The sequence below is a fragment of the Cygnus olor genome, chromosome 1 (assembly GCF_009769625.2).
Source record: "Cygnus olor isolate bCygOlo1 chromosome 1, bCygOlo1.pri.v2, whole genome shotgun sequence".
Taxonomy (NCBI): domain Eukaryota; kingdom Metazoa; phylum Chordata; class Aves; order Anseriformes; family Anatidae; genus Cygnus; species Cygnus olor.
Window position 1 is genome coordinate 102,740,220 of NC_049169.1, and position 129,419 is coordinate 102,869,638.

Below are 129,419 nucleotides of genomic sequence, written 5' to 3' on the forward strand. Positions count from 1 at the left end.
TAGCCTGCAGATAGAGAGAAGGAAAGCAAAGGTGCTGGAGAGGTAAAAAGACCTCTGGGTGGATGTCCTTATCCACCTCTGGGTGGATGTCCTTGCAGGTCTGATTGTTAAACTCATATGCTTCTAAGTTTGTTTTTATTTGCATTTTTTTCATTATTATGTTCATATGCTTCTAAGGATGTATATTTGTGTGTCTACAAGCTTGTTTATATTTGCATTACTGTGTTGTTTTTCATACATATGTATGTAAATAGCTGTGTACTCATGCACATATATTCATACACAGAGTCATGTTTTAGCCCTTTTTAAATGTGAAGTTCACAGTATAAATCTAAAAAACAAACAAACAAAACAAAACCAACTTTTTTTTCTTTCCATAGAAACGTAGATATCTTCTGAGAAAACTCCATTAAACTCAAACATATAGTGGATGTTCATTTTACGGTCAAATGCTCCAGCAACAGAATCTACACTTGAACTAACACAAAATTTGCCATTACAAATTGATTCCAGGAGGCAGCTTGTAAATGGGGTTTGAGACCTAAGCCTTTGTGGCACAAGATCTGGACTTTTAGTCACATTTAAGTTTTGTCTTCCTCCTTGCTTCCAGACTTCCACCTGCTGATTCTCACCTCTTTCCAGTAGATCATTCATCCAAAAATGTTATGCAAAGGTAAGAATCAAAGCTCAGGACCTTGTAAAATCCTCAGAGATTTACAAAGTACGAACTTGGCTGATTCAAACACTGTATCTTTTTGTTTTCTGTGGTGTCTGATCTAATTTTCCTTCTTACAGGTTCTTCTTTCTTCTCCCTAACCTGTCTGTCTTTCTTAATTTCTTCCATATCTTTCCTTTTCCCTTTTCTGTGACTTCTATCTATGTCCATTTTTCTTCTCTCTTTTTTTTTTTTTTTCTGAATAAAATTGTTCAGTGTGATGCTGGAGTCAGTGTTATCAAATATACACCTTGGGTTTCAACTGTCAAATAAGCCAAGAGACTTCTGAGAAAAAATACATGCCATGTGCCTGTACTCTCAAAACACACCTGCTTAGTGAAATAAATTAGGGGAATAGTACATCCAGTAGACACCATTTCTGTAATATAAACTTGTTGTAGGATTGTCATGCTGATATCTGTTTCCTGGGAGACATCTGCAGGGAGTTAGCTCCCTGTCACTCTTTTATTAATATTACTATGAAGATGTAAGGAACCTGGTGGGTAAAAAAGTCATTAATGAATGTATGCCCACCACTGTGTGCCCTTTGCTGTGTATCTTCCTCCAAAATGCATTTTTACGTTCGGGAAGTGTGTGTAGGGGGTCAATGGTTATTTTTTCAAAACTCCATTTGCTGGAGTGGGTGAGATATATTCAGATGCTACGCATAGCTCAGCAATTTACGAATCATCTTCACATTTATCTCTAACATTATCTTAAGCAACTTCTGTAAGGGGAAATAATCGACAGTATGAGAAAATGGAAAAAATATTTTGGTTATATATCTAAGTAAATATGAGGTGTAGTCAGCATATACCACAAAAATGTTGAAGAGCAATACTGATGGTAAAACATGGCATGGCCATAGCTGGCACTTCCACTTGGGAAGCTTCAGTTGACAGAACGCTGTGGTCCCCCCTGCATTGTTCACTGTAACTGCAACTATCATTTTTTGTTGCTGTTATATACCTGGCACCGTTTATTCAGAAGATCTGATGGGCCATATACGTAAAATAGCTACTGTTTGTGTCTTAGTTTTATCTCAGCAAATACAATAAAATAATTTCTTGACACAGCAAAAAGGACAAACAACTGCAATAAAGAGGAACACCTCAACCGATGTATTTGTTGTTTCAATGTTATATATGCTAATAAACCCTCATGAAAAAGAGATGAGGTGATACAATATTCTCTTCATTTCCTTCTCTGTGGTAGATATTTACAAATACGCACTTGTAAATTGAGATGCCTTTTTTGACTTGCAAAAACATCTTGATTAGCAGCAGCGCTTAGTAACAGTGCCACAGGAAACAGAGAGAAAACAAATGAACCCAGAAGAGCTGCTTTTCTTACTTGGGACTAGTGGTAATAAAGAGAGAAAATTTCTGTTTCGCACAGGAAAAATAGCTCACCTGATGGTTCGAGCTTCTGGCAGGTGACCTTGTCTACATACCCAGATTCACTTCTGAATGGGACTCACCCTCCTTTCTTTAACTTTCACCCAGTGAAGAAGTTTACTTGCGTCAGAGCAAGTCACCATGAGGAAACATTCAGCTAAGCGGTGTTGCAGACATCCAAAGTCCAATCTTCAAGAATAGAAACTGAAATAAACATGAGACTAATAAAAGGAGATCCATCGCCCAAGAGGCTATAGACAGATACAGAAATATCAATGGCGGCTGTTATCGGTAGAGGTAAGTACACCTATGTGAAAAGTGGGCCTATTTCTACATATTCAGTGTAGATCTTTACTGTAGTTGTATCTAAGGTACTGGTGAGTACAGAAAACTGTGTGTTGGCAAAGCAGACACTTGTGGATCTGTGTGATCTCTTTCGATGTGTTACTCTGTCTTGAGTCTTAGGTTGAGCTTCAAAATGCCAATGTCTCATTGTGTTAACCCTGATCTGCATTAGGCAAGAAGAATTTGAATCCCCAAAGACCACTCAGTGTGTAAAGACATCTCAAAGGCAATTATTAATGGAGCAAATTATTTGGTTTATTTTTTTTCACCTATCTTGTTTCCAATGCAAGAACCACCTAGAAAATGCCTTTTAAAGAATTAGTACCACTAGGCTGTGTAAGGAGCTGACCAGGTCTCTGTTAATTAAGAACACTATTAGATTCCTGTTGAAATGTAATTTGACTGTGTATATTTCATAATTCCCCTTCTTAAAGTGCTAAGATATATGGAAATGTGCCTTTCGTATCTTATTTGAAAGTAAATTAACTCTCTTTCCTCCAGTAAAATGTAGGTTCTGAAATTCTTAAGTTTGACATGGATGGGCTTTTGCAAAAGAAACCCTAATCTGTGAAGGGCTGAATGATTCATAGGGTCAAACTTCTCTGCTGCCATGAAAGTCAAAATGTATATATAATCAGGCAGGTTGGTGGTGCTACCCCATAGGTATTGGAAATCACCTGCCTTTCTGCAGTTTTTTTCTTGTTACTGGTATTTTCCAGCTTTTGAAAAAGTCTCATACTAAAAAAAGAGATTGTCATGAGTACCAATGGGAAAGTAGTTAAAGTTTTGCCTAGCAGAAGTAATTTGGAAAATACAAAGTGAGAAGAGATCTGGTTCTACTCTTTGATTTGTCAGACAAAAGCAGATGCAATACTGATGATATCAGTGAAGTTAAAATTGGTTGATATCACAGTATACAATAATGTGTTAAAGTGTGCAAAGTTTCACGTACATAATAGTTTAAATGACCAAGTTTAGCTCCCAAGTAGAAATCCACCACTCCTAGATCCCAGAACGGCTGTACAGATATTACTTATTAAGCCATTTTATATAAAAGAGATTTGGTAGGGAGTGAAAAGGACCAGGACAGGAGGTGTAGAGGAGATTCAATTTTCTGAACTGCTGTCCCCAGATGATTCACAAATCTTTTCTGCGTAGGTCGTGCACCCAGACAGAACAACCAAAGGTAAGGCATATTGTTCTATCATATCAGGCTGCCTGGGCTCCATGGAATTTTCCAGAGACAGACAAGGCTAAGAAGCCTTGCAAATTGTTTTCTTCTCACTATTCCTTTCCCTCATCTTCCTTCCCAGTTGTCTCACTGCTTTGAACAGTGTTGATCTCAGCATGATGTTGGCCGGTCATGGCTCACCCTGCCAACATCTCTCAAGGAGGTGTTTCACCTTTCTCAGTGCTGTGGGTTTTTCACCAGAATCACTCTAGGGGAATCATTCTGGGGTCTTCATCTCTTTCCAGATTTATATTACTAGATTGTAACATTTTTCAAGCTACTCCTTTGTGATGGAAAAACCTGAAAGTGGGAATAAGCATTGGCTGATGCAACACGGAGCAGGCAGTGCACAGTGTGACCAAACATCACTGAAATATTGGGGTCATAGTGGCACTGTTGACACTTTTATTTCAGGTGGAAGATGCAGCCTGATGACTTCAAATCAAACTATTTGCCTTCCCAGCACCCAAAGGTGGTATGCCTGTTATATGCGATCAAGTGGCGCAGAGGTACCATCTGGAGGGGTTGGTGCACAAACAATTCTACCCAACATGCTGAAGTCAACTTCTTGGAAAATTGCTTCAAGCCCTTGTCATCAGTTTCTTGCTCTATCACCTGGGTCTTATCTACTACCCCCTGTGGGAAATGCTCCAAAAGAATTCTGGAGTTCCTGAGGATACACCCCAATGTAACCCTGGAAATATTCGCAGCCAAGATTTTCAAACACCTGGATATTCGTAACCGGCAAGGTCTCAGGAACCTGATGATGAAAGGAGTCATCATACGTATTATGCGTCCTGCAGGTAACCCAACTACTCTTCATCTTTGTCTGGGTGTAGACCAAAACCTATGGGATTATATCCACTACCAGCAGTTGTACTTTGTACTAGTGTGGACGACTGGTATTGGGAATGACTGGTGAGTGCCCAAATGCTGCTTTCTTCTGCCTTATTTCTTTCCCAATCCCAAACAGCTGTAGGACCAGCATGGTTATTTCCTCTTGCCAAACGTGAACAAGGAAAGTTATGTCATTCTCTAGCCATGAATGCCTTCATTATATGTAGTGTGAAACCCTTGCAGGAATATCTTTCCTGTCCCTCTTAGCATATATATGCACATCAGTTTACTAACTGCACCTAGTAAAGAGATTCTCTTGATAGCTGGAGAAGAGAAAAAGACCCATCTAAAGGAGACTCAGATTATGCACCACATACTACAAATGTGTCTTTTGCACCTGTGTTTTTTGTATATCTTGCTTGACTCCTGATGTTTGATTTAGAAAAAATGTCTAGACAAGTAGCTCACAGAAAGGAAAGTACATATGAAAAGATGAATTCCACATACGTGTCTGGATAGTTATTACTGTAGTGTGCAGCTACAAAACCTACCAAGTCAAACGTAAACTTTAAGGATACTGTTTATCTTGGGGAACCTGTCCCTGGGATTATGCCACCGGAGGACTGAAGGAAGCTCTGGCTATCCTGTCAACACTAAGATAAATATGAAACTGTTAATCTTGATAAATGTTAGGGTGTTCACATCAGGTTTTCCCTGATCATAGAGGTAAGTCGGACAGATTCATGAATGAAGCAATAAGTTTATTATCTGAAGCTTCTGTGATCAAGCTCCAGGCTGCCAAAAGGTGTGCCTAAACAGTCCTGACTGCATGTGCCACTTTCCTTTGCAGTTGTTCCCTGCAGCCTGTCTTTCACAGATTCTTTCTCTCTTGGATGAAGTTCTCTGGCCTTATGTCCTTATGTGGTATCTGTGGTATGGGTTGCCTAAGACCCTTTAGTGATTTCTGTCCGGTAATTCCCCTTTTTGGACATGTTGCTATTTGTATAGTTTTGGTTCCCCTTTCCACTAACTTATTTGTCTAGTTGCAGGTCATTGTTGGGCCCTTGCATGAATACCCTCAGATGATTATCTTTCCCTTGTCCTTTACCGTTGTCTTACTGAGAAAAGATTGACTCACTGATATTTCTGATGAAAGAACTAGGCTAGAAAGACCGGGCCGGCTGCTAAGCACCACACAGCTGTTCGTTCACCCTTCCTCCCCGCCCCCACCCCCGGGATGGGGGAGGGAATCAGAAAGAAATGAAAGCCTATGGGATAAGGACAGTTTATTAGGACAGAAAATAAAGGAAAAGAAAATAATAATAATAATGATAATAGTACTACTAATAATAGTGTGTACAAAACAAGTGATGCACAATGCAATTGCTCACCACCCGTTGACCGATGCCCAACCTATCCCCGAGCAGCCAGTCCCCCCACCCTGGCCAGCCCCCCCATATTAATTGTTCAGCATGTGTCAGATGGTATGGAATACCCCTTTGGCCAGTTGGGGTCAGCTGTCCTGGGTCTGTCCCCTCCCAGCTCCTGCTGCACCCCCAGCCTGCCTGCTGGCAGGACAGAGCGAGAAGCTAAAAAGTCCTTGGCTTAGTGTAAGCACTGCTCTGCAACGATTAAAACATCAGCATGGTATCAACATTGGTCTCATCCTAAATCCCAAATGCAGCACCATACGAGCTACTAGGAGGAAAATTAACTCTATCCTAGCCGAAACCAGGACAGCTTGTCTTTCAACAGGAGTGACTGTATATTTCTTTTCTCAGATTACAGTTACAGTTGGAAAAAATTCGTTGCATACCAACATGGAGAAGAAGATTATTGCCCCTGGAGTTTCAGTCTGTACATCCTTCTGAACTGCATAGAGCTCGAGCGTATTATTTTGGTTAGTAGCCACTTTAAAGAAAAGACTGAGAGTTAAAATAATGCAAAGTCCTAGACAAATGAAGTTTGCAGAACCCTGGCAATGGTGTTAGCAGAAAATATAGTAGGAAAAATTGGCATGGGTTTGGTGTTGCGTAAAAAGAGGGCCAAGTGGCAAGAGATTGCCAAGGACTTTGCTGATACATTGTGCCTTTGTTTATGGCCAGGAATAGAGAAGGGAGTTAGAAACACTCACAGTTTGATACTAAGGAAAGGATAAATTATTTCAACTTTTTACATGGATCAATTACAATATGTTCTCTTGCAGCTTACTGGATCTATTTGATACCAAAAGCTCATTCATCTGTGTAAACATGATTCAAGTACACTCTTTTTGCCCCTCAGGATGGGCCCACTGATTTCAATGAAGTTCTGAGTGTGTTCAAAAGCCCAGCTGTGTGGATTCACTTTCAGAGCTTACATATAAGATTATCATATGACTGAGATCTGCATTCCCTACTAGCTGTTTCATAACTACCGAAGTTATTTGCATGGTCTGATATCCCACTACACAAGAAAGAGGAGTTGGTCAACTGAACAGGAGAGAAGGGCAGGACTGGAGATAAATTCCCAGCTCAGCCATCCGTTATGGGGCAAGCTAGTTCTTGTTTGAACTGTTCCCTGTATGTAAAATGAGGGCTAACTGAATGGACAGCAAAAGATAGAGGAAGAGATGCACAGAACTGCATAATACAGACAGGTACTTGAAGAGTAGAAGGAGGAAAACTAACCTGTTTATAAGTTGCTATAAATGTCTTTTTTATTTCTGAATGAAAAAAAGTTAAACATTGGACTCCATTTCAGTTCCATCCACCCCAAAATTTACACAGGTAATTTAATATCTCAGGAACCACCCTGCTTAATTCTAACTGTCTGACTAAGAAGTTCAGGTAACAGGGGATGCAGGCAGTGGCATTGTCCAGTTAGTAACCTAACAAAGTAGTTAATGCAATGTAACTGTTTAAGAGATATTTTCCTTTGGCTTTGAGCTTTCCTCAGTCTCCTAATGACTGAGATTAAATAGTTTAGCAGATCATACACAGTTAAATGCATAGTATGTTGCTTACCAGAGATATGAACAGAGCTGTCTGCTACATCCCTGTGAGTATGTGGAAACAACAGCAGATTCAGCAGTTCCGTAGGCAGCTGTACATGCTGAATATAGCCTTCAGGTCTCAGGTCTTAGTTTCAAAGAACCAGCTAATGAATGACCTGGCTCTCCCTGTGCCCCTGGCAACCATGCTGATTGCTGAGGAGCCCTACTGGCTGGGAAGCTTGCACTGGGATACTCATGCTAAAAGTAAAGCACTTGCTCAGCTGCTTTGCTCATTCAGACAAACTCAAGCCAGCCATAAAATCAAGGTGAATGGGATCCATTACCAGTAATTCTGACTAACCAGCAACTCCCTACAGAAAGAACGGGAAAGTGTATATGCTCAGTGCTTGTGAACACCCAGCCATATTATACTAACTGTGCTGAAAGTTCAGATATGTCTCATTGACCATTGCCAGCTCACATTATCCTTGGGGCAGAGAAAAACTCCCTGAACACAGAGGTGTAATGAGGAGAGTGAGTTCCAGACATGCTCCTGACAAATACACTGACTCTTGTGTCAAGTTCTGGGCTTCCTAACAAGGGCACTTAGAAATCCGAGAGAATTCAGTGGAGTATCACTGCAACAACCAGGTGGCTGGAGCACTTGCCCTGCAAGGAGAGTGCATTTATATATTTATAAATATACTATATGTATTTCCTAGTATATATCTACAAGGAAATGTTTTTGTTCCACCTCTAGAAGGTTAAATGGGATCTTATTGCAGTTTTCCACTACATAAAGGCAAAAACGGCAGAGCCAGACTCTCCTTAAATCTTCACAGATGGAAATTGAGGCAACAGGTGTGAGCTACAGCAAGGGAAATTCCAACCAGACAGAAGGAAAAAGCCTCCAGCTGACAGTGGTACTGTACTGGTAACAGGTGCCCAGAGAGGATGTCAGATCTTCATCCATTGAGATACTAATGACTTTCCTGGGAAAGGTTCTCAGCTGCCTGACTTAGCTTTGGAGTTAGCCACACTGCAAACACACTGTTGGACTAGACACCTCTAGGGGACCTTTCTAAGTCAAATAATTCTGTCTTTCTACAGGATCCGCCCCCACTTCCCCTGGTTTCAGCTAAGCAATCTGTTACCTTCTAACTGCTTCTGTTTCTGAGCAGAAGGCCTTTTTAGGAGGGATTTATACTGCACATAAATTCTGGGGTGTTATCCTGTTGTATGGAAAGCTGTGTCCCAAGGTAGATTCTCTGACATTGTGATGGTGGATCAGAGTGAACTCTTGGAACTGATGCTGTATTTTCAAACTCCGGATCATGTTGAAGAGACTCAAGCTTTTGGCATCTAGCTGTTAATGTTCATATTTCTGTCTTCTTGCTAGGGGCTTCCTCCACTGTCAAACTTTGAATACTAACACCAGCAGCATGCTTACAAGTTCACTTTGTGCACGACAGCATTACCTACAAGACTGGAAAAGCCGATTCTTGGCAGTCTTTCTTACTACAGCTTTGAACGATGTTTCATACTTTCACTACAAAAGGCCCTTACACCCAGAAGGCTGGGCATTGCCAAATATTGGACACAGCAGAAGGAACATTTCCTGTGGACAAGAAATCATTGGGAAGTTCAGATGACGCGGCCAGGCAACAAGGTTACAGTATTCTGCATCTTTAGAAGGCTTCCTGAGAGTCCAATGTGGATGGGAATCATACCCCAGGATGAAGCTTTCAGGTCTGCTGGTTCTGTATTCAGATTCTATGAATACCCTCTTGAGAGGCCAGCAAGCAATAGTTTTTCTTGTTCATTTGTTCCATAGATTTAATCAGAGCAGAGCATTGTTTTTGAAAATTTCTTATGAAGGTCACTTTCATAACCGTGTGTAAGTTCCAGAAAATACTTCATGATATAACATTACTATTTTTGTTATATTATGATTATATTACTGTTATATTACTGCTATTATTACAATATAATACAATTTTATTACAATGGATTATATATATATATATATAAATGTATTTATTCTCCCTATGTAGAAACAACAGAATAAATGGAAAATGTCAACTCGAGAAATTTTGTTTTTCTTGTTCAGCTCCTGTGCACACATTCTGCCACATTCTGGAGCCCTAGATGTTCGTTGCAAACTGGGAGAACATGTGGAGAACTGTAAAAAGTCTCTGACTTTCCAAAAGGAAGCACTGAGTGGAATGGTGAGGTGGGAGATATAGAAAGCTCTGAGCTATCTCTAAGGGCAGGAGACAAAAAGAAGATGCAGGCGTGTTAGGCATTTCTGCGGTTTGCAGTTTGCAGTTTGCACTGGAAATAATGAAAAACATCTGAATGAACCATGCTGGGAGCCCCAGTTCCAGTGCCTTCAAGCAGCTGATTCGTGTTGTCCCACTAGGCTACTAGGGAATGTGCTACTACTTGGGCCTGCAAGCTGACAGGCACAAATGATTATCTGAAGCATAAGGCAAGGGCTGTTAGGAGCCATGCCTCTATCTTCTACTTGATTAATGACATCTTTTATCCCTGCCAAGGTCTCTAGATATTTAGCAGGCAATTAAGAGAACCAGAAAAGTTGCAGGCTGAAGAGGGATTTCCAGACCCTGTTATCTGAGGGAGAATCTGAAATTGAGCACAGATGGCTGATGTCTTCTCCTACACTAACAAAATAAAGTTACTCCAAGAGATGTACAGCAGAGCTGAAGTTTTCTTCCCCTCTGTCCGGGATCTCAGGGGGGATATCACATGCCTTCTGGCCATCCTGGTGTTAACCATTTCTTTTGGGAGAAATCAGATCAGTTGATCATTATGTATTTGAATATACTGAAGTCCATAACAACTCAGCAACAAAACTTGTAATTTACCGGGCTATTGCGGCATATGGCAACTAACTTTGAGATTCATCAGCATATACGCCTTCATTATGCTGCAGATGTTAGCTGAGCCCCATCCAAGAATCTAGAAAGTACAATGGCATAAATGCAGTGTATAGCATGCATGGCCAGCACAAAATGGAACCCCTTCATTAACAAGTTTTAAGAAAATCTGCAGCACCTAAATGAAGACTCATCCATACCTCTTGCCATAATTACTGAAACATCATGAGAATCCTGCTCACAGCTTAGCATAACACAGAGAGGGCTTTACCCAGAGCAATGTGGAAATTCCATACACATTGGTAGTTCACATGACAATCTAAAAATGCTGGCAGGTGTCATTATTTTTTGGTACCTCAGAATAAATATGCAGCCAGACTTTGACATAGAAAAGGTCAGAGATCAGTGTACTTAAAACTCCAGTTCTCTGGAGAAAGAAGGCAGATTGAATGGCCCAAATCCTTGGAGCAGGATGATGAGGTTGCCTGGAGATTAAATGAGACCTGAATTTGAATTAAGAGGAGAAGGCAGGTTGATGGTAGAGAATTAGTTTGCAAAGACCCAAGAAAGAGACCAGGGGCCTTTCGTAAGCAGCACTAAGTGAAGGGGATTAGCTGGTCCAGAAGCAAGGGCTATGTCACTGAATCATGGTATCACAGGAGGGCTGAGGTTAGATGGGACCTCTGGAGGTCATCTGGTCCAACACTTTGTTCAAGCAGGTGCACCTAGAGCCAGCTTCCCAGAACCATGTCCAGGTGGCTTTTGAAGGTCTCCAGGAAGGGAGACTCCACAGCCTTTCTGGGCAACCTGCACCTGTGCTCAGTCACACTCATAGTAAAAAAAGTTTTTCCTAATGTTCAGAGGGAACCTTCTTTGTATAAGTTTGTGCCTATTGCTTCTTGTCGTGTCACTGACCACCACTGAATAAAGCCAGGATCCATCTTCTTTGCACTTTCCCTTCAGGTATTTATATACATTAATAAGATCCATTTGGGCTTTAGCTTTCAAAATTCATCCTTGGATGAGTGATAATGTTTCTCTATTCCTCACGGGTTGCCCGTCCTTGCTTCCAACCTCTGTATGCTTCCTTTTTGTGTTTGAGTTTGGCCAGGAACAACTTGTTCATCCATGCAGGCCTCCTGGCATTTTTGCCTGACTTCCCGTTTGCTGTGGTGCACTGTTCTTGAGCTGGGAGGAGGTGATCCTTGAATAATTAACCAGCTTTCTTGGGCCCCTCTTCCTTCCAGAATCTTATCACATGGGATTTTCCAAGCAGATATTTGAAGAGGCTGACATCTGCTCTCCTGAAGACCAGGGTTATGAGCTTGCTTTTTACCCTCTTCTCTGCCCTCGGGATACTGAATTTCACCATCTCATGGTAACTGCAGCCAAGGCTGCCTTTGACCTTCACATTACCGACAAGGTCTTAATTCCTGGTGAATATGAGGTCCAGCAGAACACCCCTCCTTGTTGGCTTCTCTGTTGGATGAGAAAGGTATCATCAATGCATTCTAGGAACCTCCTGGACTGCATGTGTTGCTGTGTTTTCCCTCCAATCACATTGTTCTGCGTGCCCTGTAGTCCAGTAAGGCATATATCAGCCCAAAGTTGATCCTAATCCTGTAACAGCAACAGGGTGTGTTACTCAGCTTGGCAGCCGAGCTCCACCACAACCGCTTTCTCAATCCCCCTCCTCAAAGCGAAAGGGGGGAGAAAAATAGGATGAAAAAGGTCTCAAGGGTTGAGGTAAGGATGGGGAGATCACTCAACTATTATCATGACGGGCAAAACAAACTCAGCATAAGGAGATTAGATAAATTTATTACCTATTGCTAACAAGCTAGAGAAGTGAGAAACAAAAATAACAAACTAAAAGTGAAGAGAATTAACTCTATCCCAGCCAGTGAATTAACTCTAACCAGGACAGTGAAGAATGTTTTGGGTATTAATAATAGTAGGTCAGCACCAGCAAGAATATGAGATGGTTATGCAACATGATGAGTTCTGGAGACACATTTTGGAAGCTGTTGGGCCCTCTCTTGTTCCACCATGATGTCTCAGAGCAATATTAGCTAGTGTCCATTAGTTCCTTGGACATTTTCAGGGAGCAGTGTGTGCCAGTGTAGGGATATCCTACTTTATGTCCCTTTCCAGCTCTCTATGGATGAATTTTTGCCTCTCTGACTGTCACTCCCCTAAAAATATGCTTTCATCTGTTGTCCACTCTAATTATCTGTTTTTCTGCCCAACTGCTTGTTTGTCCCACCTTCTCACAGAGTCTAATCTAGTCTTGCTAAGAGAAGTCCCTAAAGAGAAGTCCAGCAACAAACGTTCCTGAAAGTGAACTCCTAGGGAAGAACAAAGTAAGAAGATGAAATACTTCTCACCCGATGCAGTCCCAGGCTCCAGCTCTCTTCAAATCCTCCTAGGCCAAATGTGGTTTCTGACTATTCAATAGCCCATTCTGAAGTGTAAGCGGCTACACTGCTGGGCTCAGAGAAGAAATGAAGAGGGATCTTGGAGCCAAGAGAGATCTTGGAGCAGAGACAACATTTTATGGAGGCTGTAACAACTCCAGCTGGAATATTACAGGGCCCTGTGGCCCTGCACCAGTACAAGTGGTCTGAGGGTTGTGCCAGAGACATGCCCTAGTTCATTAGGCAAGAACTTCCCAATGGTGATGGTCCCATAATAAGTAGGACTATCACTAAGGGAGCAAGAGAACACATGATGAAAGCAGAAATGATGAACAGGGCAGTGTGAGAGATGGTGACATGCTGCAAGCGGAACGGAACCTGGACTTCAAAATAAATATTATCATGGGCTGGCACCTCAGCCTCCCTGAAACACAGTTGGCTAGGGGTAGTCTCCTGCTACAGCTCAGCACGAGGGTGCAATGAGGCAGAGCTCTCTGGCTTTCCCATCCATGTGATGGATGTTCTGACACTGCTAGTGTCAGCTAGTGTCACAGTTCTGTCACTGCTGGTGTCAACTCTGGGTATTATCATGTCATTCAGATGCGAAGAAGTAGCAGAAGGATTAACTGTAGTGAATAGCCTTTTATTATTATTATTATTATTATTATTATTATTATTAGTATTATTATTATTATTATTATTATTATTATTTAATTAATTAGCCAGAGTGCATAATTCTTTATAAAATGTGCTGCCTTTCCCACTAAAGGCAGAAAGACAAACTTTCTCTGGTCCAATTGGAAACTTAACTGTTGGAGTGACCCACTGTATCACTGCTCTGCTCTTATTGTCGTGTTAGGGCCTAGGGCTGGGTCTACCACACTGAGATATAAACACAGAAGACATCTGATCTAATCTCATCTTCTGTCACTTTGGACTAGTAAAAACAGTGTTCCAGCTTATAGAGTAGGCTGGTTCCAAACTGTGATTAATGACAAGGTTAATGCATGGAGACAACTTTCTCCCTGCCCTGGAATTTTGGTGCCACCTGCCTTAACCAGTGTGAGGAGACAGGCCCCTATTAGACAGGAAGATTACCTCTCCCCAGGTAATATTAACTCCAGACCTTCAAAAGCCACATCAGTCCTTCAACTGGTATGCTTAGTAGTGATGACAATAAGAGCAACAACATTGGTGTTTTAGCTATACCTGAAGCCTGAAGGAAAACTTGCCAGTCACAGAAGTGCATGACAGATTTAAAAGTCAAATGCAGCCTTCAAAATACTTACCATACTTTGGCTTCTCCCCATCCACTCTGGCTCTTGCTCTTGCAGCAACCTACTTTCTCCTTCCCCTTCAGAAGCTTGCTTACTCCTACCAGAGTTGTCAGAACAAATGATATCTTCCATGCCAAGCCCCTCAGCATTTATTCTGTGAACCAAATCTGATTTCCATCGCTACGAGTATTTAATACATATGTGATAAAATAATGGCATTTTTGCCCATAGAAATACTGAAGGGCCAGCATCAGGGAGGGGAGAAAAAACTACTTGACCTCAAGAACAATGATGGACATGAATATATCTAGGCTAAAAACCCTTGACAGGGCAAGTGTCAGGGGACTGGACTTCATGACCCTGAAACCCCTTTCTGTCCTGGTTTTCATGTACTAGCATGCAGGAGACACAGAGAGCAAGCAGCAGGGAGACATGCTTTGGAACCCCCTCTTGCATTTGTAAGGGCCTGAAGCATGTCTTTGTATTGTTTAATGGAAATCTGTTTCTTATTATTGCAATGTGATGTCCAAGGACTCTGTGTGCTGACCCAGAGTAATGCTGTGTGCAGCTGTGGGTATGATGCAAATGTCCTGCTTTTAAATGGACGTTCTATTTTTTTTTTTTTTAAGAGCCCGAGTACAGGAGCCATTTGCAGAGAGAAACAATATCCCTCGAGCCAACACCCTCCTACAATGTGCCACATACTCCCGTGCACCAGGAGATGGCAGCCATGCCCATATTTACACACTGTGCAAACAACCATCCCCTATTTGTCCTCTTTCCTACATTATCAAAGACCAAGCCGGTATCTCTCTGCAGAGCTGGAGCTTTCACAGAGTGGGTGGTCTCTGCGTCACAGCTGCTTGGGTGATAAAGCAAATGTCAGTTGCTGTAAGACTAGATGCATCCCAAGTGTCTGATTGCCAAAAGGTCCCTCAGGTATCTGTATGAACGGAAACACAAGCTCAATATTCAGTGAGTACGAAGGAGCTACCCCCAGCATGTGGGCAGCACCCTGTGCCTTGTGAAGAATGGAAAAAGCACCCAAAACTTTGCATACCCAGTCATGGGGAGTTTTCTGAAGGGCAGCCCTGGCGAGAGCTCACATATCTGCCAGATTTGCTGTGAAATCTTTAGGACTCTGTCATTAATTTTATCTTTAGTTATTATGATGAGAGTAACAGGAATGCAGAGATGGACACACTCATGAAAGCATGGTTTGGGGCAGCAGCGTACAGTGATGTAGCCTGTGACTTGTTCATCATTGCAAACCATGAGATGCTGGACCAACCGAGAACACAGTCCCTTGCTCTGCATGTTGCCCACAGTCTCCGAAAGAAAAATCCTCCTAGAAATCACAAACATGTCTCCTGTTTCCCACAACTCAGGTAATGGTGTCTGAGGTATAATCCCCACAATCCCCCCGAGGGTTTAGCTTTTTCCTGGGTGAATACCAATGAGGAAGAGACCTAGAATAGCACAGCCACTATCTCCGTAAGGGATATGCTATAAACACAAGTGATACCCAACAGTGTATAAGCAGTAGTGAAATGTTCCCTATATACACAGTCAAAAGAGCAAGTAAAACATTCTTAGGCAGAAAAAAGTAATGTTACATTAACGTCATCCTCCAGGGAGTTATTCTTGGCAGACACACCTAATTCATTTGAGGTTGAATTACCTTATAATGCTAGTTCAAGGAATATTTTTAGGAAGTAATATGAATTAGTATATAAAAACAGAAAAAATGCAGTTCAATATATGTATATATGTATTGCAGGAGAGCTAAATTCCTATAAATAAACTACATGGATTAGCTAAACAGTCTACTCCTTATTTAATCTGCCTTAGGTTCAGAAGAATCAGTTTGGGATGCAGTACATGTTTCTTTGCATTTACTCATTGCATTTATCCTCTTGTTGTGTAATGTCACTAATTTCCTTACTTCAATGTTAAAATTTACAGAATATATTTTCCGTCAATTTTCTTTGACAGAATTTAAACAAAAACTGTGTCTCAGCTGCTCCTTTAGAAAATGCTACTTTTTCTAGTACCTCTGCAACAATTTCATTCAGAAGGACAATGGTATTGTATGGGCCAATAACAGAAGCTGGAAGACAGAAATCCTTTTCCCACTTCTGCTCCTCCTCTTGGTTTGTAATGTATGTTGATTCAGTACTTCTGTGTCCAGGTTGGTCAACTAGGAGTCAAGAATGTGGAGGATCAATGGATGAAGTATCTTGAATAACCTTAGCATTTACATCACTGATATTTGGTAGTATTTCCAAAGTACCTATTGCCTGAACTCTTTGTGACCTTGATTGCTGGTTGACTCTGTCAACAGCTTCAAAATTACAAGTGAAAAGGATAAACAGTCTAATAGGATAGTGCCAGTTTCTCTCTGCAGAAATCATGAGGGATAAATTACTTGTGAATTCTTTGTGTCAATTTCTACTTGCCACACCCATGTGGTACCAAAATGATGACAAAAACAAATGCTCTTTTGTAAAACCTTTACTTATATAAATAATATGCACCATATCAGACAAATATACAACACAATGTTTGCAAATTAATGCTTTGCAAAGAGCTCTCACTGCTATTCCTGGTCCAAATTCCTCAAGCTGAGAGTGCCTCAGGAGCCTGAAGTTTTACAAAGTTTGTGCTGCACTGAGCTCTGACCTCTCAGAGCAAGAGGCACTGTGGGTGAAGAGCTGTGCACTGCCCTCCTGCTGGCTCGTCACCAGAGGAGGCACTGGGAAGAGTGACAGGGGAACCTGAAGCCATACCAAGGAAGAGGAACAGGGTGGAACAGAGAACTCACAGCCATAATGAAGGAAATGGCAGAGCACCTCCAGAGCATGGGACCACACTGTTAGCCCTAATAAAGCTTGAAGAGGTTGGACTGCAGAGGACGATCCATCTGCAATTTAGGTAGTGGGAAGGTTGGAGATGAGTTGCTGTGTACTATGAACCAACATCTTCAGCTTAGTAAGGATTATGTCTCCAGCACCAGGTGCTAATGGGGTCCCATTACGGAAACACAGTGATTGTCAGACAGGAGAATGGATTGATTTGGCCCCCTGATAAAGGTTTCTACAGGCTGTATAGCTTTGCTCATAACCGTTTTTTGTTTTTTTTTTTTCTGGTCAGCTCTCAGTCCTATCACCAACTAGCCATATATAGCTCTATTATGGGCAATAAAAGGCCTGTGAAGACAGAGGACTGTAGGAGTGTTAAGGTGCCTCCAGCGGAGGACAGTTGGCTGGGGAGGGAGCATAGTGCAGGTCTGACCTAGGAAGAACTGCTCAGTGGATGGAAAGAATTCCAGTAGAGAGACCTGTGGTGCTCCTCCCTGCAGCATGTCAAGAAACAGATAGTGCCTGATGTAGACACCAGTACACCATCCAGAATGCCCCAGTCTCATCCTACAAGAATGAGAAATTAAGTCTGAGGGACTATGCAATGTGGAAATGAATTTTGCTTTCTGGTAGATATATGATGGAAAAACATTGCTGTGGTGAAGTGCCTTGGAGGCTCCTTTCCTGGCTGCGTGAGAGGTCCACACACTGGTCAGTCCTGACACGGAGCTGTCATGGCTCTCAATGTAGTTAACAGGCATCAAGTGGACTTATGATTTCTGCGTGGGATATATCTTGCTGGGCATCCAGAATTGTAGCTCACACTTGAAAATTTTGGCTAGCAAATCTTTTGCTTTCATTTTAAGTTTTTATTGTCTAGTTTCAATGTGTCATAGGGCACAAAACCTGGATCCACAGTTACTGAAGCTCCCTCCTTTCTGGACAGGAGGCATTACAAGACCCAGGTCTGCACACAATCTACTTATAAGATCTGCTGGCTTCAAGCAAGGTTTTCAAGCTCAGCTGCCTGAGCTGTCCAGGACTTGGTTCAATACCCTCAGTGGAGCTTCCCAATAACTGGCCAATTTGGCTGTTCGGGTGTAGGCTATACCACTTAAATGCTGATGGTTTTCACATTCCTATCCACATCCAGAAGGATAAATAAACCAGTTCACAAGGGAGGACATATACAGAGCAGCTCAGTGTAGTGCACCTCTAAGAGCAAAGACACGCTCCCCAAAGCCCTGGTGATTTTTGCAGATCAGTGTGATGCCAGTGAACACAGTCACACAAAGAGCTTTGCAGCCAAACCCAAAACTCAATATAGTGGGCCACTGAATTAGCTCTAAAGGGACCAAGGAAGGGCAAATAACTCCCTGGCAATGTCACTGCAGTCCCGGATATTCCCAGCTAGCAATGGATGAGGTGTGAATCTCAGGGAATGTGTCTTCAGAAGATCAGCCTAATTTTCCTTTGAAATGAAAAAGTAAGGATAGTCTTATCTCTGGACACAGGGCTGGAAGGAAGAGAGATGGAAAGAGGGAAGAAGAGAAAGACATGTTGTGAAGGAAGAGTTGAAAAATCAAAGATCGAGTGTTTGTTGTAGTCTTCTGATTGCTGATGACTTTCGCTTCAAAGTCCCAGAGTTTTAAAGGCATCTCGTAAATCATCTACTTCATACAGTGGCTGTAGAAGAAAATATAAGTGATAGATCAGTTATCAAGTGAGCAGAAGACCATAAAAATGGGGAAGGAGAAAAGAATGGCATGAGATGGGGTGAGAGGTGGAAGAAGGGAAGAAGGGATGAGAGGGGATATGAAGGAAGATGGGAGAAAGAGGTATGAAGGACATGAAAAGTGAAGACTCAGGAAAGAATGAAATGACAAATGCTCTTGCTGGACAGCAAGAGCAGAGCAGGACTATAGCAAGGAAGAGAGGAAGAAACTGAGGGGAAGAGGCACTGGAAGGAGAAGAATTGGTCCTCACCAGGAGGATCCTTCGGAGTTTCCTGGACAGATGGACAGCGTTTTCATGCAGTCCTTCCCAGGCTTTGAAGGTCTTTTCCCTGTTCTCCACAAATGTGTTCCAGCAGTAGAAGTAATCTGCGCAAGGCACAGTGGAGTTAAAGAGTGCTCAAGGCCGCCCCAGAGAAGACACTGACCTTTCCTAGGTTCAGTAAATCATCATATCCTGTGATCATCTTCCCTTCTCCCTAATCCTCCATAGCTTTCAGTCGTCTTCTTTCACCCTTCCCACCTTACCTTTGAAGGTCATGATGGCGATTTGGGCCCCAGCCCGATGCAGGCGCCGTAGCCCCTCGGGCTCTGCCTTGCGGTCCTCACAGAAGTAGAGGCGGGCAGTGAAGATGCGCAGGGTCAGGTTGGGGTAGGCGCGCAGGAAGTCAGCCACGTGTCGGGCGCAGTCATAACAGGGGCTCCAGGAGGTGAACCAGGTGATGCGGTAGCAGCGGCCTGGGTCCAAGTCCCAGGCTGAGATGTAGCGTAGGAAGAGAACCTCCACGTGGCAGCCCATCTTAGGGAAAGAGGGAGAGGGGCAAAGCGTGAGGCAGGGGTGAAGAAGGCTGCAAGAGGGGCAAGGAAGAAGGTGTGAGCTGAGCGGGATGTGAGGGGAGGATGGACAAGGTGGGGGACGGGTCTTATGGTCAGCGCGCAGAGGAAGAGGGCACAGAGGTACCGGAGTGGAAGGCTGGCTAGAAAAATGCAGGGACATGCTACAAGAGGCTCCTGTGGGAGCTAGGAAGGAAAACTGAGGTACTGATAAAGCAGCAAGGACTGCAGATGTCTTGCTAGCAGTACAGTCTGAGCTAGTACGAGTTACAGATTTACCTGGAGGCTGCATCCCCCAAATGTTATGTACCAGTGCAGTGCCTATTCTTGTGGACATGTGTCAGATCAGGTGCTGCCTCTTGCAGCCCTTCTTTCCCTGTTACCCTAGGCAAATGAGCTGCATGTACCTCAGCATGGATATAAGAGTAGGATGCCAAGGTGTTCCCTGTACCTTGTTACGCAGGTACCCAAAGTCCAGGGAGCACGATGTGGCACTGTCACGGCGCTTCACAACATAACAGAGGTAGGTTTCACGACGGCCCTTGGCCCAGCGCAGGTTCTTGAAGTTGTAGAGGAAAAGTTTCCTCTTCATCAGGAGACTGTAGGAGAAGACAAGAGACAATTTACATTAGCCCCACGTTGCAGCCAGCAATTGGCCATGTCTATGTCAGGCGCTCAGCAACAAAAATATCTCCATGAAGTCCAGGCCCTTCAGTGAGAGAAAAACACCAGTAATTTGCATGCAATATGTTAGGGAAAGGGTGCAGACGTGACTGTGGGGATGAAGCAGGTGACCTAGCAAGTGGAAACAGTAAGTGAATTAGTAATGATTAGTCAAACAGCAACCATGGCTAAGTGCAGTATGAAAGTATCTGTAAATATCCAAAAGATGGACACCAATGAGAGCAAAGGATGAAAGTGCCTGAGAAGAGTTGATCTTGGGAGATGGGAGGGTCTGGAATTCAGTCATCAAGACATATTCTTTCTGCTGTTGAAACCCTGAAAATCATTGGGTCAAAGGAAGGATCAAATTGAAGCCTCTTTAGAGAATACTGGACAGAGTTTCTTCCCAGCATTGCCCAAAGGAAGAACATGTCTGAAAGTGTTCAGGGCTAGAGATTAAAAGCTAGGATAGGTTGCCATATCCTAACTAACAGAAATAAACAGTAGGGTAGGTATGCTGACACGTCTCCAGAGGCAAGTACCATTCCCATGTTATGGAAGCACAGAGATTGGCAAAGGATGGTTCCCATGCTAGAGATCCTGTTGGGGAGAGGTAATAGGAGCATGGGGAGAGTAAAATAGTCATGAACATTAACAAAAAGCCTTACTGCCAAGTGAAGGTACATAGGCAGATGAGAACAGCTGTGTTCACTGAGGTAAGATATTCACCTCCCCCACAGCAATGCAAAACAGAAGTGAACGGGTTAAAAATAATCACATCCTTTGTCATCTTTTCCCTCTGGTAGGCTGGTGTTCAGCAGGGAGGTAGGGTCAGTGTAAGTGATACAGAGCTGAGTTTTCTGGAGGTCTCCAGTGAGGCGTGGAAAAGGGGAATTTAGGTTCGCTAGGAATTTCCTGGTTTATATCTGAGAGTCTCAGCAAGGAAAAATTCTTATACAAACATCCTTCATTTATTTCCCATTGTCACCACAAAACCTGAGCACAGCAGAGTGGTTAACTTCCAGATAAAGGTGGCATCCTCTCTGCTCCTCCAGAGGTTTGTCTCCATTGTGCACCCGCACACATGGTCATTGCACTGTAGGTGCCAGTTCACAGTCACAGCCACCCTTTTACCTTTTGTTACTTTGTGCACATGTTTTGCTGTCATTTAGCCCTCCCCAGTGCACCTCTAGCACTCCCAGCTGAGACACTGCATTGCCAGAGAGTCACTTTCTTCCCTCAAAGCATTCTTGCTGCCTGATTGTCCTGCAGATAGGCAAGCCACTCACTTGCACACATCCTCTTTCCTGCCATGTGGCCCTCAGCTTGCAGTGCAAAGTAACCTGTCTTGCTCACATAGACAGAGCACAAACACACATTTATTTATGCCATTCTTTATACGCACAAGTTCCTAGAGGAGTAGGTCATTTGTGAGCTGTGGCATGTCTCCTGCTAGAAGAAAGTCCATACAGAATACAAGGCCCTGCAGAGTCCTGCGCACACTCAAAGTGCAAAGCATCCCTACTGAGCAGGTTATTTAGCAAATCAATAGCCCCAGGCAGTTCTTGGAGGTCTGTCCTGTAAGCACTGCCCCAGGCTTGCTCTGCTGGGCTTGCAAGTTGTCAGGAGCAGAGTACATACTGATCCTGCTGAACTTCATCACACCTTTCTCTGACAGTTCACATTGTGTGTGTGTTTCTCCTGCCCATTTTTCTCTCTTGCACTGTACGTTCTCCATCATACTTTTTTTATTTGTTTCACACTGGTATATCTCACACTTAGCGTAGCCTCATTTCCTACCACCTCATATTCATCTTGCTTCCCTGTCTGTGTGCACTTATGAACATATGTGTATATTTTCTAACACAAGCACACCCACCACCACCACACATCCCATTCATCCACTCACAAAACTATTGCCCAGTGGTTTGTCTCAGGCTTCTCCCTTTTAGATGGGTGTTATCAGACAGATGTGGGGGAGACTCTCCCTCCTTGTAGAAGTGTTGGAGAGCAGACATCCCTTCTTTTGTGACAGATCCTCAGGTGGTTCAGATAGGATAGCCCAGACAATCACATGTGTATGACAGGCCAGAGGGTTGCAAAGCTCTTAGCTGGGGTATGTATGGCACAACAGCAGAAAATAGAGCAGAGGAATGGTGAAAAATGCAATCACTTGTAGAAGAACCACACAAGCCAGGTGAAAAACAATTAAAATTATGGTGATATTTCATCAAAACCTGCATGAAAAATGCTTTTCAACACAACCAAAAGTTTAGGAAAAACAGGCTTTCCCTTTTATCTTTTTTTTTTTTGTTTTTAATTTTGCACAAAAATATTTGCTTTCAAAATATTTCTGATTTTCCTTCCCATTGTCCTTTTCCTCACATCTTCCAATTTTTCTCAATTCAATGGTTTTGAATGTGGTTGCAAAGAACAACGAAGAATGAGAAATGACCACCAAAAAAAGCAAAATATAGTAATGATCACTTGGGTTATTTTTCAGTGTCAGGACAAAGTAAAGACAGTGCAAGAAAATTTTGAGTCACAGAAGCCATATGTGCAACTAAAAATGTTCATTAACATCAGTTCCTGTTTTCCCTTTTCTCTGGAATTGACCATCCCCAGGGATTTTCACCATGAAGGATTTCAGAACATGACTGGTAGGAGAAGTATGAATGAACAGGTGTTACAGAGAGCAACTGTGCAGATCTGCAGCTAGGCACAAAGGGCTGGTTACATGTGAAATTTCTATAGCTGTTGCATAGTTCAAAGGAAAGCAGCAAAGACACAGGAGCTGTGATTATACTCAGGCACTGAAGAATTTGACTGAGCAGAGACCTTCCTTACAAATAAAGATTCATGAATCCAGTCCTGAAATCAGAGTGAAGGCCCCTGAGAGTGTGAATGATATGCAACAGTGGAGAGTGATTTCAGTGGTAATTAGCTTGCAGCATAATTGAAGTGCAAGTAGAGGAATCCAATGCTGGAACTGTCTGTGCCTAGGAGCACAAGGGTGATAGCAGCAGAAACATAATAAGGCAGAAATCTGATGTAAGATAGAGAACAGGTGTAAAGAGAGAAGAGTAGGCAGAGATCGAGATGCTTATGCAGATAATATCTGAATGTTCATCTTTCTTTTTTGTTGTTGTTTGTTTTTTTTGTTTGTTTCTAGAAAAGAGAATGAAAAGAAACAGAGAATAGTCACGAGAAAGAGAAATGATAGAAAGGGAAAATAATTCAGGGTGGTAGACAGTCATAGAGAGAAAGAGTGGTGGGGACAGAGAGATGTAAGGACAGGATGGGAAGTTAGATCGCTGAGTCAGACGGAGAAAGGGAAAGGGACAGTAAGCACCAAATGGACAGCAGGTTAATTCTAAGAGAAAGACCCTGATTTCTTCTGTCAGCAAGAAACTGAAGGCACTCATTTTACCTGTCCATGACTGTCAGGTTCTCTCTCAGGTGATGGGGTCGTCTCACAGGCTCCGTCTGCACAGTCCTCTGACTCGGTGCACAGAAATGTGGACTGCCCTGTATGACCCCTCCTCATTCACCACTATCTACCCCCTGCCAGATTTCGGTGGGGTGTGGTGAGGGGAGGAGTTAGAAAGGTCTCTGGAACTGCAGGAGCCAAAGAGCAAAGGGTTAAAGTGTGAAGGGGCACCAGTTCTGAAAGATGCTCTGCACTCATTGGCCACCTCCCCTCATTGCACTTGCCATTGGGTCCTCCCAGCCTGCAAAATTATGCTGAATTAATATCAATAACATAACAAGGCAGCATTGTCTAGTGGTTAGAGGGGGGCCTGGGAGCTGTGTACCACTAACGTGAATGTGGGCAAAAACCACACTATCCCTCTGGGCCTTTGCTCATGCAGCTGTGCCGTGAAGGTGATGACGCTGGTCTACACCAGTGTCACAGCCACCCTGCGTGCTGCCTGCTGCGTGTCCAGGGGGAAGGAGCTCAGGGAACATGAAACTGTTGGTGCACTCCCTGCCATCTCCTCCATTTCCTCTGGCAAGTCCTAGCAGCTGCTTGGCAGCACATGGCAGCACCAAAGCTGAGGGTGAGGGGGACCTAGCTCGTGGGACAGGCATGGGTGTAGTGAGCAGAAATGGAGCGTGTGGCCCTAGTGTAATGCTTGAATGCCACAGGTGCTGGGCTGTGGCAGCACGAAAGGAGCAGGCATAACCCCCAAATCACAAAGCTGTATGCAAAAGACCCGTGGAGCATGACTCAGGCCGTGATCCTACTGATCACAGCTGGAACTGCTGCTGCAAGCAGCAGGCTGTGGGGTCAGATGCCAGAACCCTGCGCTGGGTATCTCGTGGCAGAGGTTCCTGCGCTCAGCAGGCTCAGGGCTAGGTGCAGTCAAGCCCTCAGGACATATACCCTCTTTGCTCCACCAGCGGAGCTCTCTGCCTCCTAGGTTCTGCTCCACCACCGCCCCCCAGCAGCTGCCAGGGTGCTCATCCCTTCTGCAGGGCTGAAGGACAGCCAGGGAGCAACTTCAGCCAGGGAAGGTCGCTGAGGAGGTGGTGGTGGTGGTGGTGGTGTGGTGGGGCTATTCCACTCAATTTCTCCCCCAAGTAGGGCATGGCTGAGAGTGCTACAGCCCTTTTGTTTACCTCATGCTGGGGTAGTTCTTCGTTTTTTCTTTGCTTGATTTACTTATTAATTTTACTGGCTTTCAGCACGCTAGGACTGTGTGAAACCAGTATATGCAAAAACGTGAAAAGGAGAGACGAGTTGCCAGACCAAAGCAGACTACTCTATGTCCCAGCACTTTGAGAGTACCTTGTCTTTCAGTGTGGCCAGCAATGCTTACTTCAGGAAAAGGAAAACTCTTGGGAGGTACAGGGCTGGACTGTCCTACTCCTTGGGGAGGTGTCTTCCTGACTCCACAGGAGTAGGGCACATGCTCAACAGACACTTTTTGGCAGCTGCATCGGTCTCAAGAGTAGTGGCAATTATCCTCTTTGATGATCTGGCTCCTAAGGCTTTACCAAAACCAGAACAGCCTGCATCCCTTGCAAATCCCCATCCTACGTAACAGACTCAAAGGAGACACTCCAGCTAATAAAACGGTTGCCCCCTTTCAGCCTTTACCCTAGCAGTACCTTGTGAAAAATCTCCCAGGTCAGTTCCAGAGTCATTTTGTCATGTTTTCATATTATTCTTTTCCTTTCAATAATGCAAAGAGGATGTTTGTTACACAGGACATTTAAAAAAAAAAAAAAAAAGAATGAGAAGGTAAGAAAGCAACACACCCCATGAAATGTGCTCCTTAAGATCACAACTGTTTATGTTTCATCAGATAAGTTAAGGTAACTTCAGCTTTATTTTTCTAGTTCCTAATTTTCACAACCAAACATTTATAGAAAATTTTACCTTTTTTTTTTCTCATTTAAAGGAGCTGAAAAATGTCTTCATGCCCAGCCTGCTTGTCCCCATAAACCCATTTGTGGGTAATGATTTTCTCAAAGGTTTAACATGCCAATTGTCATGAAATGTTTAAATAGATCCTTTCTCAGGTTCTGTCTGTAAGTGGAATTAATTCTTCAAGGTTTAAAACATCAGCGCTCTTCCTTAAATATTGATGCTCTGCCCAGAGGTAAGAAAGAAAAAAGTATGAAGGAATAGATGAGTTATTTTTATGTCGCTCTTTGGCAAGGGCTAGCAAGTCAAAACAATGATGCAGGCTAACACCCTTATTTTTGAACAGCAGCCTCCCTCTCACTGGCAGTGTGAATGTCCAAAGGCAGTAGTAGCAATTCCCTGCTTCTACCTCTAATTCCCAGAGCAGAAACATGGTGTCAAAGCCAGCATGGATGTATTTTCAGGGTCTCGTAGCAAGTCTAGGGTGATATCTTGAGAGGGACCCTCAGCTCCTATGGAGTGGCAGGAGCTGCAGCTTTTCTTTCTCATTAGCAGAGGTCACCTCTGATCTTCTGATCTGGTAAAAAAAAAAAAAAAAAAAAAAACTTTAGCAAAACATTGCTGATCCCTGATCTAGCTGCTAGTCACTGGCTGTAAATTGACAAATCTAACATACGGTGGGACTATTTGGAATGGGAGCTTATACACATGAAAAGAGATTCTGGCCACTTCTGGCCACTCTGGATTTCCTTCCAAGCAAAGTTATTTGGAGAAGGAACTTGGTTTGGGACAGAGAAACAGTTTGCAGAATATGACTCCATCTGTGTTTCTGATTAAAGCTCAGGTCAGTTAAATAAGGCCAATGGGGAAAGCTAGGAAAGGTCTCTGTATTGGTGTTTGGAGTATTATTTAGAAAAAGACACTGCTCCAGCTTGTCAGGATTCCAGAAGGATGCCCCAGCATCCCTTTAACTTCCTTGTACTCAGGGGTTTATTCTTTGTCTTAAAATGAGAACAATGTAGAAATGATTAGCAGACTGAAGAGCACTGTAGGGGCAGAGGAGGAATATCACCATCACTGTTACTAAAGTTTCAGAAAGCAAAAAGCTAAGAAATCAGAAAGCAAAGAGCTAAGAAATCAGAGAGCAAAAATGCGGTGAATAATTAAAAGCAATTACCTAGCCCCAAAGCAGAAGAGAAGTTGCTTGTTTAGTCAACAGGAAGTTGTGTGCTGTTGTATATCGATATAAATACATATTTATTTTTTCCATTCACCCCTTGCTCAGAAATCACATTTTGAAACGACCGCCAACATCACCAGTTGGTTAGATCTTATACTGAGCACAAGAAATGCAGCCACCTGCTTCCCCTCGCCTCAAGCGAAAACCTCAACCAGAAAAACTTTCTCTGCTCAACAAGTGCTGGTGCACCGTGGACACAAACTTGCACAGACACCTCGAGCAGGGCAAGAGCATAGCTCCTTGTAGTTAGACATTGGCAAATAAAGACATTGATACTGTAAGTGCATTACATTGCATTCTGTGTTCATTCCACTGACTCATCACACAGTTGTAAAAGACAGACCCAATACAGAGGTTGTCCACTTGTTCAGGCAGTTCTGCCAGGCAAAAAACTCCCATTGCTCCCACCCTAGGTGAAAAACAAAACAGCACTAGATGTGGAAGCAGCTTGCTCCATTGGGCAAAGATCCTTGTTCCTAGACCTGCCAACTCTTCTTGCAATGCATCTGATGCTGTGCCTGGGGAGAAGGTTTCAACAGTGGCGAGGCAAAGCACTGCCTTTTGTGGTGTGGAATATACAGCACCACAGAGATATACGAAAGCTCTGAGGATGTGTGTCCAAGTCCACTTGGGGTGGACATGGCCAAGAGGTGTGTGTGTCTGTACATGCGTGCTGGGAAGCTGCAAGTGCAAATCTAAAGCGCTATGGGTTAGTGCCTCTGAGGGGGCAGCTATGTTAGACGAGAGCAGGGATCCAAGATGATGAGAAGGAAATGGGCGGGAGAGAAAGCAAGAGTGAAGGGTGTGTGGAAATACCACTGGGAGGGTGGTTTTATGAAACCTTGATCCCCACCTTGTGCACTACTGCATGCTGCAGAATTCTAGATGATGCCGCTGATGCAGAACTGAGGGCATCTGGTTGCTGTGTGTGCGCACTAAAATCACACTTTATTATGCATTTTACTAGTAATTTGGCTTTCCAGGCTCATACTGTAAAACCTTTACCTGGAGGCTTGACTCACAGTTTATTTCTGTTCCACTGTCAAGTTTGTTTTGGTGTTGGGGGACGAGGCAAATTAGGGTGAAACTACTGAATTGAGTACACATCTTTCAACCGCAGTCCTGTATGTGCCTCTCATTCCTGCCCTGTAGCTCTCTACTAGCACAGCCTGGGTTCCTTGTAGGACCTAATGAACCCTAATCCTACTTTTGTGACCCCACGTATTTTTTCTGACCAGTGTTAATTCCCCCACCACATCACTTGGCAGCAACAGGTCCATCTGTTGCAACCAGTGCCTGACACCTGCTGGGACCACCACTTGAAGGAGGAAAGGGTCTGGGTTGGTTTAAGGAGTTTGGAAACTAGTGAATGGCTTCCCCACCATACATGTAGGTAACAAATATGATTAGAGTCCAAGCACATGCACTAAATGTGACTTCATGTAACTTCACTAGCTCAAGGCTGTGACAAGGTTGGCAGCTTATCTCATTTACAGTAAGAAAAACACGGAGTCTGCAATCAAAGCAGAATGCACCTTCCCCATGCTGACAGCTTTGGGTGGGGAGGTGCCACCAGAGCTACTTGCACATTGCTGCTTCCCACAGCAGTGCATGCAGCTCCAGCCTCTGGCATGCCCTGCCTATCTGACTTGGCTTTTGGCTTTGTGCCGCACAGACCTGGAGAGCATTTTCTTTTTGCATAGGGTGCTGCGTGTGGCATTCCAGTGTTATTCCATCCTTCTACAGCTCAGTCCCCTGGCCTGGGCACCCAGACCCTGCTCCCAACCACATCTTCCCCCTCATTAGTGGAAGTTACTGGCTCTGTATCTCTGCAATCATCTGCTAGTCACGGGGAGAAACTCTGTTTTGCACCGCAGTTTTTCACAATGAGAGTCACCTCCTCGCTGTGGTTATGGTTTTGCAGACCAAAGTTATCTCTTATTAGCTCCTGTTTGTGCAGTTTTTGCAGTTCATGCTACTCACTGCAAAAAGAGCTTGCACCTGGGACCTGGGTAATCCTGATAATAATTTCCCTTTTCTCTTTGAGGAAGTCTTTTGCTGGGAGAGGCTGTGGTAGAAGTGCTTGGGAGCTCACTAAAGCGCAGTATGTTGCATGTTCCTTGGCTTGCAGTCATATGTTGAGATTTCCCTGGAGTTTTATGAACTTTCCTTGGCTGGAGGTCCTGATGAACTGTGTTCTTGCATCTTACAAAGTTTTCTTAAGAACAAAGTGAGTATTCTCAGAAGATTCAAGATAGCCTTGCTAGTTCTTTTCTTACTCCCCCTAGAGCTCAGATCTGCTCGTATGTTCTTATCATTGGAGACATCCAGAAAGTTTGTGGGGTGTCACCACTAAACTCTACTCCTTAACGCCAGTATGGAATGTCAGACAGTAGAGTTAGGGTCTGCCCCTGATACTCTGGTCCTTTTCCAGGGGGCCCAGTGCTCTGGGCCATGGGACAGGAATGAGAGACTGCTATTATCAGTATTTCTTCAGCCATGACTACATGGGAGGCTCCCAAGTTCCTGCTGTAAAGCAGTGAGGTCAGAGTTGTGAAACATTTGAGCTAGCTGCCAAGGTAGGGGAAGGTATCCAAGAGTGTGAGAACTTCACAGCTAATTTCATAGAGCTTAAAAATACCCTTTTGGGTTCCAGCCAAAATCACGGATTCTGATTGAATAAAAAGGCTGGAAGAAGCTCCTAGAAAGCAGAGGAGAGAAAGAAGAGGAAGAATCTGAAGGGAAAGCAAAGACCCTGGGAAATTACTGATTATGAATATTATTATCAGAAAGTTTAATTCACTGGTGCCCAATAGATTTACACACACAGGCTTGTAGCATTGTTTCTGCTGCCTACTCAGGCATGGCCTCAAAGCAACGGTCTCACTGAAACATAGAGCCCTTTCATTCGCACACATGACTAGTTAATTTCCATTTGTCCAGTCTGTGCTCAGGAATGGGCCACTATGTTCACTCATCTCTTCTATCTTTTCTGTATGGATACAGGTAGGGGTAGGGCACAGGCACATTTACTTTAAAGGTGCTAGCTTGGTACAATCCCATTCTGGGAAACAGTTGACAAAACTAAAAGAAGCTCACAGACTGGAGAGGCAAAAGCCTGCCCTGAAGCAGTGCTGCTAGAAACCCTCAGAGAACAGAAATGGCAAATGAGCATGCAGAGACTGTGAAGAGTGCAGACGTCTTTCCTAAACTAAACCAAAAGGAAGCTACAAAGGCACCAGCTGATGGACAATGGGGCTAAGAAAAACGGTGTAATGATTGTGCTGGGCTTACGAAGAGCTGATGGGAAAAGTACTTGTGACCATGGTGTAGAGAGCCTCAGGAACAACTAAATTCACCCTGCACCAGACACAAAATCACAGAATCACAGAATGTCAGGGACTGGAAGGGACCCTGAAAGGTCATCTAGTCCAATCCCCCAATCTAAACACACTATTCCTTTTCACCAATGAGATTCTCACTATTAGGTAAAAATCTACACTTTTAGCTGTTTTTGTTATTTTAAACATTAGACCAAGCCTGATCCAGTAACAACAGGAATTTTTACTTTTTCCTCGGTCTCAGTACATCCTTCATGAAGTTCTTGGACTAAATTCCAGTGGTGAAATTGGCATAAACAGAGCTAATAACTTCATTGCTAAACTGAAGCCCAAATTTCTCATTTGCATAGCATAAGCCCCAAATGGTCTTTAGTATTCTGTTGTGTCAAAAATGTATTAATACATCCTCTGTGATCACTACACTCACTACTCATCATTTTTTTTTTCTTTCAGATGTGTTATGCAATGAAAAGAAACTCTTCTGAACCCTTCTTCTACAGCAAGGGTAAAACCCAATGCTAGGACTAGGCTGTGGAAGAAAGCATGATTTAATTTGTAATTGAGTTAATCCATAATAATAGCAAACACTGCTTGCTGCAGCTGCTGTGTACCATTTGGGTACCAGACAAGAGTCATAGTGAGCTATAAAGCATTTTCTAGTGGTGTGTTTTTTGATAGTCTGACTTCAGTGCTACAGGGGAACAGTCAGAGCAATAAGTCCCATAGGAATGCTTTGAACATGGAAATATTTTGTAGGTACAAGGCGCCCATTACAAGACAACGTGCTGATATGTGCATCAGCATGAAACCAAGACCTTGGTCAAGACATTGTGTGAGTTGGTTTTCATGTCTGAAACAATTGCTGCTGCTGCATGTGTGCTCCAGCCTGTAAGGCATCTGTAAAGAAGCCAGATAAAGTGGCAGTAGGATCCAAATCCTGCAAACCTGCAGTCTCCAGGGGGTGGTGGTAGATGATTATGACGGTTATGCCTGTCTCCAAGAATCACAGATTGACTCTATATTGCCCTGTCTCCAAGAAGCACAAATTAACTTTATCTCACCACTCCAAAAGGGAACTGGTCGAAGTAGTACAGAAGAAAATCAGAAAAACAGCTGCACCAGGCTGGGACTGAGGAGCTTGGACAAGGACAGCACAAGAGAACTTGGTGCTTCTCCCTCCCCAAAGCTCAGCAAAAAGTCAAGGAGAAGTCAAGAAAGCAGCAAAGACCAAGAAGCACCTGACCCTTAGCAGGCACTGCAAAGAAGCACAGAATAGCTCTGGCCCTGAAGAAAATACTGAGCAAAGCCAAGAAACCGGCAACCACAATGGCCAAGAAAGCAATCAAGAGACTAGAGAATATGAAAGCTGACAAACCAAAAAAGGCAAAGATCCCATCTAAGGGCAGAGCAGTGAAACCCGAGGCTAACAAACCCAAGGCAGAGAAATCAAAAGTGGCTCAGTCTAAGCAGGCAGTGCACAAGAAGAAGCAGATGCTATACGAGCACAAGTCCCACTTCAGGGACACAGACTATAAATCCTTGAGTTGAAAAAATGATTTTAATAATGTTTTGCATTTTTAATGCAGTTCCCCAAAAGGAAGATAAGTAATTGTAATTATTAAAATACCTTGATTTGAAAGAAAACTCAGGCTTTGTATGAATTATAATATTTCTTTTTGCTATTTTATTTAATTCTCTACAGCAGAATTGTAGAGAAGAGGGAGCCAGACTCTCCTCAGAGGTGCACACCAATAGGAACAGAGGCAACAGGTTAAAGCTGCAACAAAGGAATTTCTGATTTAACATCAGTAAAATATTTTCCACCTTAAGTGTGGTGCAGCACCGGAACAGGTGACCAGAGAGGCTGTGGATTCTCCATCCTTGCCAACTTTTTCAAAACTTAGCTGAACTAGGTTCTGATACAATTTATATTATGGAAACACTTACTAAAAAAAAATAATAAAAAACACATTATTTTAATGGCAAAATAGACAATTAAATTGGTTCACAATGTTTCATGTTTTGGGATTTACTTATTTATTTATTATGGACTAAAATTCAACTCTATTTTGTGGGAGTTTATTCCACCTTGCTGCATTAAAAGGGCTAAGGATGGGAAAGGAACAGAGAGAAGTGAAGCAAGATACTGAAGATCACAGAGCAGGAAGTGGAGATGCAGAAACAGAACTCGGACCCTCAGACCTCCTGTGTCCCAGTCAAGGGACTGTTCACAGCTGGACCCATGCAGAGACATGTACACCATCCAACAATGTCAAACCATGTGAAGACAGGAGTAAACGGGATCAGATTGTGTATCTTTAAAATATTTTTAAGCTTTTTTTTTTTTTTAAATGAAGTTATTTTTGGCTTCAGTCCAGCTACTCTTTATGTAACAGTGGTGTTCCTTCCTTCTGCACGGATTGCAAGCACAGCTCCCCCCTGTGAAGGACAAGCCCGCATTGCAGTCGGCAGGATGCCCTTTAGGGATCCCTTCAAGCTGAGTCACCGGATGACACCACATTTTGTTCGTGCTTCACCTGCTCGTAGGCAAGACCCAGACAACACGGAGCTTCCTTATCCATGGCAGCCGCTTCCAACAGCCTCCCCATGATTTCCCCCAGCAAAAGCTGAGCATCAGCGTAGCAGAGGGTGTAATGCATTGGTCTGAAGTACTCCCTTTCTTTCCCACCTTAGGAAGACCGATTGACCTTTGCATTCTGGGTGCAGCAGAAAGCTGTTGTCTGTGTAACCAGCTTCCCTTGCAGGGAAAGGCCATCTCCCTGTCCTCAGCAAAGTGAGGCACCACTTCAAACTGGCAACCAGGCACCAAACCGCTGGGCACAGCAGCCTAGAAACTGGCACCGCTGATCAGTAATCAGGAGCTGTGACAGCAAGATGAGCAAAACAGCCATTGTGTGGGAAGCGATGGCAGGCTGTGTTACTCCCCTTCCAGGTCAAAGAGTTTATGAAAATCAGCCACAAACTCAATGTCGTGCTTCTGAAGTGGAACTCTGGCACCCTTTTGGCTTGTTCAACCTCACAAACTTTACTGGAGCTATGTTTAAAACCATTTCTGCAGTTTACACGAGAAAGCAAGGTGCTGAGAACAAGCAGTGTCCAGAGACATGCAACTCAGAGCTATGGCAACTCAGGTAGGAACGGCAGGGGAGATAAATAACATGAGATAAATACTAACAAAAATTGAGGAACCTGTCTGTGGGCTCCAGTACAGAAGGGCAAAGGGAAGAATAAACTGAATCATAAGAAGACAATGGCATATGCACTCAGCTCACATAGCCTGTGGAACGTGCTGATAGGACACTGCGAAGACAAAAGAGCTCATGAGTGCAAGCAGGATCAGGCCTGCGTAGGTGGAAGCAGCATTTACAGTCAGTTGTGCTGGGGCTATTTTATTATAAAAAACAGGGACTCAAAGATGATGGACTCATCTATGAAACAGGGACTCACCAATGTTAGCCAGCAATAAACATTGATCCTAGGGGATAGTGTTGTGCAATAACATGCATTGCAATAACATGCACTTCAGTCCTGAAGAATGTTGGGACATTATCAGAGGCAGATTAATGGTTAATTTGGCCCACAGACACTTTTGTTCTAGAAATACCATCTAAATGTAGTCCCCTTGACTGCTTGCACAGGTACAGACACTGCCTAGAGTCCTCTGTGCTCTGGGTGCTCCATCTTTGTAAATGAAATGTGATGCACAGTTAGTGCCTGATGAATCTATGTGAAAGCCAGAAGTTCAATGAAAGATTTTTTTTTCTAATCCTCTTGACCTAGATGTAATATTTAATGTAGTAAATCTTTCAGTTATCCTCATTTCTGAGCTAAATGTCTCTACTGAACAAGTTTCTTTGCTTATAAGATGATGCATCACAGCTCTACTCTTGCTTCAACCACTTTACCATTTTACTTAGAGACAGTAATTCTCTGTCATTAAGCCATGGCACATGCTCAGTGAGAAGACGTGTTTTAGCATGCATCTCATGGGCTGGGAGAAGTTATCCCTGTGCTCAGCAGCTACCAATTGTCAGGAAAATCTAGCACAACCATCCATTTAATAAATAAAAAATAAATAAATTGCTGAGTGTAATTTTCTGTATCTGTAGGAAAAAAAAACCAACTCCTAGAAAGACCTGTGATTCATGAGTGAAGGGTGGGTGGCAGCCCAGGACTGAGCTAGCAGGCAGTAAAGAGGTCCAAATGACAGATTCAGGCTGGAGTCAAATCTACCCATAAATCAGTAGGAAATACAGCTAGAGACAAATAAACCCAAACACATGAGAGTTGCCAAGAACAACAGGAAATAAATTTTCTTTTAATAGTTTGTGTGTATTATATGGACTCTAGCATTAAAACAATGTTCTTCTGGGGAGGAGCACCTCTTCCTGCCCCTGCTGAAAGCAAGCAACAGAAAGGTTTCAAACCATTCCCCAAATTTATGAATGTTAAATTTCTATGTACTGTACAGTAGCTATGTTATACAGTTATATATTTATATATCAGCTTACATTCAACTCTAAATACAGGGTGGAGACTTGCCCTAGTCCAATTTCCAAGAGCTCCATCTAACATCTCCGGCTTACCTTCCTCCTCGCAGGCAAATTTTACAGGTATACCACCGCAGAAGTCAATGGCTGCACATGACTTGAATGGCTTTGAGATCAAGCTCTTGGTGCCCTCCTCTACAGAAACATGCATACCCTCAGTATAGGGAATATCCTCCTCCATCCCTAATCTAGTGAGCCTTGAGTACTCAAGAAGATCATCATTGTCTGTGTAGCAGTGCTATGTTCCTGTGTATAAGATGAAATTCCAGTCACTGCATAACCTGGAATTCTTTCTCCTGCATAATGGAGTAACAGAGAGAGATTTATCCCATCTATGGCCAATTTTGACCTTATGTAGAACAAATATGCCTCTGCACAAGGGTATTTTCCCTGACACAGAAGACATATTGCAGCTTCTTGCTGCATACAGCAGAAATGTAAGTCATGTGGAGAGACTATTACATTATCTGTTTTTCTTCTCAATTTTCTGAGAATTCTGCCTCTGCACAGCATCCTGTCCCCTCTATTATGTTACTCTGGCTGTTCAGCAGACCAGTGCTCCTGCCAGGCTGAATGGTACTCGGTTCAGCAGCAGAGTATATTATGTAATTGGTGTCAATGCCTGCTCTAGCAAAGTGCCTGTCTGTTGCAGTCAGGAACAATACTTAATGATCCTAGGCACAGGGTCTCACTGGTCTTCTGTCGCAATGAGCTAAGCTGCTGAGCTCAGGTGCCCCACAGAATGGCTGATCATGCCACCAGGGGTCATGAAGAGTGGTTAAGACACTTCAGGCAGCTCTTCCCCTTTCCATTCCCATAGTGAAAACTGGCTATATACCTGGAAGTGTTTTCTATGTATCCAGAAAACAAGGTTCTCTAGCAGCCAACAGACATTCAGTGCTACCAGAGTGAATATTTCCCAAGGTTGGTCTGTCTCTGTGTTCAAGCCTGTAGATACGTCCACCACCTCACAAGTAACTGGCTCCGTTCACATACAAAGTGAACCTGCAGATAATGATTCCTCTCCCACATCATTCCAATTTGTGACTCCTTTCTGCTTTGTGCAGAAGCTCCCTGGTCAGGAGGTAGGAACTGAAGTGGAGATACTGAAAGCAGGCTCAGCAGCTGGAGAGTGTAGAGGTATCCAGACTGTGACAAGGCATCAGAACAAGCTAATTCATTGCCTTCTGCCTTGTCCTTCAGCCCAGAAGAAGCAAGTTCCCAGTTCTCCAAGGACACACATGTTCTTTGGGCTCTCTTGGAGCTTAGGAGCAGATGCAGCCATACTTTCTGCTCCTTGGAACTTGCCTGGAATGGGCATCAAGAGATTTCTTGAGGACAAGAGGGAGAGGGGGGGGGGGGAGGGGAGGGGAGAGGAGAGGAGGGAGAGGAGAGGAGAGGGAGAGGAGAGGAGAGGAGAGGAGAGAGAGAGAGGGAGGAGAGGAGAGGAGAGGAGAGGAGGGAGAGGAGAGGAGAGGAGAGGAGAGGAGAGGAGAGGAGAGGAGAGGAGAGGAGAGGAGAGAGAGGAGGAGGAGAGGAGAGGAGAGGAGAGGAGAGGAGAGGAGAGGAGAGATCTCTCCTCTGATCCAACATAATCTTCTTGAGAAAAATATAATGCCGTATTAAATCCAGAGTTCTTCCTTTTGGTAGCATTTGTGTATGAGGGAGGCAATGGGCTTGAAAGAACTTCCCAGAGGTAGTTATAAATGATCTGCTGCCATACAGAGACAATGAGGTTTGTCTTGGGTTGAGGACAGCTCATCTCCCCATCCTGTCACTTCTCTGAGTCCAGCAGACAGAGGGAGTCTGTGCTATCACAGAGCAAACTCAATGGCTGAGGAGGACTGGAGAGGCACAGGCTGAACAAGTGTATCAGAACTCACACTGGTGCCATGCAAGAAACCTAGGCAAGGGCATAAAGTCTAGGGCATTTGCACTCCTCCACATAAGACACAGCCTTGGGCATCTCTGGCACAGGAGAAGACTACATCCTGTCTCATTCATGTTTCTCCGCGGGGGCAAAGCAAGAGAAGATGCAGCACAGTTATAAGGACCTCTGGGAAATGAGCAGATCATGGCCTGCTGAACAGAATTTGAAAGAGAAGGGGAGCATCCCACATCCTCAGCAACAGATAGAGGATAAGAGCAGCCACCATGACAGGGTAGGAGACAGGGGACTCTGTGTGCTGCAGCACCTGAAGAAGAGGATGTGGGAGAATGCAGAGAAGTAAAGAAATGGTGGGGGAATCACAACAAGCAAGGACTTGTCTTGGGTTGTAGGTGGCAGATGATGATTTCTCTCTCTCCCTTCCTTTTTCTCTTCTACTGTTGGTAGCTTACAGAGCACCAGGACTTCTCTGCTGCTGCTCCAGGAGCTGTCTGCAGGGGAGATGCGCAAATTGCCCGATCGGCGGAGACGTCGAGAAGGAAGGCCAGCCAGCTGGCGACAGATCTCATCTGAAGACAGAGCAAATACGTGTTGACGGATAATCAAAGTTTCCTTCAAATTCTTCACTGTCAGAATAGTTAGAAGTACATCCTTCTCTGTGCCTGCAGAAACTATTGGAACTGCTGAATGCTCATATACATGAGGCAAGTGACTAAACCCTTAGGCCTTTGTTAATTCTCTTGTGGCTTTATTCATGTACAATACATATTAAAATCACTCACATTTTGCTGCAACAAAGACTGCATGGGAAATCTTGACTGGATCCAGTTATAATTTGTGAATAGAAATACTGACAGTTACTCTTTGACCTCAAAGGAATGTAACTTTGAATAAAGGCTTGCCTGGAGTTAGTGGAGCGTGATGAAGGCTGAGTAGATTCAAGGCAGAATCAAGAGCTCTTTAACTTTTTGGTAGTACAATATCTACTTCCTAGAGTTTTTCATGGCATGCATACTGGATCCTGCGTTGCATTAAAGCTCCCCCAAAATAAGCCCAGGGAAACTACTACATACTGATTGGGGCTGGGAAATAAGTTAGCTTGAAGCTTGGAGACAGTATCAGTTGGCTACAGCTATCTTTGATTTCCTCTTCTAGGTTAGCTTGTGCTGTCACTCACCTTGCATGACCTCATTCTCTTTGCAGACAATGCGGGAGCACACCTCCTTGTTATTATGTACATGCGCCGCACGCTGAGGGATCACCGGGAGCATGCCAAGGACAGTGGAGAAAGGCACAGGGACAAAAAAAACAAAAAAGGGATATAGGCAATAAACTTATATTCATGTTATACTCATGATGAGGAGTCAAACCCTAAATCTTTAGGATTAGTTAATCTAGAACAAGGCTGTTGTCAATGGAAAGGTAGCCTTCATTAAGACTTCATGATATGGCCAAACAGCTTACATAAGAATTACAATATTGGACACATAATACCTTCTTAGTGCTGCACTGATTATAGTTATTATGCTGTTTTAATTAATCACCTTAAAAGGCAGCTCTGAGGATAGGATTAATCTCACCAACTAGTTTCCCAAAGGAAGCTCTAGTTTCAAAAGAAAACAATTGCTGAACTGGACATGCCATTTCTGGAGAGCTTTTAGGGTTTTTCTTGGGGACTGCTGTTTTCTTACCTTGTAACACAGAGGTAGCTGATACACTGCTTCACCGGCTTGTGAACAGAGTACAGGCGTGTACAAGGGAACTGCTCTTCACGACAATCTGAGAACACACACAGAGGTGCAATCCAGCATCACGGCAGGGGTACACATTCTGGCACACATATAGTTTCACTAGGTACTGTCCTCCAGACTTCTAGTGAAGGCCTCTAGGCTCCACTTTCCATTCTCATTTAAGAGATGGGGATGGTTTAGTGAAGAAGAAAACAAGGCAAATATTTCTGATCTCCTTGCCACATAAGAAAAAGTAAGGGAGAGTAAAGTGAAGTGCAAAACAAGCCCATTGGGAATTCTCAACACTGAAAGCTCACGTTTTAAAGGGGATGGACACAAATAAAATGTGAATCGTAGTCATATGTTTCACATACATGTTTCTAATAGATCTACAATCTCACAATTCAGGTCACAAATTTCATTCCTTTCTTTTCTGGACAGTCAACCCCATAGCCAACTACGATTTTTTTTTAATTTTTATTTTTTTTGCATTTCCTTCTGAAACACCAGCTCTTGGTCACTCAGCAGGTCTGGTCTAGTTGTCTGCTAATTTCTCCCATCCTGGGCATGCCACTAAGTGAAAGACTTCAGCTTCCACTATTGCCATTCTCCAGTACTCCTAACACAAGGAATAGAATGAAGTGAATTCTTCAGCAGGCCTCAGGAGATGAAGCTCAGTGCTTAGACAGCACCTGCTGGGAGAGGTAACAGGGTGGGTGAAAGGGGGCCAGGGAGAAGGTGCAGGCAGTAAACTTAAACATACCTGATGAAGCTGTTGTGGTTTCACTGTCAGACTGAACTGGAAGACAAAGTTAGTGTGGTTTACCATGATTCTTTCCTAGACATCAGTTTATTGAAAACAAATACCTGGAAAGCTCTTTCAAAAGCCCTCCATCGTAACTTCTGATGTGGGAAAACCTTTTATTGTTACTAACATGAAACAAAAGAAAGTACAAAACCAGTATGAATCTAGTGCCAGCTATCTAGCCAACGACGGTAAAAATCCATTCAAGCTTTACCATAAAGCATTACCTCTTCTTTTCAAAATTACACTGTAAAGACATCCCGATTTATAATTCAAAAGGCAGTATATGTCACTGTAATTGCCATCTATCTAGACAAGTGAAGGAGCCTGTGACTAGCTCTTCTTACCAGCTGGTTCTTTAATGTCCATGACAAGGCAGCAAAAGATGGTTGGTTTTATTGTTCCCTCTTATAAACCAATCCACCACAGTAAAACACAGTAAATTTCATCATTACCCAGTGACAAACTGGAAGGGAACTCAGAGGACTTGATAGGTGCAAGTTTTCATCAATGGTAATAGAGGACTTCTACTTCTCCTGCCCACTTCATGTGCAATAACATCATCCAGAAGCACAGACAAAACACATGGATGTAGAGAGGAGTCTTCTGGGCAACAGAGCTCCAGTTAGGGGCATTCAGGAAAGGAGGAATTCTGTGTGTGCAAGGAACAGGAGGAGGAGAGGGAAGGTGGAAACATTGAACTGTGAATTGTGAATAAACTCACCAGGACTAAGAAGAACAGGTGGTGTTACAGCTGCAGCTGGAAAAAGAGAAGATGTTCTGAGAGATCTTAATTTGAGATTTCAGCCTCTTCCTCCCTCCCACAGTTCTACCAGTGGCTCATCACTCTTGACTTGTAGCCATCCCACATGCTGTTCATAGTATCACCACAATCTGACTTGTCAGGGTAACAGCAGGCTTCTCCTGCGAATATGATGGGCTCCCTACAGCTGATGGGATGCTGTAGAGCAGAGGTGGGCCGCATGGTACACCTTCTGTTAAGAGTTTCTTCTTGATCCCTCCGCAATAAGTGTTTTGAAACTAAAGTCTGTTGTCAAGGCTTCATATTTATCCTTTTCAGGTTTAGATATAGGTTAGCCACAGCCACTTTCATACGGACACAGAATGTCTTTATTTATCCTCCTACAGACTCTCAGGTCTCACAGACCAAACATGAGACTCATCGGTTGCCTTCACCTACCACCACCCACCAGGAAGATCATGCACCATGTGTACATGACACCGTGCTTTCACTTTGCTCCTCCATGACAGCTGCTCAGATTGACCCACAATACTCTCGCCAGCTGATGAGCATAGTCACAGAGCAGAGAAGATACCATGGAACTTCTGTCCTGGAGAATCACACTCAGATGAGCTTTCCTACCCACAAGCCACACTTCCCAGCAGGAGCCAAGCACTGTTGACTCTTAGTTTTTCGAACAAGTGCATGACTCCCCATACCACTTGACTAGATGTGTTCTCCTTCTCACTGACCTGCCTGGTCCCCTCGCACCTCTGAAGGGTGTGTTTGAGAGTCTGCCACAGTAGAAAGAAGCCATCACAGAGGTCAGTGGTACCAGATTTTAGATAGGACTTATACGGAAAAGGGGGAAAGCTCTGGACCTTTCCTCCATTACCCTCAGTGTGCCTGGCAGCATTAGTTTATCTTGTTAATGCATATACTTCCATCAGCCCACCGTCCTTCCCCTGGGGCTATCTCTACAGCATGGCCTGGCTTTCCAGAGAGGCGTATTGCATGCTGTAAGTGCTTGTCTTGATTGTCCTCCAGCTGCTCTGTCTTTCACATTTTGCTGCCCCTCAGTGACATAGCTGCAGGCAGGGTAGGGAGGACAGTACTAAAAGAATATTTCTACCTCTCCATCCCAGCACTGTTCAGAGTTTGCTTTATTATTGTTTTTCCTTTCTTCACCACCTCTGTCTCCTGATCTCTCAAGCATAGCTGCTGGCTGTCAGCAGACATGCACGTAATCTTGTATTGCAATGCTGTCACATTAACTGGTGAACCTGACCAATTTCTCCCCCTCATCATTTAATGTCTTCCTCCCTGCAGCTTTCTCTGAAAGCTCAGGCTGTGTGAGCTTCAGATGTCATGACTTCTTGCAGTGAGAACAACTTCAGACAGCCCTGCGTACACAAGGCGAGACTGGCATTTCCTTGGAGAACAGATCATTAGCCACCCTAATTCACCTCCCTGCACGGAGCACGGAAAGGGCTCCCCAAGAGCTGTAAATGCTGGAAGAGCATGTCTAGATGTCAAAGATGGGGAAGAGGGGTTTCTGAACATAATGGGTAATTTCTGGGGCTATGTAGGTGGTATTAAAGGTGAACAAGGGGTAATGAAGCCTGAAGTTGCTGTGAGGTAAGAACTTACCAGGTGTGCTGATGAAAGAGTCGGTGTGAACTTCATCTGGAAAAGAGAGAATGTCCTGAGAGAGATTGTCATTACTTTTGTGGTTCCTTACATAGCAAGCCATAGCTAGCTTGAATTATGTTGGCTGCCATGATAGGCTCAGGAAATAGTGGGGTTCAATCCAGTAGGTACATAAACACAGTAAATTAATCTCACCCTTATCCATTGCTCTCCTCAGTGGCTAAGCTGGAATTGGATTTTTTAGTGCACAGGTCGTACTAACCCTTACCGAACTCTGGGTTCATATTCTGACTTCTCATATGTGGCCACTGGTAGGCATCTTGACTGGAAGGAAAAACTTGTAAAACCAAAGCACTGGTGGTTCCTGCAGCAGCAGGACAGGCAGCTGGAGTACCCGCTGCACAGAAGGAGGGACGCAGCTCCAGAAGCTAGGCTTGACTGCAAAATTTCACCAGCAGATGGATTTCTTTGAAAGGCAACTGATGGCAAAGCTAAGGTAGGTGTGATGGAAGGATAAAGTACAAGGAAAGGGGAGCTTGGTGAACATATTCTGGTCTGGCTTCTGAATAGTTTTCTGGAAAGCCCCAGATACTGCACGTGACAGGATTATATCTGGGAGATACCTGAAGTCTTAGCAAGTGACTTCAGTTTGAAGAAAAGGCAGGCTCTTGTGGTTCCTCTGATCGCTGAAGCATGATGCAAACATGTATTTATTCCATCTTATCATGTCACAGAAATTGAAAAAGTAAGAGCCAGAGGGATAAAGCAATTTACTTGCCAAAACACATTCTAGTGAAGATCAGTCAATATCCTTTCTCAGCAACCCTCACTGCTACAGCACCGCACCACTTGTGCACTTTTTTGCTCAGAATTATCCTGAGCAGTTGTATAGTTCCTGTAGCTTCCCTGTGCTCAAGAAATGTGACTTCTCGTGGATCTCCCACAGCCCCTGACTGCAAACATAACTTCATGCAAAATGTTTAGCACCCCAGCACTAGTGAATTATTTGTAAAGAACACACAACACTTAGCAGGTTGTCTTAGAAGCCTTGTTTAATCTTCACTGAAAGGCAAGGTTACAGCATCAAAGGCACGTAAACAAAGAATAGTGTTTGCAATTAAACAGGCTGTTAATTATGTAGGACAACTAGGTGACATGAGCTTCTAGCACACGACGTGCTGTAATACTCACCAGTTACACTGTCCGGTTCTTGCCCATTGACGGCCCACGGAAACCAGTCTGCAAGGAGACAAGACAGGAGAGTGAGGAAAGGACACAGAGAGAGATTTCTATAGGCTGAAGGCTTTGTGAAATTTTTGAGATTCTTGTTGTCCAGGAGACAACACTGCCCTCTGCTGAAGGGAGAAATGCTCTCCTCTCTGCCTCAGCCTCCGCTGCTGGCTGGGTTTCCTCTACAAAAACTCTTGGTTACAGTGAGTCCTGATTCTGTCTCTGCTGCTTCCATCGGGGCTGAAGGCTGAGCACAGGAATCTCCAGATCTACCAGACTTTGCACTTCTGCAACACCCTTTGATGTACTTTGAAAACAAATTGCACCTTGCCTTCCCACTCTGGAGGTTGGTCAAAATCCCTGTCTGCATTTTAGGGAAGAAAGAGGAAATTGAATCATGGAAATTATTTGCTTGGAGTCACAGGAGTGAGTTGTTGGCACAGGAAGCAACAGATTGCAGGTCTTGTAGCTCCATAAGCAAATAATTATGTGGTCCATCATCCCCCCCGGGTATGGAGCACAGAGTGGAAGATCTTTTCCCTCTCAGCCCCTGCAAGAATTGGAGAGGGACAGTGAAGGCTTGGCTGTGCATGCCGTGTGGCAGAGGAGAAATTGAAACTGAAGTAGACTGTTCATTTGTCCAAACATAAATGGTGAGAGAGCTGCTTCCTCCAGTAGCCAGGAATAGGAAAAATATTTCCTGCTAGCCACAGAGGAGGGAAATGTCCTGCATAATTGGGGGTGGGTTGAAGGAAAGAGTTGGCAGGGAAAAAAAAACAGCAGTGATCTGAGGCACTGCAGGATGTGTGCAGGACCAGCCAAGCACAGTACACCCTGCTATATTTTATTAACTCAGCCTTTAGCTTAATGGGAGCACTGCATGTGTAAAAAGACTATCTGGTCTGGAGCTTTGGTCTTAGTTCTTGCTCATTCCAAGAGCTGTTACTTGCAGGCTGCAGAAGGACTCTTGGGGCCTCTATTTAATCCTACTCTGTGGCATTACAGGACCCTGCTATTCCTTTCCACAGCCAGCTGCCAGCAAGGGCTCAGCTGCTGGCTGTTGACCCAGGGAGAGTCAGACATGTATAATAACTTACGTACACACTGTAGTGGAGCCCAAAACTTTTCCTGTTCTGGCTAGTTTCGTAATGGTTATAAGCAGAGGCAAAAAAAAATAAAAATAAAAAAATCTTTACTTTCTTAATTGTTCCTGATACAAAAGGAAGAATTCAAATTCTGACATAAACCCAACCATTTTAACACTGAAAATTCAGCTTTTACTACTACATCTTTTTTTTTTCTTTTTTCCTCTTTTTCTTTTTTTTTTTCAGATTTTCAGTCACTTCAATTTATATTTGTTCAGGTACCAATTCCTATGCTTTATAAATGCTTGGATTTTGTTATCCAAGTTGCAGTAAATTCATCCTTGGAGTCTGAGAGAACTGCAACCCTAACTCACCAATCTGTAGCTGACACAAAAACAAAAATGGCGAGACAGCAGATGGTGATTCCTGCTAATTTCCAAGTTAAATATAATTAACAGAAATTCTAAAACAAGATACATAGAAGCAAAAAATCTTCCTTTAAGGCCTCATTTCATGTATTGTAAAAAAAAAACAACAACCTTTTTTTTTCTACCTTTAACTTTGTAAGCCACCTACAAGTTCAGCTCTTGGATGCCTTTCCTCCCTGCTTCACTGTAACAAACATGACATCCTCTTTGTGACAAATACTGTGCATGCTTACAGGAAAAAAAAAAAAGTGTTATCGGGAACAAAACCAGGCTTCAGTTAAATCCAAGATCCAAGCAGTGACCAAACACAAGGGAGGTGCATCACAGCTACCTATTTCAGCACGACAGGAGGGCTGTGAAGATTGGAATAACTTGGTTTGAATGTAATAGGTGCAGTCACCTGTCTGTCATACAGTCTTTCTGTGATGAAACTTGCCACACTCACTGGAATTAAACATCTTTTGCTGTCTGTCCTGCGTTTTCTGACTCTAATGGCTGATGCTGACCCCCTTCCCCTCCCCTTACAAAGTTGATCCCGCCAGGATTTTTGCCAAAGAAACTCCAAGCAAAGACACGAAGCAAGAAAACAGAACAACAGAAGTAGAGAGTGGTTTAAACTTTGGAGGTTAGGCTTGTCGAAACAACAACACTAAGAGTGACAAAACTTTCTGGAAATCAAGAAGCCTGGCCAGGGGTGCCCTCCAGCAGGAACCGCTAGAGACAGCAGCTGTTTCACAACATTTTGTGGAGCACTGGGAAATGCTCTGCAGATCATGCAGACACAGGTTGTCAGCCATGTGAAGTACAGCACAATCTATAGCAAGCAAAAACCCTAGCTAACCCTCTTTCTAAACTCTGAACCTGGCTGTTTTGCTTACCCAAACGTCCCTGTAGTGCAAGCGCTGGACCTCTGTCTTGTGATTCCAGCTATTTGCTGAACGGTTGACACATGCAGGTACCACTCCCAAGTTGCCAAATTTTTCCTTATAACCCTATATCTACCTCGCCTTCCTGTTCAGGTCCTTTCCCCTTCACCACCATCCAGCTACATGTCTCTGCCTTTATCCTGAGATCATTGGCACATAAGCCTCTGTAGGATACTCCACAGGGCCAGGGTGGAGAAGAAATCCTCCCTTGGAGTACGGACTCACCGGCTGGAGACAAGAAGAAGCTAAGAGACACAACAGTGTACAGGCTCCAGAGGTATTCATCCCTGTGGACAGGAGGAGAAGAAAGTTCAGTTAGGAGTGGGATACTCTCCCCTGTAGCCCAGAAACTGCTTGCTGCCTCCATTTCCTTGTCCATTTGCCTCCCATTTGTTCTTTCCAGCCTTTCTCCCACCTGTCTCCCTCCTAATCTGCCTGTTTCCAGACGTTTCTGAAACATTTTGGGCTCAACATGTAATTCCATCTGCCTTCTTTCTCTTTCCACGTCTACTTTCAGTCTCCATCCCTTTTTCATCCAGGTGGCTAGCCCCCCTCCACACACAACTCCAGCATGCAAAGAAGAGTAATCTTGTTATCTCCCTCCACTCTTTTCTACTTTAACATTGTTTTAAAGGGTACTGAGAGAACAGATAAGATTCCCATCACTTACTGTTGCCCTCGGTCTCCACTTGTTCAGCAGCAGACGCTCTGCCTTTCCCTTCAGCGGTTCCCCCCACTTTGGGCTACTGGGTAAATCACATGCAGCCACACCCAGAACATGCTCTACTTTGGGTTGTCTTCAAAATACAATTTTGGGAAGAAAAAAAAAAAAAAAAAAAAGAAGAGAAAAGAAAGAAAAAGAAGCCAGGGGGACGTTGGGACGTGGTGTCATCATGCTGCTGGAATGAGGTGGGGGGGGGGGGAGCAAAGAGAAGCAGCCCACACCCTCATTCCACAGTTTATTGTACTCCAAAGGGAGGCTGCTCCTCCCATTCCCCCAGGATGGCCCAGCATCAGGAACGGATTCTTGTGTCGACATTACACATTTTGCTTTGCCCTCCTACACAGTGCCCCTGCTCTCCCTCCTCTCCTTCTCTGCATCGAGCCCTGTTTTCCCATTTACTGCCCGTTTCTACCCCATCCCCGCAGTCCTCTATTCTTACCGCTTCCCTGCCCCTCTCCCGCAGGCTGACAAGCTGCAGATCCCCCATCTATGTTTTCCTAAACAACACGCCCGTCTCGCCATGGTGACAGGACGGACCCTGGCCTCCCCCTGTTCCCCGGGATTACAGCATTCCCGGCAGGCAGCCCCATCCAGCCTGCGCTGCAAGTGATGCTGTGCAGGAGGAATCTGAAACCTCCCGGCCAGCAGCACCCGGTGCCAGACCGCCGGGCAGCGGCAGGGGCAGGGGAAGGGGCAGCGGGGCGCCGGGGGGGGCGGGGCGAGCGCAAGCCCCGGGCGGTCCCGGTCCAGGAGCGGGGAGCTGGGGGGTCCCGCCGGCGCCACCAGCCCCCGCCGCGCGAAAAAAGGGGCTGGCCGGCAGCCAATCAGCCGACAGAAACGGTGATGACGTCACTCGTCTCCACGGGAGGGGGAAAAAGGGGACAGGGGGAGTGACCTCCCCCCCATCCCCCGGGGTGGGGAAGGGGATGTGGGTGGGTGGGGTGGGGTGGGGTGGGGTGGGGGTGGGGTGGGGATGGGATGGGGACCGGGGACCGGGGACGGGGACGGGGACTGGGACGGGATGGGATGGGGATGGGGATGGGGATGGGGATGGGATGGGATGGGATGGGATGGGATGGATGGGATGGGATGGGGATGGGATGGGATGGGGACGGGGTGGGATGGGGATGGGGATGGGGATGGGATGGGGATGGGGATGGGGATGGGATGGGAATGGGGATGGGGATGGGGATGGGGATGGGATGGGAATGGGGATGGGGATGGGATGGGATGGGGATGGGATGGGATGGGATGGGATGGGATGGGGATGGGGATGGGGATGGAATGGGATGGGATGGGATGGGGAGGGGTGGGATGGGATGGGGATGGGGATGGGGATGGGATGGGAATGGGGATGGGGATGGGATGGGATGGGGATGGGATGGGATGGGATGGGATGGGGATGGGGATGGAATGGGATGGGATGGGATGAATGGATGGGATGGGATGGATGGGATGGGATGGGATGGGATGGGATGGGGATGGGATGGATGGGATGGGAGGGGTATAGGATGGGATGGGGATGGGGATGGGGATGGGAATGGACAGGATGGGAGGGGAGGGGAGGGGAGAGGGGGGAGAGAAATGGGAGGGGAGGGGAGGGGATGGGTATGGGCATGAGGATGTAATGGGGGTGGGATGGGGATGTGGAAGGGGTGGGATGCAGGTGGGCATGGGTATGGGCATGAGGATGGGATGGGGATGGGATGGGATGCGGATGGGCATGGGCATGGGCATGGGCATGAGGATGGGATGGGCTGGATGGGATGGGATGGGGCTCACTCCACTCCGTGGTCATGTACAGGGTGATGGGAAGCAGCGCCACTTCCATTCTGGCCAGTCTGGAAAGGATGGGGAGCAGAGAATTTTCTGCAGAAGAGAAAAAGTAGCAAAATGGAAGGGACGCAAACAAACTGAGAAAAGAAACGGGGGAAGGAGATTTGAGCCTCATTGGTGCCATCCTTCTGGATTCCTTGTGCTGCTGTGCCTCCAGGCACACTATCTTTACGAAAAAAAGAGGGGGTAAGGCAGTTAATCCCACTGGAGGATACGCTCTATCCCAACTCTTCCTCCAACAGTCCTGGCAATCCTGCCTCCTGCTGCCATTCTCAAGCAAGGATATGGCCCAGGCTCCCTCCCTCTACAGCAAGGCAAGACAGAAACCTTGTAGGGGAAAACTGTGTCCTGTAAGGGCTTACCCTGGTAGCTAGGTAATGCTCTCTTTTCTCAGCAAATGGCAAACTATGAGTAAGTCCAATAATACCTTGTGTGCAGTTATTAAGGAAATCCTCACTAGTCCTTCATCTGCCTTGAAGGACCCAAAGAGTGTTATCTGCATGCACACAACAGAAGCCAGCACTTCTTACCTAACACCAAAAGCAGCTGAGCATTGCTCATGGCAGAGTTCATGAGAACAGACAGAATGACTACTTGTTATTATTTCTGGTCCTCCCAAGACTCAGAGGTAAAGCACTGGTGTGGGCAGTAGCAGAAGATCGATAGAGGGAATGGAGAAAGCTGGGCATTTCCATGTTCACCAGGGCAGTGTTTTGGACTGAAGCACCATCACTGTTTCAGTGGAGCTAGATACCACCAGTCCTACTTTCAAGGTCTGGCCAAAACTCAGTCCACTGGAGATGCTCAAAAGGTGATTAAACAGCCCAAAGAAAATGGTAGAAGCTATAAATACTCCTTGGTTTGAGGAATCCTCTCAGATCCTTGCCTTTTTCTGCATGACCAGATGACAGCTTGTTTAGGCTATATCTTTCCACACAGATTTTTTGTTTGTTTTTATTTTTCCTTTTCTTTCCTTTGTGCCTCTGTGATGTAATTCAAGCCATGGATAACTAAAATATCTATGCAGATTAAGACCTCATGAGGTCTGAAACACATTTATTTGAAAACTTCCATTGCTGCTGTATGTTGTGGTCTGGCAATGTTATTGATCTATCAGTATCTACCACAGACAGTAGGATTCAACTCTGATCCTAAACAAGGTTTCTTCAGGTTACTTTTGATCTTTTAACTCCTTTTTTTCAGACTGGGAGACTGTGTCCTTCCCAGGCTGCTCAGTGCGGATTAGATGCCTTATGCTAGCAGCAGCCCTCCAACTGGGGAGCTTGCTGCAGATGGGCGGATGCCCTTGGTGGTAGAATTGCTGGCTGGGAAGCAGTTCAGTATTTTATACACCAGACAAACCGCAGTGAAGTAAATGGAGATAGTCTGCTGCTCCTGCTCTCTGCGGACACCGGAGGGAGCTGCAGCTCACAGGCAGTGGAAGCTCCGTTTCTTTTCTCTCTCGCAGTCCAAGCACATTCTGTAAGAGAGGTGGCTCCGTGTCTGCAGGCCCTGATCCGGTATGAAGGCTCCCCTTTTAGCTGTCCTGTGTATCAGTGTATTGGATCTACAACTCTTTAACCGTTTAGATTTAGGGGAAGGGAAATAATCTTGTTATTTTCCCCCCATCCCCGTCTCACAGTATTCACAAAGATGGCTGGAGAGTCCTCACTGACGAGTAGGTATGAATAATTAACATTATTCTTCCCTTCTCATCCATTTTACTACCTTCTGCTTTGCATGTAGTTGTCCTTCTCCAGCAGAGGGTACTTTGGGGACATCTGCAGTGATCCAGCAGATGACTCAAGGTAAAGCACTCTTCCCTCTGAAAAGTCAGATATCAGTGCCACGGTATGGTGTGAAGGAGAACTGTGCCGCAGTGAATAGCGTGGGTGACTCATGAAGGAAACGCGTCCACCTTCATGCAGATATTCCCTAAGCTGCACTGACCCCAGTGCCTGTAGGTGTTTACCTAAGATGAAATGCAGTGGCAGTGATTCAGCAAGAAGTTCTCTTCCTTCCAAGTACTTGGTACTGACCTCCTTATGTTACCAGGGATGCTATAGCAATAGTAGCATGATATTTTGGATGAGACACAAAATCAGCGTTTTCAGAAATTAAAATTTCCTGGTGCATTTCACCCCAGAGATTACTGCATCTCAGCAGACAGGTGTTTGTCATTTGCAAAGGTCCTGGAGAGGCATTTAAATGCCAGCTATTTTCTTTCTGTCTTGCTCTCTGTCTCCCTGGCCTTCTCATATCCCCACAGTAACAGGGTGTTAAGTTACATTTGAGTGATAAGAAATTAATAAACTGCTGTAAGATGTTTGAATGCACCACTTCAATAATGTAGTACTAAGTGGTCATTTGAATTGGGGCTGGTGAAATGAGTTTTCCTGGGATGCACACTGATGACTTCTCATTGCTGACGGGCTCCATACCTGAGGTCTGACACTACCCTGCACTTGTTTCACTGTTGTAGCCAAGGTCATCAGTGGGAAGGGGCATGAGCTTGAAGCCTGATTCACCTGTCCCCAGATTCGAGGGATTCACGTCTGACTTTGTATACAGTTCACTGTAGAAGTGGGAACCCTGTAAAGTATAGGAGCCTGGACACAATCCACATCTTGTTGACTAATGGTCATGTTTTTGCTGTTCATCTACAATAAGGAGTTCTTCACCCATTTACTTCCAAATCAGCAGGCTTACCTTGCAGTGTCTTGTGGTCACAGAAAACCCTAAGGGAGACCACAAAACTAATTAATACATGCTCAGCTCCTTCAAATCAGTTCAACACTCATGAAGAATTGAGCATGAGAACAGGCATTTAGTGAAATCTTTGATGTTTAGTTGGTGATTTGGCCATGGGATTCGGGATTCTCCTGGCCAAGAAACCTGCAGTGAGTTGTCAGGATCTTCCTTCTTCCCTTGCTGTGCTTCAGGAAGGGAAGAGCTTCTCTGCTCTTTCTGTAGTTTATGCTACCAGAAACACCCTTCCTTTCTGGTCCCTTATGCTGTCCCAGGGACAATTTTTCCTGGCTACTTCACATGTCCCTTGGGCACTCCTCTTTCTACAAGCAGCTGAACACAAATGTGGCTTCCCTCAGTGCCCTTTCTCCAAGACTTTTCTCCCAGGGAGACAGATAACACTTTAAGCTTATCAAATATATAAATCTCTGTTGTAAGAGTAGTTATGTGTGTCCGTATAGACTTTGGACCAAATAAAAATGCCATCTCTAGCAGTTTAAGACATGACGGATTCCTCCTCCATTTCTCCCATCTCTTCTGGACTTCATAAGCCCTGGAGTAAAGTTAGCAGGATTAATCCTCCATCAATGAGCAGTAATCAGAACTGGCTAAAGAAGTCACTGCTCCAGGGCGCCTGCTCATGCCTTGCCCACAACCAGCTGCTTCTGAAGCTTCAGGAGGAAAGGACCTTCTCTTGAAATGCAGTTTGTCTCCTAAACTGTTCCTGCAAACTGACACATATGTCCATTCAGGACTTCAGACTGTAAGTGGAGTCATTACATTTCTGCTCAACTGGTCCAAATACTGCTGTTGCAAAAATGTGGCTTCTGGCTGTGAGCGAGGAAAACATGAGGAGGTAGGGCTGTCTTAAATGTACCTGGAAAGTTCACCAGAGCTGATTTGGTGGAGAGCAAGTCACTTCTGAGCTTTCCCATCATTACTTCAGGTCTTGGTTGTGGCTCAGACTTCTGTATTATTATATTGTCTTATAGTAGTCCTCTAAGACGGAACAGATTTAGGCAGTTTTACTTCCCCCCAGCAGTCCAAAACTGGGAGCTGTGCCCCCTTCCCACCCCTTTCCCCAAGCAAATCAGCTTCAGAAATTACAATCTCAACAAGCCACTCTGTTGTTTGAATGCTGCAGTGCTGAGGAGTGCCCTGTTCTGGGATCCTCACACAGCCTTGTGTTCCAGTAGTGAGGGTTCAGGGAAGCACTGGCTACTATACGATGTGATGAAATCAGGACAGCTGGCAATGCCCAAATCAGACACACCCCTTCAGTTTAAAATTAATAATAATAATAATATGATACCACTATAAGCTTTTAAACATAATCAGGGAAGGGGGCAAAATGGCAATTTGCTTTAAATTCTGTAACATATGCAAACTGTTGAAGCCCTCAGTGTCAGCAATGACAGCACGTACCCTGTTTCTGGAAGGATGTAAGAAAGGAGAAGAGCAATTGTACTGAGTAGAATAAATGCAAATGAAGCTATATGTCAGCAGAGAAATTGATTTTATATTGAATTTATATTGTATGAAAAATTAGGAAGTACCACCTTTCAGGTTTTTATCCCTCCATTTTCTATCCTTCCACAAGGACCGTAAAGGCTGACTTATCTTTTAAATCCTCAGTTATGTTTTACTCTGCAACTGACATCAGAGGAATTTGAACAAACAAAGATTTTAGGCATTACTGCAACTACACTAACATAAATCGCTGCTCTCCTGTATGTACATCTGGCTTTGACCAGATTACTTCAATTTTTTTCTGTCCATCCCCATGTGTAGTCACTATTCTGATTTGATAGCAGACTGAAACCAAGGCAAATGGTGTTAATGAAAATCTGTCCTAATGTGATATGTATGCAGTTAAAGGGCCTGCGCTGATTTAGCTAATCTCGGTTTTACAGAGATGAAAACAGCACCGAAAGTAAACCATTCTGCACCAATGTAAACAACACCTTTACAAAATGCCTGTTAAAAGGGGAGCAACACTGGTGGCTAAAAAACCCCACTGCTTTGATATTACTCTAATAATTTCTTGCTTTTATTCATTGATGCAGGTGCCCTGATATGTATCTTTTTATGAAAAATAATTCAACTCATTATTTCCTCATTTGTAATTGTTCTTAGAATAAAAATGCACTGGAATTTCATTTGCATGCAGCTGTAGAGAATATTTGCATTCAAATCAAAACATGCTGGGTTTGCTCGTTGAAGTATCTAAATGCTATTTCTTCATATCAGCCTACCCTGTTTAACAAGCCTTTGGCTATTTATTGTACCCTTCTGTTCTGTTTCCTTGCCTGCCATCTTGGGCATTCTCTCAAATTTCACTCATTTTCCCCCCTACATTCTCTCTCTCTTCCCCCTCCCCCCCCTATCTTTTTTTTTCTCCCCCTTTTAATCTCCATATTTCTTCCTATGTTTCTCTCCTCTTCTGTCTCTGTCCTTTTTTCCCCCCCTCTTTCTGTTCTTTCCCCCATGCTCTCTTTCTCCTAGTTTCTCTTTCTGGATAAGCTGTCTTGACTCTGGCTTTCTCTCTGTCTCCCTGGTTTCCTTTCAGTCACCTTCACTGGAATGTTGGCAGAAACGCTTTTTTTTTTTTTTTTTTTTCTTTGAAAACAAAGAGGCTAAATGAATAAATAAAATAGCTAGAAGCAGACAGGAGGCTTCGGTTCCAGAAGAGTCTGTATGTATTCCGAGGGCTTCTCTTACTCAGCAAAGAAGAGGGCTGCTCTCCCTGCCCACCCCCAGCCCCGCACGGAGCCCTGGGCTGGGAGTGATGGATTGCACTGCAGTGAGGGCTGGGAGCACTGCAGGGGCGAGCAGGGGGAGGGACGGGGAAGGGAGGAGACACGCTGCCAGCGTCAGGACAGGAAGGATGTAGTTGGGGTCTGATCGAAAGAGGGGAGGGGGAGCCGAGGATGGGGAAGGGGGGCACGCCTGGGAGGGCGTGTGCTTCTGCAGGCTGCACCATTCTGGATCGGGCTGAGCAGCCCCGAAAGCTTTCGCCAAAGATGGCAAAAGGCAGCACGGGCAAGGCTGTGGCAGGGCACCGGGGGAGACAGGCAGAAAACGGAAAAGCAATGGGAAAAGGGAGGAGGGGGAGAAAGTCAGAGAGAAAGTGAGGCGTTGGTCGTACAGCAAGGATAAAAGAACACAACTCTTCCAGTTCTTTGGAGCTGTAGCAAGGGAGTCAGCGTTGGGGACTTCGAAACATTTAGAAGGTCAGGCAAGGAGTATGGCAAACCTTACTGCAAACCCATTTTCATTGTGCTCTGAAGGGTGATAACAAGGGTGACCTTTGGACAGCAGCAAGGCACATCAGTACCTCTGAAGCTGCTGGTGATGGTATGCGTGTTGGCAGCCCCTGGCTGCAGAAGCTTTGCTGCTTCGTGGATTTTGGCAAGGAGGGTGTGCCCTTCTTCTGGGGCACTGCGAGAAACAGCCGACCTCCTCCCCGCAGCACCAGCTACAAGCGCTGAAACACCAGTTGTTGTTGCCTCTCGTGCTTCTCTTCTTCCTCCTTCATTTTTTCTCTACGCTTCTCCATCTGTTCCTTACTCATTGGCCAGATTTTTCTCCTTCTCTCTGCTCCCCCCAGCCTGCCTTCTCCTCTCGGTATCTTTCCCTCGATCCCCTCCCAACCCTCCCTCCTTTTGCAGACCCCCAGCTCCCCCCTGGTTCCGTGTCAGGGCAGCCCGGGAAGCCAGCAGAGGGCTGTCCCCCCCACAACTTCTCAGAGACCCCCTCCTCGACACCAACCCTCTCCCGCTCCCCCCCGGCTTGTGCTGTCTCCCCGCCCCTCTCCCCCCGGCATGGCGCTGCACCAGCTGCAGCTTCCAGCGCCGCTGACCTAGTTCTGGCCTCCCCGCAGGGCCCTCCGCCGCCCTGCCCTCTCCTCAGCACCTGGGACGGCTGCAGGAGGAGCCAAGGGGAAGGGGCACTGGGTTAGATGGAGAAAGTGGTCTACGTGAGAGGGGGAAGTCTGAAAAACAGGCTCCCTGCAGCCGTCTCGTCGGTTCCGGGTGCGGAATTGCTGGTCACAGAAGGAAAGCGCACACACACACACACACAAAATGACTGGGAGAAACTGCAAGGTCTTTAGCTTGCAGGGCAGATGTTTATCAATCTTAATGCAGCAAAGTGCCTGCAAGGTACAGCCACCCTGTGGTTGCATCACATCCTTCCCAACAGGCACTGAAATCCTAAGTCATCGCTGCAACAGCATTCATCAAAAGACAATGGGGAAAGAGACAGAAAAGGGTAGAGCAGCAGTGAAACAGAGGGAAAGGAATTGGAAGCAAACAAAAGGAGACAGAAAAGGGAGAGGAACTTTTTCAGGCTGGTAAAGGAAAAATTGAGAAACAGCTGGGGAAATAGAGCTGGCAGATGGATAGGAGAAGCAGAGGGGAGACGCAGAGAGAAGGAAGCATTTTCTTTCCAAACTATCATTTCCCTCGGAGGCCACTTTTTCCCCTTTGTCCGGCTCCTCAGCGCTGTTCCATGTATATGTGCTGTGTAGCTGCAACATAGCACACAGAGACACTCCTCTCTTCTGGAACTGGGAGCTGCTGGTTATGCACCAGGGCTTGAAGCCTACCAGCTGCTATTCATCTACCCCTTTGTTTCTGCTTGTAACTCTGCCTGCCTGAGCTTCTTTGTGTCTTCCTGCTCCCAAACTGTGCCCAGAGGAAGGACAGCAGAAGCCTCTGACCTTCCCCGCAGTTACCTATTCAATGAGATACGCGCTCCCCTCCCCTAAGCCCCACAATGGTTGCTGTCTGGCTGGAAAAGTACTCTACGGCCCCCCTCCCCGACCGCAGTCCTGACGGGCGCCGACACCCGCCTCAGCGCCCCGCGCGGCCGCGAGATGGCGGCGGAAGGGGGGGGGGCCGAGCACGGCCGCCAGTTCCAGCCGGCTGCTGCGGGCAGGGTGAGCGCGCCGCCCGCCCCTCTGCGCATGCGCCCCCCGCCCGGCGGCGGGGCGGGCTGGGGCAGGCGGCGCACGTGCGGGCTCGAGGGCGCGGGGCTGCGGCTGGCGGCCGCCATTTTGCGGTGCCCCGCCGGCCGTGCGACAGGGCTGAGGCGTGGTGGGGCACTTCGCGCTGGGCGAGTTACGTGTGTCACGGAGTAAAGAGTCGGGTGTTCCGTTCGGCATGTGGTAACCGGGTGGTTACGGCCTCCAGAGAGGAGTCTGGTGCTGCTGGTTGAAACTGGGGACGTGTGGTGCGGAGTTGAAAGGGTTTTGGGGTGAGGTAGGTGAAACCCAGAGCTTGCTGCGAACCCTGTTAATTGGGTCAGTTTTCTGACACCTAGTAGTGTGTTCAGTACAAAAGTTAGTATAACAGAACCAAAGAGAAACAGAGGTCACACAAAATTCAAGGTAATTTTGCACAAGTTTTCATAGTCCTCATTTAACATTGTGTGAAACAAGCACAATATGGCCATTTTCTCACTGAAACATAATCCAGAATTTTTTTCCCTCCACAGGAACATCTGTGTTCATGTGTGAAGCCAAGCATTCATGTGTGAACAAAGGCATTTATTTACCTTGCTGTATATTTTTATTATTCAAGCATCGAAGTGGGAAGCAGAAACATCACCATGAGACTTAGTTGAGCAAATACATAGCTATTGCAGACACATCACAGAGGCCGAAGAAAATTGGTATAAATGTTAGGCTTAGCAACATTTGCACCACCATTTCCCTCATCGGAATCTCATATACCCAAACACAGACAGTGTATGGAACTTTCTGGTGTCAGTAATGGATTAATGACCTTCGGACTTCAGCTTCAGAACTAAACGGCTGGTTTGCATTTTTAGTGATCTCAGTGACAAAAGATGTTTCATGGAATCAACCGTGAAATCAGATTTAGCATACATTAAAGCTTTGGACTAGTCCTTACGTTATCCATTTCTGAGTGCATGGGAAACATTGCAAAAGAGTCCCAGGAATGCATGGTGTTCAGAGGCACCCATTCGTTGCTGATACTACAATTATATTTCTTTCCTGAAGGGTGAAACTAGGTAGTAGTCTTCTGGACCACTGACACAGAGGGCACAAGCAAATGTTCTTCCACTGTCAAATAGTGAGTATTTTGTGCTAAGAATAGATTAATAAGTGACGGGAGAGACCTCACCTTCACTGACAAAAAGGTATATGCAAGTATTGTTGCAGAGAAGTATAATATCTACATCCAACTCAGCTGCAGTAACAACACTTTAAAAATAACATAATATTCTTCAGCTGTGGGCACATCCTTACCAGTATGTTGGTGCTTTCTTCTGCTCCACCCTTTTAAGAAATAGCGAAAGAATTTCAGTACTCCCTCCAAAATTACTTAAGTTGCTGGATGATGGGAAATTATTCTAGAGAGGTGCTATCCAACCTGCTCTTTTAACTGATGCCATGAAACTCAAAGTCTGTTTGTGCCCGAGTTTAATGTACTAGAACTCTGTCAGCTCAAAAAAAAGTAATAAAAGTGATCCAAGGCTACATTTTGCATGCAAGAGAACTGAGAAGGCAAATAGTAGCTGATGGAATAAATTGTTACTAATAATCATAAGACCCAGCTGAAATATCTCAGTTTGAGATGTAGATCATATGTGTTACTGTCACCAAGCTGCGTGTCTTTCCTGTACTTGCGGAATGACTTTCACTCATATGTCTTATAACCAAACACATACACATGTCCCAAAATCTACATCACAGAATTTCCCAGCTGTGCCGTTCTCTTCTTTCCAAAAACTGTTAACCATGTTTGGGACGCAGAGGCACCTGCCTTAAAGCTTGTCTACTTACAGAAATATAAAAGAAAAATATGTGCTATACATTTGTTACGTATCATTGTATTTATAGCCATGTACATCCTAAATTCTCTTTCCTCTTTGCTTTATACTGTCTTTAAAGCAGCATACATTAATCCAGAGGAATTACTCTGAGATAAATATATCTGCTAAATGATGTGTTGAGGTTACACATACCTTCAGTAGTGTAGTGATACCACAGTAGTTTTCTGTTAGTAAATTCCCTATGTAAACAAACCCATGCACCTCACAACATGAAATTGGAGCTTTTGGAAGTGTGAACTTGATGCATGTGTGAACTCTATTCCAGAAGGCTTAGAGTATAGTAATTCTGCCAAAGAGCATATTATTTTGTCAATGTCAAAAGGAGAAAAATACTGTCCAGCATTTTGGTGGCTATTTCTTTATGCATTTATTTACCCCACAGGGAGTTGCATACAATTACCTCATGCTCTCGAGTTTTACTTTTCATTGGCATTTAAACAAGTGCTAGTGTGTTTTTCTCTATGCAGTTGTACAGAGTCAGGCAGATGGGAACCTGGAATCCAGAAGTGATATCTGGCTTGCAGCCATGGACTAATAAGGAGCCAGAAGTATTGGCAAACGACCTAAGCAGACAGGCAGGCAGTGCTTCAGATGTTGTCTGAGTAAATGGGAATTTTGGCCACTGTCATCGTCTGTGAGGTAGCCCTTTCCATGCAAACTCATTAGGGAAAATGTTTTCAGGAGAGCTGCCTGAATCGCTTTGAAGTTTAGCGAGTAGCAGAACCCAGACATTTGCAGAACCAAAGAAACAAACCTACATGGCCTTTGGTAAGGTCAGACTTGGAAATGCTCAGTGATGTTTGCATGCGTATTTTAACCTTCAGCTGTAATTTTGCAGAAGGAATAGCAAAGTAGGAATATATGATACTATGGTACATCATTCTGCAGTATGAATGAATAAACATTGCAGCAAACTTTCGGATATTCTGTCATAGAGCGTATACATTACTATTATGGAAATCTATCCCACCATGTCAGTTAAATACAGGGGCGTACCGCATTAAAGAGTCGGATGCCACATCTTTACCCTGCAACTGCAGGTTTCATTGCTTGTCTGGAATGGTTCTGGATGTGTCAAGTGTAGATGGGCTACACTGGGGAGGCATGGAGTATTGTAAGCATCTGCCAGTCAGGTGGGAGAACTAAGATGGTTAGCATGGAACTGCCACGTGCTTAAAAGGCAGAGGAGTAGGTTGAATTTGTTATGTTCCTGACAGGATGAATATTTGGGAGTATCACACATAACCAGGTGAGAATGTCCCGTATTTGAGAAGTTGAGAGTATAACACACGGTTGAACAATATAGATGCTGCTTCCCTGGGGCACAGACTGTGTGTGTTGTATCTAGATGTTGTGAAAGCAGATGAATGAGAATTTCATACAGGGCAGAATCAGGGCAGTAAGTTGAATATGTGTGGTGTGTATGGTGAGACTGCATCTGGAGCGTTTTGTCCACTCCTGAGCTCCTCAATATGAGAAAGACATGGACATATTCAACAAGTCCAGCAAAGGGCCGTGAAGATGATTAAGGACTTGGAGAATCTCTCATACAAGCAGAGGCTATGAGAACTGGAACTGTTCAGCCTGGAGAAGAGAATCCTCAGGGGGATCTTATTGGTGTGTATAAGTACCTGACTGAAAGGAGTAAAGAAGGTGGAGGCAGATTTTGGTCAGTGGTACCTGGTGAACAATCTAATCAGTAGGCACAAAAGTGAATTACAAAATACTCCATTTAAACATAAGATTGTTTATTTATTTATTTATTTTACTGTGATGGTGGTTAAACACTAGCACAGCTTGCCCAGAGAGATCGTGGAGCCTCCGCCCTTGGAGATGCTCAAAACCCAACTGGACATGAGCCTGGGCAACCTGCTCTAGATGAACCTGCTCTGGGTAGGGGGGCTGGTCTAGACAGTCTCCAAAGATGCCTTCCAGTTTCATCAATTTTCTGATCCTGTGGTGATGGATGGAATAGAACTCTGCGTCACATGTATGAATGATAGTTTATATACGTGAAATTCATGTACGTGCCCCTCAGTGTCTGTGGGGCAGTGGTGTGGGTTTGCTATACACATGGCACATGTCAAAATAATTAACACCATTGCATAGTTGAGAAGTTCTTGGAAATATCCTGCTAACAGTTGTGGTGACTAGGCAGCTGGTTGTACTAGGGTTGTTAGATATGTGAGCGTCATACAGGGATCGTTTTGGTCATACCACTCATGAGAAGGAAATAAGGCAATTGACAGGTGTAATGTAGAAGTTAGGGGATTGTCAATGTGTGCTGCTTAGTAAGCAATCCTATGCTGAAAGCCTAAATTCAGCCATATATGAAAATATAGGAGATGTGGAAGAGAAAGAATCATCAGTTGTGTTGTGTGAAAGTGTGCTTGGCATGTATTTTGGGGGCTGTGTGCTGTCAACATGAAATACACAGCTAATAAGCTATAGCGTGTGTTGTGGTGTGGTATGGAGGAAACTGAGTAGGTGTGCCACAGAAACTGATAAACAAGGTGTTGGTTAATACCTCGAATGTGTCATATTCATTTGTTGACAACAGTTATTATTTTAGAGGAATGATAGCAGCGAGGGATGATGCAGCCCAGGCTACACACTGGGTATGTCAAACATGTGATGTTGTATGGCAGGTGGTGTGTGGGATATGTCACACGTTTCTCTGTCACACGAAGGACAAAGGTTTTGGCTTCGCGTGCCACATGCCAACAGCAGCGGAGGGAAGCGTGACAGGCATCATACACTTTGCCATGCCGCCTCAGGCTACCTGCGCCGTGCTGTGGGCCGGTGGCGGTGGCACGGGCTGGAAACACCTCATGTGGCTGCGGGAAAGACTGGGCACGGCCCGGCCCGGCCGCCTGAGGCCCCTTTTGTCCCGCCGGGTTGGGACGCGGCACCGCGGGCTCGGTGTGACCGGTCCCTCCTGCCCCTGCCTGAGGGGGGCGCTGCGGAGCCCGAAGCGCCGTGTGTGTGTGGGGGGGGGGGTGGGGGGGGCGCGGTGCCGGGCCCGGCGGCTCGGGGCAGCCGTTGCGGCTCGGGGCTGCGCGCGCCCGGCGCCCCGTCGGGCGGGAGCGCGCCTTGCCTCGCCGCGCCCGCCCCCTCCGCGAGCTCCGCGCCCCGCCTCGCGCCCCCTCCCCCCGCGCGCGGCCGTTGGGCGCCGCCGCCACCGCCTCAGTCGGGCGGCGGGAGCGAGCGCGGCGGGGGCCGCTCTGTGGCTGGAGCGGGGGGCGGCGGCGCAGGGAACAGCCGCGGGGAGGAGGAGGAGGAGGAGGAGGAGGGGGAGGAGGGGGAGGAGGGGGAGGACGGGGAGGACGGGGCGCGTCTCCCCGCAGCCCGCTTCGCCCCGCAGCCTCTGCCTGGGCCCGGGCGGTGCCGAAGCGGGGGCGCGCACAGCCCCGCGGCTCCGCTCCGCTCCTCTCGGGCTCGGCGGCGGCCGGGTGGGCGAGATGTCGGGCTGAGCGGCCGCGAGCCCGGGGGTGGGGTCCGCCGCGCCCGGGGGTTGGGACCGTCCCCTCGGCCGTCCCGCCCCGCCGCCGCGCTGCGCCCATGGTGATTGTGCATCGCGGCGCGGAGCCGGGGCAGCGCTCCGACCTGCCGCCGCCGCCTTCCCACCCCGCGGCCGGGCCGGGTCGGGCCGGGCCGGGCGCCCAGGTGGGTCATCGGCGAGACCGCCCCCCGGAGCACCGGGGTGTGGGTGCGGGTGTGTGCGTGTGTGGGGGGGGCTCCGCTGCGCGCCTCCGGGCTGCGAGGCGGCGGCGCGGGTCGGGGCCGGTGTGCGCCCGATGGGGCGGCCGGAGCGAGGTCCCTGCGGCTCTTTTGTTGTCTGACGGTGGGAGAGGCGGCTCGGCTGCCGCGGGCTCCCTTAGCGAAGTGTGGGAGCGTGGGGCTGGTGAGCTCCGGCGGCTGAGGGAGCATCCCCCGAGCGTGTGGTTTACTGTGTGTGTGGCACCGCTTGGAAGCGACCCCGGGGGTTGCAGAGCGGGGTCTGACACACGGGGATACGCTCCTGACCTGCAGCGCACTTTTCTCCGGTCTTCTGATTTGGATTCTAAGTGTTACTCCGGGGGAGGGGTTTCGGGAGTCACAAATAAGTGCGAATATTAGGTTTTAGAACGGAATCTCTTCATGTGTTCACGTGTCGACACAGATTCACCTTTCCTTCAAGCACACATTCCTCAGTAAATGAACAAACTGCTGAAGCTTCTGTTGTTGGTGTTGTTTTTCCTTTTTTTTTTTTTCCCTAAAATGGGTTTCTGTGATAGTATATTTCTGGAAAATATCTGAAGTTGCTCGTTTAACCTGATTGGTTCATCAGATCTCTTTTTGGTTTTGCTTGCTGTCTTGTATAGTACCTTTTCTTCCATTTGAATTTATTTTACTAGGCATCTTTGTATGTTTGTCTATGCCTGATAGGGGTGTTTCTTTTTCCTCCCTAGGTGTTGGTGTCTTCAGGCTCCTTTAGGGTTTAGTTCTGAGGAAGTAGAGACACAGGGATTTAATCTATTTCACACACAAAACTACAGCTCCACACCAGTATTCTTTTCCCTTCGTCCCATCCCTCCTCTCCCACAGGGAAGTTTAGTTTGGTAATTACCTTAACGGTCATTCACTCCCCTTTCCCCCTTCACAAATCTACCTTGGTCCTTGAGGCATCAGGTAGACACTGACAGTTCCAGGTACAGGGGAACGTTCCCATCATCGTTCCGTGCGTGCTTTGGGAGCTTCAGCAGCACCCTTCCCTCCGTCGGAGTGCGGTGCAGAGGAGGCATCCAGAAGACCTGCTTGCCCTCCCTCTCCGAGCAGTAGTAGGGATCCGGGAGAAGGGGTACCTGCCGGGACACGTGACGTCCTCACGGAGCCAGGACCGAAGCAGCACTCGGCACGCCGAAGGAAGCACCTCTTTGGCACCTTCATCATCTTCCGCTCCTCCGGCACCAAATCTCTGGTAAGTCCCTTCGGCCCATTCATTCATACAGTGCATGTGTCCCTTCCCCCACTCCAGGCGCTAGGAGAAGCATGCACAGAGACCGAGCGTAGGGTGGGGGAAGGGAGGAGGGAAAACGGGCTGCACGCACAGATCGGGAAGGAGAGGGGTGTTTTGTGCCACACTGCGGAGGAACCTGCACAGAGGCGGAAGACCCTCTCTTAAGGAAAGCAGCTGATGTTGGAGGAAACGTGTGCTTTATTTGCACGGCCGTGCACACACGTACACGCCATGCAGAGTAGAGGGGGATGGAAAAGCTATGAGCCAGTTGTAGACAAAAAATACCGAGGCGGAAGTAGGATAGCTGCTGTTGGCTGGTGTTGACCAGCTGATGTTGCCTTGTGTTTCTGAGGGGGAAGAGGGTAGATTATTCCCTGGCGATCAGAAACTGGGGTGTGTGAATGAGGAATGTTATCACCTACTTGCAAGCATGAACATATATGAGGAAAGGCTGGGGGTGTGGATGCCAGCGTTTTACAGGCAATTGTGCCTGGAAGGGTTGCTGCTAGCATCTTTAACATCACTCCGTGCAAAGGTGGGGAAGAGCGGATGAAAGCCATCGCAGGGAGTGCAGTTGCAGGGGTGGAGGGTTGTACTGGGAATGCATGGGAAAGATTAGTGTCTTTTTGTATCCTCTGACTCTTGCAGTCTACAAATCTCACATGGAAAAGGAGGTGAAAAGCAAGCTGTGCTTTCAGAGAGGTGTGCTTGGGGTTTACCTGCTTGCAGTGACTTTAAATTCTGTGCTGCATGTATAGAGGGCGGATGATAATGCAGCAGCACTGGACAGATTGCACTGCAGCTGCTCAACATATTATATAAAATGCATTTAAACACATATTTTAACTTTAAGATTTTTCTTTTTTTAAAATTTGTTCTTTCCAAAAATTCTCAAACAGTTATGTGACAGCTTGATGAAAACAAGTCTCTGGTAGACAAGAGAGGAATTTTTCTTCAGGTTGTCTTTAAGCATCACTGTAGAGCAGCAGTGTCAGGAATGAGTTGATTTATGTTGGGCTTATTTTTCTCAAGCAATTTTAGATGTGGTTTAAGATGTCTTTTTTTTTTTTTAACGTCAGTATATTTCACCTTGGGTTATATTCATCCATGAATGAATTTATCCATAAATCTTAAGGTTTTCTTTAGATAATCATCATTCTGGTATCTTATGGGGAACAGAATTAATTGTTCTTTATGATTGAAAGAGCTGTTTTCAGACCTGCTCTTCTTACGGCATAGGAAAGTCATATTTCTGGGGTGTTTCGGATACTGCCCTGTTCTCACTAGGGTGACACAGAGACTTCCACGGCAAGGATGTGATGGATCATATGCTGGGTCATATGCTGCACAAACCTTAGCTAACTGCTTAACCAATCTGATACCTGACATTGCCATTATAATTCTGCCTTGAGGTATCTCCCTTGTTATAACTTATGAGCATCTGACAAATGGTTTTTAGGTCTTCAGTATCTTGAGGTGTGGCCTCCAAACCAGCATTCTAGAAGCTGCTGTAATGGTAGAGAAAATGTTTTCTGGAAGTATATATGCAGTTTCAAGCCTTAGCTAATTTAAGATAAAAATGAGAGCAAAATACCTTTTTCCATCTTGAATAACATTGTTCTGGGAAAAAAAAGTATTAAGGGATATGCATTAATGATAAATGTAGAAGTGCAGTGTTATTCATAGTGAGATGACTGCTCGGAGTTAAATTTTTCCTAGTTCTCCATTTCCCATGGCAATCATGGCTGTCAGTCTCTTTGCTCTTTCCTTCTCACTTCCGTGAGATTTTTATTATCATGATCTGAGCTGTCGGGATTAAGCATGCCTAGAGGTATGCTAAAACTAAGATTATGTTGCACCTCTCTATTAACTGCTAAAATCCATGTAGTTATGTTAGCAGTACAGTGTTGTAACTGAAGCCAAAAGTCTGAGCTAAGGACTAAAAAAAGAGGTGGTTCTGGGAGGGGCTGCTGATAATAATTGTTCCAATAACTTGTTTCCCAGATTGCAGCAGACTCCCATTGCCTACAATGCATAGGATCACAAGTTAGGCAGTTGAGATAGCTAGATCACATTGATTTCTAATGCTGCAAAACATCTAGAATCCCATTTGTGATTCCCATTGGGAAGAAACAACCTAGTCTTGTTTTAATATACAAATGCACTGAGTAGTTGCATTTTGAATAGAAGGGATATGGAACAATCTTTTTGTGTACTAGATACCTTTAACGTCACACATTTATCAATAATACATAAATGAATTAGTATATCCTAATAATCAGTTCCTTGTTTCAGCTTAGGGGAAAATACCTTACAATCAAAAAGAAGAAGTAGCTAGTCCATTTTTTCTTCTGCTGTTTGGTGTTGAAGACAGGACAAGGAGTAAATGGACAAGGGAGGCCAATCTTTCTTTTGTGGAAGGATGTCCTTAAAGCTCTTCTATTTGAAGAGAGCTTCAAAATTCCCCTTCAAGGGAAAAAGGGTGCTCTTCAGATCTCCAGATCTCTCTGGACAGCTGATATGATTGGCTAAATTCCCTGTTACGCCAGTAAAACATATTCTTGTATGATGTAAAGTAGAAAAGTAGCACGGTGACTGCTTTTGTTACAACAGCTGCTAAAGGTGTATTTCAGATTCAAGGAATGCAGGAAGAAATAGATTTGCATGTGATGGGGAAGGGAGGAAACTGCTATGTGAATGCCAAAATGAACCTAGGTTAAGCAATACAGGGATGCCACAGCTGAAAGTTCAGGTTCCATCAACTTTCTGTATAAATTGAGAAGTTCACACGGCATCTCTCTGAAGTAGATGCAGCAGTGATTTCTTGGCTAGTCTGGTACACAGTTTGATTTCTGTTACAGAACTTTGATGCCGCCCTTTTACCTCCCACATTCTGTTTTATGCAGCTAAGTCTATATTTTTTTTTCCTTGTTGCTTTTTGTTCTGTAAATCCATTAGTTATTGAAAGATTCTACTTAAATTGACTGTAGTAACTTTGAGGAAAAACTGCATTTAAACTGGTTGTCTTGAAGACTTTTAAACATCTGCTCTTCCCCATATATGTATTTTGTAATAGATATTCACATGGATTAGGAAATACTTAATGCACACCCAGCATTGTCTCAGGCTATGTCTTTTAAATTGAAATGGCTGGAGTTGGTTTTCAGGGAAAAATTCTGGAAATCCAACTTGAGAGCTTAATATTCTTGTGCATCTGATTGCAAGGCAAGCTTTCCTCCTACAGACCATTTTCTTGAGAATGTGGGAGGGATTGTTAAGATGTTTGGGTTAATAGGGTATATTGCAGGTTTTGTGTTCCATGAGACTTCTTACATGATCAAAATAGAGATTATAAGGAGAGGCTGAATTCGGTAAGTAGATTCTGTTTTTAGGAACAGAACGTTAGGTTGATGGGAATATTTCTCTTGGTGGAAGAAGATTGCTATTGGTTAGGAGGTCAAGGACCCTATAGTATGGATTACTCATTTATGCCCCTGCCACAGACTTAAAGCTTGATCTAAAGTGAGTTCCTTAATCTTTATCTCAAGACCTAAGGTTGCAACCTGCCTATGTTATGTTGAGATGTGAGCCTTAGTATATACATTTATAAAACTTTCAAGATTTCGAAAAAATAGACCAACTATTAGGAGGGAGATGAATACATGTACAAGGTATTTTTGATATGGTTGATGGTTTAATATGGTAGTTGGATTGGAGTGCTCTGGCTCCTTACAAAATAGAAGAAAGATGGAGAAGAAAAGGATATATATATATATATCCTTTATATATAAAAAGAAAACATATATATATATATATATATATTTGTTTTCATTTTTCTTCAACGCTTTGCTGATTTTTAAGTAAGGAAGTGCTGAAATGGCAATCAGGGGAGGTGATGGCATAATTTCCACCGATTTAAAGGGTTAGAAGTGGGGCCATGTAGAAAAGAGATGTAAGAAAAATGGGAGCAGATCTCTGTTGGCAAAGAAATCGTGTAAGTAGCAAGCAAAAATGGGGAGAAGGTTGCAGTACAGAACATATATTGCTCTTTTGTACCAGTGTTAGAACCAGTACCAAGAAAAAAAATGAACAGACATAAAAACCTCACAACAAAACAAACCAACATAAAACAGCCTGAAGATTTATAATGGCTTCTGATTTTTTTAAAGTCATGACAAAGTCTGTCTAGTATATTTTTATGTTCTATATGTTCTATAGCTTTTTTTTTTCTTTTTTTTTTTTTTTTAAATTAGCTATGCTATCCTGCTAGATAAAGCTGCTTTTCAAAAGAGAAACGGTAGGTGGGGCTGTTTGGTCTCCCCAGTGATGCATGCAAATAGCAGAAATAAAGGTAAATTGACAAGAAGCCTTCTGAACTGTGCTGTAACAGTGCCATTTCTGAAAAATATAGCTTGTCCCAATTCTTACCTGAGGGTGTTGCCCCAGAAAGTTTTCTGTACAATACTGCACTGAGAAATCCATTGTTGAGAAAACCAAAAGTGGGGCAGGATCTGACAGTTGTCAGCACTTGCATGCCCAAGTCTCATCTTGCCCTTTTCACTTTCAGCTGCTTTGAAGGAGAAAGGGACTGTTGATGCAAAAGATATTTTTACAGTCTACCCCTTTTCATACCCATTTTCCTGCAAGGAGCAAACACTCATTATCCCATTGTTCTTGATCCAGCATCTTGCCTGCTGTCAGGGGCTGGTCTGCATCTGTGATTGCCTTTCCCTAGCTTCTACTTTCTTTCAGTCTGTTACTATGAAGAACTTTAGTCCTCGGCTTTATTGTTTCTTCTAATTTACCAAAGGAATGGAAAAGTAGTCACAGAGTCTTTAGGGTTTGCTTGTTGCCACTACGGTTCCTAGTACCAGGAATAAAAGTGGCCACCTAAAATGTTATCTTTCTGTTGTTTAAGAAATAACTTTACTAATAGCAAAAACATGTTTCTCAATTAGAAAAAAAAAAAAAAGGAAAAAAAAATCAGCTTGTTATAGGGGTTGCTGCAAAACATTCCTTCTGCCCTAATACCTACTGCAGAAACTTGAGCCTAGAACAGCACACACACACACACACACACACACACACAAAGTGAAAATTCTTTGGAATATTAAATGAAGGCAGTTGTATACCTGTAGTCTTGTCTGTGCTTGTATCTTCTGATACCATGTCCTGTCATTAAGACTACCAGGCAAAATGACTGTGCCTATCTGAGAGTTCAACTCTGTTTAAAAATCACGTAAGTACATGTGAAAACAATGATTTTTACCTCTTTGTTTTAATAGGAAGATTTAAAATATGTGGCAGAAAACAGCCCTGGTTTTTTCCAGAATTCTTTTTCCTTACACCATGCTGCTTCCTGCTTTTGTTTAAAAATATGCAAACGAGTGTATTTTTTCTAGTCCATTAACGTATCTGTGATTGTTTTGCAGCTTTTGAAATATTTTAGTATATAGTCAAAACCAGTTGAAGTCCTCTATGTTCAAATCAAGAGGAACACTACCTTGCTTTTATCACTTCTAATATCATTGAAATTCTCTAATGTGAAGTGTTCTTTATGTCTTTGGTGTTGAATTCATTAATGCTGTTTATATATAAAGGTATATATAAGTATATATAAAGGTCTTTTTGGAGCAAGGAAGAGGGCTAACACTCAGATTTAAGCCTTGATTTTGCTTTAGGTTACATTATTGTTTAGTAATAACATTATGTTGATGCTCCTTGTTCCATCAGCTTTCCAGCGCTGTTATGCATTAATACTAAATATATTTCACAGTAGTTGTGAAATATTTGTAAGAATGAATCAGTCTTGAAATACTACTATAGAAAATTCTGTTTTGATGCATTTCATCCTTTTTTGTCTGGGCTACTTTTCTAACAGAAAGAATTTGTTTGTCATCTGTTGTCTATATGTTGGAAAGGGAATCCACCTGTTTATAGGGTGTAAAGCCTATCACAGGTGTTTTAGCAGTACGTAGGACAGCAGCGGAATTATTTACAATTGTAAGAAATTATCCCAAATGTTAAGTTGAATTTCTAGCTTTCAGAGATGGCCACTCAAGACGTTTTCAGTCTCTGGCATGCTTCTTGGTTCTGTCAGGAAAGGGGGGTGGTATTACTGCTATCAGTAGTTAGGTCAAATGTATACTTCTTGTGGATGAAACTAGGATAAGAGCCAAGACCTGAATTTAGCATTTGGTAAGTAGCCATTGAATGTAAATGGATTTATTTCTTTTGTTACTTCTGTTACAGATTAGGCATAGACATTGCTTCCCCACTTGGAGGTTGCAAGTTACACTCCATTGAAAAGGACTGACAGAGGGAATAGGACTCAGGACAGTGGGGAACATGAAGATAGAAGCCTTTGTACTCTAACAGAGTCTCATCTTCTCCACCATCTAGAGAATTTCCATTGAAAAGAAACCTTGAAGGTTGCAAGACAAGTCCAAGATGTGCAGTTCAGTTGCTCCCAGGCTGTGGTTCTTAACAGACCGTCGCATCAGAGAAGATTACCCTCAGCAGGAGATCTTGAGAGCCTTGAAGGCCAAGTGCTGTGAAGAGGAGCTAGATTTTCGGGCCTTGCTGATGGATGAAGTGGTCCTGACCATCGAGGATGGAAATCTTGGTGAGGATGAGATAAGGCTGGGAAAGCGCTGAAAGGGTCCGTGTAAAAAGATTATAAAATGAAGTGTGTGTATTGATAATGAATTCCATGTGTGCCAGACTGATATATTTAGATATATCATCTAAATCATGTACATGATACCATACGCTTTAGCATTTATTATGATAATCAAATCTAATTATTAACTTTGTCAATTTGTCTTAGAACTGCTTTTGTCTTTCCTCTGTAGTACAGAGAGTGGGTTTGCTTTCGCGTGTTGATTCCAGGATAAGGACTATAGGACCACTGAATTAAGACAAAATTACTGAGTTTCAGTTTTACACAGATGCTTCAAGTTCATATATCATATTTTAAAAGTTTTAGGGGACTTTTTTCTTCTGTTTATGTTCTGGCTCCAAGATATCAAACACATATGAACTAAAATAAAAGGAATTTTCAGTGAACAGTGCAAGCTGTTAGGGCGGTAGAGGTAATAATGTGACATAAGTAAAGCATGCTGCTGTACAGGTGGGTATTTATAAAGAAAAGAAAGGGACTGACATATAAAGTATGCACATCAGAGTAATTTGAGCTATTACTACAACTTACAGTGTTTTAAACTAAATTGTAACATTTTTGTTCTGTTTTCTGATTAGCTTTTTTTTGGTGGTGATTAAAAATGAAAAGACATTATGGTGAGTTAGAAGTGTTAAGTAAAACAATGCTGTAGATAGTAAGCTTATGTTACAGGAAGAATACCACCAGTCAATCTTCTTAACACTATTATAATGTTTTTACAAGTTTTTTAGTTTGGATTTCCTAAAGGAAGGAGACTGCAGTTGTTTTGCATGTGTACCTCTTCCATTCCTCTTCCCAATGTATCACTCAAAAAAATATCATTGGAGATCCAGGAAAGAATTACATTCCTGCGAGTTGTGTTTGAATAATTTCTGTGTAGGAAGAAGATACACAGGTACCCACAGCCTGAAGAAGAGGCTGCCACGTTAGCTAATGCTTTGTTTCTTATTGAGGAATCTATATAGGAAGGAAAGCTTAAAACTGACTCTGGGGATAAGCTTTGGTCAGTGTTTGTTGTACCATATTATAACATGAATCAATCAAGGATAAAACAGAAATGAGTTGGAAAATGAGTGTCTACTACTAGAAAATGAGTGTCTACTACTACACACCATTCTTCTACTACTAAACATTTCTACTACTAAACTTTCATTTTGTTAGTTTTTTGTTAATTAGCATTGTTAGTTTTTATTTATTTATTTTATTTTTTATTCTGAGATGTCAGAGACTTTTTAATCAGAGACTTGAAATTCTGCAGGATGTCTTCAAGTCAGAGAAACTTCTTGTCAGGAAGTCTGAACATCTTTTTGCCTTGAGTATGCAATGCTCTGGACAGTATGTTCTGCTAAGGCAGCCAACCAGAACTGTGGCTGCAGTCTCTAAGATTCGTAGTTTTTCCTTCAGCTTTTCAGTACTGTTATTTCCTGGTGATGTTTTCTTTCCTGTCTTCTGCCTGTATTTGGAGAATTGGTAAGCACGAACTGTGGTCCTTTCTGTTCTCTTCCATTTAATGCTGCAAGAAGAAAAGATAAAGTGTGCAAATTGGAGAACTAATACCAAGAAATGTATAGTGTAAGAATGAGGAAAAAAATAAGGAAATAACTTGAAAGAAAAAGCAGAAAAAGGACATTTGTTTTCATATGTGTTCATTCAAAATTGTGTAAGTAACTAACCTTTTCATAAGAGCAAGTTTAAACACTGTTGTGGATTTGTGTGTGTGTTTTATATCAGACAGTTCTGTCTCCTGGAAAGAGATGAAAAATTGTGCCCCTTAATTTTTCATTTTTCTTTTTCCCAGTGCTTGTCCACATGTATTGGTAGAGATTTCTGGTTGAGGATACATATAAAAGTTACGTGCTTCATATTTTTCATTAAAGTGCTCAGTTGGCCTAGAAAAAAGGTGTCCTGGAACAAAATTCAGCAGTTAATGCATTCTGTACCCTTTCTGTAACCTGCTGTTGTGTGAGGGGTCCAGACTGAGTAAAATTTTGTGTGACATAGAGGGCTTCGTCAAGAGTCTATATATTCAGTGGATAATACCTGTTTTCGCCTCCACATTTATTGTTTTTGTTGAAAGCTTCGCAATACAGGTCTCAAACTCTGAGGTTAATACATCATATGGAGTAAGTAGTAGGCTTTCACATACTCAAACTTGTGATTTGGTCTTTTTTTTTATTCTTTAAGATCTAGGTAATTTCTTAAGTTAATTGTTAAGAGAAATTCAACTTGACTTTGTAAAGTTAACAATTGAAGGATGCTATTTAAAACTTTAGAATGTGGCATTTTTGTACATGATATAATCAGTGATACTTCTGTGTGGTCTTGATGGCTGTCAGAAACATGGATGAAGAGCTCAGAGACCAAAAATTCAGCATAGTACATTAAGAAGCTTGAAGTCATTTGCCTTACAGAGGGAAAGTGGAAAGGACACTTAACTTATGAGGAGTTAGCAGCACAGCAGGACACGTACTGAGGCTGAAAACTGGCCCTTGTATCAATTATGTTGTATGCTTTGATGGTAGAGCATGCTGATGTAAATATCACTGAAGTCCAGAGCCAAAGACAGATCTTGAGCAAAACTATGACTCTTTCAAAATCCGTATGTCAGAGAATGGTAAGAGTTACCATGTACCATGCCAAAGGGAGAGGGAGAGCTAGGGTTATTTCAGTAAGTGGTCACAGCAGTAGCAACTGGGTCACTACTCTGCTGTATTGCAGGGTTGGATGGGAAGTGTGGCTGGATCCCCAGGCAAGCCAACAGCCAGCGTAGGTCCAGCAGGCCCTGCTGGTGCCTTTTCTTCTACATACAAAACTGGCGATGACCCAGCATCCCTAGCATCCTCCTGCCCCAGCATTACTGGCTACATGATGAACCTTTATCAGGGTCTCTCTGAGTCTGCCGGAGAATCGTGTGCAGCTCAAGATCTGCATGATAGGTGCCTCAGTGCAGCATGAGTCTGAAAGTGACTGGAAATGCAAATTAAGAAATGTAGACTTAGTTATTCCTTTAGGTTTAGAAGGGAACGCTTAACAATTACCAAAACAGGTTAAGTGTACATCGACATAAGTTCAACAAATAGTTTTTGAAAGCGACTATGGCTTATTCCCCATCTTAGTAAGCGCAGAATAAATAAATGGAAAATTCCAGATGCATAAAACAATGATTGTTTTTCTGATTCTTTGGTGTGCTGAACCTGCTGAGGTGGTTACTGAATCAGAAATGTACAATACTGACACATGGGAAAGGACAGAGATACATGTGTGGGCAAAAATGTAGGGTAATGTTGCTGCTGTTTTGATTTAAGATGGCTCAGGCTATGGTGCAGCCATAGCCTAAGTTTCTTAAGAGAGAAATTCTAGAAGCTAAACTGGTCTAATAATTTGCTACTGAATGGAGCAGCCCTGTTCCTCTTCTGCTTTTCCAGCCTTGTTGGTGCTGCTTGCTGTGTTATAAGGCCTTCATTTATCTTTGGGCTTGCTTTTATGCTGTAGCTAAGCTAATCTAACCCAAAAAAGGTTGATCAAATTCTCTGCTCTTTTGCAGGATCTGGCAATTGTATGAGCTGAGTGGGCTAATTTAATGGAACACTAACTTTGTCCAAATATTTAACAATTTTCTGTTGGGATAGCTGGGTGCATCAAATCGTTCTGTGGTTATGCAATTGCAACCTCTAGTACAAGAGAGCAGGGGAGAATGTGGCTGCTCTTTTAGGCAATGGCTTATATCTAGGTGGATATAGTTATAGATTCAAAGCATAATTTAAAACTGGAATTTTCTTGTGGACAGGAAATTCAATAGTATCAGCAACAGGTTTCTTTTGTTTGCTTGCTTGGTGTGTTGCTGTGAAGCATATGCTGTTTGCTGCTATATGGAAGGCACTGGATTACTAAATTAAATGGCTAGTAGTTTAGTCTGGCAATTCCTGTATTCATTTGAAACAAATAGCAGATAATTTAGCAAATTTAGCATGACGTTTTCAGACATGCGTCTGAAGTCTTAACAGTGAGTGCTGTTAAAATGTCTAATTTTTAAGTATTTGTCTGTTTGCTAGCCTAATGATATGACTGGCTTGGAGAATTTGAAACTAGACAGATTAAAGCTTGCGAACAGGTGCACAAAGCCTAAAGGAAGTCAGAATTTTGAGAGTTAGTCGGCAGGAGACAAAATGTAATTGATTGTCTCCTTTTTCTGAATAGAGCACTCTTTCTTCTTACCTGTGTGTAGGGCTTAGCAGAAATCTTCCCCACAGATTACACACCTTAACTGTAGAGATACGGAATTTAAGAGCTGTTGGTTGATGAAGGACTGCCTACGTAACTTTGGATCTTTCATTCATTAAAATCTATACAACAGTGTCTTCCTTGAAATTCTCTGCTAGCAGAATAGCAGAACTAGCAGAATTTTGAGATCACTGAACCAGCAACATATCAACTCCTTTATTGTAGGTATTTGGAATCTCCATATTTTCTGATACTCTCCTGTGAAGGAAATTAGTTTTGAGGAAAGTTGCTTTGGTGAACTTCTAAATATTAAAGATGCTGGGCTGAGTTGAAATGGAGAATCCTACAGCATAAAACAAAGTGTGAACCTTTTTTAAGAGCTTCTTGACATTTCTTTGGGGATGTAAAAGCAAGTGATCAAGATGTAATAGTCATCTGTGCTTAGGCAATAATGCTTTGTGCATGATCAGGCCTTTTCTGTAGTCAGGTGTGTGACATCAGGGAACTGATTTCATTGTCATTCTTTTTCTTTTTTTTTCAGAGGAAGTATTTAGAAGATACATTCCTCTAACTTAGTAAAGATTGCTGGTGTGATGATTTAGGTACTTGGGTTTCCTGTGTGGGCCTGAAATCTGCAGTGCTAGTCAACTATGTAGTTTAAGTCTTTAATCTTGGAAAATCTGTTTTTCTTGCATATGATCTGTCCTTCATTTCTAATTTGGTCTAAACAAGTAATGAACAGTTATGGTCTTTTTTTTTTTTCTCACACTGAATTAGATAGCATTGAAAATAAATGTGGAGAAGTAAGGATATTTGAAGTATAAAGTAAAGAAATACTTCAGTATAAAGCATAGAAGGCTGAAGAAAAAAGGGTAAGGCTAGTAAGTAACTGTTTTCAGTGTAATGGTTAGAAAAGCATTCAGCTATATCCGTGTTAAGAGAGGGCTTTTACATCTACAGAATGGTATTTATATCAAAGTCAAGATTCTTAATATTTATGAATCACCTTTAAGTCACCTTGAAGACTATTTTCTGTCATACAGTCACCTCTTCTTCCTGCTGACTGTTTCAGTAGTCCCCTGGCACTTGTTTGTCCAGCAGTGCACCTTACTCTAAGAGCTTTTCCTGCAGTGTGTAGCAAATGGCTCTGGGAGTGATGGAGCAGAGGCAAGTGGCCTTGGCAAGGTGCCTTGTTGAACACTGCAGAGTTGGCCCGTTTCCTGCTACTAACAACAGCCAGAGCAGCCATTTCTTCCACTGCAGTCTTGAAAAATTGGTTTGTAACTCAATAGTGAGAGGTGGATAACAAACTGCATTGTGTGCAAAGGACTGGAAAGGGGTTAGAAATTATGTGAATGTTGTGTTGGTGAAAGTGTTGTGCTCAGAACCACTTGAGACTTTCACTGCAGAAATGTGTGCCTTGCCATTCTAATTGATGTTAAACGTTATAACAAGCATTACTAGCAGGCAATCATGGACTATACAGAAGGTATTCTGGAATGGTAGCCATGTTTAGAGGTAGATGAATATGTTACATTATTTAATATTGGGATGGTCACAGACAGACACATCCCTGATAGAAGAAACAGCAAATCAAACATCTGCTTTATTGTCTTAGAAACATATTTTAACAACAGTGCATTTCAGCTGCAATGTGTTTTGGGAAGAGTTGTTGTTTTCTTTCAAAACTGTCACACCAGACACAACTTTCTTATGGTGCATATGTGAAGATAGGATTTATGGTCTGTGAGCCTAGATATCCTTGCAGTTTTCTTCTTTACTTTCAGGGATTTCTGTACTTAAAAGAATGATCTCTTGTTATCTCAAGCTGATACTAAAGAACAAAGGCTAAAAATGAATTTGATCTTTTTAGAATTGTTCATTTTTTTCAGTAAATGTCAGTAGGTCATTTGTGGTGGATCAGGGCTCTGTCCAAAATTACCTTTGCAAAGTAGAGAGGTAGGAATATTTATGCATAGAAAGGTATTATTACGGTCATTTCAGCAGGCAGTTCTAAGGACTTTTCGTTTGTACGTGTTCCAGAATGGTCAGTCAGGAAAATCAGACTTTTAGGGCACATCATTTTGAACATACATGCATGTCATCATGTCTGAAAATGTCAGAAACATTGCCAGATTCTGGATTGTTGTAAGAATTCTAAGGAATGGCCATCTGGGGGAAGATAATGTCAAAAAGATGAAAGAAAGAAGAAGGAGGTTTTTCCATACATCATAGTCAAGGGATGAAAATTAGCCTAATGTGTTATAAGACAGTCTTTATCGAGAGTATGGCTAGGGGTTTCCCTCCCATTTTTCCAACTGTTCCTGTTCTAGTGGGAATTCATCCAGATGCATCTATGAATAAAACGTGGATTTTTTTTTTCAATTAAGTTTTACTAATGACTAATTTGGCTTCCAAATGGTAGGAATACGTTTGAATGAAAAGAGGGGGAGAGAAATGTGCTTCTTCTAAGGTCAAGTAAAAAGTAATCCAATGGAATACTTGTAGGCTTAACGTGAAGGAAGTTTCTTCTTTCTCTGTTTCTTCCCATACCTAAATACATGATGTTGGATGATAGAGGCAGAAGTATTGGAGAATAGGATATACCCAGTACTGGCATAGTGGAAAAATGAGTATCAGATGAGGCAGACTAGTAGTTTTGGCAAGGACGAGGTAGAAAGACTAAACAGGCCTGTTTTCTCTTCTGTGTTTTTAGCTGAGAAGGTGGGTGGGTTGCACTGAGACAGTAAATAAGGTAGATTATTTTGTTTATGGTCATAGCATAATGCAATGGCACTGAAGTAATACGCTCAAAATCCATGCTATCATGGGGATAAATGGGTTTAAGCTAGCCCAAGCCAGTTGTTCTCTTCAAATTTCTTTTTAATTAGTTGTTCTGTTTTTATACTGTAGGTTGGGCTGAGCTCTCCATATGCTACCTGGTGCTGGTCTGGCTGACTCAAGTAGACATTCACACTCCTGAGTCTCTCCTGGTCAAGAGTTTACACAACCTAGTCATCTGAGAGTCAGCTGATCCCTGTAACTGTTACAACTCTTTATCTTAAACCCTTTCTTGTAAGATAAGGTCAGCTTTCCTTACAACAGGTCTGGGCAATCCCTACATTCTTCAAAAAGCTTCATGGGCATGTTGCCCTTACCCATCTCCTCTGAGCCTTCTGAGGAGTTTATTGATCCATTATGGGGAAGAGAAGAGCTAGCAGCATAGAGAATTTGCAGTTTGGGGCATCTGCCTGCATGTGAGAGACTTGTTAAGTGCTCTAGGTGACCCTGCTTGAGCAGGGGGGTTGGACTAGATGATCTCTGGAGGTCCCTTCCAACCTCAACTGTTCTGTGATTCTGCCTAAGATGAGGGTAACAATGGAATATCAGTGTGTTTTCTCCAAGGTTTAGTAGAAATTTAGTAGATATTTGCTTTATATAGTACAGAACGTATTGACACGAAGAGAGACCAATTTAAGAATACCGTGTAGCCTAATGACTCTGTCAGTATTTGGGTAAAGTCTTCAATATCCAAATAGCCGTCTGTGAATGAAGAGGTACTGCAGTATCTCCACCACTACCAAATGGTTAGTGTGCAAAGTGCCAATATCCCTTTGTGAACCCAGTGTGAAAAGTCAAGCTGCTTCTGAATTTCTTTTTGTGTTTCAGATACTACTGTGAAGGTCTTGAATTAATCCTATTGCTTTCCACTATAGCTAATAAAAAATACTTCATTTTACATTTAGCTTTCAAAGCTTCTTAGAATACCCAATTGAGAATCATCTGAGAATTTAATTTTTGGAGGGAATCTTTACTTGGGTATATTACAACAAATTAGATTTGGTACTCAAGGGAATTATGGCCTTCAGGGTTTTTGTTAGTTTGTTTTTGCTATATTGGGAACATTTGTTCAAACAGTATTTTTACAAAGTGAAAATGCCATATATGATGATGGAACAAAAAAGTGTATGTTGTTTCAGTATAGACAAGTCTGACAGTAGTAGTAGTTTATTTTTGGAGACTGAGATCACATTTTTTTTTCAGTTTAAATGCTATGAAACACTATAATTTTTTTTACTCAGTAGTCTCCAAATAATTTTTATCTGAAAACCTCAGGGCTTTTTAAAAACACAGATTAAATCCTCAGTAATATTCTTATAGAATGAGTGCAATGGTTTGCTGTTAACCAATGTACAAACAATATATAGGACAGTTAAAAGCCTTGTCTAAGTCGCTACAGTTAAGTCAGTTAAGTAGACTTAATCTACCCCTGTGACTAGATTACTAGTGGCTTGCTAAAACCACTGTTTCTAACTTAATTACTATTTTTTTGTTTTGATGTCTGAATGGGTCACCTAACTGTTGCAATCGCTGGTTTAGTGACATTATGCTTACTTCTGAAAGTCAGAGGATTTATTGAAAAATATAATTTCAGACTGACACTCAAAATGGTAAATGGATGAAATGTCCTAATATGTAATGCCTTACTCCCTGCCTTCCAGTAAGAAGAGTGCATTCCTTTATCTCTTGTGCATGAAATAAAACAAAAATGTTTTTATCTGTTGGCCAAGCAGGTGACACTGATACAAAACTGGTACTTTGCTTAGTCTGGGTCAGGATATCTTGCATTTAACTACCCGTTCTGTTTGTAAGCAGCATACTCTATCTTCTGACACATTGTATAAGGTGTTCTTTTGACATTGTGGATTGGTCTGCCTATCTTAACATTACAAGTAGCCCAACTTTCCTTTTAAGATAGATTTTTATTGTTTATAACTCGCATCCCCCTCACTCCCCTCTCCACCTTGAAATATTTTTTGGAGATAGTTTTGGAAATTTTTTAGCAAAATAATTCAGTTGAAGGAGAGCACTTCAGACAACGACAACAACAACAAATCTTTTTCTCTAAATGTGTAATGATGTTTTTGGAAGAACTAGCTTGAAATAGAAACTTAGTTTGGCTGAAGTGGCTATTACTTGTTATATGTATGAAAGTAGACATAAATTTGTCCCCAAATATTAGTCTTTCAAAAACAGTCTGCTAAGAATCTTAGAGAGACTCGTTAAGCTTCACAGCTAAAACTTCTGAAACATACCACTGTATTATGCAAAGAAGGGACTTCTGGTGGTGTGGTCTTGTCTGCTACAGGATGGGCTACAACTTAAAATGGAGATTTTCTTTCATATTCATTATACTCTCATGGATAAAAGACCTCATTGGGGTAAATTGCACCATTCATATCTAGCAGGGACAAAAAGAGTGAAAGTGGTTTGGGACTGGGGACTTCTGTGTCAGTGGGGAAGAATCTGCTGAGGAGGCAATGTACTTTCCAAAAATGTTGGAACAAGAAACAGGGTAACAGGAAGGGATACAGTGAAACTTGCTAGATAAGAAATTAGCTATCCATTTCCCTCAAGAAGGAAATTGGAGTTGCAAACTGGTGAGAACATAGGTTGTGTGTTGAGACCTTTCTGCGAAGAGGTGCAAACTGAACAGGGAGCCTCAAAGGAAAAAAAGGTTGGAGGCAAGGCAGGAAACTGGGTGGCAAGGGTGGTATTCAAAATTGCAGGCAAAGAAGCTATTTGACAGTAGGAGAAAGCTGAAATTTGGAAATGAGCTGGATAAATAAGGAAAATATAATAAATGTGGGACAGTGAGGGAAGGGAAGCACAGAGGTTATGTCTAGGGAGATGAATCCTATAGGGCGAATGGAGAGTGATAAATTGGGGGCAGAATAAGCTGCATGTGGTAGTTGCTCACTTCCAAAACCTGGAATGGAATCAAAGCTTCCAGAACTTTTCTCTCCTGCAGAGAAACATTCCTCTGCAAGTTGCTCTCACGGATACTTGCTGACAGTAGAGTCCAGCTTAGCTGGACCAGTTCAGCTTAGGTGCTGGACCTCACAGAGGCTCCTGACCCTGTGCTGCTGACACTTAGTTCTGTCAGCTTGTGTCAAAGATCTGTACAGGAGATGAAACTGTTGTAACCCTTGGGCCTTATTCCACCACAGTATCATGCATGTTATTTAGATGCCAAGTGATGAAGTTTGCTTTTGATTCTCTGCAGATATAAAGATAAAATACTAATAAGAGTGGCAACATGAAATACCCCCAATTTAGAACTTCAAAAACAAGTTTGCATTTTTGTGTCCTTTCTTGTACATTTGTTTTTGGATACATTTTAAATTGTTTGATCACATGCTACTTTTTCTTCAGCCTCTTTAATGTACAGGGTGGTTCTACTCTGGGAACGTAAATTATGGCATAGTGAAGAAGAGGGTAGCTTGTAGGAGGCTTTCTTTTTTTGTTACAGGAATTGGTGACAATTGAAGTAGAACATTGCTGGAAGACAAGTATGGTGATTTAAATTGAACCGTGCATACATTGCCTTTAATTGCACGTTTTTCCATTTTCTGAGTTCCCAAACTTTGATTACTAAGATAAGCTTTGTGAAAGTGCTGAATACTTGCATACACAAACAAGATAAATCAGAGCGGCACTGGAAACTGAGAAATCATGGTCTCTCAAATGTAGCATCCAAAATTACTTCTTTACCTCTTATCTCTGGGTTTCTCATCCCTTTATAGGAAATCAGTAGAACACTCACTGGTTTCCTGTGGTGTCAACAAAATAAATAAAGATTGTGAAGCACTCAGATGTTACTGTGATAAGCGGAATAGAGAAGACTTTTGAAAAAATTAATAACTGTGTGTTTCAACACATCAATCCATGGACTAACTAAACAAAAATACAATGCTGAGTAGTTGCTTGTTAAGTGACTGCTGTACTTCCTGTGTACTGCATGAGATAAATGCTGTGGGGAAAAAATAATATTTGTTCATGTAATTGAAGATTATGTGAATAGGCCAGCAGATTGATGCTATGGGCATACCCTTAGGTGTGGCATTTTCTAACCTTTATGTGCTTGACTTTGCAGCTTTAATAGTTTTCTTTTAATGTAGTTTTTTAATGTAATATTGTGTGCGTACATTTTTTGTAATTGATGTATGTGCAGTCACATACAGACTAGCTGGATGCTTCAGTGCTGTTTACTAGCAAGGCTTTGGAAAATGCAGATAGAGTAAAAAACAGTAGTGATGTAGTGATAACCTTTTATTTGTGTAATCCAATATCCTGTCTTTGAATAATGGCCACAGATGTATTTACATTCAAAAATGTGTCTGTCATTGAGACTGAGGAAGAGTCTCCATTCACCTGGAGAGGCTGTGCTTGTACCTTGTTCTCTCTCGTACTTGTTTTATGAATTTGTAAGTTGGTTAGTCACCATTACTACTGTACTTCTCAACTGCTTTGGAAAATGACTTGTTCTATTACTGGGAGTTCTTTTTGTTTGAGTTCTTCTGACAGCATGTCTTTCAGTGCGCTCAAATGTTTCATGTTTTACGAGGTGCCATGCAGTTCATATTTCATGATAAAGAACATCTATCTTCAGTTAAGTACACATATCTGTATGTCTGTGTGTTTATATATATATATAATCATATGTATATGTGTATAAAAACATATGTATGTACACATTACTTCTGCATATCAGCTTGAAGTATTGGACCTTCTGTTCCTGAATGAATAGCAGACCCACAGATGAGCTACAATCTTAGTTCTGTGGCCAGGCAGGATGCTGTGCTTTAAGTGGAGAAATTTTAATATGAAGCAGCAAGAGAACACCAGTACATACGAATGAGTCTGGCATGGCAGAGGCAGTCAGTTGTTATGGTCTTGAAATAAATTTTTTAGGAGTTCAGGATTTTCTGCATGAAACACACATATCTTTTAGCTCAGAAAGGAGAGCTGAAAGAAAGCTGTCCTTTTTTAGCTATAAAAAGTAGAGACATCCATAGAAAATAGTAGACATCCAAATCAGATTATGCTATACTTCTTAATGATGTTGAGGGTTGGCTTTTATTCCTATAGCATGCCCTTTCCTCCTCAGTGAAGAAGGTCTTTATTAATAACAAAAGAGTCCAAATCAGGTTCTCTTGCTAGCGATACTGAGGGTCCCTGTTTCCCTGACTCAGGTGTTATTTGTAAATGTCACGTATACTGGGATTAAAATTTTAGCTATCCTTTGCCTGTGTTGCAATCCATCTATTGCCATCTTGGCTAATTCCTAGTGAGACAGACTTTTGGTATTTGTACCTTAAAAAATCATGAAAAGGTTGGAATAGCTCTTACTTGTTCCACAAAACCAGGCTCAAGCTCAACTCAGGACCTAATGGTGACTAACATTTGTGCCACTGACAACCTCTTGCACCTGCACCTGTATGTAAAGGAGTATATTGTTGGATGACTACTTGCACTAGGAGGATGGAATAGTGGTGAGAAATGTTTTTTTTTCCTTATTAGTTTAACAATGAAAATTTTACACTTTTTTTCTCCCTTTGTTTGATTTTCAGACAGGGTTTGCCTGTACCCATGTACTGAATTTCTTCTTAAATAGCATTCCAGATTTCACTGTCTATCAGGGAATCAGGCCGTGTCTCTTCTTTCCTGCCCAACCGTCAAACCTGTGGAGGGGAGGCACTTTCCACTTTCATCTTAGAGAACTTTCCTTTTATTATTTTAATGACTGTATTAACTCGTCTAATGATCTTGAAAGAACAGACATTTCCCATTGTACCCACAAATCTTGTTTGAGCTGTGAAAGAGCGCATTGTGGAATATACGTCCTACTCTTGCAGCCACATAAGAAGCCAGGCATACCATAGGAGAATACTACAGAGAATCATAGAATAGTTCAGATCGAAAGGGAGCCGTGAAAGTCATCTGGATCAACCTTCTGCTGAAAGCAGGGCCAATTTGAAAGCTAGATCTAGGTTTGAAGTTAGATTAGATTGCTTGGGCCATATCCAGACAGCTTTTAAATACCTTCAAGAATGAAGACTCCACAGGCACTCTGGGCAATCAGCTCCAATGTTTGGCTGCCCTCGCAGAGGAAAAAAATAAAAAAATAATACACAGTCAAAATTGTGTTTGGAAGTTGTATCCATTACTAATTTTTGACTAGCTCATTGCTCACCGCAGAGCAAAGCTGTGTGTATGTGATCTGCTCCTTTGTGTGGAGTAGAAGCCCTCCTCCTCACTTTCACAGCCTTTCTGCAAGAGCCTTTATCAATTCACCACAGCACTCCAGACATGCAAACTATTCAACCATATTTCTGTGTTTACTAGTGAGATCATGTTCAGCTTCTTGTCAACCAACACCCCCAAGTTGTTCTCCTCAATCCATTCAATCCATTCTCCATTCAGCCTGTATTTGTGAGTGAAGAATGGATTGGGAGAAGCTGTGAGGAGAATAACCTAGGGGTGTTGGTTGACGAGAAGCTCAACATCTGCTTGCAGCCCAGAAAGCCAACCATACCCTGCACTGCATCAAAAGAAGCGTAGCTAGCAGGTCAAAGGAAGTGATTCTCCCCCTCTACTTTGTTCTTGTGAGACCTCACCTGGAGTACTGTGTTCAGCTATGGGGCCCCCAATATAAGAACAACATAGACCTTTAGAGCAGGTCCAGAGGAGCGCCGTGAGAATGATCATAGGGCTGGAACACCTCCTCTGAAGACAGGCTGAGGGAGTTGGGGTTGTTCAGCCTGGAGAAAAGAAGGCTCTGTGGAGACCATATAGTAGTCTTCCAGTACGTAAAGGGGGCATACAGTGAAGCTGGAGAGGGACTCTATCAGGGAGTGTAGTGATAGACCAAGGTGTAACCATTTTAAACTAAAAAGGAGTAGGTCTAGATTACATATTTGGAAGAAATTCTTCACTCAGAGCGTGGTGAGGCACTGGAACAGGTTGCCCGGAGAAGCTGTGGATGCTCCATCCCTGGAGGTGTTCAAGACAGGCTGGCAACCTGATCTAGTGGGTGGCATCCCTGCTCGTGGCAGGGGGGTTGTAACTGGATGATCTTTAAGGTCCCTTCCAACCCAAAACATTCTGTGAGTCTATTAATCATACTTTTTCCACTGCATGTGGCCTTCCTGTTCCTCCTTTTTGTTTCCCACACGGCATGAATGCATGAACAAATACTTAAGATAGGCTCCCACTCTCACTGCTTTCACAGGGAAAGTGAGAGCCTCACTAATCATGCTTTTCGGGGGTATTTCTCTGCTGCCCTGTATCTCTGCTTCTCTTCAGACTGGTCACCGCCCCCCAGGGACCCTGATTTATGTCCCTCCTCATTAATAACAAACCTGTTGACAAAGGTACCCTAGCTCTACTTTGTCAGAGAGATTCTGTCTCTCTTCAGCAGTCCCCATTCTTCAGAAAGTATCTTGTAATGACAATAGCCAGAGCCTTGCTTATGGCAACAGCTGTGAAATGAGATGTTGATTGGGAAGATGTTTCTTCTCCTGCCCAAGCCTTTCCTCTTACGGACAGGATGGAGGAGTATGGTACCTGGGTTCTTGTACTCTTCACTCTGGCCCCTTGAGCTTGGAGTAGCTTTTGATATGTTCTGGTTTTCCTTTGGTAGTCTTACCAGTGCACACATAAATGAGCAGAAAGGTATAGTATCCCAAAGGCTGGACTAATCTCAGGATTTTTTTCACAGCATTGCAGATGGAAGCCCTTTGCAGAGTTCGGTCTGCTGAAAGGAGTCTGTACCCTTTGTCACCTGTTGTTGCCTCTGGGTTGTACTGCATCAGTCAGGTTTAGCTATATTTGCTGCCGTTCCTGACAGAACTTGTTCCTCCTCACCTGTTACCAAGAAGAACCTTCAGATCTGTTGACAGTCTCTTGCAAGTCTTGGAGTCTTCTTCAGGCACTATACCACTGCAAATGCACACAAACCAGTTACTATTTGCATGAAAGGTTCAGACAAGCTTCCCCAGAGAGCTGCCAATGAGTAGAGATTACTGGTTGGAGTCACGATAGGCAGAAAGGTAGAGAGAAGTTTCTGAGTAATGACTGGAGGTTTTTGAGATGTTCATATCTTGCTTCCTTTTCGTTTTCTGTCAGTCTTCCCAGGATCGTTCTGGCCTAAGACTGGTTCTCTGTGCGTTCCTCCTTACCCTCTTGGGATGAAGGGTGAGGCAGGATTCTGAAAGCACGTGCCCTTTGTGGATGCTTTGAGGTGAATAAGGTCTGTGGCTTCAAATGATAAAGGTGCTGTATGTCTAAACTGCATGCCTCAATGCTTGCACTTGTTCATTATGGTAGAATGAGTCCAGCAGCTGGGCCTTTGTCACAGTTTTCTGTAAATGTTTCTTACCTGGCACAGTGGGAGCCACTGGAGAATGTACTATTGGCTCAGGACAGGAGAGCAAAGGGAACAAATGGAGAAAGAAATCTGGCTGACAGACTTGTTTTTGCAAAGTTGGAAGCTGGGCTAGCGTAGTGACCATAGAGCTATGAAGAAAAGAAGAAAAGCGCAAAGAAGAAAATCTCACTACATACAATTCTGCAGTCTATAAATGGCAGGATCCTAGCAATTTAAGCTGTTCAGGTGATTGCTGTTGTTCCTGTGACCCAGCCTTGTCTGTTGTGCTGACTTTTGGGTTGATCAGATCCTGTAGTGAGCTGGTTCATTATGCAGTGGCATAACCTGCAGAAGTCTAATTCAACAAAAGAACAGGATTGCTTTTTTGCTAGTGTAGGAAGCTTTTCTGCTTGCCAGTGTATGCAGTGAGTGCTAGGGAGTGGTTGGTACTACATGCCCCAACAGGATTGCGTGTGACTGGAGAGTAAAACTGCTACAGCAGCAGTTTAGAGTGACTTAAATTGTCTTAGAACCACGATATTATGTAACTGCTCTGTCCAGCATCCTTTTCACATGGGAATTTCTAAAAAGATGTTCATTTCTCCCCTTTTCTTGCTTGGGTCCAAGGTGCATAATGTGCAATTAACCATTTTCCTCTAAGAATTATTAATCTTTTCCAATTATTAGAGGCAGAGTATAGGAGTAACTAGTTCAGTAGTTTAGGAGTAATGTAAATTATGATTCTGTTACTGAGAATGGATCCAAAGTGGCATTTGGAAATGAGATTTATCTCATTGTGTTGCTGTAAACTTGAAGAAAATGTAATCTGCAAATACTTAAAGGAGATTCTTAGAGGAATCTATGCAAGATGTAGATAAATGAACAAAGGAGACTTGTAATACCAGCTGCTTGTTTAAAAAAAAAAGCTTCATTTTTCCCATTTCTGACACTAATTTGTTCATGATAAGATCAGCAGCCCCTCACTGATTGTTGTTTCTTTAAGTTAGGCAGATGCTTATTTCCAAATATACGAGACAAAGTTTTTGAACTTGTAGTTCAGATAAAATGTAGATAATATTTCTGAATTTGTAGGGATTGCTAAACTTAGAGCTACATTTACAGTCCAAAGATTAGTGTTGAGATAGCCTGATCTCTTAAATGTGTTGACTGCAAAGGTTGAAACAAGCTGACAGCGGGGGATGTCCCTTCTGCTTGCTCTAACCTGCTGCCTCTGAGTTCAATACTACCACTGCTTGATTTCACTTGTTTGACTGATCTGGTTAAAGGACTGTATATCTGTGTCTTTGTGAAGAATGTTTTCTTTTAAGGTAGTTATAGTCTATGTGGATTGTTTTAATTAGGGAACATGCTAAGATAATGTCTAATTAATTAACACCTTTTTGGTCCTAGGTGGAAGCTTCTGCATTCAGAACAGGTAGGAAATAATACTGTGGCATATATACTTGTATACTTGTATTTTCATTACAGTGCTGGCATGGAACTCAAGTGCAGTTACTGCAGTATGATTTTAACCCTTGTTGTGGTTTAGCCCGGCTGGCAGCCAAACACCACACAGCCGTTCGCTCACCCTCCCCCCTCCCTCTCCGGGATGGGGGAGAGAAACGGGAAAGTGAAGCCTGTGAGTTGAGATAAAGACAGTTTATTAAGACAGGGAAAAAAATAACAACAATAATAATAATAATAATAGTATTAATAGTAATAATGTGTACGAAATAAGTGATGCACAATGCAATTGCTCACCACCCGTTGACCGATGCCCAGCCTATCCCCGAGCAGCCGGCCCCCCACCCCCACCCCGGCTAGCCACCCCTATATATTGTTCAGCATGACGTCAGATGGTATGGAATACCCCTTTGGCCAGTTTGGGTCAGCTGTCCTGGGTCTGTCCCCTCCCAGCTCCTGCTGCATCCCTAGCCTGCTCGCTAGCAGGACAGAGCGAGAAGCTGAAAAGTCCTTGGCTTGGTGTAAGCACTGCTCTACAACAATTAAAACATCAGCATGTTATCAGCGCTCTTCTCATCCTAATCCAAAACATAGCACCCTGCCAGCTACTAGGAGGAAAATTAACTCTGTCCTAACTGAAACCAGGACAACCCTGTAAAGCTGGGAAGAGGAAACAAGCCGAGTGAGCTTACAGAGGTGTGGGGAAAAATAGAATTCTTCCATCTCTACATTTGCTTTGTCTGTAGTTTTATATTAGTGTCTGTCAAAACTAGGCAATTTTGGGTTATATGTTTGGTCTACAACATTTTTTTTGGTGTGTGTGTGTAGGAAAATGTACTTATGAAGAGACCCCAAACTTGTATATCATATACCCGAGTACATTAAATACTTCTCTGCCACACCACCACCACCACCAAAAAAGGTGAGATATAGACTGTCCTTGGAGATAGGAGCTGATGTTATCTCTGCAAGCTTTAGAGTCAGTTTTAACACTTTTTTTTTTTTTTCCTAAAAGATCACTATTGAATTACTCCCTTCAAGAGTAATTTGTCTCCAAAGCAAATGCCTCCAATTCATAAATTTAGTGTGGTTTTGTTTAGAAAGTCCTTAGACTGGAATGACAGGTCAAAACAGTAATCTAAGGGGACCTATCTGAGGGGACCTTTCCATTCCCCAAAATTCAGTGAAGCATATCTAGGAACGCTTCAAAGGGACAGGTAGTTTAATATTATTTCTTAGAAGTTCCTGACAATGTGTAAGTGCTTCCAGATGTCTTTTTTTGCAATGGGTTCCAGATATGAAGGATACATAGAATCATAGAATGGCCTGGGTTGAAAAGGACCTTAAAGATCATCTAGTTTCAAACCCCTGCTCTAGGCAGGGTTGCCAACCACTAGAACAGGCTGCCCAGAGCCACGTCCAGCCTGGCCTTGAATGCCTCCAGGGATGGGGCATCCACAGCCTCTCTGGGCAACCTGTTCCAGTGCCTCACCACCCTCTGAGTGAAAAACTTTCTCCTAATTTCTAACCTAAATCTCCCCTGTCTTAGTTTAAAACCATTCCCCCTTGTCCTATCACTACCAACAGATGTAAACAGGCATTCCCCCTCCTGTTTATACGCTCCCTTCAAGTACTGGAAGGCCGCAATGAGGTCTCCCTGGAGCCTTCTCTTCTCCAAGTTAAACAAGCCCAGTTCCCTCAACCTTTCTGCATAGGAGAGGTGCTCCAGCCCTCTGATCATCCTTGTGGCCCTCCTCTGGACCCGTTCCAAGAGCTCCACATCCTTCTTGTGCTGGGGGCCCCAGGCTTGCATGTGGTATTCCAGGTGGGATCTCACAAGAGCAGAGTAGAGGGGGACAATCACCTCCCTCTCCCTGCTGGCCACCCCTTTTTTTAATGCAGCCCAGGACATAGTTGGCCTTCTGTGTTGCAAGCGTGCATTGCCAGCTCATGTCCAGCTTCTCGTCCGTCAGGACCCCCAAGTCCTTCTCTGCAGGGCTGCTTGCTCTTGAGTTCTTCTTTGCCCAGTCTATATAAATACCTGGGATTGCCCCAGCCCAAGTGTAACACTTTGCACTTGGCCTTGTTGAACCTCATTAGGTTCTCATGGGCCCACTTCTCCAGCCTGTCCAGGTCCCTCTGGATGGCATCCCTTCCCTCTATTGTATCAACTGCACCGCTCAGCTTGGTGTCATCTGCGAACTTGCTGAGGGTGCACTCGATTCCGTCATCTATGTCGTTGATAAAGATGTTGGAGAGCACTGGACCCAAGACCAAACCCTGAGGGATGCCACTTGTGACCGGCCTCCACCCAGACATAGAACCGTTGACCACAACCCTTTGGCTGTGACCAGCCAACCAATTCTTTATCCACCTAACAGTCCATCCTTCAAATCCATACCTGTCCAATTTAGAGAGAAGAACTTGGCTTTGGTCAAGTCCAGGTAGATGATATCCATCGCCCTTCCTTTGTCCACCTATGCCGTCACTCCATCATAGAAGGCCACCAGATTGGTTAGGCAAGATCTGCCTTTGGTGAAGCAGTGCTGACTGTCTCGGATCACCTCTTTATCTCGTGCGTGCCTTAACATGTCTTCCAGGAGGATCTGCTCCATGATCTTCCCAGGCACAGAGGTGAGGCTCACCGGCCTGTAGTTCCCTGGGTCTTCCTTTCTCCCTTAAAAATGAGAGTAATGTTTCCCTTTTTCTGGTCACCGGGGACTTCACCCGACAGCCATGATTTTTCAAATATGATGGAGAGCGGCTCAGCAACCACATCAGCCATCTCTCTCTGCACCCTGGGATGTATACCGTCTGGCCCCATGGACTTACACACATCCAATTTCCTTAGGTGGTCCATTCTGAGTTGCTTCAGTCTTTCCTCTGGATTTCTTTCTGCTTTCGGAAAGACCTTTCTGATTACCTATTTTCTGGGGGTGGGTTCTTAATTCTTTTCTTCATCTGCTATTTAAAATTAATGAAGTTGGACATTCAAAACATGGGAGAGACTGAACATTAAAAGTGGAGTGAGTTTGCAGTAAGGTTAGTTACATATTTGTCTCTAGTCTTGTTCTATAACGTTGAAGACTTGTATTTTAAGTTTGAAACATTTGATGCTTGTGACTGTGCATCTGGGGCTGAAGGGGAGCCCAGCACTATATTTCTAAGACTCTCAGTGTAGATGGGCTCTGGATAGATGATATAAAAGGACAGAGATCTGCTATAAGGAGGTTTTCTGTCAGTTGAGAGAATGCTTTGTACTTCTAAAAAACTTAAGAACGTACTTGACCCAGGGACGTTCTGAGATCTCCTAGTGGAAAACGTACAAAAATCGTACAAGAAGTCTCACCTACAGCTATGTAGAAAGTGAGAGTTCATGTCTGGTTTATGACATAACACTCCTTTTGCTTCTGAGGTACAGTCTGTGCTGAGCAGTGATTTTAGGCAACAGTTTCATCATACAACCTTGTTAAATTTGCAACTCCTGGTTTCCAAAAGGTGGAGGGAGCCCTTGTTTCCCTTGATCCCTTTCTCATCTCTGTTCCCAGTTATGCCATCATTTCTCCCTTGTGCAGGCACTTACACTCATCTTCTAATCACAGGCCAATTAATCTCACTAAAAAAAACCAAACACCCTACCACCTGTTTCCCCCCTCCCAGGTCAATTTTCTGTCAATACAGGTTTGTTGAGGTGGCCTGTAGTGCAACCAGGTGGCTACCAAAACTCGCCCAAAGTGCAAGCAGGAAGGAGATGGGTATAGGATAAACTTCTTTTTATGACAGGGAAGCTGTTACTTCTACTCTCTTCAAGAAACCATGCGTTGCAGCTAATGTTCACAAAACTGTTAAGCTGCTGCTATGAGAAGAGGAAGAGCATGCTCCTCTTGTTAGATTTGTGTTTGCTTTTTCTCTTACCTTGGCTCTTGTAACTCCTGAGCAGCTGTAACTCACTAGTGTTTGTTTGGGTTAGGTCCCTGCTGCTTTTGTCATCTAAAGCAAGTCAGTTCAGCATTAGTCACATATACCCACGTTCATAAGGGGAGAGAGAAAGAGGGGGAGAGAACAGTTCTTAATTCAGATCTCAAGTAACCATTCTGTAGGTTTTAATTCTTCACCAGTTACTGAGCTTTGGATGGTCACACCTGTGTTTTCTAGATAGATTACTTTCCGTTTCTTTCTCTCCACTGCTTTTGTCTTAGTCCTGCCTCATGCTTTGACATATTAACATGATTATGATACTTTATTTGGGAGTGCCAATCTGTGTCTTCAAAGTATTCATAGTTTGTTAAAACATTGACTTTCTAAGATCATTACAATTGTGTACAAATTATTTATCATTCTCATTTTGTAGCGGCCCTGGTGACATTTTGAAATAGTTTGGTTTTCAGTTCATGTTTAGTTTTTTTTCTAGAAAATGTATTATCAGTACAAGACATGAGAGGTGTATCAACACATTTCTGATTCACACAATGTTCAACTGTCAGAACATTACATTAATTTGACATTCAGATTCACTGCATGTTATCTGAATATCTTTCTAAACTAATTATCTTATCTAAGATCCCTAGTACAAAAGAGAAAAGCTAATCTAAAGAAAGCAATACAGACTCCTCCATAAATAAACAAAATCTATAAGCATTAGGGCTGTATTCCTGAGTATTCCCACTGCTTTATGTTATTATTTCTGACTAGTCTTTTTGGTCATATCCTGCTCTGTATGATACATATTCTCAGCAGACATAGAGAGAGCTGCCTACTTGTTTGTCACACTGGTTCTATACTTAGCTCAAACTTTTTTTTTTTTTAATGGCTACATAATGAACAAAACTTAAGAATTCCTCTGGGGTAAAAAAATAATGAATTTCATTGCTGTTTTGATTATTAATTCACAATAATTGCCTCATCTGATTCACTTTATAGCCATGAGTGTTGCTGCTAGCACAAAAGAAGGAGCACTGTGAGGAGGGTGACTGTGAGTACTAGGACCACTTCTTACAAATGACAGTGCAAACACAACTGTTACAATTTCGCAATTGTAGTGTTGAGTGGAAAACAGAAGAAAGTATTTCATAACATAAATGCAGACCATTATTGAAAGGAATGGTTCTGTTTTTCCTGTACACATTGTGTCCCTGTTGCTTCCCTTGCAGTTTAACGTTTCACGACTACTTAGTGAATTGAGTTAGCTAGATGTTTAAATACAGAAATAGTCTCTAGCTTTCTTTCCTCTTTTTCCCCTCATTTTCCCCCACCCTTCAAATCTGTATCTCTACAATTTGGAGATCAAGATGTCATGTGGAACCGTATCATAGGCCCTACAGAAGTCCAGCAGAGTAGGGGAGAAGAACCCAAGAAGTTGATAAAGCAAATGGAAAACTGCCATGTTAGAATTTCTTTTAACTACCTTTCATAAAATGTCACTTTTTCCCATGTTGCCGTTTTGTATTTTGCATTTGTACTTCTCTACTAGTCAAGTAGTTTTGCTCCCTTTTACAGAAGGAACTAAAAGTTAAAATATATTAAAATATACTAAATGTTTTTGATTTTTTTTCTTACAACTTAACTTAGACTATCTTGTTTTAAATGACATTCCTTCAAGAAAGCTAAAGTTACTTTAACCATGCTGCAAAAGCTAGGCAGTAGCAGTGGCTGATGAACCTTTTGTTACTAATCCAAATAATAGTATCTAAAGTCCTGGTCTACCTCAGAAGTCATCTGAAATATTTTAAGAGTCAGAAAACTGTAAGATGACACTGCCCATGGAATAAGTAGAGGAAAGCTGTCCCTATTCTTAACTACACATTGTTGTCTATGCACTGCATTCTCTTTTTTGTGGGTTCAGGTCAATTGGTAGGTGTGGAAATACTTTCACAGGTGACGGGCAGAAGCATTTGTGGATTTGGAACCAGCAGCTGCAACAGCAAAAGAGCAGGGCTTTCTTTCTGTGGCAGTGCTGACTTGTGCTGGTTTATAGTGTTTGTGCACAAGTGTGGTGATTTGTGAGATGTTAGAGCTGACTGCACTTTCAGTACTCAAAGGGCAGTCCGTCTTCCTCCTCACCTCTCCTGTCTGTGCAGTCCCACCCCTTGCTCTTGCAATAGGGGATTTGATTATCTGAGGTATTACCCCACTAATGTTTCAGGTTGCTGCTTGAGCACAAAAAGTCATGAACGGTTCTCTGCAAATTTAGCAAGCCAACCCGACTCACTGACAGGATCAGATGAGCACCAGAAATACCGAGCAAAGGAGAGTGGAAATGTATGGTCAGAATAGAGAGTAGTGAGACTGCTTGTTTTTGTTTCACTGATAAGTTTGTTGTCTCAGCTGTCTTGTACAGCCTCACCCTAAATTTAAAATTTCACACTTTCAGTTGCTCAGTGTAGTTGTGTTGCTTGTCATCTCACCATGCCTTGTTAATTATGTTGATAATAGCAACTATGAAGCTGTGTAAACTGAAAACTTTTTTTTCCTCCCATAAAATGAGTTGCCTGTTGAGCACCATCACCAGGCCAAAGCAGAGATGATGGAAGCACATTGCTGGTAGCATGGTAAAAGGCATCATTGTCCCCATGCATGTCAGCGCTGGCTTACCTCAGATCATGAAACCCAAGTTTTTTTTTTTTCACATGCAAAAACAACAACAAAAAAAGGCATTTGCAGTGCAGTTGCTAGGTAGGCATTTTTAAGGGCATATAGTGAGTGAGGGCTGGATATCTAAATCCTGTTTATGAGCCTGATCTTCTTTTTAATAAGGAGAATCACTTTCTTCATTATGAGCTTTGAAGGGAAATCTGATAAAGAAAGACAATCTAATGATAGTTCGTGAAGTGGCTATATTGCATGTGTGTATGTTCACACATTCCTATACTTGTGTAAGAATAGGGAAAGCTTTTTGCACTATTCAAGTTAAAACTCCCGTGCATTCACTGAGTCATTAACTTGAGCTGTGAGGGACTTGTCTTCAGTGTAATTAAAATAATTTAAAACTTTGATCAAAACTCATTTTTAAATTTCAATATATTCAAATTTATCTCATAATGAATATATTTTTTTGAGTTTTTGCTATGCAAAATACCTAAATTCTTCTAACTTCGCCCAGGAACAAATTACAAACAGAATTTAACTTTTCAAGGTATTTGAAATAATGTATTTTCTAACACTGTTGTTTGTTTAATCACTGAATCTTTTGATTCCTCTTTTTTGCATTTTTTTTTGTTTATAATTTTTTTACAACACTCCCTTTAAAAATCCATCGTCACAGATGTATCACTAAAGCATCCATATATGGGAATCTGGCTAAAATGCCGTGTGTTTCTATCTTTACTTGTTCAAATGCCTTTTGAGTATTTTCTGGAAATGCATCTTTTTTGTTGTTGATGGAAAGTTTTTCTTAAGTGTATGAATGTTTACATAATATAATAACTATAGCTGAGGCTTTAACATGATTTTAGTGTAGTTTCCATGTTTGTATTCCTACCATGAAATACATTTTCAGAGCAAGATGGTGGTCTAGAATGAATTTATGTTTATAATATACCTTTTTACAGTATATGTCTTTATATTTGGGTCCATTCACTTCATATTTATGCATGACTCCAAAGAAGTGCTTGTGGTTTGGGATTATAAGCGGTGTATTGTTACTAGAAATGTTCAGAAACACAGATCTAGTCATAACCAGTTTACTTAGTATTAATGAGGTATACATACAGGCATCTGGCCTGTTTCTCCCTTGTATTGAAAAGATTGCTGTATCCAGAATGGCCATAATCACTTTGAGTGCCATTCTCCTTCCCAAGTTTTTCAACATTTTCAATAGCACATGCATTTCAAAGAATGATTCTGTGTTCTTTCTTGGGAAGGTAAGAGATACTCTGAGTCAAGGAAGGGACATGAAATAGAACTGGTTCAATTTAGGTTCCTGCTTTCTTTCTGTTTGGAGCTGTAGTTGTGCTCTTAGCTGCTCTCTTCAGGTTAAGGACTAGTTTAGATAGAATTGCATTTAAAGTGCTCTACTTTACTAAGCATTACCCATTTTGTGGACATCTATCCTGCTTATAGTCATTTTACAAGACTGATATGTAAGGTTAGATCAACAGATTAAAGCAAGCTTTTGATGTATACAATGGCATTTTGTTAATGCTGTTGTTAATTATGCCTAAATACTGCCACTCTCTTGGCAGAATTTGCGTTCAAAGTATGCAGAGTTTTAAGAATTTTAGAGATATAGTTATGTGGTTTTTTTGAGGTTGGTGAGTAAATATGTATTTTGTTATTGCCAGTAATCTACTGTTAGAGGTAAAGTTTGGGGTACTTCCTTTTTGAATTTTTATATAGCAATTAGGATGAAACACATTTAACTCTCTTCAACTAAACTGTAAGTAATTATTAAACGCTTCAGAAATTTAACACAAATATTATGCAGTGTCTTGTGGCTGACAGATATCAGGAGGATGAACGAACCAGAAATAGCAATGCACTGTTTTGAGAACAAGAGTGAGTCAAGGCTTGTAGGACAATTCAGTGATTCTTGTTACAACAACCGATTAACTGGGAAAAACAGGTAGCAGAAAGTGATGTCCTCATATTTTGGGGAACAGTTTGTATGCTGGAAGGCTAGCCTGTTTTTTCCAGCAGAGTAAGTTGAAATCATAGTAGCCTGCATGCTGGAGGTCTGTTCATTTGGGAAACATTAGCAAATCTGTGAATGTCTGGATGAATAAATTGGTATAGTGAAGTTGAGAGAGCTGGAGACTTTCAGGTTAGCATACAGATCTCTGAGGATTTTTCCTCAGTGTAATTTTTTTGGAAGTTCTCAGTCCATGTTAGCTCCCATTGGGAATGTGATGGAGCTGCTGTATGTTTCATGTTTTTGAAAATGTAATTCAAACTTAAACATTTGAAATGTTGCATGCACAATGACCATGTATTCCAGTTGTATGCTACTGCTGTTAGAAATGTATTCTACATACTGGATCCGTCTGAATACCGAAACAGTTCTTTTCTGCTTCTTTTTTGACTTATGGTTTTGATTATGGAAACCTGTTTACTGTATTTTTTTTGTTTTGTTTTTACATACATAGAAGTACAAGTAAATGTATTTTTTGCTGAGAAAGTTTTCTTCTTCCTTTCTCTTATGCTGTTGTCCTTTGGGTTTCTTCAGGCCATAGCTTCTGACATTTCCAGCTACTTCAGTCTTTTTATCTGTGATAGTGTATCAGTTAATACTGATGATTTAAATTGCATAAAAATAGAAGCTTGATACCAGTAATTTGATTTACTGGGAGTCTATCCAGTTTTCCTTGTGTTTGTGCATTGAATACTTTATGCATTTAGCTTTGTATCATACCATTTTATTAAAGAATTTAACCAAGCTGTAGTCCCTACAGTCATGGTGTACTTGAAGACCTGAATTTGAGTGCTGGGTACTTCATGGTCTTGGTAAGTCAGTTTGCTTTTTTTTTTTTTTTTTTGACTGTTTTCCAAAACTATGATTTGGAATGAAAATACTTAAAATCAACTTATTTGATATTACTGTGATTTATATTTTGTTTAAAATGCTTAATGTTTGCTGTAATGAGAGGCATAAAACCTTTAATTATTTCTTATGTCCTTAGCAAATCTTTGAGGTTTTAGACCTATCTCCTGAAATCATATTCCTTCTGTGAACATATGCATTGTTTCAGCTGAAAATACAGCTGTTCATAACATGCAAGATGGATCTAAGATGTTGCTTTGCATTAGCTGTTAACCTGTTGATGAACTGATTCTTGTAGAATTTGGAAGGGATTTGCGTAGCGTGCAAAACTAAATTGAGCTTCAGAAATGACTAGTAATTTAAAATGCTGCTTGGGTATGAGTTAAGATGTTCAGAAGCTGCACACTGTTACTTGAAATCTTGATCCTTTGTAGCCATTCATCAATGTGAAAGTGCTGCTTAGAGTTTCTAAAGCACAAGAAAGTAGGTTAACTTAAATGGATAGGTGAACACTGATGCTTATGGATTATAATAGGCATGAGGCTGCAGTTCAGGAATTTATGTACTCTGTCTGTGGATGTGATTGACTTGCAGAAGCGTGTTTGACTTGCAAGCTTTACAGGATATCAATAATGTGTTTGTGCACTTAGCTTGTCCCAGTTGCGTAGCGAGATTCATTGTGAAACCTCTTCACTGAGGCTTAAGGTCAAGCATTTGGCCTTGTGTTTTGCTGTAGGGTGGTAACAAGCACATAGACAGCTTAGGAGTCTTAGTTAACAGGCAGCAACTTAAGTCACAGTAACTCAGTTTTATTTGCATGTCTATTTTGAGGCATTTCATTTGGAATGTGTGCCACCTAAATGATAACTCTTAAAAATGAGGTTTTATAATTGAGAAATGTAACTGAATTGAATTTTCATGAAATACATTGTTGTAGTGGGTTTACATGGCAGGGGCCGTAGGGGTGGCTTCTGTGAGAAGAATCCAGAAGCTGCCCCATGTTAGATAAGGACCCTGCTGCTGGCCAGAGCCAAGCCAATAAGCGATGTTGTTTGCGCCTCTGTGGGAGTGTATTTAAGACAGGGAAAAAAAACTGCTGGGAACAGCAGCTGGGAGAGTGAGAGGAGTGAGGAACAGCCTTGCAGGCACCAAGGTCAGTGAAGAAGGAGGGAGAGAGGTGCTCCAGGCACCGGAGCATAAGTCCCCTGTGGCCTGTGGTGAGGACCATGGTGAAGCAGGCTGTCCCCCTGCAGCCCATGGAGTACCGCAGTGGAGCAGGGTTCCACGCTGCAGCCCGTGGAGGAGACCACGGTGGAGCAGGTGGACCTGCACCGACAGAGGCTGCGGCCTGTGGAAGCCGCCTGCCGGAGCAGATTCCAAGCCGGACCTGTAGCCCGTGGAGAGGATCCCACGCGGGAGCAGGGGATCTGGGGGGCGCTGCTGCCTGTGGGGGACCCAGGTTGGAGCAGTTTGCTCCTGAGGGATGGACCCCGTGGTACAGACCCATATCTGGAGCAGTTCTTGAAGAGCTGCTGCCTGTGGGAAGCCCGCGCAGTCTCAGTTCCGCAAGGACTGCATCCCGTGGGAGGGACCCCACATGGAGCAGGGGACGAGAGTAACCGAGAAGGAGCGACGGAGATGAAGTGCCATAGACTGACCGCAACCCCCATTCCCCCCATTCCCCTGCGCCACTCGGGGGGAGGAGGTGGAAGAGGGCGGATGGGGGGAAGGCGTTTTTGGTTTGTTTCCTCTGTTTCTCACTTCTCTAGCTTGTTAGTAATAGGCAATAAATCTTACTATCTCCCTACTCTGAGTCTGTTTTTCCTGTCACAATAATTGTTGAGCTATCTCCCCGTCCTTATCTCAACCCTTGAGCCCTTTGTGTCGTATTTTCTCCCCCTTTCCCTTTGAGGAGGGGGAGTGAGAGAGCAGCCGTGGTGGAACTCGGCTGCCCACCTGAGTAAAACTACTACAGTTGTCATAGACAGGAAGACATAAGCTACTAAAAAAGTCTGCATTTGTGAATGAGGACTGAGAAATTCCAGAGTTGTTTTTTATTTTTATTTTTTAAAGTATGTGCTTCCACCCTAAAATTCTACTAAATCACCCTGTCGAGAGGAAACTGTTGTCTTCTAGATAAGTGCTATGCAAATAGGCTGCACCGTATTAGATGTTATTGTCTCAAGGACTTTCTTAGGCTGTAGATACATGTCTCCTGACTTCACTGGTAGCAGCAGCAGAAGTGTCTGCCTCTTTCTTCCATCTTCGCTGGAGATTAATGTTGCATCTGTTTTCTGTGGACTTCAGAGATTCATGTGGTGGCTTCTAATCTGTTTGGATCACAGTAAAACTCTTCAGTAGAGACCAGGTGCTTTATACTTTAAGCTCACCTGCTACTCTTTTAGAATGACAAGCAGCAGGACCAGTTGGGCCAGCTGATGAGGAATCATGTACTTACCCGCTCAGTTATCATGAGTTGCTTTGAGCTGTATTTGAGAGAAACTTGAGGCTTTTTGCCTTTTCTGAAGGACATAGTGTAACCTGGTTAAGTTCATTCCCAGGTGATTACAATTCTTATTGCAAGAACTCCTTTTTCACTTTGATCTGAATACTGTGATATCTGCAGTATAATGTTAAGGGTCTGTCATACATAGTTTTCGAGACATTTCACAGAGGTAAACCAAGGAAAACTGGTAGTGAGTGGAAGAAAAGGTCTTGTTCAAGTGCAGATTTTACATTTGTTGTTATAGTATGATATTCCAGCTCAGGAGTCCTCTACCTCATAGGGCCAAAGAATACCCAAATGTTTTATGATAACTTGAGAAATTGTCTTCCAAACAGTGTAAAATGGATGTTGGTAAAGTTAATGATATTGGAGAATCAGTGAAATCTCTCTTTCCTTGCTGTCATTATTGGTACTTCAAAGGACTCTACAGCTGTCTGTGTTTTCTATGTCTGCAATGTCATGGGCATCCATTGAGAAAGCCAATGAATGGACCAGGCTGTTATTTGTTGAGGTACTTGCACATGGTCTGAACATCTGCCTTCTGCTTGTTTGTGAATTTGGTTCATTGTCTGCAGGCGACCATGAATGTAACTCATTACTACTCTTCTGGGACTGGAATGGTGCTATTACTACAAAGGAAAGAGAGCTCATCTCCATTTTCAAAAAAAAAAAAAAAAAAAGATTAATCCCACTGTAGCCTATCTTTTTTTTTAAAAAAAAAACAACTTTCTCCGTCTTTGTATACAAGAATTGGTTTTTTGGAAAAGAAATTAATTGTATGAATTGATATTTTCTGTGTTTCAAGTTTCAGTGTATCATAGTGAATAAATATTATTTTATCAGCCACTCAGCAATAATGACCATTAACTGCTGGATCTCGGATGGAATGCTGAATACAAGCTTGTTTTTCAAAATGGCAGAATCTGGCTCCTTTTTACTGTAATAAAGCTGCTTCTGTTTGCAGCACTGTGTTGCTGGGAGACTGCAGCTAATTTTTGTGGCGCATGTCAGTAGTGGTGACTCAAATTATACATTTCATTGAATAGCTCTTCTCTTTGTTTGTAAACTGTCTTCTATTAGGGGAGAGAAAAAAAATGTTCTGGAGAAACGAGAAAACGTTTGAATTGGGAACAAAAGCTCAGATTATTCTGTTGATAACATGACTGTACTCCAATACATTGTACATCCAATGTCACTCCAGGGGGAGTGGTGACCTGACTGAATTTGAACCAGTCTGATAGTCAAGTTTAATCCAGGTATTCAGGAGAATATCCTATCTGAGGCATATGCATCACTTCTGTTTGCTTTTTCAAACTCAGTTGTGCGGAATTTCAGCACGTGGTGTGACTGTAAAGAAGAATAACAAAATAGACTTTGAGGTTATATGAATTACAAAACTGTGTAGTTTTGGTTCACGGCAGAGATGTACAGTGGCAATCTTTGAGGTCTATAGAAAATATAGTCCTTTCTAAAATGGGTTGTTACACAGCTTGCACATGGATCAAGATACGCATGCAATTGCAATGGCAAAAAGGGGGTGTAGTTGGATGTAAACCTAAATGTATTTTCTACATGTGTAAAATGGAATCTGAATGACAAGTTAAAATCTTTTGCTTGCCAAATCAGTACTCTTTTTCTGACTAAAGGAGATCATAGTCTATTTACTGATGTTCACATTCTGCTCAGACTTTTATCAGTCTTTTGTTTTTATTCTTGCTTGAGATGCTGCTATAAAATGGTTGTGTGTGCATCTGAAGCCTGCTTGTTTAAACACGCTAGTCATGTCAGCTGCAATGCGGCAGTGCTTGGTGCTAATGAGGTGAGCAGCCAGAGCACCCGTCTGCTTATGTTCTCTCATCTCTGTACAATTATGGCAATGGGTACTGAAAAAAAAGGATTTGTATTGGATATGGGTTTGTTTTGGCCTTTCCAGAGTATGGTTCTATGCTCTCCTGAGGGCTGGACAGAATATTTCTACTTCTGTTTGGGGAGTTAGGTGGTTACTTCATTATATTTAATGCAAGCTCTAAAATACAACCTGGCTGGGAGAAGAAAACAAAATAGGAAGTACAGAGAGGAATTCTCACCCCCAACACACACATTAATTCAAATGCATCTTTAAATGAAAATTAAATGAAAATATATTGCCTGACAATATGTGTGTCTACAGATTGAGTAGATGCAAGTTTGTATTTGTAAAGTAACATCTTTAGAATAGAACTAAACAGGTAATTAATGTGGTCTAGATCTGAAGGAGCAGGCCTTTCGTGGGCACAGAAATGCAGATGAACTGTGATTTCTCAGATCACTTTTTAACCCTTAAGGTGCTGACAGCAGCGTCAACTGTGTATTTTACATTGTAGTCGGATGGTTTTAGTTTGAACATAAGGCGAATAAAGTGAATATTGAATACGTCTTGTCTGTTCTCATTTTCAGACTGTCTTCATCAAGCTTTATGCCTTCCCAACTAATCCTATCATATTTCCATTCCTGCAACTTTTCTTTCCATGTTTCTTTTTCGGAGACATTTTCTGTAAAACTATAGATCATGACTAAGGGATACGTTGGTCTTGGTGACAAAGCTGGCTTTCCTTCTGATTCCTGTCTTAATGCCACAGGGTGCTGCCCTGTTAGCTGATAAAATTATTTCTGAGTATTATTATATATCAGATTGTTGATATGGGTCATGTTAAAAATACTGCTATTTTTTAAGGGTCGTATCTAGCCTCAGTTACTTTGGCAATTGTTGTTCAACGTGATGGCAAAATCAGAGGGATCGATACAAGTGGGACTGGGAAAGGTATAAACTGTGTCATGTAGGCAAGAAGTGTCTGTGAGAGGCAGAGACTTCCTGAGCTATTGTTACTGCCCATGTCAATGTAGTGTGCAGCTAACACGCATAGAAAGGATGACATGTCAACCTAGAAAGTCTTTAATCTTGGGAAGAGGCCCAAGATTATGTGCCCTCATACAATGTTCTTTGCCTAGCCCTAGTTTTAAGTAGGCTAAAAGTAGCATATATGAAACAGTACAACTGACAAGATGTGTTTTAGGAAGAGTTGTGTTGTTCTAATGCTCACCATTGAAATCTGATGTAATTAGATACAGGGCAGTATTTCTTTGCGTGTTTACATCTTCCTGAAAACCTTGTAGTTGATTGGAATGTTCTTATTTTCCTTCTTTAGGTCTCCGGGTGAATGGTGAGCTTATTACTGCTTACCCACAGGTGGTGGTTGTGCGTGTACCAACACCTTGGGTCCAAAGTGACAGTGATATCACAGTCCTTCGCCACCTAGAGAAGATGGGTTGTCGATTGATGAATCGTCCCCAAGCCATCCTCAACTGTGTCAATAAGTTCTGGACGTTTCAAGAACTTGCTGGTCATGGTGTACCCCTCCCAGACACCTTTTCGTATGGTAAGGCTTTGGGATCAAAAGGATAACATAGCTGCCTACAATAATCTGTGCAAGTAGTGTGAGGCTAGTTCCACAGATAAGTGTTCAGTAACCAGAAGAAGAAAAAAAGTTATGAAACTCAGGCTTCTGGTTTTGGCTATGTTGGTTTGCTTGATGCTTTATGAAGAATAGTTTAATTATACCTCAACTTCCCAAGCATCTAACTTTGGTTGTTACTACTGAGACATTTTGAACTCTTTTCCAATTGCCCAAAACAAGAGACAGGAACTCAAGAAACTAAATGTCACAAGATATTGTCAGAATCTACACTTCAGTAACATCTGAAAATAGATTAAACTTCTATATGACTAAAAATATCTGCAAATATATTAGTTATTATAAAAGGACAGAAATAGCACAGGCTCTTGTGTTCAACTATTAACAGTTCTTTGGTGTTTGCTTTCGCTTCAGAATTCCCTCCATCAGTTAATTACTGGTATTCCTTGTTCCTGCCTCTGGAATCTATGGCTCCTGACAGAGTGCTAAATTAGAAGAACCATTTGACTGAGCTACCCTGATACTTTTTCTGATTTTACTTATAATATGTTAAAGAATGGAAGATGCCTCTTAGCTTTACTTTCCTTCTTGGGAAACACTAGTGCTTTCCTTTTCTTTGTGCACTTACACTGACAGGCTTCTGTAATGGGAACTTGCCAAAAACATCAGTCAAATATTTCCATCAATTAGAATGAAAATACATTTGAGAACATCCTTCCTTTGTAGAGGCAGTTGCTCTAGATCTTTGAGAATGGAATGAGTTTTTAATTTTTGTTGGGAAAGGGAAACCACAAATTATGGGGTAGTTGGAGAACATCTCTGTTTCTTTGTAACTCCATGACATTTGTTTTAATGCCTCTCTCTAAAATTTGACAGAAGCATGGCCTTCCTTTTTTACACAAGTATCAAGTTGTCAGTAAGATCTGGCTTTGCCAGCAGTATGTGCTGAACTGCGTGTTATTCCATGACATGCATTAAAATCCATGTTAGGATATTGATGGTTACTTCTGGCTTTCTGACCAATGTCTTGGCTTGACTTCTGCATTTTACTGCACATGCCTTTAGAGGAGTCTCATCCCTTTGTCTGCTGACTTTTATCTTATTTCTTGTACTATGGTCAGCCTTCTGTGAATCAAACAAATAAAATTAAAGCATCAACCATTGTCAATGGTCATTAAAAGCTACCCCCTATGATTCTTACAGATGCAATAAAAGAAGAAGGTTTAAGTAGTACTTCAAGAAATAGGGAGAATGAGATGAAGGAGACTTAAGCCTTGGTAAAGGGGGAGGTAGAGTTCCAAGATTTGGGTTGTTGCTGCTCTCTGGATTATGCCTTGTCTTTGTATTCCATGCTGTTTTCCTTGTTAGTAGTTTGGATGGAACTGTTCCTGGTGTTATGTCCATTGTATTTTCCTGCAAGACATTTGAAAAAATAGGAGCTTTTAAGGTAATAGGGCTAAACTGGAACAAGGTGGTAGAATTGGGGTATTCAGATTCGGAACACTGGGGTAGCCCTTTGTCAATTTGTTTCTTTCATTCCAAAGGACATAGGAATAAGTATTGCACAAGTTACAAACACCACAAAGTCTGACAGTACTCCGTGACCAAGTTCTTCTTAATTGTTAGTTTTTTCTGCGTTATCTAAGTTAGAAGGGTGGGAGGAATACATGGCAATTACATCCCCAATTTGGCCACATCAGGCTGGTGGCACATAATATTGTTGGTTTTCTTTTGCCAGGTGGTCATGAGAATTTTGCCAAAATGATTGATGAGGCGGAAGTGCTGGAGTTCCCTATGGTGGTGAAGAACACGCGGGGTCACCGAGGTGGGTGTGAGGTCAGAGGTGAGGGCAAGGAATATTGTTAGCAGCACTCTTTAAGATTTTGTCTTGTCAAGGGGTAATAGTTAAGAAGGTCTTCTGTTAGGTGTTGAACGTTTTTTGTAGTACTTCTAAGTTCTCCTAGCCTCAAACTTCTCAATATTGAGAGGGCTGCACACTGGAAAGCAGTTTTAGTAGAACATAGTCTTGGAATAGCAGGGGGGATAGGAGTTCAAAATAATGGTGCATTGGTGACTTTTGAGAGGAAGGCTTTGAACTGGATTAATGGAAGGTCTGGCTTTAGGGATGCAGAGAGAAGCCTACATGGATTTTAGGGATGTTTCTAAATAGGCATAAGAAATGAAGTCTTAGTTCATTGAATCTTAATTTGACTTTTCGTTCTAATTGACTTTGTCAGTAATTAGGATTCTGGTTTAAATACAATCTCATATACTGTTTGCCAAATGGGATTGATTCCTCCCCTCCCCCCAAAAAACTCTGACTGCTGGTGATAGTGCAGCAGGTTCAGATGAAATTTTTCTGTTATTGTTTTTTTTTTTTATTTTAGGTGTTGAAATAGAAAGTGTTGAACTACATTGATTTGGTTTGATGGTAGATAGTGATCTACTAAAGGAAACCAAGTTCAAAATTATTTACACAGGAGGTCACTGGTTTTAAAACCAATTTAATAAATACTAGCAGTAAAAAGAGTCTGAAACTGATGTTTCACCACATAAGCCAGGAGTTACCATAAACAAACTGAAACATTTAAAAAAAGCCACCTCTTCCTTCTTATTGTCCCTGTCTTTGTTCCCACACTGTGCTGCTCTGGTGCATCTCTTCTGCTGACATGAGTGTTTCTGTAACCGGATAGTAAATGGATTCAGGAACAGATCTTAGCTAAATCTGGATTGGTTATGTTTACTTGGATTAACTACTTGCTTGAATTATCATTTACTTTCACAATTTCCTGTATTGATGTAATGGAAGAGTGAGAGGAAAAGGCTGGGGCAGAGGAAGATTTTGGCAGTCATACCTCTTTATGTGGTCTTAAAGTGCTTGCAGAGCTATGAAGCAAAGTTGGGGCTTGTCTTTGTAGTAAGCTCAGTTTGACAAACGTGGATTTACTGAAACACTGGACTTGACATTACCTTTTGTTAAGATCTAGAAGTAATTATAGAGTTTGCAGCTATTGACTTGCTTTTCCATTTTTAGCCAGAATTCATGTCCTGGGCTGCATTAGGCAAAGTATTGCCTGTATTAAGTATTGCTGCTTAATACAGCAGGTTGAGGGAGGTGTCTCTTCCCCTCTACTCAGCCCTGGTCAGGCCACAACTGGAGTGACGGTTCCAGTACTGGGCTACCCAATTCAAGAGCAACATGGAGCTACTGGAGAGTCCAGTGAAGGGCCACAAAGATGATTAAGAGGCTGGAATATCTCCCGTGAGGGAACACTGGGAGAGCTGGGACTGTTAAGCCTAGACAAAAGGCTCAAGGGAATCATATTGGTGTGATTAAATACCTGAAGGGAGTGTGCAAAGAAGATGGAGCCAAGCTCTTTTTAATGGAACCCAGTGCCAGGACAAGAGGCAATGGGAGGAAATGGAAACACAGGAAGTTCCCTCTAAACATCAGAAAACACTTTACTGTGAGGGTGACTGAGAGCACTGGCACAGGTTGCCCAGAGAGGCTGTGGAGTCTCCCTCCTTGGAAATACTCAAAAGCTGTGTGGACACTGTGCTGCACATCCTGCTCTAGGTGCACCTGCTTGAGTAGGGGATTGGACTGGATGACCTCCAGAGGTTCTTAAAACGTCCATTGATTCTGTGCTTCTGTTTACAAGTTTTTCTTTAAAGCACTTTAAATTCGATGAGTTTTAGTGCAAATTTATCAGAGTGCATGCCCTTTCACATTAAGAGAGTTGGGGAAACCTTTTCAAATTAATTAAAGAGCAGCCATTTGCAAATGGTATTTAGAAAATGAGGCAAACATGGTCATAGATGCTGCCTGATGAATAAAAGTCATGTTCTTCTAAGCCCGTTTTCTGCACAGTTAATGCTGCTGCTGCAAATGTGCCAATATTATTTTTGCAAAGATGTCATGGTGCAGCATAATTACCAAGAATTAAGTAGTTCCCCTCCAAGGAGTCATTCTTTCTGTCCAGTTTTAGGAGTACAGTAGAATTACTAAGTGCCTGTAGGAGACTTAGAGTTGGGTATGGGAGAGATCACATGGAGGAATTTGCTTTTTTGGTCATGATTTTAAGTCTACATTCTGCTGCTGTTTGTTATGAGAGATTCTATGTTCCTCAAGCAGCATTTTGTGTTAGACCTCAAACCCTGAGGAAGCAGAGGCTGTCCCAGGTGGGCTTTGGAGCACTTGCTGGAATGGAATTCTTAGCACATTATTTCTCCTATTCTGCTGCTGCATTTCTGTTCCTTTAATTAAGATAGGCAGTTCATCAATTGTTTTTTGAATTCTGTTAACATTTCAGCATTGTTAATATTGCAGCATAAATGAGTGACAATTCTGCCACATAAAATCAGTGCAGCCTTATTGCAAAATGTAAATCTAATACAACATAAATGAGTCTAAACAAAGTGGGAGAGGAGTTGAGAGAAGTGGCTGAAGATGGAAACAGATACCTTCTTGTGAGACTAAAAAGAGATGGAAATGGTAGAATCTTTCAGGAATGCTTTTCGTTAGTATTAGTAATATTGGAAGAGAAGATAGAACTCTTTGATGTGCTTTAGAAATGAAGGGAAATGAAATAACAGAAATCCTTAAGATGTTTACTTGTAAAAAAGCCAGTGATTTTAAATTCTAAACAGTTTCTTCAAAACTACAGTACATACCATTTACTTTTATGTTTTGTGGAATATTTTGCTAAATTTATCTCATATACTTTGGAGTCTAGTGTTTTGTTCTGAACTTAGTTACTCTACTGCAAAACCTCATTCTGGAGTTGTGAGTTCTTAGAAGTACTGGGAAGAGCAGCTGTCAGCATCTTTCCAATAGTTAAATAGCTTTGCAGTGGCATACTAATGATGTAAGAGTTCCTAGCAGCCTGTTCTTCAACAGTTTCATGCAAATGGTTTCTGTGCATCAAACTTGTAGTCTGTGGATCTAGTCTTTTTAGATGAATAGCTCCATGCTATTAGTTATTTACTGCTCTTTTTGTGTTTTTTTTTTTTTTTTTTTATGTCTTTCATCTCTCATTAGGGACTAGTACCAGAACGATTTGAAATTACAAAACTGCCTCCTTTATCTAAAGCAATGGTGTTTTTTTTTTTTTAATTTTATTTTAATACTGATCTCATGGCTCCTCAACTCTTTCAGTGCTTGAACACTTAGAAGCACTGAAGCAGTGGAACACTGATGTCCACAGAAGAATTTGTAAATGGATATAAACTACACATGGGGCACATGAGACTGACCAGCATACTGGTCAGAGGTTTAACTTTTCTATGTTGAATCATTGATGCAGCTCAAATTGGTAGTTTCTTCTAATCTTACAATGTTCTTTTTCTTCATACAGGCAAAGCTGTATTCCTGGCACGAGACAAGCACCATTTGGCAGACCTGAGCCATTTGATCCGTCATGATGCCCCTTACTTATTTCAAAAATATGTTAAAGAGTCCCATGGCAAGGATGTACGTGTCATCGTAGTAGGAGGCCGTGTGGTGGGCACCATGCTCCGTTGCTCAACAGACGGGAGAATGCAGAGTAACTGCTCACTTGGTAGGAAAAGCTTTATTCATAGTTTTGATCAAAATACTTTAATCCGGTGGAAAAATGACAAACCCAACTGAAAGAAGCTGCAGGTTTTATTTTCTATTAATTGTGTTTACCATTGGATGTTTACAGAGAAAACATGAGAGCGAGTAGTAAGTGAGATGTGCATTGCACAAACCCATAATCAGAGACTATTTCTGCCTGAAGTTTTAGGTGGATAGGACAGATGAAAGGGAGTGGAAAGTTCTAGGAACACAAACAGAGCAAATGATGTGATAGTGGCAACATCATGCTAATGCCATATTATCATTCATTACATCCTTTTAAGAGGAACGGAAAAAGAAGGAAGACAGAAAAAGAGTGAGGGTGGTAGAGGAGACATCCAGTTGGCAAGAGGGTAGAGTGTTAAGAGAGAAAACTGTTGAAGGCAATCAACAGTTGGACTACATATGCAGCTGCTGTGCTGCCTTAAGTGTCAGTCTCCTCCACGCAACATTTTTTTCGCCTAAAAACATGTCTGTGAGGAAGAGGAAATTTAGTGCTAGTATCCTTAGAACTGAGTTTCTGCTTCACTTTGTGTGTAGGATAGGAGAGGATTCTTAGGGTGGAAAAAGGAAGTTGGATAGAGGTTGCCTGGCTGGTTATTAATCTGAAATTACTGAAACTGAAATTGACCTGAGCAGGATTGGATAACATGTGTTTATATGCAATACAGTTTTACTAAGTCAAAATGCCTGAAAGATTTTAGTTACTGCATTCTTGATGCTTAGGAAATGTAACCTGGAAGATTTTTCTGCTACATGTTTTTATTTTTCTTTTATATTTTTAAATTTAAGAGTTATGATACATTAAGGATTAAGTCTGTTTCATTTAATACTTAGATTATGGACTGTGTACTGGACCAGCTGAGGTGCAGACACAAATTTTCCAGAATTCTCTCTTTAGAGACAGTAACCTATGGAGCAAGCTGAGAGGGACACAAGTAAATGATAATATCTTAACCCTCTTCCCCCTCGATTATGTCAGTCAGACCTGTAGTCTTATCTGGAATATTTGTTTTAATTTTGCTGGAAGATTTCTTCTTATAACTTATAAACATGTATAGCAAACCTCTACTGTAAAGGAAGAAACAAGGGCATGCATAGTAAGCCTCTGCCTTAGAAGAAGAAACAAAGGTGATTTGTTTTGTCATCCTTTTAATATCCCAAGATTGTAAAAATGTTTTTTTTTTGACTAAAAAGTCAGTAGTTACCATTTTTAAAAACAAATCATAATCTTGAGCTGCCTTTGGCAGGACAGAATCGTTCAAAACCCTGCTGTGACTTCAAGTTCATTAGTAGTCACTGTGGAAAGGAAGTCACTTTGTGAATCATCATCAACACTATGCTTGCAGGATTGTTTTGGAGCTTCACAACCAAAGTGCACCAGCCAGTCAAGAATCATGTTGGTCACCTGTGACCAGATTAGAGACAGCAAGTTTTTTTTCCCCACTTCTTGCAGGTGGTGTAGGGATGATGTGCTCACTGAGTGAACAAGGCAAGCAACTGGCAGTCCAAGTATCAAACATCCTGGGGATGGACGTGTGTGGCATTGACCTGCTGATGAAGGACGACGGTTCATTCTACGTCTGCGAGGCCAATGCAAATGTAGGTTTCATTGCCTTTGACAAGGCTTGTAATCTAGATGTAGCTGGTATCATAGCGGACTATGCCGCTTCTCTTTTAACCCCCGGTCGCTTGACGCGGCGCATGTCCTTGCTCTCTGTGGTGTCCACGGCAAGCGAGACTAGCGAGCCAGAGCTGGGCCCTCCAGCTAGTGCCGCTGTCGACAATATGAGTGCTAGCTCCAGCTCTGTCGACAGCGACCCTGAGACCACGGAGAGAGAGTTGCTCACCAAGCTCCCGGGGGCTCTATTCAACATGAACCAGCTATTAGCCAATGAGATCAAACTTCTTGTGGAGTGATGCCACGTGTAAATAGATGACCAACAGAACTCTCTCTTGTAAAAATTTCCTTTAAACCAACTTGCAATGCTGTTTATCAGAGAAGCTCAGAGAAATGAGGAAAGGGGAGTCAATCAAGAGAGCAAGATTAAAAGACATGCGTTCTGTGACTGCTGCCCCTATGTTTTTGCAGAACATAGTACTGTGTTCATTCTTCAGCATCAGTTTTCTAATGAAGATGCTCAATTCACAACCTAAATGGGAGTTTTATTTGGATGCTGCTTTGGTCCCCAGACATATTGCAGTGCACATGTGTTCACAGGAAAGCATTGAAGCATGATTCACTGGAAGATTTTCAGAAAGCTCTGGCAGCTCTCTAGAAACTTCCGGGAATTAATGCAGCAGTTAAGTCTCTTCTACCTCTGTAAGGCTTGATCCTGTAAATTGCTCAGTGCCTTTAGTTCTCAATGAGAGTTGAAGGTGTCAAATGCCAGGTATTTCAATGTTCCTGGACACCTACTGTTCCCTCTCTTGTAGGTGGGAGCCGTAGGTTCAGCATACTTTTAAAGTCATCCCTTTCTGACCTTGCAGGATATGGCCCTTCAAATGATGAGGCAGAGAGAAGTGTCGTTTGACTTAATGTGAGCTTTCTGTACAAGTCTCTAATTTGTGCCGTCTTGGTATTAATTGGCAGCTTTGTGTCCATATTTCTTTATAAAGCTTTTGAAGGAGGATTTCTAGAACTTATGCTTTTCTCATTTCAACTCCAGATTTTGGAAGGTATGCAGGGGAATTTCTCATTATATTTGTGGCAGAAGTGTCACGTTTTAACTATTTTTGCATGATTGGAGGAGATAAACAGCACTGTAATGTTTGGTATACAAAATAATGTTTAATCCAATGTGAAAAAGAATTACACTAGTTTAAAACAAACGTGCATTGACTTGTATTTGTTAGTGTTTTAGTCTTTTTGAGAGAGATCTGCAATGTTAATGTTCTTTTTTTTTTTAATACATGCTAGTCCAACACTCCCTTCTCTATGCCTGCATCTTTAACAGTGGCCAAAGTGAAAACACTGCAGAATATTTGCTAAGAAAACACTGAGTGAAAGCCTGTACAGTTTTTTTTTTTGGGAGGGGAGGGTGATATTTTTTGTTCTTCGGGGGGAGAAATGTGGTAAGTGTGGAGGAGTGAAAAGTTGGTTAAAAGTGATTAGAATTCTAGAGGTACTTTAGAATAAAGCTGCAGTTCATACAATACTTGCAAGGTTTACTTTTTCCCCATTGAAAATACTTAAAAGCTGATGTCAGAAATCCAAAGAGCGTAACTGGGGAGAAATACTAAATTCTTAGTTTTGGGAAATATGCAGCAAATTAAATTTAAAAAAAGAAAAAAGGAAAAAAAAAAAAGAGAGCTCAGCCAGAATTAAAAAAAAATAAAAATAAAAAAATATATAACCTAGGTCCATATACAATTAACAAATTGATCCTGGACCCTTATGTGTATGTGGTGTGAGTGCACACACTTGTGTGTTTGTATATGCACATTTGCTTTGCTTCATTTCCTTTTGGGTTTTGGCTGTTTAGATCCTATACTTTTTCTAGGCTGCCTGATTTTTCTTAGTCCTTCTGGCTGTGCATTTTGTCATTACCCTTGAGCTGTTTTGGAAAACAGATAACCAAAACAGATATACTGAGTCCATTTTTCAGTCCCTATCTTCCCCCTCTTTTTCCTCCTCCTCCTCCCTCTGTTCTCATTCCTTTCCCATTTTCTGGGTCCATAAAGCCCTGGAACTATATATATGTGTGTATGTGTGTGTGTATATATATATATATATATATATATAAAAGATAGAAATATATATATATATATATAAACATAAGCCTCTTTTTTTAAAAACAAAAGGTAAAATGTTTACAACTGAAAAACAATCTTGTGAAAATAGGGTTTGTTTGGAGGGGGGTTGTGTGTGTGCAATGCTGCTGTTTTCTGGATACTTAATGGAGCATGTCCCATGTACCCTCTGAGGCTCTGCACTGCCCACCTCTGTGGCCCCTCCTCACCTCTCTGCTGCTCTGCTGTTTTATCTTCACTTTGGACCTTAGACACAACTCACGGACATTATGCAGAGAGTCTTCAAGAGGCAATAAACAGTATTAACCTGCTTTCATGGAAGTTTGATCATGCTTCTTTGTACAGTTTGTTTTTTTTATTATTATTATTTTATTTTAAAAGGAATGTAATAAAATGGCTTTTTTTTGTAGAATTAAATATTATTATTAAAATCAAGTGAAAGGTTGACTATTGGTGTTAAGCAAGAGAAGTGGACCAGCTGGTCCAGCAACAAAAGGAGCTTCAGCAGTCAAGGTATTTTCAAATCTTCTGAGCCTTCGAGTGCACAGGTTATACTTGAAGAATATAAAGGTCTTCAACTTCTGTGAAGAGTTGCAGAAACACAGAACACAAAAGAAAACTAATTTTCTAGTCATTGAGCAGTCTGTTCAGAGGCTCTTATCCGCTGGTTTGTTTATCTAAGGGGAATTTGGGTGTTAGTTCTTTGGTTTTTTTCTCCCTTCCTGTTCCGCCCCCCCCTTTTTTTTCTTTTCCTTTTTCTTATTAGTGGTAGGTGCCTGCACTTCTTGAGAGGCTGATAGGGTCAACCCTTCCCTTTTCAGCTGTCACACACATTGAGCACATGTAGGATAACAGCAGAGAGTAAGGATATGCTGGTTGCTACAATAGGACCTCTGTATTTCTATCACAGGAGATACCTTTTAGAGTAGAGAGCAGATAACTGAATATTCCGGACTGTTTTTTTAAGGCTCCATTCTATTTTGTGGAGAAATGCTGTGATGCACAGGAACTTTACATTTCTTATCACCCTTTCAGAATGTCCAGGTAACATCTTAAAGTAATAAAATTTGTGAAGTAAACATGAGATTTTTTGAAAGACAAGCAGTGGATTGAGAGACTTACAGTTTGTTTCCCTTGTGATGAGGTGCTCCTCTGTGGTTGGTTCTTCCCCAGCAAGTTTGGAGATAAGTCTTTGCATAGTGGTCAGGGAAGAAGACAGTATTTGAAACATCACGTACGTTTGTTTGTACGTAAGTTACTGATACTGCACATGGAAACCTTGCTTGAAGACTCATTGGTATGAATAGGCACACTTGTCTGATATATTTACTCAGTATTTATCCAGTGCTTTTGAAATAGTGAAATGTATAGAATGGGATGGGTTGTGGAGGGAGCTTCTTGTTTTCACTTAAAGCAAAAAAAACACCACCATCCAAATCTAGTCTGTTGTAACCAGGCAGTATTTCCCATTTAAGGTGAACTTTACAGGTATCAGCTTTATATGCTGTATTTCCTTCAGTTACGTACGCTGAAAAACACATGCTAAACTTTCATGCAGTTGCACTAACACTACCTCTGTACTTGAGTTTGGAAGCTTATGGTGAAAAAGTGGTCAATGTAGTGCTGGAGTATAATAGCATTAATACATCTGATGGTGATACAATTATTTTTGTATTTTTTAATGTTTGAAAGAATCAGTTAGAAACTCGTTTGCAACAATAAGTTTCTTAAACTACATCTGATAAAATTGTTTTTTTTTCTTTTTTTGTAACAGTGCAGATTTTCTTCTGTTAAATTTAATATGCTTATAATTGATGTCTTGCTGTGTCAATATATGGATTGTATGTTAAGCTTTGTATTTAATGCTTTAATGTGTTTTATAAAATACTTTTATGGAATGTTATACCATGTCACCCATAATGCAATAGAAGGTTAATGCTTGATGCCTATGTGGACTGTTGACCTTTTTGTTCTGCTAATGGTCACTCTTGGAGCATTTTCTTCCACTTCGTGGGCTATCTTCCATGTGTGATACTTACTCAGGACATAACCTCTGGAACATCGGTGTTTGTCAAATGCAAAGGATACTTCTTAAGATGTAACATTGGACTTCAAAATCCAACACGTGACATTTGCTAAATCTTTTCTCTGCCTTGTTGTGGAAATTTGTCAGTTAAATGTGTAAGGGACCCTAAAGGATTAGAGAGACTTTGTGGAAACAAATCCCATGTACAGTATCTTTCTCATGGCTCACTCTTTTTGAGAAGGTTTATGGGCTTTATGGCTGGTGTGAGACATACGACCCACTCCTGTTCTCTCTATGGAATTGTAGGTGCTCGGACAGGTAACCTCTGTTGCTACTGTCTTTTTTAATTTTTAATTTTTTCACTGTTCTAGGAGTTGTTTTAAACTGAACACTGCAGGATTTATAACCAGGTGTTTGCTGGCTTTTCCTTTGTTTTTTTTCTTTAAGTCTTAATCTTTGAGGGAGACTTTCGGGGCGTTCCGATGGTGGATCTTGCTGTTGGAAGTCTCCAAGCCTCTCATGTTTCCACTTTGAGTTGAAAAGTTTTTGTTTTGTTTATTTGTTTAAACTGATGACAGAAATTTGATGCACGAATTTTGGGTGGGTTTTGTTGTTGCTCTATTCTGTATGACTTACTTGACTTATTCCCTCCCCCTTCCCCCCCCCTTTTTTTTAACAGAAATGTGTTCTAACAGTTCGCACTTTCTTACTGTTCTTTGCAAAACTTTTCAGGAGCCAAAAAAGTCAAACAATCCAGAGAAAACCTTCCCTTCTCCCCTTTCCGGTGGCGAGAGTGAGAACTTATGAAAAATCCTTGAGAATGTTTCTTCCTAAACTTTTCCCCCCAGTAATGCAAGCGGGTAGAATGGTAAACGCAGCAGTTTGGTGACATCTAAAACCGACCTGTTGTCAGGTAAATTGACTCTTTTCTGCTCTTATGTAACCTTCGTAAATTTGCTAACTTGTTTGCCTTCCTTTCTTCCTGTTTTCCCAGTTGGTCCATTTTGGTGAAACTTTCTGAATGATTTCTTTACCAGTGATATTTAGATAAATCTTACTTTTTTTTATATCCCCTCCTTATACATGCTGACCTTTAAGAAGTCTGTCATTGTCCTTTGCTTTACTCAGATGAGACAAAAATTAGGGCAGGTTAAAAGTCCTCTCATGGTAGATATATGAGAGAGTTTTGTAATACATTAATTCTACCTCTTTATCGCTTTTAGGTAGTTTGCTTTTAAGTGTACTGTTTTAGCTTAGGTTCTTGAAAGATATAATGCTTTCCAGTTGCAAAGTGACCATAACATTTAACTGCATCAGTTGGGAGCTGAGAGGTACATAAAAACGAGTACTAAGGAAATTAAATTAAATTTACTAAAATTCAGTAGAGCTGGATCGTATGAAGAGGACAGATGGGAGAATGTGTGTTCTAGAAGAAAGAAAAAACAAAACAAGTTGTGGGTCTGATTATTTATTAGCAAAGGATGGGGGATTCAGTTTATGTTGCCCTCGGTAATAGATCTAAATACCTGTAAATGTTATCCTTCTCTGTAAACTCTCTCCTTTAGTCTCAAACCACTTCAAAGTTGATGGGAACTTTAGGTTTTATTTTGTGCGAAGAGGAGAATCTGTATTTTATATACAGTGGTAAATATCAGACAATTGGAATTCCATTCAAAGTAGAGGAATGCTAACCTTCGGACAGGCTTCGAAGTTTCCTGATGCCGTGTTTTATTTCTCATGACATCTGTAAAGAATTGGCTTTTGTTTCAATCTTTTTTTCTGTGTACTTTAAATAACTCCTCTATATTATCATTAAATACTGTACTTTTCTCAGTTTGTGTTTTCCTGGAACGCAGCAAATTTGTCAGCACTACCGTAAATTACATCTTCAGATTACAGTGGGAGGGAATAATTTTGGAGCCAAATTTTGCTCTCAGCTATGCTGAGATAAACCTGGAATCTCTATGTGATATCCAATTTCACTGGTATAATTGAGTGTATAATTTGTTTCTTTAATTTTACTTTTAAGATAATTTTACAGACATGTTATACTTATGTTTCTAATGCTTTTTCCTTTCAGACACACCCGCTTCTTGCGTCTCAGCAGTGGGCAGGCCTATTCCTTTATTTGTGTAATATTTTTGTACATCAGCTGCTATAGGACATGGGTGTAACACTTCTCAGGCATGTGGTTGGGTGTCTTTCTGGGGGAGAGCTTTGTGGGTTTATAGTAATGTCTAAAAAAGAATTTATTTTCCTCAAATTTGTTGAACAAATTCACGTTGTCTCATAGTTTAATATCTCCAATCTTACTTCCAAAGTATTACTTGAAGATTTTCTTGAAAGAAGGACAGTACTGGTTCTTTGTAGTGTCTGCAAATGATCTTTTGGGGGGAGAGTTAATAAAAATTTACTGCATTCTGCAGAAGTTAATCTTTAATATTGCTTGAAAGATGTTTTTACAGATTATGCTCCTGCCTGCTTATGGAATGGCTTTCAAAGCCTTATTGGTTGTTCCTTGTTCATGTTGATTGTTCCCAGTGCTTTGCCTGGTGTATAGGGAAACATTGTAGAACTTGAATAAAACCATGACATCTTAGACAAAGGATGGTGATTATGTAAGTGCTGAACAAGAACTTCTTCTATATGCCCTTCTGCTGCAACAGAATATTAAAACTGGTAGGTGGCAGCAGCAGCAGAAGAAACTCATGTGACTGTGACCTGAGAAACCTACAGTACTGGGAGAGATGGATTGCAAAATATTAACTGGAGTAATGGGGACGGAGGAGAGAGGCAGAGTCCCTGAACTGTCCTTTTGAATGGTGAGTCTAATTTACTGAATTCTAACCATCACAAGACTAGCTGTATTACAGTAGACACATGGTTCTATCTGATTTAATGTTTGGTTACCTGATGTCCTAATTCTGGTCTTTAACTCAACATTCCATTTTCCTCTCTGCTTCTGTAAGGTACAGTATATGCCCTAAAAATTTAAACTTCACTAAAATTGCCATATCTTAAGAATATGGAAAACTAGGGCTGGAAGGAATTAATCTAGTCCATTCATCTATCTGCCCCACAAGAAGATCAGTCCAAGTTATGCTGTTGATGACGTTTGTTTTAACATTTTTTTTTAAAAAAATGGAATAAATGAGGAACATTCTGCAGTTTTTATCTACAGATTTTTATTTTTATGAAGGGAGGAAATGACCACTGTCAGACAGTGGTCAGTGTTACGGGCTGAGAGCTTTTCTAATTTTTGCTACTTCATTTTGGCCCATCTGCTATCTGATACTACCTTTTGGGTGATTCTTTTATGTACTTTTCAAACGTATGTATCTCTTCCTGAAATGTTTTTGAGTAGTTCAGCACAATTGTACTTGGTGGTAACTGACGTTGCATGTGCGTAAACATATATCTAACATTTCTCATCAGATGTTTTTTCCTCTGCATCTAAAGCCTGGTCCCCCTTTGAGTGTGAAGATCTTTTACTGTTGCCCACATTCATTGTTTTTGTCCAAGGGGCATAGTTTATAGATGCACATAGTAAGCAGCCAGTTTCATGTTCTAATGACACTCTAGGAAATCAGGATTCTCATGTAGTACGTAATGGTCATTTGAGATTTAGGGGACAACAGCAGGGATCCACTTTAAACAAATAAATTGGTTTGACACTAAGTCTAAATTGTATCCTTGAACCATTCTAATTTTGATCAGTAGGGCACAATGGTGCACATTTATTCAGACAGAACTAGATATATTTTTTCAAAATTCTGGTATAGGGTTTTCTATGTGTAAAAAGACTCTTTGAGGCTTTCCCTTCTGTTTCTGAATCCTGGCCTCTTTTTGGTTAATTTAGCTAGTCATTTTAGTAAATCCAAACTGATAAGTAAAGAAGATAAATTGCTTTTTGGGTGGGTGTACCAGTCATTAGCCCATTACAACATAAATAATATCTTATTAATTGAGATGTTTAAATATCTTTACATTTTACATTTAAGAAATAACATTTCTACCTAATAAGAAAATATTTATAGGTAAGGGTTAGGTAACAGGTTGATTACAGGTACAAAAATGAAAGTGCAAAATGCCTTAGACACCCAAATGTTGTCAGTTCCAAATTTGGAAATATTAAAAGCTCTAAACCAGAAAAAGCCAAAAAGCAGATCTATTATCCTCTTCTGTGAATCTTATATAAATATTAGTTATTGTGTAATAATACTTACAGAGCACAACTTAGATTAAATGATAGATGCCTTAGAAACACCATGATAGTAAAAGACATTAAGCTTTATCGAGATACCATATATCTCAAGATAGAAAAAATACTCAAAAGACCGAAAGTTAAATTGCGTATGGAAGTGGGAGACAGTGAGAAACGTAAAATCTATAGTGTTTCTGATGTAATGACTAACAGTGAGTAGTTTTAACCACCTCTTCAGTTACCTAGACTTCAGTGTCTCACATGTTTTTGATTGTGCATCCCTTTCCCATAAAATGTTTTTTTGTGTGTATCCCATAAAACATTTTGATCATGCACCCCAATATATGTATATTCATTTATTTATACAGTATGTACATGTACTACTGTACTATTATGTACATTATTAAACATACACAGAAATAAAAGATCAGATAAAGATGAAACAAATTCTGTTCTAAAAAGTATTTCATTTAATTTATTAATGGTACCAAAAATAATTTCTTTTTGCACCCTAATGGATTGTCTTGTGCACCCCACTTTGGAGACCAATGATGTAGATATCATCAAAGAGTTATTGTTGCACAAGTAGTCAGTATGTTTCATCATAACAAGACCTCCATTTTAACTGTATCTCCTACCAGAGATTAAAATGCTGACATCCAGTAAGATGACTTCTGTTTCTGAAAAGAAAAGAAAATGGGAGAGAAGAGCCAGGTTATGGAGGCACTGATGAACAGTCTAGCATGGGGGAAAGTTTGAATCTGGATCAGCTGAATGTAGAACAGTTATCAAGTATTAGTTGATAAATTCCAAATTCTATTTCCTGTAGTTATCTGGGATGGTCATGCTAAAATTGGAAAGAATACTTAAACATGGGAACTAAGCTGGATCTGAGTTTTTGATATTCAGGCCACCAAAGAGTTTCCAGTGCACATCAGATACCACCTAGGACTACAGACAACTGATGTGCTTTTCTTAGCAGCGTGTCAGTTCTCATAGAGCTTGTAGAGGTAGTATGTGGACCACAGGCTTTAAATCCCGGAGCTGAGTTACTGCAGAGTGAAAGGGAGATCAAATGTACAAAGTGAAAAATATTTTGGACAGAGATTTGAAAAGAGTTATTGAATATAACAATGCGCAAAGTCTATGTAGCTGATGAAGCCCCATAGAGAAAGTTTTTACATCCAGTCAGACAGCAGAGATGTGAAAGGGAGAACGTATCTTCTAGTAGTAGAGGCAAAGGAGTCTAAGCATATATCAGTCTGTCATCAGAGATGGAGAGAAGGCAGTAAAACAGCTTTTGCTGGTCTTGAGCATTCCCAGCTTTTTGTTGTAAGGAGGAATATCACCAGACTTTCTGTACATAATATATGATAGGCACGCTAGCCTTTGGGGACTGGATATCAAGGAAGAGAGCTGAATGCTGATTATAGAGCTGTTGATATGGAAACTAGCTGTAGTACTTACCTACTAGAATGGATGGTCATGTGGATTAAAAATGTTACTGTGCTGAGTCTAGATGACAGTAATTTTTGCAAGGAAGAGTTGGTCATCTGTCCCCGAACCTCTGAGCTTTTGCTTCTTAACAGTTTCTGGAAGCCATTTTAGGTAAGGCTTAGAGGCATAGAAATGTATATAAGCCTTTTTAGCAGGGACCACCATTTTAGGCGATTCAGTCAGCTGTTAAGGAAAGATTTTTTGGGTGTAAGACAAGCACGGATTTAGAGTATTCTCGTAGATCCTCCACATTTTTACATGTGACTGTTGATACAAAGTGGTTTTTTTTCTACTAGATATGACATAGTAAAGCAACCGATACTGTTCTCTGCAACCCTGATCTGGTGTGGATTTGAAGAATGGAAAAATAATACTTTCCATTCTTATTCATAGACTTCCGTGGGCAAGGAAGGGTTGGTATATTTGTGAAGGGAAGAAAGGACAAGTTCCTCACTCTGGAGGAGAAGTAGGTTATGAATTAGGCTGATAGAAAAGTTCACGTTTACAGTGAATTTAAGGAAGACCATTTCGAGGGTGTTTCTGCATTTCCCTTTTGTTGCATTTAGAAACAGTGCAAGTGTTAATAGAATGTAGAGTCCGGATAGTAATGTATCAGCATATTAAGTTCTGCCTAGTTTGTGGGTGAGAAAGGGCTCATAAAAGATTTATGTGAATTTCTGTGTCTACTAAGTCTACTTTTTTACTTGGAGGCAACTGGTAGATGCAATTACATATAACACTGTCTCAGCAATAGATTTTGGTTTTGGTTTGGAAGGAAATGTACTTAAGGAGTTATATATGTCATTTGGTTGTTCATTCCTATAGGAAGCAGAATTGATAAGCAGTCAAAATGCCTACCTACAAGATAGTGATATCCAAAGCCCAGTCTCAGTTAGGCACTCATTGATGTTGCTACGGAGAAGGCTTTTTGGTATATCTATTAATAAGAGGAGGTAAAGAAACATGTGAGAAAGGACTTTGAAAGTGTTGCATACATTGAATTACATCTTTTGTTGCATTCATAACTCTTTGATGTACTTCTGTACATGTATGTACCATATTAAAAAGAGTATTGGCTGCTAAAATGTCTCTGGTTCTTCAGGCTGAGGTCAGTTGAACAGGGGAAATAGGTTTGGAGAGCTCTCTAACTGAGAAATGTCAGCTGTGCTAATCTGGATGACTGAGTACAGAGTTTGAGCCTAACATTAATTTTGCAGGTCTTTATATTTTTAATGTAGTAGCAAAATTCTTTGTCAAACAGTATATTGAATATTTGGTACCAGAAAGTGCAGTTGCGTTTTCCCACCAGTATTATATTACATTAATCTGTGGCTTAACCTAAGACATACACAAAATAAGGAGTGAATTTTTGTTTTAGACAAATTGCAATACAATTTCAAATATACTTCAACACAGGAATGGAATAGGAATGGAGTTTTATTATAGGTCTTTGAAATTTTTGGAGTAAAATATTTTAATCAGAAAACACTATTACATTGATAGTTTTTTGGGAGTATGTGCTATTTCCAGAATTTTATGGGATGATCGTTCATGTACAAAATGGCACTTGATGAAGTGGGAGGAAAAAACAGTAACCCAGTTGTTGCTACCTCTTTGGCCTGTCACACATTTTTGCTATGCATATTTCCTGTTTATGGTAGAAGCAATGACACTACTAAGCTTCCTTGATACTTAGTTTATCAGTGTCATAAAGTACTTACATCTTAGGGAGGAAGGATCTGGACAGGTGAATACAATACACAGTGTTACATGGACAAACCAGGAAGGTGTCCTGAAGCACAGAAAGAAGATTGAGCAGAAGCTGTATAAACAGGTATCCATTCAATTCAGTTTTATCAATGTAGTGGAAGGCCAGGAGTCAAGATGACTGTTTCAGTTATACGATGGTGAGGAATGGGAATGTTGTATTGACTGTTGGTACAGCTGTAAATATATCGCAAATATTTCATATCTGGTGTTTACAAGAAGTGTGGTTTACCCCAGGAGGTGTGTATAGTTTGTCTTCCTCACTACTACTATGCAAAGTACTGTCTGCTAATGTTATTCCCTGGATTCTGTCTGTTCATCAGCATTGTGTATTAAGCACAAAAACTGTATAGTATTTTATGAGTTTCAGGAGGACACTTTAGAAGCTGGTGTTTATATTTTCCCATCCATCTTACAAATGCAAGGGCAAAAGAAACAACAGAAATATTAGTTACTTGCCCCACCTATCCTTACAGCAGTGTGTGGGAGGAGTAGCACAAATGTATTGTGATGTAGGAATGCTTGTGCATGCCTAAATGGAAATGTTTGTTTACCAAATGGCAAATATGGAAGTCTTATCTCAGGAGATACTAGGCAGAAATAAGTTGCACTTTGACTTTGCTGAACTTAATATACAATTTTTCCTCCACATGAAATATTTCCACAGGAATGTAATGCTTGTGAAAAGTTGATGGATCAGCAGTTGCAGAGACTGAACTCCTCTACCTGCAGGAAAGGTAACAGGAACTAGATTTCACCTTTAGAACGCTGTACCTCACTCCTTGAACTGGAAGGGCCTTTTCCTAGGTCAGAAGAGGAGTTTGATAACCCAAGGCTCCACCTCGTTACACCTGTAACGCAGATATCAAGGAAATGAGATAGATGCTAGTTACAGAAATCTTTTTTATGATGCCTGATTGAATTTTTGATGCACAGTTTTTTGGGAAAAGCCTAACTCTTTGAATGATTTTTTTCTCTAGGTTTTTCTGCATCAGCAGGATGCGTGCTTTCCTTCTTATTGGGACACTTATCTCTTGGTAATGCCCCCTTCACAGTAAAGGGAAGAAGGGACAGACCAAAAGTAAAGTGGAATGGGGAAATGTCCAGACATGGGGTTAGCAGTCATAATGAACGCTGTCTTACAAACACAGAGAACTGAATAAAAGAGTTAATACTTCTAATTCATGAGGGTGTGTGGTTTTTCTTTGTGTCTTCTTTACCAATTACCCTTTCTTCAAGTGCTGGTTAACTTCAGAAATCTGTTGATCTTTCAGCTTTGACGTAGACATTAATGACAGAGACGGTGGGATCAAGTGCACCCTCAGCAACTTTGCAGATACCAAGCTGAGTGGTGCAGTTGATGCAACGGAAGGAAGGGATGCCATCCAAAGGGGCCTGGACAAGTTTGAGAAGTGGGCCCATGTGAACCTAATGAGGTTCAACAAGTGCAAGTGCAAGGTGCTGCACCTGGGTCTGGGCAATCCCAGACATGAGCACAGACTGGGAGAAGAACTTGTTCAGAGCAGCCCTGCAGAGAAGCACTTCGGTGTTCTGGTGGACAAAAAGCTCGACATGAGCCAGTGCGCGCTTGCAGCCCAGAAGGCCAACTGCGTCCTGGGCTGCATCAAAAGAGGAGTGGCCAGCAGGTTGAGGGAGGTGATTGTCCCCCTCGGTTCTGTCCTTGTGAGGCCCCACCTGCAGTGCTGCACCCAGCTCTGGGGTCCCCAGCACAAGAAGGATGTGGATCTGTTTGAGCGGGTCCAGAGGAGAATCCTGAAGAAGATGAGAGGGCTGGAGCACCTCTCCTGTGAAGAAAGGCTGAGAAAGCTGGAGCTGTTCAGCCTGAAGAAGAGAAGGCTCTGGGGTGACCTTATTGCAGCTTTTCAATACTCAAAGGGGGCTTATGAAAAAGATGGAGAGCAACCTTTGCTTGGGCAGATAATATTAGGACAAGGGGGAAAGGTTTTAAAGATTTAGATTAGAGGTTAGGAAGAAATTCTTCACTCAGAGGGTGGTGATGCACTGGAACAGGTTGCCCAGAGAAGCTGTGGATGCCCCATCCCTGGAGGTGTTCATGACCAGATTGGATGAGGCCCTGGGCAACCTGATCTAGTGGGTTGCATCACTGCCCATGGCAGGGGGGTTAGACATGGATGATCTTTTGGCTCTTCCAAGCCAAACCATTCTGTGATTTTATGGTTCTATGATTTGATACAGCTAAGCCAGAAAAATAAGCCACATTGGATGTTCTCCTTCATATTAGGCTGGTTTTTTTTTTGTTTGTTTGTTTTTTGTTTTTATATTTTTTCTTCCCCCAGCAATTTAATTCCCAAGCATTCTAAAATGCTTTGGAAACCCAGTGTCAGGCCTTGGTTTTATCAGTCATGTTATCAGTTCACCTGAGTCCCTGTGGGTTTTAAAAGGAAAATTATGCTATCTTGATAGCATTTGTGACTGCTAGAGAGAAACAGAACTGCACCTCTGTCAACCAACCAGAGATTCTTTATTAAGATAAGGTGTGTTTGAATCTGGGGCTTTGGCAGTTATGTACGTGGATACGTGAATTCTTACTATATGCTTTTCCTGACAAGAGCTAAGGTTATATAGATCTTGCATGTATCTCTTTAAATTTCTTGTTAGTGAAACACTGTGAAGACTTAAACCAGTGCTAGTTGTGTAAATAGTTTTGTAAATACCTCTTGTTCTCAACAAGGTAGAATGTTAAGTTAATGAAGATGTCTACTTTCAATTCAATGTCTCAGTGAGCAATAGCCAGCAAACTTCAATACTGAAAAGATCAATAGGTCTCTGGCTCTTGCACTCATTTAGCAATTTGGGGAGAGGGATTGATCTCCTTGCAGTCTTCATGTACCTCACTTAAAGGCTCTCGCTAAAGAGGTCAAGAATGTGTTAGTAACATGTTAAGTTTTATTCCTCTTTGTATTTTCTTTGTATCCTTTGGATATGAATACTGGGTATCAATAGTTATATAGTACTTGGATATTCATAATAAAATATTTGAATATTACTATTTGACTCAAACAGTACAGTGGAAACAGCATGAGAATATGCCTATGGTGTTATTACTGACCTGTGCTGTGACAGTTAGGAAAACTGGATATAAATGGTTCTTTTTGCACTTCTTGCATTTCCTCTTAACTGGAATTGTGGTTTTGTGCTGGCTACAGAAATGGAGCACTTGTAGAACTTGGGTCTGCTTAGTGTAATGAGGTCTTGGGGTGGAGTGCATTTGTATCAGGGCCATACAGGGAGAGAGGCTGTAACTATGTTTATAATAAGCTCTGGAAAACCTCTGTAACTTGGCTGGCCTGCATTCCCAGTTGTGCATGATCTAAGCAGACAGCAGTGTTTTGATCACTGTCTTTTGTTTTTCTGGGTCGTTTTCCTTATCTTTTGCTCTGTCACCTTGATTGCTTTTCCAACCCACTCTTTCCCTCTCTGAACAGCTTGGTTTATTACTGTATATTTACTTTAGGTTATCTCAAGCTCTAGGTATCAGATTGGAACTACTCATTGAATCATCTTCTCTGCAACTTTCTCATCCCACGCTGTCATCATTTCAATATTTTTCCAGATATGCTACTTCAGAGGACTTCCTCTGTTGCGGTGGTAATGTTGAGAAGGAGAAGCACACAATACAATGTCAAAGTTGCCTCAAAAGCCTCAGAGGTGTAATACGTGGTGGAGAGGCTGCCATTCTGTACTTACTCTTCTATAACCCCCCAAGTTTAGCCTGTTGGTGCACAGGCTAGTAAGCAAAATACAAGCTAATAATCATAGAATCACAAAATGGTCTGGGTTGGAAGGGACCTTAAAGATCACCCAGTTCCAACCCCCCTGCCGTGGGCAGGGACACCTCCCACCAGACCAGGCTGCTCAAAGTCCCATCCAGCCTGGCCTTGAGCACCTCCAGGGAGGGGTCTCTGGGCAAGCATTTCCAGTGTCTAAATACCCTCATAGTGAATAATTTCTTTCATATATCTGATCTAAATCTACCCTCTTTCGGTTTAAATTTTTTATTCCTTGTCCTATCACTACACCCTCTGGTAAAGAGTCCCTCCCCAGCTTTCCTGTAGGCCCCCTTTAGGTACTGGAAGGCTGCTGTAAGTTCTCACCAGATCCTTCTCTTCTCCAGGCTGAACAACCTCAACTCCCTTGGCCTGTCTTCACAGGAGAGGTGCTCCAGCCCCTTGATCATCCTTGTGGCCCTCCTCTTGACTCATTCTAATACTTCCATATCCTTCTTGTGCCGGGGGCCCCAGAGCCGAACGCAGTACTCCAGGTGGGGTCTCATGAGAGCAGAGCAGAGGGGAAGAATCACTTCCCTTGACCTGCTGGCCATGCTTCTTTTGATGCAGCTCAGGATACAATTGGCTTTCTGGGCTGCAAGCACACACTGCTGGATCATGTTGAGCTTCTCATCAACCAACACCCCCAGGTCCTCATCACGGCTGCTTTCAATCCATTCTCTGCCCAGCCTGTTTTTGTGCTTGGGATTGTCCTGGCCCAGATGCAGGACCTTGCACTGTTTATTGGCTTATGCGCTTTATCTTAGATGTTGGCATGCTTCATTGGTTAGGATAAACAGTAATTCTTCCTGCCAGTTGGTGAGATCAATGATTACTGCTGCGCTCTTTCTTGCTTTGCAAATGTGTGTGTTTGAGATACAGGCAAGTTCCTTGCCTTCTGCATTTGTTTGTCCCGGTCTGTTGTGGATCTGCTGTCCCAGTTTATGGAAGTGAGATGAGTAGTAGTGGGCTCCAAAAGCATCTGAAAGCCATTAGGAAGAGTTTCTGTCAGAAATGGAGTTACAACTGCTCCATTTTTTTCTTGAGCTTTTTCATTAAAAAAATTCTTTACCCTTTTTGTGTCAGGGCTTCTGAATATTTCTAATGAAGAAAAAAATCCTCCTAGTTCTGTCTATGTTTTCCTTCCTAGAGAGAGCATACAGCAGCTGTTAGAGCTGTCCAAAGTATTACCATTTCTTCCCTACAGTTCTTAAGATCCAGGATAAAGAGACGCAGAAGAATATAGTGGTGTTTTGATTTGAGCTTCCAAGGGAAAAGAATGGGGTGTGACTTTCGAGCATCCCAGATGCCCATGTTCTGCTTGTGACACTGGTGGTGACAGTGCTTGTCTCTAAAAATGTGGAACTGAGACAGGAGGAAGCAGGTAAAGAAGGGGCAGAATCACTTCCATCTGTAGAGGTTATATCTTTGGTGGGGGAAAGAGCTGGTTGCAAAGCTAGGGCTTTCAGAGTAAAAAAGAAGTAACCACTGCAGTTCTCTTGTCCTTTCTTTCTAGCCTTGTGGCCAGAGCTGTGTAACAGGGAAGAATATCTCCTTAGTTCTCTCTGTAATATCAGACAGCACAGCTTTTTTTGTGGCCCTATTTGGAGGATAAGACTGAGAGAAGAACGCCTTTACAAAATCATTCAGCCTGAACCTTTTCATGACTTGGTTTGGTGATCTTTCATTTTAGTCCAATTTTAATAATGAAGCATTTATTTTGAAAACAGCTGAGTTTGTAAGCAAGAAATTAAAATGAAAAATAGCAACCCAGTTACAAGCCTTCATTCTGGAACAAGCAAACCCTGAAACAGGAGAAGAGAAGAGGCCCTGTAGCTGGAGGGAAGGGAAAAGTATTTTCAATATCTAAATTTTCAGATTTTCATGGAATCATTCAGGTTGGAAAAAACCTCTGAGATGATTTAGTCCAACCACCTATTTTGATACATGGGTGTGCGTAACTATCTGTTACAACACCCCTGGTCCTGATTTCATCACATGTCGTAGGGAGTCAGTGTGCTTGTATGGGAAACATTGAAGGAGTATGGCTTTGGGTAGATGCAGCTGACTATGCTTGGTCTAGTGATGATGTGGTAGTGGGAGGATGAGAGGGGTTCCTAACTATGTTTTCTTCTCTAAACACTATTCCTACTATTGCTTTACTGAGATACCATTTTGCAGAGTGATTTGGTAGGTTCCTTTTCACTTTAATTTCAAGGGTCACGAGTTCTTAACTCTTGGAGGTTCCTTTTTTTAATTATTTTTTTATTTTTTTGGCAACTGAGCAAAGGTTTCCTGGAATTTCTTACAAGACTGGCTATTAGTTTTCAAAAATCTGTCTGTCACAACTTAGAAGGTTGTAAGGGGAGCACTTCTCTTTCATTTTATTTATTTATTTATTTTCTATTCAATTTTAATGTGCTGTGGTTTATATTCCTTTGTGCAAGACTTTCTTGCATCATCACCGTTATGGAATTCCTGATGAGCTTTACACTAGGAGAAGTAGCTGTGTTTCTTTGGAAATTTAGTTACTTATTTAGAGGACAGTGGCATTGAGTGTGTGGTATTCTAGGCTTTACAAAAAGACGAACCTACCTACTCAAAAGCATACAGTCAAAGCAGAAGACAAGATGGAAGAATGCAAGGAAACTACATGCCGATAATTGAAAGTTGTAACATACCTGTGATGCAGGGATAGCTATCCATTCTGCTTTGGGATCCATTAGATTAAGAGATGAAAAGCAAGCAAGATTCTGTACATAGGCTGATTTTTGTGCTTTGCATGCATCCTGTTTTTCACCCTTGTGGAATTACTGTAGAGACACACTACATTTACAGGTAGAATCTATGGACATCTGTTCTAGAGCAGCTAATGCATTTCCCAGCCTACGTACTCATGGGAAAGGGTGGTGGTGACCTCCCTTCCCAGGTTGAATTGTCACAATTTTATTTTTCACTTAGGGACCTCCCAGTGAGCTGCATGCAGCTGAAGATGATAGAAGCAGAAGTGGGGATGCAGTCACAGGAATTTTATACTTAGGATGCTCTGTAGACACACTTTAGATGACCCAAACTCACAAAGTGACGTCAGTTCTCTGCGTGCAGTGGCAACGAACTCTTCTGCACAGTGGAGGCGGGAGAGAAGCAAGAGTTCATTTGTGATGCTTTGTGGGAAATGATTCAGTGTGCTTAACTTTGTCCATGCCTTCTGACTTCAGAGAGAAAAGAAGGTGCTCATAGCATTTAGGATGAGGCTGTCTCTGACTTTAGACATGTCAAGGGGAAAGAAGAGAATGTATTCTTAAGGGATCCAAATCTTGCAAAATTACATCACTGTAACTATCAAGTTTGATTAAATTTCCATCTCTTTCTCTTAGCCCAAATGACTGGTGTTTAATATCACTGCATTGAGTGTCCTTTGGAGTGGGGCACACTATGCTGCATTATTTTGTTCGTGTAGAGTTGGCAAGCAGGTCACAGTGTGTGTTTTTGCTTTGGTTGTCTGGAGGAGTTCAGCATCTTTTAATTATTATTTAATATTTATTTAAATATATATACAATTATTGTAATATTTATATATTTTAGTATTTTTATAGGTGTCCTTTAACAGAAGTAATGCTTAGAAGCTAGAACAGTGAGTATGAGAAGTAGGCTGGTTTGGAGGGATTTGAAAGCAGATGCTCTGAGCCTGGATAGTGAGAACTTTCAGAGAACTGAAATTCACGCTCCTAGGCAGAACCACTCTTGGAAGACTTTTTAAAGTTCCTACCTTCCTCATTATAATTAGAAGTTCTCCCAGTGTTTTGGATGCATGCTGTCTGAACACCCCTCCATAGAAATACTCCCCTTCTAATAAAATCTAGCACTGACTTTCTGAACGTCTACCTGACCTGGGTGTTAGTCTTCAGTGTTCAGGACAAAGATGCACTGAACTGGTGCAGGAGAAGTACTCATAGAGCTTGCCTATCATGCCTGTTCATTCTGTTTCTTTTTTCCAGAAATGGTTTGATAAAAAGCATGCACCTACTGCCCCAGTGACTAATACCTGAATGACATCTTTCAAGGTGAAAGATGTGAATTCCGACACACAGAAGCCACTTCTAACTATGCTGACTTTGGATTGTATTTTGCGAAATGAATTCCGGATCCATTAACTTCACGTAGAGTGGGAAGCACTTAACAACCTTTAAAAAAATCAAGCTGAAGATGTCATAGTCATGTATTAACAAAAGCAATGCAAATCAAAGATCACTTTTATATATTTCTGGTGGTGTACATAGTATATACAGGAAACAAGATGATATATCTTACCACATTTCTGTAAGTCTAATTAATCTCTGGGTAAATCAGTCAGTTTCAATGGATGTGTTGGGTAAAAACAAGGTAAAAACATCTCCAAAGGAGATTAGAGTTTGTTTTCTTGAGGCTGTGTTTCCCTCTGCTGGCATGTAGTTAATATTGTTTTTTTTTTTTTTTTTTCTTTCATTTTTTTTCCACTCACAACCAAGCTTCTAAAGTTGTTGCTTCCTTGTAATTCCAAGTGAAACATTTGAACTGTCTTCTTCAGTGACCACAGCAACAGGGCTAACCAGTGAAACACTTATTTTCTAAAAAATAAATAAATAAATAAATAAAAAAAATCTTTAAATACAACAAATAAATACAATTTTGAACTGCTAAGGGAAAACACACAAAGACATTGGAAATAAATATCAAAATAAAAATATTTCCTTGCAGTATTAAAAAAGAATCATTCCAGTGGAACTATCAACAGGAGTAGAATTGATGTAGTTGATTGTATTCTCCAAATGCCACAAAGTATTAGCAGGAGATTTTCCTAAAGATAGAAGATACAACCAAGGCTACAATTAGGAAAATATGAATTAGACATGGGAGGAAGTTACTCAGTGAGAGAACAATGCAGCATTGGAGCAGGTGCCTGAAGATGCTGTGGAATGACCATGCCTGGGCCCAGAATGATCTCATCTAGACGTAAAGTTGGCCCTGCAACCTACTTAAAGCAGTATATTGGGCTAGAATGGCTTGCCTATTTTTGTGTGTGTGATATGCATGCTAACTTATTTGGAGAGGATACAGACTGAAGAGATGAAGTGACAAAATTTTGTCTTTGTAAGCTGACAGATCGTGTGTCTGACAGCGTTGTCCAAATGCTTCTTGAACTCTGTCAGGCTCAGTGCTGTGACCACTTCCCTGGGGAGGCTGTTCCAGTGCCTGACCACCTTCTCAGTGAAGCACCTTTTCCTAAGATCCAGCCTGACCCTCCCCTGTTGCAGCTTCAAGCGATTCCCTTGGGTCTTACCGCTAGTCACCAGAAAGGAGAGATCAGCACCTGCCCCTCCACTCCACTTCTTGAGGAAGTTGCAGAT

General features: G+C 42.2%; 4 protein-coding genes and 1 long non-coding RNA gene across 13 annotated transcripts; 3 read left to right on the forward strand and 2 right to left on the reverse strand.

Moving 5' to 3' along the window:
* Positions 1-534: 534 nt before the first annotated feature.
* APOBEC1 (apolipoprotein B mRNA editing enzyme catalytic subunit 1) lies at positions 535-9,448 on the forward strand. Its single transcript, XM_040574827.1, has 5 exons — positions 535-673; positions 2,221-2,409; positions 4,103-4,491; positions 6,307-6,425; positions 8,899-9,448. Exons 3-5 carry the CDS (start codon positions 4,110-4,112, stop codon positions 8,929-8,931), a joined length of 534 nt encoding a protein of 177 aa, XP_040430761.1. The 5' UTR covers positions 535-673; positions 2,221-2,409; positions 4,103-4,109; the 3' UTR covers positions 8,932-9,448.
* Positions 9,449-17,734: 8,286 nt separating this feature from the next.
* Positions 17,735-23,808, reverse strand: AICDA (activation induced cytidine deaminase). The gene is made up of 5 exons (XM_040576300.1): positions 23,615-23,808; positions 19,973-20,120; positions 19,216-19,486; positions 18,941-19,056; positions 17,735-18,640 (listed from the first exon to the last, which is right to left on the reverse strand). The coding sequence occupies exons 1-5, from the start codon at positions 23,620-23,622 to the stop codon at positions 18,587-18,589; spliced, it is 597 nt and encodes a 198-aa protein (XP_040432234.1). The 5' UTR covers positions 23,623-23,808; the 3' UTR covers positions 17,735-18,586.
* A 13,228-nt stretch (positions 23,809-37,036) lies between these two features.
* Positions 37,037-46,440, reverse strand: MFAP5 (microfibril associated protein 5). Its single transcript, XM_040563704.1, is given in 12 exon segments — positions 37,037-37,105; positions 37,108-37,167; positions 37,776-37,829; positions 37,832-37,848; positions 38,290-38,377; positions 39,092-39,127; positions 39,858-39,893; positions 41,526-41,561; positions 42,717-42,764; positions 45,420-45,481; positions 45,865-45,882; positions 46,358-46,440. Coding segments are annotated over 12 exon segments (597 nt in total). The 3' UTR covers positions 37,037-37,046.
* A 1,341-nt stretch (positions 46,441-47,781) lies between these two features.
* LOC121078551 lies at positions 47,782-50,646 on the forward strand. The gene is made up of 3 exons (XR_005824633.1): positions 47,782-48,128; positions 48,234-48,382; positions 48,958-50,646. It is a non-coding gene; the product is annotated as an uncharacterized LOC121078551 (long non-coding RNA).
* A 10,045-nt stretch (positions 50,647-60,691) lies between these two features.
* RIMKLB (ribosomal modification protein rimK like family member B) lies at positions 60,692-121,404 on the forward strand. Of its 9 annotated transcripts, none has more exons than XM_040574906.1 (10): positions 60,697-61,032; positions 61,818-62,326; positions 68,768-68,990; positions 101,111-101,341; positions 103,116-103,202; positions 106,735-106,938; positions 108,433-113,073; positions 113,488-120,290; positions 120,891-120,960; positions 121,204-121,404. In XM_040574906.1, the coding sequence occupies exons 3-7, from the start codon at positions 68,816-68,818 to the stop codon at positions 108,894-108,896; spliced, it is 1,161 nt and encodes a 386-aa protein (XP_040430840.1). In that variant the 5' UTR covers positions 60,697-61,032; positions 61,818-62,326; positions 68,768-68,815; the 3' UTR covers positions 108,897-113,073; positions 113,488-120,290; positions 120,891-120,960; positions 121,204-121,404. The 9 variants fall into 9 exon arrangements, with proteins under 9 accessions (XP_040430855.1, XP_040430840.1, XP_040430848.1 ...); XM_040574914.1 differs by having other exon boundaries at positions 113,488-115,577; XM_040574867.1 differs by having other exon boundaries at positions 113,488-120,960.
* Positions 121,405-129,419: the final 8,015 nt, after the last annotated feature.

Excerpts from the sequence above, each read along its gene's own strand:
- APOBEC1 (XM_040574827.1), top strand. The coding sequence starts at position 4,110 with ATGCAGCCTGATGACTTCAAATCAAACTATTTGCCTTCCCAGCACCCA. Across the intron at positions 4,492-6,306 it reads ACGTATTATGCGTCCTGCAG|ATTACAGTTACAGTTGGAAA; the intron begins GTAACCCAACTA and ends TTCTTTTCTCAG. Across the intron at positions 6,426-8,898 it reads AGCTCGAGCGTATTATTTTG|GGGCTTCCTCCACTGTCAAA; the intron begins GTTAGTAGCCAC and ends TCTTCTTGCTAG.
- AICDA (XM_040576300.1), bottom strand. Across the intron at positions 19,057-19,215 it reads CGCCATCATGACCTTCAAAG|ATTACTTCTACTGCTGGAAC; the intron begins GTAAGGTGGGAA and ends TGCCTTGCGCAG. Across the intron at positions 18,641-18,940 it reads AACTCCGAAGGATCCTCCTG|CCACTGTATGAAGTAGATGA; the intron begins GTGAGGACCAAT and ends TTTCTTCTACAG.
- RIMKLB (XM_040574859.1), top strand. The coding sequence starts at position 68,816 with ATGTGCAGTTCAGTTGCTCCCAGGCTGTGGTTCTTAACAGACCGTCGC. Across the intron at positions 101,342-103,115 it reads CCCAGACACCTTTTCGTATG|GTGGTCATGAGAATTTTGCC; the intron begins GTAAGGCTTTGG and ends TTCTTTTGCCAG. Across the intron at positions 103,203-106,734 it reads GAACACGCGGGGTCACCGAG|GCAAAGCTGTATTCCTGGCA; the intron begins GTGGGTGTGAGG and ends TTCTTCATACAG.